Source organism: Simochromis diagramma, unplaced genomic scaffold (assembly GCF_900408965.1).
Source record: "Simochromis diagramma unplaced genomic scaffold, fSimDia1.1 OVJJ01000205.1, whole genome shotgun sequence".
NCBI lineage: Eukaryota > Metazoa > Chordata > Actinopteri > Cichliformes > Cichlidae > Simochromis > Simochromis diagramma.
In genome coordinates this window covers 7,325,281-7,447,176 of record NW_024386782.1, presented here as the reverse complement: position 1 = coordinate 7,447,176, position 121,896 = coordinate 7,325,281, and the positions used below count along the sequence as shown (strand labels likewise).

General features: G+C 40.0%; 7 protein-coding genes and 1 long non-coding RNA gene across 37 annotated transcripts in view; 3 read left to right on the top strand and 5 right to left on the bottom strand.

Moving 5' to 3' along the window:
- Nucleotides 1-304: 304 nt before the first annotated feature.
- Nucleotides 305-9,173, bottom strand: abcb8 (ATP-binding cassette, sub-family B (MDR/TAP), member 8). Its single transcript, XM_040019995.1, has 16 exons — nucleotides 8,951-9,173; nucleotides 4,588-4,918; nucleotides 4,311-4,466; nucleotides 3,919-4,013; nucleotides 3,308-3,413; nucleotides 3,056-3,217; nucleotides 2,693-2,778; nucleotides 2,488-2,585; nucleotides 2,285-2,390; nucleotides 2,150-2,183; nucleotides 1,893-2,029; nucleotides 1,684-1,778; nucleotides 1,471-1,604; nucleotides 1,222-1,369; nucleotides 889-1,139; nucleotides 305-675 (listed from the first exon to the last, which is right to left on the bottom strand). Exons 1-16 carry the CDS (start codon nucleotides 9,055-9,057, stop codon nucleotides 592-594), a joined length of 2,130 nt encoding a protein of 709 aa, XP_039875929.1. The 5' UTR covers nucleotides 9,058-9,173; the 3' UTR covers nucleotides 305-591.
- A 234-nt stretch (nucleotides 9,174-9,407) lies between these two features.
- Nucleotides 9,408-85,764, top strand: obscnb (obscurin, cytoskeletal calmodulin and titin-interacting RhoGEF b). Of its 21 annotated transcripts, XM_040019802.1 has the most exons (87): nucleotides 9,408-9,680; nucleotides 24,463-24,632; nucleotides 24,718-24,861; nucleotides 26,692-27,775; nucleotides 29,619-29,888; nucleotides 30,139-30,399; nucleotides 30,844-31,149; nucleotides 31,243-31,509; nucleotides 31,619-31,725; nucleotides 32,473-32,641; nucleotides 33,591-33,866; nucleotides 33,953-34,234; nucleotides 34,499-34,774; nucleotides 34,867-35,148; nucleotides 35,240-35,515; nucleotides 35,608-35,889; nucleotides 37,205-37,486; nucleotides 37,673-37,948; nucleotides 38,032-38,304; nucleotides 38,397-38,663; nucleotides 38,746-39,015; nucleotides 39,100-39,366; nucleotides 39,504-39,770; nucleotides 39,859-39,971; nucleotides 40,049-40,202; nucleotides 40,299-40,460; nucleotides 40,586-40,690; nucleotides 42,854-43,120; nucleotides 44,684-44,953; nucleotides 45,061-45,327; nucleotides 45,791-46,057; nucleotides 46,148-46,414; nucleotides 46,505-46,774; nucleotides 46,854-47,123; nucleotides 47,664-47,930; nucleotides 48,688-48,954; nucleotides 49,094-49,360; nucleotides 49,510-49,776; nucleotides 49,939-50,205; nucleotides 50,368-50,634; nucleotides 51,351-51,416; nucleotides 51,691-51,753; nucleotides 52,330-52,410; nucleotides 53,647-53,718; nucleotides 55,643-55,708; nucleotides 56,836-57,102; nucleotides 57,234-57,500; nucleotides 57,751-58,017; nucleotides 58,421-58,690; nucleotides 59,411-59,677; nucleotides 60,053-60,331; nucleotides 60,888-61,145; nucleotides 61,322-61,588; nucleotides 61,737-62,009; nucleotides 64,511-64,777; nucleotides 65,007-65,282; nucleotides 65,392-65,664; nucleotides 66,885-67,175; nucleotides 67,402-67,431; nucleotides 67,604-68,941; nucleotides 69,096-69,377; nucleotides 70,263-70,344; nucleotides 70,466-70,587; nucleotides 70,680-70,877; nucleotides 70,968-71,000; nucleotides 71,103-71,201; nucleotides 71,308-71,526; nucleotides 71,658-71,691; nucleotides 71,805-71,857; nucleotides 71,977-72,075; nucleotides 72,850-72,906; nucleotides 73,584-73,723; nucleotides 77,636-77,836; nucleotides 77,928-78,004; nucleotides 78,080-78,250; nucleotides 78,347-78,506; nucleotides 78,591-78,707; nucleotides 78,843-79,007; nucleotides 79,091-79,249; nucleotides 79,336-79,513; nucleotides 79,606-79,719; nucleotides 79,808-79,975; nucleotides 80,105-80,207; nucleotides 80,328-80,457; nucleotides 81,009-81,102; nucleotides 81,238-81,280; nucleotides 81,763-85,764. In XM_040019802.1, exons 4-87 carry the CDS (start codon nucleotides 26,701-26,703, stop codon nucleotides 82,868-82,870), a joined length of 19,689 nt encoding a protein of 6,562 aa, XP_039875736.1. In that variant the 5' UTR covers nucleotides 9,408-9,680; nucleotides 24,463-24,632; nucleotides 24,718-24,861; nucleotides 26,692-26,700; the 3' UTR covers nucleotides 82,871-85,764. The 21 variants fall into 21 exon arrangements, with proteins under 21 accessions (XP_039875736.1, XP_039875729.1, XP_039875767.1 ...); XM_040019795.1 differs by lacking the exons at nucleotides 9,408-9,680; nucleotides 24,463-24,632 and having other exon boundaries at nucleotides 24,639-24,861; XM_040019833.1 differs by lacking the exons at nucleotides 9,408-9,680; nucleotides 24,463-24,632; nucleotides 42,854-43,120 and having other exon boundaries at nucleotides 24,639-24,861.
- On the top strand, nucleotides 9,680-22,099 carry atg9b (autophagy related 9B). Of its 3 annotated transcripts, XM_040019974.1 has the most exons (14): nucleotides 9,680-10,139; nucleotides 10,312-10,358; nucleotides 10,613-10,674; nucleotides 11,242-11,412; nucleotides 14,639-14,780; nucleotides 14,931-15,679; nucleotides 15,979-16,132; nucleotides 16,344-16,523; nucleotides 16,637-16,882; nucleotides 17,152-17,390; nucleotides 17,507-17,600; nucleotides 17,922-18,006; nucleotides 18,231-18,400; nucleotides 18,531-22,099. In XM_040019974.1, the coding sequence occupies exons 1-13, from the start codon at nucleotides 10,031-10,033 to the stop codon at nucleotides 18,380-18,382; spliced, it is 2,430 nt and encodes an 809-aa protein (XP_039875908.1). In that variant the 5' UTR covers nucleotides 9,680-10,030; the 3' UTR covers nucleotides 18,383-18,400; nucleotides 18,531-22,099. The 3 variants fall into 3 exon arrangements, with proteins under 3 accessions (XP_039875908.1, XP_039875916.1, XP_039875899.1); XM_040019982.1 differs by having other exon boundaries at nucleotides 10,312-10,355; nucleotides 10,610-10,674; nucleotides 18,231-22,099; XM_040019965.1 differs by having other exon boundaries at nucleotides 18,231-22,099.
- guk1a (guanylate kinase 1a) lies at nucleotides 84,410-92,948 on the bottom strand. Of its 5 annotated transcripts, XM_040020057.1 has the most exons (7): nucleotides 91,718-91,863; nucleotides 88,610-88,723; nucleotides 88,391-88,432; nucleotides 88,011-88,246; nucleotides 87,744-87,828; nucleotides 87,569-87,654; nucleotides 84,451-86,373 (listed from the first exon to the last, which is right to left on the bottom strand). In XM_040020057.1, the coding sequence occupies exons 1-7, from the start codon at nucleotides 91,743-91,745 to the stop codon at nucleotides 86,341-86,343; spliced, it is 624 nt and encodes a 207-aa protein (XP_039875991.1). In that variant the 5' UTR covers nucleotides 91,746-91,863; the 3' UTR covers nucleotides 84,451-86,340. The 5 variants fall into 5 exon arrangements, with proteins under 5 accessions (XP_039875970.1, XP_039875983.1, XP_039875977.1 ...); XM_040020036.1 differs by lacking the exon at nucleotides 91,718-91,863 and adding an exon at nucleotides 92,640-92,948 and having other exon boundaries at nucleotides 84,410-86,373; nucleotides 88,011-88,432; XM_040020049.1 differs by lacking the exon at nucleotides 91,718-91,863 and adding an exon at nucleotides 92,282-92,397 and having other exon boundaries at nucleotides 84,410-86,373; nucleotides 88,011-88,432.
- On the top strand, nucleotides 91,921-97,640 carry cunh1orf35 (chromosome unknown C1orf35 homolog). Of its 2 annotated transcripts, XM_040020019.1 has the most exons (9): nucleotides 91,921-92,250; nucleotides 92,403-92,514; nucleotides 93,970-94,120; nucleotides 94,207-94,252; nucleotides 94,349-94,431; nucleotides 95,241-95,313; nucleotides 95,419-95,498; nucleotides 95,733-95,855; nucleotides 96,660-97,640. In XM_040020019.1, the coding sequence occupies exons 2-9, from the start codon at nucleotides 92,418-92,420 to the stop codon at nucleotides 96,913-96,915; spliced, it is 909 nt and encodes a 302-aa protein (XP_039875953.1). In that variant the 5' UTR covers nucleotides 91,921-92,250; nucleotides 92,403-92,417; the 3' UTR covers nucleotides 96,916-97,640. The 2 variants fall into 2 exon arrangements, with proteins under 2 accessions (XP_039875953.1, XP_039875943.1); XM_040020009.1 differs by having other exon boundaries at nucleotides 91,922-92,514.
- A 979-nt stretch (nucleotides 97,641-98,619) lies between these two features.
- arf1 (ADP-ribosylation factor 1) lies at nucleotides 98,620-102,257 on the bottom strand. Of its 3 annotated transcripts, none has more exons than XM_040020069.1 (5): nucleotides 102,138-102,257; nucleotides 100,556-100,749; nucleotides 100,357-100,467; nucleotides 100,111-100,235; nucleotides 98,620-100,016 (listed from the first exon to the last, which is right to left on the bottom strand). In XM_040020069.1, exons 2-5 carry the CDS (start codon nucleotides 100,698-100,700, stop codon nucleotides 99,858-99,860), a joined length of 540 nt encoding a protein of 179 aa, XP_039876003.1. In that variant the 5' UTR covers nucleotides 100,701-100,749; nucleotides 102,138-102,257; the 3' UTR covers nucleotides 98,620-99,857. The 3 variants fall into 3 exon arrangements, with proteins under 3 accessions (XP_039876003.1, XP_039876010.1, XP_039876015.1); XM_040020076.1 differs by having other exon boundaries at nucleotides 102,073-102,160; XM_040020081.1 differs by lacking the exon at nucleotides 102,138-102,257 and adding an exon at nucleotides 101,567-102,022.
- A 3,659-nt stretch (nucleotides 102,258-105,916) lies between these two features.
- On the bottom strand, nucleotides 105,917-108,836 carry LOC120726488. Its single transcript, XR_005694329.1, has 2 exons — nucleotides 108,661-108,836; nucleotides 105,917-108,515 (listed from the first exon to the last, which is right to left on the bottom strand). It is a non-coding gene; the product is annotated as an uncharacterized LOC120726488 (long non-coding RNA).
- A 9,779-nt stretch (nucleotides 108,837-118,615) lies between these two features.
- wnt3a (wingless-type MMTV integration site family, member 3A) overlaps nucleotides 118,616-121,896 on the bottom strand; it is an 11,605-nt gene continuing 8,324 nt past the window's right edge. The window contains exons 3-4 of the mRNA XM_040019782.1: nucleotides 119,608-119,873; nucleotides 118,616-119,510 (exon numbers count right to left, since the gene is read on the bottom strand). Coding sequence (XP_039875716.1) covers nucleotides 119,031-119,510; nucleotides 119,608-119,873 — 746 coding nt within the window. The 3' untranslated portion in view covers nucleotides 118,616-119,030. The remainder of the gene's footprint in view (nucleotides 119,511-119,607; nucleotides 119,874-121,896) is intronic.

Here is a 121,896-nt window from a genome sequence, read left to right as displayed (position 1 = left end):
CAAAAATTGTCTTTGTCTAACAAACTATGGACCTAACTTTAGTCGATTAAGAGCAAAAGGGATACAGTATGTGCTGGCTGTGAAGTTTCTTCTTTACATGTGGCCTGGATGTAGTAAAACTATATATATACACAAATGTATGTGGAGGCAAAGAAGAATGATGCCAAAACAGCAATTCCTTCCCCAGAGTTTAATTTTAGAATAATGTCAGTACCGATCACTGGAAAGGGTCTGTGTTGAGTTTCTTTCAAATTTGTAACAAGAAAGGTTTATTGTCACCCACAAACAGATAAAAAACACTTTAAATTTAAGTAATTTTAATATTTTGTCCCAGCACATTATAATCTATCATTCTATCAACAATATTGGAAATAACAGCGTATACAGTAGTGTAATTTGTTCATCACAGGCCAATCCACATTGGTCCATTTGTTCATACACATTTGTAAGTTCTCATAAAACTAGTCACAGAGCTGGCAAATTTACAGTACATTTTAAATAATTAATTTTCCACACATGTCTTGCTATGCATTTCAAAATAAACACCATTATACAGTATTATACAGCTACTGTAAACAAATATGGGTGTGGTCATTTTTGCCCCTCAGCTCTTTGCCTGCGGATGAGATCAGAATAATATCCTCCTTTGCTCAGCAGTTCCACATGTGTCCCAGCCTGTAACAAAAAGGAAAAAGGTGTTAGATATAATAAAAATTGATATAACACAATCAACTCAACAAGGAAGCTACCAGTATGTCCATATGTATTACTGAATACTGAAAGAATTCAATTTTTTTTAAGTACATCTCTGACATTAAAAGCTAGAGTAAATTAGCTGGAGGATTTAAATGGAGGTCAGAGTATGTTCTGAATACTCAGCCTTCTCACCTCCACAATACGACCATTGCTCATCACGCAGATCAAGTCAGCCCTTTGAATGGTGCTTAATCGGTGGGCGATGATGAGCACAGTGCGACCCCTTGTGGCTCTGTCCAGAGCCTCTTGCACCACTCGCTCTGATTCTGCATCCAGAGCACTTGTGGCTTCATCCAGCACCAGAATACTGGGGTTCTTGATCAAAGCGCGGGCAATGGCAATGCGTTGTTTCTGTCCACCTGATAATGTCACACCTCGCTCACCTGGATTTAAAGATCTGGAGTTTAGAATGAACAAGCGACACCGTTTCTTAACAGTCGTGAAAGCTCAAATGGGAGCACATACCAACCACGGTGTTATAGCCGTCTGGGAAACCCGTGATGAAGCCGTGAGCATTGGCTTGCTTTGCTGCATTAATGACCTCAGCATCTGTAGCCTCAGGCTTCCCAAAACGGATGTTCTCCATGACAGATGATCCAAACAAAACTGGCTCCTAAAAGAAAGAAGAAAGAGGAAAAAAAGAAAGTTGCAGTGAAAATTGTTAGGAAGTAATACTTTTTAAAAATTGAACATGAAATGATCAGCAGCCTTGACCTGATTGATGAATCCGATAACTTGGCTCCTGAGCCAGCAAAGGTCAAGTGTTCGAATGTCGAGGCCGTCCAACATGACTACGCCGCTGGTAGGGTCATAGAAACGCTCCAGCAGGGACGCCACTGTGGACTTTCCTACAGGGTTAAACATTTATCAGATGACCCAATATTGTTTGAATGTCGAACAGTTACTAAATGAAATGTCAGAAATTACCTCCTCCAGATTCTCCAACAATGGCGACTGTTTTACTGGGTGGTAGTGTCAAACTGAACCTCTGCAAGACTTGATGGCCTGGTCTTGTTGGATAACTGGAAACATATCAATAGAAAACAATACATCATTCACAAAACATTCTTTTATGTCTGTGCTCTGTTGTAGTTTTAAACTTATATTTGATGGAGCTGAATTAGAAGGATTTCAACCTGAACGAGACATTCATGAAGTCCACTCTTCCTGTGAGTGAATGGTATGGGATGCGTCCTCCTCCAGAGAGGGGGATAGTGGGCTGCAAAGCAAGGTATTCAAAAACCCGAGCCCCAGAGCTCATTCCTCTTACCACCTGCGGCAAATGTTAAGAGATTGCCAGCAAAATATTTGAGGCATTTGGAAATGTTCACATATTATAATACTCCAGTTTCAAATCTGGTTGGATAATCAGATAATCGTAGTTTTTACTTACTTGACCGAAAAGTATGGAGATACTGGCCAAAGACCTAAACATAAAATGAATGCATGACTTGTAATTAACTACTTTTGAAAGAATACATTCAACAGTAAAAGAGAAATCATCGTGGAGCAGGTCGTGTGTTTTTACCTCTGAACAGTCTGAGAGGCAACCAAAAAGGACATTAGGTCTCCAGGAGACATTTCATTGCTTGAAATTAAAGTTCCTCCAGCAAAAATAGTTCCAAGGACAATGCCTGTATTAACACGACACAAAAACATTAGCATAATGTTGGTAGTTTACCAGCCTGCTAAAAAGTGTGTCAACTAATTAACATTGTAAAAGACACTCACAGTTCAGGGCTATGTTTGACAGCCCTTGGAAAATGGCAATCCCAGTACCAAGATTTTCATTCATTTCACATGATTTGTCAACTTCATATGCATATAACCTGTGTAAAAACATTACGGAAATCAAAACATCGTATCTCTGTCATAGATTTAGTGCTTTTCTGAAAGTACAAAGGGTAGAAGTATAACAAAAAATATTCTCACTTACTGGAGCTCTCGTTCCTCCATCGCAAAAGCTTTTACTGTGCGCACATTACCAAGTGCCTCATCTGCCACCCCTGTCGCCTTTGCTACCTTGCATTTGACAGCATGAAGTAAAAACACAGTCAGACAACAAATTATACAAATTTTGCAAACAATAGCTCATGCAGTGCTTTTTATTGGTTGCTTTGAGTGCCAGTGGTACTAATAAATTAAGCACTGCTGCATACGTTTACATTTTACTGCATTTCAAAATAGGAGTTCAAACTTAACTAACATCTGCTGGCAGTAATTAGAACAAATCTTGAATTTATTAAGACAACCGCTATATGCTTATAATACATGAAATATAACATGCATAGTACAACACCTGCTCTTGAGCCAAGCGGGATAGTCTGCGAAGGAATGAGCCAATGAGAGCTCCTGCTCCCACAAGACAGGGGAGGACAAGTACTGTCAAACCTGTGAGTTTTGGAGAAATGACATAGAGGGAGACAAAACATCCAACTGTCTGTGTAATACTCCGCAGACCCTGAAAATATACCAAAAAAGTGCAAAAAAATAAGAATTAGAAGCGTAAAACCAGAAAATCATCACTGCCGGATCGTTCTTGTGTTATTACCTGAGAAATAACCAGTTTAAAGGATGACTTGAACTCCTGAATGTCAGCAGTCAAACGATTCACCAGCTGCCCGGTTTTATTGGCATCGAAGAAAGCCACGTCTTGTCTGAATTGAAAGAAAGCAAACAAGACAATGTGAACTATGGGAATCCCTGCCAGACAGTGGATGTCATACAGTCAGAGTTGCGTGTATTTAGATTATGACACAGTTTTTGCAGTTGTGCTTCTGTACACCGCGACAAAAACTTTAAATTAGACAATCAAAGTGCAGACTTTCAAAACATTAATCAAAGATTTTGCACTAACTGCTTAGAAAGACAATTTTACACATAGTAATTGGATTACTTAAAACGTCCAGTTGCTTTTGATGTTTTGAAAATGGGTCACTGTGTTAGAAAAATGTCTGTAAATAAACATTACAGACATAAATTTGTTAATGCAAATTTCAGTCTGAAGTCTTTATGTTTTGAGTTAAAATCCTCTGTGGGGGGCACTTAGAGCCCAAATTACAAAACTTTTCTCATGGTCTAAACACTTCTGCACCAAACTATACATAACATTTATTGTATACATCGATTTTTTCCCCTTTGTGTCAATATGTATGTATGTACCTCAGTAAGGATGCAAAAAGGGTCTTTCTCATGTCTGCCGCCACTCTTTCCCCCACCCTCGAGAGCAGAACAATGTACCCACTCGTCAACAGTCCCTGCACAAAGGAGGCAATTAAGTACCAGTTAAATAAACAATTTTCATTGAATAGATTAAATAAATAAATTATACAGTGAGATCTTTAAGTGCCAAATGAGTAAGATGAGAGAAAATGTGTGTGTATACGGCTACACAACAATTTAATATAGTTAACTGAAAACGCACTGACTATAGCATTAGAATGACTGCATTATAAAGCTTTTAATTGCAAACTTCATGATTGTAGTATTTATTTTGTGCTTGACTCATGTTCACAAGTAAGTTGTGCAACTAGTGAGATTTCATGTGTACTTACCTGGATACCATACAGTCCAAGTAATTTCAGGGCTGGACCTCTTATCTCATGAACATAATTCCCAGTATTTTCTCTCAGGTAGCGTGCCACAACATTTACCAGATCACCGAGCATCAAGGGGATTTGAATGTTCAAGATAGCAGCACCAAAAGCGAGCTGAGGAAAACAAAAAAAACCCCCCAAAACATCCATTTTAAATGATAAGCATAAATGCCCTAACTGGCTAAAATCTTTTGCTTCACTGACATTCTTGATCAGTAAACAGATTCAGTCTTACCACAACAGCACAGACGAGAGCGAACAGCTGAGGTTTTACAAATTCCCACAGAACGTGCCATTTGAAGTCAGGCACTGGGTTTTTGGCTACAACTTCCACGGGGGTGTTATTATTCACATCTGCCTCACAGTGGGCTACATGGCAAAACAGTCGAGCTGAAACAGTAAGTACTGCTGGTCCCAGGATAAACTTCAAAGCTACTCCCGGGGGTTTCGATGTCCTGGTGGTGGACTGACGGACAGCTCTCTGAGTCAGGCTCCAAATGCGACTGACAGCACCGCCACGCTGCTGTGAGGAGCTGTTTGCATTAGACCCTGGGGATGTGTACCACCTGGATACAGACCAGGACAGAAATAAAATCAGGGAATCAAAATCATGAAGGTTTTGCAACACTAATGTAACAAAAATCCTGGCCGTTATCAGCTAATCAATTTTAATGAATTCGTTCCCCTGTGTTACAGTTGAGTAGCACAAGGAAATGTGGCCCAACTGAAACAACATTTTTGTTTTAAATATATTTTATTGACAACTTCGTATTAATAAAACATATATACACATATATACACACACACACACACACACACACACACACACACATATATATATATATATATATATATATATATATATATATTAGGGGTGCAACGATACTCGTATCGATATTGAACCGTTCGATACAGTGCTTTCGGTTCGGTACGCATATGTATCGAACAATACAAAATTTGCAATTTATTTTATCAACTTTCCTTCTGACGATGCTGTCTGTGTTGAGCGCTCAGTGAATCTGCGTTCGACTACTCCGCCTAGGCTGCACTGTCTAGCGCAGATCCACTGAGCGCTCAACACAGACAGCATCATCAGAAGGAAGAGAGCAGGGCAAGCTAGCGAGACAGAAGTTAAGCTCTCCTTGCAACATGGCAAATTGAACCTCCCCCACCCTCATTCAGATCTGGCGTTTGGAATTATTTTGGTCATGGACTAAAGTAAAACAGTATGTTGGATGTGCCACGCAATGCTCAATTACATGGGTGGGAACTAGTGTGTTAGCATGCAGTTAGCTCGTTAACGTGTTAGCCATCTAGCCCCACCCAGGGGTAGCTCGTTAACGGAGATTTGCCATGTTGTGGCGTTAAGGTCATTTCAACGAGATTAACGCTGACAGCACTAGTGGGAACACAACGAATATGACTGCACATTTACACCGACATCATCCTAGTGCAAAGACAAGTGGAAGCAGACAAAAACAACAAGCATGCATGCTACAAACTTTACCCGAGTCATTTAGACAGCCGTTAGCACATGATTCTCCTTATGGGGACCTGATATGTTTAATATTGTGGCGAGCTCAGACAAGGAGGAGACAGAGGTATCGTTTGGTCTTGCTTCCCTAGCCAGGGAGCACAGCCGTTTATTGACATCTGCAGAAGAACACTGCCGCTAGCTAACTGCTCAGCGCGGCAACCGCATAGCAACAACAACAACAACAACACATAGGGCGCCCTCTGACCCTGGAAGGACACACCGTCGCAGCGAGAAGGCGTCACCCGTCACTATGGCAACATAAGCAAAACATAACTGTACAAACAGAACCCGTAACAGCCCTGACCCGCTACATAGCCCCCACCTAAGGGGTCAGTCGTCCCCAACGACCCCATTGCCCCACACAAAGTCCTGCAAATGTCCAGGTGCTTTCTTTTGGCGCACCGGCCGGTCACGACCGGCGGGGGAAAAGTCACTCGGGTCAGAACATGGGGTGCCACCATCATCCCACTTCTGACACCAATGTGGCGAGCTCAGACAAGGAGGAGACGGAGGTGTCGTTTGGTCTTGCTTCCCGTGAGCTAGCCAGGGAGCACAGCCGTTTATTGACATCTGCAGAAGAACACTGCCGCTAGCTAACTGCTCAGCGTGGCAACCGCACAGCAACAACAACAACACACAGGGCGCCCTCTGACCCCGGAAGGACACACCGTCGCAGCGAGAGAGCGTCACCCGTCACTATGGCAACATAAACAAAACAACTGTACAAACAGAACCCCGAACAGCCCTGACCCGCTACAATATGCTGCTGATAATATAGCCCAGAAGAAGCGTATAGTATAGCTTTTATTTTGGAAAGAGCCATTTCTCTGTAATAAACTCTCTTTTCCAAAGATGAGTGATTCCTCAATCAGATACAGGTGTTACCCGCGCCAGATCCGCGGCCCCGAACCGTAGTAAGGAAACCTCTGGCAGTTACTTGAAGGTTCCGTAACTGACTCGTAGCCGGCAACAGCTTACTATACAGGTCAACTCCGCTAGCAAAAAGATCGAAGGAGGCGTAGGAAACTGCTTCACCGAACTTTATTTCTTCTCTAAGGCACGAACACCGCTTACAGTGGGCTGAAACAGTTTACTCACAGCGAGCATCGCCGACACAACTCTGGCTGTCGAGGGTTAAGTTATTATATTCCTTTTATTTATTTTCTTTCCGTCTCTTCTGTAGCTAACCGTTACTTTTCCCCCTTCTCCGCTCTCTCTCTTCTCACACACACACACACCAGGCAGTCCCGCTAACACACATCCCGAATACATTTCCCATCAGGCTTCATCCTTAAAGGGCCATGCCTGTACAGGGCTTGCAAAATCGCTAGCCCGACGTCCCGGGGCTAGCGATTTTTCCAGTCGGGCTACCAAAATATATCTCTGCCCTGCCCGTTGGGCTATTGTAGGAAGGAAAAATATATGTCAATGCTTTTGCATTCTTTCGGAAATGTAGCTGGATAATTATGTCATTGGCATCGGTGAGCCACTGTCAATATGTGACATATTGAAATCGCGTTTGAATTTGCGCTTGTTTTTTGCTTTCACTTTGCAAATGTCCAGGTGCCTTCTTTTGGCGCACCGGCCGGTCATGACCGGCGGGGGAAAAGTCACTCGGGTCAGAACATGGGGTGCCACCATCATCCCACTTCTGACACCAATGTGGCGAGCTCAGACAACGAGGAGACGGGGGTGTTGTTTGGTCTTGCTTCCCGTGAGCTAGCCAGGGAGCACAGCCGTTTATTGACATCTGCAGAAGAACACTGCCGCTAGCTAACTGCTCAGCGTGGCAACCGCACAGCAACAACAACAACACACAGGGCGCCCTCTGACCCCGGAAGGACACACCGTCGCAGCGAGAGGGCGTCACCCGTCACTATGGCAACATAAACAAAACATAACTATACAAACAGAACCCCGAACAGCCCTGACCCGCTACAATATGCTGCTGAGAATATAGCCCAGAAGAAGCGTATAGTATAACTTTTATTTTGGAAAGAGCCATTTCTCTGTAATAAACTCTCTTTTCCAAAGATGAGTGATTCCTCAATCACAGTGATATATTTATTTTTTTAATTACTTTTGTTTCAGCAACATTAAATTTAAAAACTGTACTTTTGAGTTAAAATATATATTTATAATTTTAATAAATGACAAATTAAAAAGGCATGAACTTTTTTGTATCGAAAAAATATCGAACCGTGACACCAAAGTATCAAACCGAACCGAACCATGAATTTTGTGTATCGTTGCACCCCTAATATATATATATATATATATATATATATATATATATATATATATATATATATATTGAGAAATTAATGAGACAGAAAAAAAACAAGAAAACAAACAATGTTAAGAGAACCTGTATTTAACAATTATAACGAAGTGGCACTATAATCACAGTTACACAAAAGAAACCATAAAGTATAAAATCAGTATAAAACTTTCTCTTCAGTTATATATACATACACACACACATATATATATATATATATATAAAGTGATAATATGTGCAAATACAACGGATTTGCTATTGCGTTAGGATTACGTACGGCTCGTGTTAATAGGTGCGGTGATTACAGCGATTGATGAGCCTTTATCTGCGTGGGAATTTGAGTATAAACCGCAAATTGTTGTTTTTTTCTTCCAAAAGCCAAAGTTTAATTTAACAGAATGCATTTACTTGAGTATGTTAATGCTACTTCACTATTTTTTGGGCAAATGTTGAAGTTTTTATACATTTATCTTACAGTTCAGGAAAAATTCAGGAAAACTAGTCGAAATTTTCAGTTATCTCAAAAGTTAGAAAGAAAAATCTCACATTTGTCTGTTAATGATTTAATATTTTTAATGTGGTTTTGTTTTGATTTGTTTTACTGTCACAGTACTGCTTTTTTCTAAGAGAAAAGATCTGAATAAGTCTGGCAGTGCTAAAGGAAATCAAAGTAGGTCAAGTGTGACAGTGAGGAGAACCACATATATGGGATTATACAACTGGTATAATCTACAGGTCGGCTGTCACTGGCTAAATTAGCTACTGGTCACTTCAACCTACCGTGAAAACTTCCATAAGTCTGCACTTTTATTGCACCGGCAGTGCAACGACAATGGCCGCAATGGTGCAGCAGCGATGTTTGCTCTACAACTGAGCAACTGAAGCATGCTTTACTCCTTTTTCAGTGATAATAAACTCATGAGGTCAAAATAATCTTTAAGCTCTACAGTAATCCAGCGAAACTCTGCAGGTTGCCATGTTCAAACTCTCCCAGGATGCATTTCAGCTGGAAAGCTAGGACCGTTGCTTTAAGATGAATTTTTCTTTGTGAAACCCACAAGCAAGACGAATAAATGCTTACTTCACAGCAAGCTATATATCGATATTTGGGACTATTTGGACGACGCTAAAAGCGAAAAAGTCGGACAACAGAGGGTCTACCATGTGAAAATTATTTAAAAAACTACAATTGCTACTCGGAAATTGCGTTAGTGTGATCAGAAGTGACGTCAAAGTCGTTTTGTTGACATTTGTTAGCGAAAGACAAAAACAGTGCACACGCACAGGTTGATGTATTTTTGGAAATCAAGTAACGGACCGCGGAACCGACCGAAGACAGCCGTGTTGTAACTGAAACGAAGTTGTGTGAGATAAGCGAGCTGTGGTGAAGAGGTGGACACTGAGCAGCAAACACTAAAAAAGGGATAAAGATCAGCAGATGAACCGACGGCAGACGGGAACAAAACAAACCGTGTCACCCTGACTACAAGACTGGCTGAATCATTCACAGGTTAGCCAGCCGCTGCACAGTCATTTGGCTCAGGTAGTAATCTTTTATTAACGTAAGGGACGCTCATTACTAACTATACGGAAGCTTCATGTGCTGAATTTTTAACTCCAACGCAGAATTTTACTTGTCATCATGGTCGTATAGGGTTACACAAGCGCCGTCCGTTAGTGGAGCAGGTTAGCAGGCTAATGTTAGCTGTAGCTAACCTCCTTTCTTCCTGAAGTGCTCGAGCTGCTAAGTAGCTAGCTGCAGGATGTAGTTGTGGTTGCTAGTCTGTTTTCGTTTCGTATAGTCTTTAGTATAAGTAGCTCGTTAGTTGTGGAGGGGTGACCTGAAGAATGTGAAGCACAATGGCCAACTTTGAAGCTTACCAGGAGTATCAGAGAATTGATGACTACGAGGAGGACTCACCACCAGGAGAGGAGGATTTACTGGTGCACGTGCCTGAGGGCCTAAAAGGTAAACATATTATTATTGCTTACGTTAAAAGTGGTTTCTAATGTATGTTAAAGTTTTGTACTTGTTAAGGTTAAAAAGGCTGGCCATCTGCTGACAAATGATGCAACAAAATAAGAGGTTAAGTAAGTTGTAAAAGACTTCTCCCTTTCCAATGGTCTCATTTCTGTTTCAGACTCATGGCACCATATCAAGAACCTGGATAACTTCTTTACAAGGATATCCTTTTAAACTCTGTGAACAAACTGGCGAAAGCCAGAATGATCCCTTTTACATCATTTGACTGTCACTTCTGCTGCTGCTGCTATGGGATCAAATATGAATATTTAGACATTGTGTTACACTGATTGTTATCACTTCACTGTGCAGTCAGCTTACTTATAGTGAATGTCCACACCCTAAATACTTATAGTTAAAATAATTGCATACCTGTTGTAGGGCTGTTTAAAATTTTCCTTAACCATGTTGTTCACATCTATCATTTTCATCAAAAAAATGGCTTTGCCTGTATGATGTTTTCCGAGTTCTTTGAACTTGCGTAAGTACTGAGTTGCACAGAAATACTCACTATGTTGAGATGGCTAAAATATTGCACCATCATAGCAGGTGATACACATTGAATGCAAAACATTAGGTTGATGTGTGTTTGCAGATCTAAGAGGAAATTTGTTTGGCCTTGTGTATGTGTCTGTGAGTTAAGTGCACCCCAGCCTTTGACGACAATACCCTTTTTTTAAGCAATTCCTTCTCTAAATGTTATTTTGTATCTTTTTTTAATGTGGTCATTTATTCTGTTATGACTTTTTCTGTTAGGATTAATCCCTTCACCAACTGCCATGTTAATGCAACATATTTTTTATACTCCTGCTGTTTGTGCTGCTGCCATGCCTGTATGACATTTGTTATTCCTGGTGTTTATCAGATGAGGCGACTTTACTTAACTACAGTGTTATCCACTGATCAGTGTTGTAGTGTATTGTTTATAACCTAATTATTTATAGCAGTTAAACATTAAACACTTTTCATTGTTATCTTTTGGTTTTCTTGGTATTTTCATTAAGTGTGTAACCTAATCACTCTCTTTTTTTTTATCTTACTCTCACAGTCAGCTATTGTTTGTTGTCACATTCACAACGTTCCTTGTCAACTGCGTGGAATACGATGTCCTGTTTGCCAATCGAGCGGTCAACCACACAGGGCCAATCCAGAACCCTTTGGACCGGAACAAAGTCACACTGCCAGATGCCATCCTACCAACTCAGGAGTGCACTGCAAGGTAATGATGGCATAATACAATCCTACAGACAGTTTAGGTGTCTGAAGGAGATTCGTTTTCTTTTTTTTTCTGGTGGGAAAAGGATGAGTTGACTTAATCTGACAGAATGTACAGGCATGAAAAGTCATGCACATTCCAGGAAGTTTGATTAGACACTTTGTTCTCAAGCAGAGTCCAGGATTAGAGACAGGCCTTTAGAGGGATGTCATTATTCTGACTTAATACAGTCACAATTAGACTTTCACACTAAATCTCTTTATGGGCTGTAAACGATTTGGCAAGAGTGCAAGATACAGTCACATACTCTGAGAAAAGAAAAAAAAAACTATTTAACCGTAACCAGCATGTTTTCTCATTTAATCTAGAAATCTGTTAGAACTCACTTGTGTTTGTAATGCAAGGCAATGGTTTGTCATCAGATTAATTAGACTGGTTTCTATATTTAATTCAGTGTTTTTTGTTTTTTTTTTGTTTGTTTTTTTCATTTTTGGTTTAATTCACCCTGAGATTAGTAGCTTCAACATTTCTGCAACTCATGGTTACTTGGAGGGAGGTGTTTGTTTTGAGAGCTCAGCCTGGCTTTGGAGAACAGAGCGATGTAATTGATAGCTATGGTGAGGTACAGCTAGCCAACCGAGATGCTGACAGCTTGGCTGGGACAGCGAGCTGACTACCACATGACACCTCACAAGCTGACTGCAGGAGTAAGCCCCCCACCTACCCCTCCCACTCCTGTGTTGTCACATTTTTTTTTGACAACATGTAGCCTAGACTCAGCTTGACTGCAGCTCAATAGTTGTTTATATCAAAGGCAATGACGTCCGACTGCTTGGATTTCTAATTTGGGAACAACTTGTCCCACAGTTTAGGCTCTCTCTGTCCTCTTCATACCCCATATCTAATTTCCCTCATAAAGCAGCTTTAAAACGCTCGGACTGAAAACAAGATTGTATTTTGTTTAATACATCTGAATGTTACCTCATAAAGAGCTTTTACAGTTGCACTGAAATTTGCTAATGTTTGTTTAGACACATGGGAACATTAAAGGGTTTCCTTAAATTTAGAATATAATGAGCAGACATCCACCACTGTACTTCAAACACCCCCCCACCAAAAACATGTTAACTGAAGTTTACTAGATTACTCCATCTAAGATCAGCTGTTGCATACTTCATATAAATATTATGTCATTAGATAATGAAGAGCCAACTTAAATTATTAGTAGAGGAGAGGGGAATGTGTGTAGATAGATAGATGGATGGATGAATACTTTATTAATCTCGCAAGGGAAATTGTTGTGTTACTGCAGCATGATAAAGAGTAAAAATAGTACTGTCTACAATAAATGACAAATAAACAACACAGTTAAAATAAAAGTGCCACAGATGCCCAGTACGGGCCTCATACTGAGATAGTGCAGGGATTTTATACACACAACAGTGATTAAAAAAACAAGTAAAAGTATAAATGAAGTTAGTTAAAAACCATAAAGTATGACCGACATTGTGTAAGAGATTTTACATTTTACAATGACTCTACATTATGTACAGTGGAGCAAAAAAGTATTTAGTCAGCCACCGATTGTGCAAGTTCCCCCACTTAAAATGATGACAGAGGTCAGTAATTTGCACCAGAGGTACACTTCAACTGTGAGAGACAGAATGTGAAAAAAAAAAATCCATGAATCCACATGGTAGGATTTGTAAAGAATTTATTCGTAAATCAGGGTGGAAAATAAGTATTTGGTCAATAACAAAAATACAACTCAATACTTTGTAACATAACCTTTGTTGGCAATAACAGAGGTCAAACGTTTACTATAGGCCTTTACCAGGTTTGCACACACAGTAGCTGGTATTTTGGCCCATTCCTCCATGCAGATCTTCTCGAGAGCAGTGATGTTTTGGGGCTGTCGCCGAGCAACACGGACTTTCAACTCCCGCCACAGATTTTCTATGGGGTTGAGGTCTGGAGACTGGCTAGGCCACTCCAGGACTTTCAAATGCTTCTTACGGAGCCACTCCTTTGTTGCCCGGGCGGTGTGTTTTGGATCATTGTCATGTTGGAAGACCCAGCCTCGTTTCATCTTCAAAGTTCTCACTGATGGAAGGAGGTTTTGGCTCAAAATCTCACGATACATGGCCTCATTCATTCTGTCCTTAACACGGATCAGTCGTCCTGTCCCCTTGGCAGAAAAACAGCCCCATAGCATGATGTTTCCACCCCCATGCTTCACAGTAGGTATGGTGTTCTTGGGATGCAACTCAGTATTCTTCTTCCTCCAAACACGACGAGTTGAGTTTATACCAAAAAGTTCTACTTTGGTTTCATCTGACCACATGACATTCTCCCAATCCTCTGCTGTATCATCCATGTGCTCTCTGGCAAACTTCAGACGGGCCTGGACATGCACTGGCTTCAGCAGCGGAACACGTCTGGCACTGCGGGATTTGATTCCCTGCCGTTGTAGTGTGTTACTGATGGTGACCTTTGTTACTTTGGTCCCAGCTCTCTGCAGGTCATTCACCAGGTCCCCCCGTGTGGTTCTGGGATCTTTGCTCACCGTTCTCATGATCATTTTGACCCCACGGGATGAGATCTTGCGTGGAGCCCCAGATCGAGGGAGATTATCAGTGGTCTTGTATGTCTTCCATTTTCTGATGATTGCTCCCACAGTTGATTTTTTCACACCAAGCTGCTTGCCTATTGTAGATTCACTCTTCCCAGTCTGGTGCAGGTCTACAATACTTTTCCTGGTGTCCTTCGAAAGCTCTTTGGTCTTGGCCATGGCGGAGTTTGGAGTCTGACTGTTTGAGGCTGTGGACAGGTGTCTTTTATACAGATGATGAGTTCAAACAGGTGCCATTCATACAGGTAACGAGTGGGGGACAGAAAAGCTTCTTACAGAAGACGTTACAGGTCTGTGAGAGCCAGAGATTTTCCTTGTTTGAGGTGACCAAATACTTATTTTCCACCCTAATTTACGAATAAATTCTTTACAAATCCTACCATGTGGATTCATGGATTTTTTTTTTCACATTCTGTCTCTCACAGTTGAAGTGTACCTCTGGTGCAAATTACTGACCTCTGTCATCATTTTAAGTGGGGGAACTTGCACAATCGGTGGCTGACTAAATACTTTTTTGCCCCACTGTACAGTGTTTACTATGTATGAATTGATACATGAAGTTAGCCATGTTTTAAAGGGGCTTTTGTTTCTGTTCAGGATTCAAGAGAACAGCTGGATCATATTCCTTCTCATCATGGCTGCTATATTCTGGATCTATCGTCTTGTTAAGGTCATTTGCAACTTTTTGAACTACTGGGAGATCAGGCAGTTCTACATCAAAGCACTGAAGATCAGAATGGTGAGTGCACCAACTTGAGATGATTATTAAGGTCATTCAAACAAATTTTTTTGACTCATGTTCATTGGTATGCAGAGAGATGATAAATCTCAGTGTTTTAAATTGTGGCTTTGTCTCAATGTGAGTGGGTTCCTTGTGTCTTTCTGCCAGGATGAACTATGCAACTACACATGGCAGGAAGTCCAAGACCGTCTAATCAGCCTCCAGAGGGAACAGCAAATGTGCATTCACAAGAAAGAGCTGACAGAACTTGATATTTATCACCGGATCCTACGTTTTAAGAACTACATGGTGGCTATGATAAACAAATCCCTGCTGCCGGTGCACCTGCAGCTCCCCCTGCTGGGCAATGTGGTCTTTCTAACCCAGGGTCTGAAGTACAACTTTGAACTCATCCTTTTCTGGGGCCCTGGCTCACTCTTTCAGAATAAGTGGAACCTGCACCCCAAGTACAAGCGCAGTGGAAACCGCCTGGAGCTTGCCCAGCAGCTCAGCAGGGTCATCCTCCTGATGGGTTTGGCCAATTTGCTGCTATGTCCCTTCATCCTAGTGTGGCAGGTGCTCTATGCTTTCTTCAGCTACACAGAAGTGATCCGCAGAGAACCTGGGAGTTTGGGCGCACGTCGATGGTCCCTCTACGGTCGTTTATACCTGCGTCACTTCAATGAGCTGGACCATGAGCTGCACGGGCGTTTGGGTCGTGGCTACAAACCCACTTCCAAGTACATGAACTCGTTTACATCGCCACTGCTGACTGTGATTGCTAAGAACATTGCCTTCTTCTCAGGCTCAGTGCTGGCTGTTCTCATCGTACTTACAGTCTATGATGAGGATGTTCTGACAGTGCAGCACATTCTGACTGCTATTACTGTGCTGGGGGTGACAATAACTATCGCAAGGTGAGTCCTCAAAGCAAGCCCACCCAGTCAGTCATCGAAAAACAACTACAATATACACTGTTACAAATTATTTGTCTATTTTTATTTCATTTATTCAGCTGAAAGCTAATCAGTGAAGTAATTCTTTAAATAACTCACATTTAAAACTATGAGCAAGTATTAGATATTCTTCATCAGGTACTCCATCTGAATTTTTAACTTTTTATGATAAAGCTTTTCTCTTTTGCATATCCATTTGTCTCATATGTGCAGGTAATGCACAGCTGTAATGCTGACATTTTGTACCTGTCCCACGCCAGGTCTTTCATCCCAGATGAGCATATGGCGTGGTGTCCAGAACAGCTGCTGCAGTGTGTGCTGGCACACATTCACTATATGCCAGACCACTGGAGGGGCAACGCTAACAAGAGTGAGACCCGTGACGAGGTGGCACAGCTGTTCCAGTACAAAGCGGTGAGGAATGCAGAAACTCAGTGGATAGGAACACACTTGTCACACTCAAGTCAGACTGAAATTATGTGCTTGTTCTGGCTGTGATGAGGGTTTTTAATCCAGGACCTGGGTAATGCTAAAACTGTCAGATTGGTCACAGTCACATTTTTATAGGGTGTACATAAAATAAAACGTACAGAACCAGAAATTCATGTCATCTCTGTCCACTCAGGTGTTCATCTTGGAGGAGTTGCTCAGTCCTATTGTCACACCCTTCATTCTCATCTTCCTCTTGAGAAACAAGTCTCTAGAAATAATTGACTTCTTCAGGAACTTCACCGTGGAGGTCGTTGGAGTTGGTGACATCTGTTCTTTTGCCCAGATGGACATCAGACGCCATGGAAACCCAACAGTAAGACCCATTCCTTTTGTCTGGCAGGAGTGAATGAACAAATGTCTCAGTGAATGAAGACTGTGGAAAAAAATGATATCAAAAAGGTGATATGTCTATTGATGTTTTTTCAGTGGCTGTCAGAAGGACAGACAGAGGCATCTGTGTACCAGCAGGCTGAAAATGGCAAAACGGAGCTGTCCCTCATGCATTTCACCATAAAGAATCCACGGTGGCAGCCCCCTCAGGAGAGCTCAGTGTTTATCAGCCATTTAAAGGAGAAGGTGCACCATGATGCACAGGCCGGCCCCTCCACTCAGCTGCTGCTCTCAGAGGCACCTCTCTGCACCTCGCTGCAGTCCAACGAGTCTGGCACTGGGGTAGGAACCAAGTCGATAACACAAACAGCAAGAACTACTTATTTGCTCAAAAATGATATAGGCAGCTAATGTAAAAAGAAAACTCAGTAATGCAGTCATCCCTTACCATTAGGATCATCGGTTTTTCCCTATAAATACTTAATGCCTAAACTACTAGAAATTTGATTACTGATAATGGCTTCATTATGAAATATATTGTTGTAATTTCTATTCTCATAAATTTTTTTCCTTTATTTTTTTTTTAACTTTCTGACATTTGTTGTTTCCAGGCTGATAATCTTTTGGCCAGTGTCCTGGCTCACCCCGTTATAACTGCATCTGGACTGCAAGGGCGAGACCATCGACTCATCCCACCGAGCACCGCTGCTTCTGCTGCAGCCAGCGTTCTCGCCTCTTTGTCCACGTCTCAGCTCGCGCATACCAGTCGTGGCCGGTCACACGGCCTCCTGCCCTCCTCCGTCCACCCTGAGACTACCATGTACCACAGTGAGCGCACCGTAATTGACAGGTATTTTCCAATATTACATTTTATATACTTCTATTCTGAGCTTATTTATAACAAAACAATACCAAACAAAATCCAAATGCTTGTTGAAAAAAAAGTGTTTGGCTTTTTTTCCCCAGTATGTCTAACAGTGACTCTCGTGTACGGAGCAATGCACTGCAGTCAGAGTTTGCCTCAGCTGAGATGAGTCTCCATGCCATCTACATGCATGAGGTAATTTCCTGTTCATGAACTATAGCCTCTCAAACGTGTGTGTGTGTGTGTGTGTGTGTGTGTGTGTGTGTCCGTCCAATGTCCCTTTTTTTTTCCTCCAAAGTTTTAGGTGCCATGTTTGCACATAGACATGCAAATCTTTACTTTGGTCTCTCATGTATCATCGTAGCTTCAGTTCATGGTTTCATTTTTAGTATTGCTTAAAAGATTTAATGCTCGAAAGGCACATTTTGAGCCAGAGTAATGCTTTTAGTATCTTTTGTAGTACCATAAGTTTAGCACCCGTTTCTGCTGCACACTGAAAACTGTTTGTCTCTTCAGCTCCACCAGCAGAGCTCCCACCCACCAAGAACTTCAGGCCAGTGGCATAATCCAGTGCCAATGAGAGATCTGCACACACACACTGGTAAATGAAAGTGTTGATTTTTAAGAACCTGTTATTTTTAATTCAGCCAAAGATTATGAATATTAGTTTGCAGAGGACTTTTATAAATATTGTTGGTGTCAGTTCAGAATCAAATGAATGTGACAAAAATTCTTGTTGTGCTGAAATCCTGGTTCTGATGTGGATACCCTGATATTACAAATCATTAGACAGCAAACAAATAAATATTATACCCTTATTCTCAGGTTACCAGGCACACAGCGGCCTCAGTTCCAGCATTTCTGTGCCCACCACTGTCCATCTTGGTGGCTGGCAAGAGGTAGAAGAAGAGGAAGAAGACGATCAGGAGATTAATAGTGGATCTACTCCAAAACAGGGCACTGGGGGTAGTTGTTGAAGTGCCTTTTGTCATAAGGTATATGCTCTCATTTCAATGCTCTGTGGTTCTGTATTTTTGGGCATTGTTTGTCCTGAAGCTACAAAGCCGTGATCACTTCTCTTCTTCTTTTTTTTGTGTTTTTGTTTTCTTTTGTTTTGTTTTTTAGTGTTTACATTTTACTTTCTTCAACGAAAGTTGTGGCCTTAGATGATCTTCATGGAGAATTTAGCATGGACCTTTAATACACCATTCAGCGTTTTTAGGAGGGACTCATTGAATAACCACAGTCTCTGCACCTCTACGCCTCATCCTGTCATATCAGGCAGACTATGGCATCAGGGAAACCATATGTCTTCCGTCCACATTGTCACAATTTTCTTATCAACTTGTAGGAACTTTTCCCGAAGCTCGTATGACAGAAAGATCGATGAGGTGTAGTGTAATCATAGATCCACCGTGCGACGATGGGCGCGAAACGCGAAAGGTTCATCACAACTTCTGCTGCGCACAAATCGAGTATTTGAGCATCACAGGGTATTACGGTGCAAGTATAATTGAAGTTTTCCATAGAATAGTGTCTCAATCTGTGCCACAGCATGAAGTCTTCAAATTGTATCTTGTCTGCCTGAACAATTTTAGTCATCTGGGGGGAAAAAAAGCATTTCAGAGTTGTGCTATTTGACTCTTGTAAAATGTAAATACACTTTTGCATCTTGCTTGTTCCTTCAAAGGTCACATTTTTACTACTAGATCCAATTCCTGCAAAATATACCAAGTATTGAAATGATTCAAAAGTTCACTATACAGTAGCCGCACTGCTAAAACACTATGTGTATCTGGGAGTTCCTTGAGCCTAAGCATGCACATAGTTTGATGCTGCTGTCTGTGTTTAGTGGTCCTAAATGCAGATTTTTGTTCAGTGTTGTTATTTCTGCGGCTCATCTGTCAAGACAGTTGCTTTTCCTCAAAAGCAGAGCCGTAGTAATGGGCGCCAAGTACACTTGTCTTAGAAATCCCAATGCAGATAGAAGATGTAATTGAAATCTGTTTAAGCTGGACAGAGCCAGCGTTATGCCTTAACACCGATGTAAAAACATGTATTTAAATCCTAGTTTTCCGCATTACCTCAGTTGTGGAGGAGAAAAAACGAATACACAAATCGATACCTCTGTAGTGTATTTACTCTTGTGTAAATATTTATTATACATAAACGTTTTTTTTCATTCTAGAGGTGCATCTTTCGACTGCATTTTGATTTTAATGGCAGGTGTAGGCGGAAACCATTTTTAAAAGAACAAAATAGTAAGGTGTTACTTTTTTTCCAAATACTTTGTGTGCTTGTTACCATTTTTTGTGCTTTCCCTCAAACTGATCATATAAAAATGGAACTTCATCATAAGGGCTGATTTCAGAGTGCGTGCTGCATGACGGCAATTCTGCTAAGACTTTATTTTTCCAAAGTAAGATCATTATATATATTTATTTCCCCACATATGTAATTGATACAGGTATATAGAGAGATATAATTTATTTAGGAAAAAAAAATTAAGCAATCATAAACTTTTACGAATGGAGGTGGTGTGTGGCCCCTCTTACAATGTGGTTTTTGTCTTTAATTTTGGTGTTATTGCAAAGATGCCATGCCCAGCGGCAAGATGGTGAATGCAATTGCCGGTAAACCCTGAAATAAACTGGGACAAAATCTCGTAGTTGATCTAGTGATGACAATATCAACCCAGTTTTATTGCATTCTGCAAAGGAATATAAATTGAGCCCTCCACCTCTATAAAACTTCAGAGTGTGTCCTAACCCTCTCGTGTGTTTAGAAGCTGTTTCACTCTCACGTTGAGCATGCATGCGTCTGTGGAGGGAATGCATTTTAACATCTGCGTAATTATGCTAACACTTTTGCACTGATTGAAAAGCATTTTTAATGTGTGTGTGTGTGTGTGTGTGTGTGTGTGTGTGTGTGTGTGTGTGTACGTACTTGCATCCTGATTTAACTTTATAGATAAGCATTGCATCAGCCTGTGTTGTGTTGTCATTTGTCCTCAGCAGACTATAAGGAAACACTGTGGCCAAGCACATAATGTTTTTTTGCTGGGTTTTTTTTGTTTTGTTTGTTTTTTGTTTTTTCTTCTGCCGCTGGTCAGTAAATGTCTGTTTCCCTCACACGGCCTTAAATGTGCTTACATGCATTTCTTGTGGTCGCAGTTCATTTGTGGTGTTTTTTCCATATGAGATGAGTTTGTGTTGTAGAGACACTGGAGCTCAGCTTTGAACACAGAGTTTTGATAGTCTCCACATTTACACGCCATGGTAGTGTCTAATGTTAGTCGTTTTATTATAAGCAGTGCCTTGGTAATAAGGATTAGCATTTGCTCTTTTTAGAAGCCGTCTCATGTTAACCAACAGATTTTCTTTCACATATTTACCAGCACATAGGATGTACAGTATTTTTGATTTCCATGCCATTGTGTATAGCATCGAGTGCATATAGTGAAACTGTGGATGTGTCTTGTTAGCTGACAGGTCAGTCTGTTGTATCTGACAGTGCACTTCTTTTGTCATGGGACTGCGCTGTCTTTAACATCCTGAAGAAACGGGAGCATCCCATGTAATTGGCAGTGCCATTATGGCAAACCTTCTGATCATACTATGATTTCTTATCCACTATATAGACCAGTCGAAGGATCACAGTGACTGGAACAAGGTGCTATGTTTTCATCCTGAAATGGTGAATTTGTTTTCTTCTTCCTTTTTTTTTTTTTTTTTTTTTGTGGTTACAAAAGTTTGTCTGTATGTTTTTGTTCTGTAAATTGAGCAGCATTAGCTGAAATATGAAACATGCCAAAAGAACTTGTTTTCAGCACAGCTTTACAGTACGTGTTGTTTTCAGAGACTGAGTAGAGAGGCAAATACATCTAATTTTGAGTGTATTTAATCGTTCTGTGTGTGGTTGATTATGTAATGTTTATTTAAAATAAAAAAGAATAAATTTTAATTTTCTTTGTTTTTGTTTTTGCTGTTGCTTGGAAGTAGTTTTTCATGTAACTTAACTTGTAAAAACTTAAATACTTAAACAACTAGATTCTTTACCCTCACATTTTCCAACCAAAGGAGTCTACTGTGTTTTCCATTTGTTTGGTTAAATAATAACTGTAGACAAGAGACATTATAGATGGATAGATAGATAGATGCCCAGAAGTTTGAACTATAACACCTAAATCTATATAACAATAAAAAAGAAAGTATTTAGTGAACAGCTTCTGAATGAATATAAAGGTTTTATACAGACTTATTCACATTTTGTTACTACTGTCATATATATGTTTTCCGTGCTATTGTCCTTTGTCTCTTTCTCCCCTCTGACTTGCTCTATGACTCTTTCTAACCAGTTGATTCTGCTCACAGTCTTGTTGGAACTTATGAAGGAATAGCACATATACATGGTCCATTAATTAAACATCATTTTACATCATACAGCATCAACAGCTGCATAAATCACATTCAGTGACCCTCATTTCTAGAAGAGTTCAGTGGCAGTGTTAGGGTAACCTGTTGATCAAGTCTTTTTTTTTTTTGTAAATCAGGACTTTTTGTATGGAATAATTAAGGTGAGTTGTTTTCTTTAACAGCACCTCACTGCCATGTGTTCCCACTATTGTCCTGTGCTTGCTATAATACTGTAAATACTATCAAGACTGTAAATAAATATGTGCTTCTTTTTTGCTAGTTTGTCTCATTTTTTATTTAATTGTTTTATTTCAAACATATAAGTAATATAAAAAAATATATTGGATACAAAAAAAAGGAATCGCTCTACCATACAATTTACGTGCTTCAAAAGGGGTAGGATGAAGCTTACGCCTACTTGATCCTGCCCACCTTATTGCTTGTTTTTAATGTTGTCCAAGCCCCTTGAGTATTTTGGGGAGGACATGCCTGCCATCTGCTGTTCAGTCTTAGTAATCTTAATCTTTGGTAGAACTAAAATTTGTCTCACTTGTCATCTGCCATTGTTTCACCTCTCATCCGAGAAGCTTCTTCAGAGCTGAAGAAGCTTCTCGGATGAGAGGTAAAACGTCTTCAAGCAACTTAAAGAAGTCTTTTATTTGCAAGCTCCTTTGATTGTCATCTGCCATGTAACTGTTCTTAAGGTAACACCCATGTGTTTCAAGCTGTGAACATGATACAGCTATGACCTTATTCTCGAAATGGCTGTGAGGTCAAGTGGAAGGCCACGGAGACCGGACTGGAGAGTATGCATTGCTTCCATTTAGCAAAAAAAAAAAAAGAAAAGTCTCATTACAAAGACATGTTTTACTTAGTGTTTAGTATTTAGATTGCTAAATTATAGCCAGGCTGTTGGCAGGTGCCACGAGAGGGTGGTTACTGTCTGCAAGTGAGTTTTAAACATTTACCAAAAAGTTGCAGAAATATGTTGTGGTGTTGTTTTGGTATATTAAGTGATTTGAAATCAAGGAACCTAGCCTGTGCTAATTTGTGACACAGTACCGCAGTAGAAGGTTTGGACGTATTTCATGCCAACACAGAGGATAGCATTATCTAAACTATTTTCTTCCTCAGTACACATACTCTAGTTAGAGTATGGAAACTAAACACAGTGGCCAGGAGAGGATGAAGCAGAGGAAAGCAGCAACAGTGGATTACCGTCTGCTAGAGTTTCTGGGAGTTTAAATCAGGGTCCAGGCTACCTGCTGCTGTCAGTCACTGGCACTGGGGGGAAAGCCCGCACTGGAAGAGTAAGAAAATAACATGGAAGCCAAAGTTTGGGGACAAAAGGGTTAACACTAGCTTTAGTCACTTCAAGTAGAATGATTTTTTCCTAAAAGGAAATTGAGAGTCTATATTAAAAACGTGCACTGCAACCTGAGGTTTGTTGCCATGCTTTATCAAGTGATTTAATCAAAGTGAATACTTCACTAAGGATACATTTAAAGTATTACTGCATTCTAGTCCTTTCCACAATATGGACAATATGAAGTCATAACTTCATTCTGGCCCTGATGAGCTGGGGACAGCAGCTGTCACAGTGGATGTTGTGGAAAACAGTCTGCTGCAAGCTCAGTCAACCTCTCAGCCTAATCATAAGCAGATTAAGTGGATTTATTATTCACTACAACTACTGCAAATGAATGAACTATCAAGAGAGGCAGACTGATAGATTTATGTTTTTGTTCAGAGATCAGAGCGGGGTTTAATTCTATAAATAGGCAGAAGAATGAGGAAGCTGTTTGTGCCTTTGTCACCACTGCAAATGTTCAATGATATCAGAGTGCAGGCCGGATTCTGTTACTGGTAATATGATGACAGGGACTGGATTTGTGATGCAGTATCTAATGATGTCTTGGTGTTAATTACCTTCACATTTAACCTGGCACATCTTGAGCTGTTGTAAGCTGAGGCAAACTTTCATTAAGTAGAGACAGAGGTGGCAAGAGATTGATTTGAGCATCTCAGATTTGCACATCTAAGAAAGTCTGAAACAAGTGAACAACAACAAGCCAAGAAGTGGAGGTTCAGTTTTGTTTGCAGCGCTGTTAAGTCTTCAAATCATGAATAATCCCCTACGGGACATAGTTTTCAGAATTATACCCTGCCTGTGAATTTAAAACCAGGCATGCCACCCAAAATGGGGGCTCAATTACCTTGACTATTCAAGTACAGAACATAAATCAAACTCATTTTACATGCACTCTTAAGTGAAAAATCTTAAAGGAAACTCATCTTTCTGTCAGGATAAAGAAGTTTAACTGAACATTCAATCCTTGAGATATCTTAATAGGAGTAGCGCCCCTGTCTGCCAGAGGTTTCTAACTGTTAAAAGGGAGTTTTTCCTTCCTGCTGTCGCCAAGGTGCTTGCTCATTGGGTGGGTCGTCTGATTGTTGGTGTTTCTCTGTATTATTGTTGGGTCTTTAACTTATAATATTAAGCGACTTGAGGCGACTGATATATAACTAAACCTGAACTGAACTGAAACTCAATAAACTGCTCCTGCTTGACGCGTCCACACGCGGCACATTTACACCTAGTATGAGTTGTTTATGACTTGTGTCCGTATTGTCGTCTCCAGCCTGCAGCAGCAGCAACCCAGCAGAGGCCAGGCCAGCCTGCTCTCCTTCCCGAAGCCACCATCAGGCTATCTCCTATCTCCAAATGACAGGTCTATTTTGGAAAGGAGGCTGCGCCAAAATAGGCACGTCAGCTATGTGGCATCATGAGGCACCAGAGAAGAAAGAAAAAGTAAGTCTGCTCAACCGCCCACTGCAGGAGACGGGGGGGATGTTTCACTATCTTGGATTTACAACCATTTTGAAATATATTTGAGGTCAAAGAAGACGTTTTCTTGCCCCCCATGTGGAGCCCCTGAACGCTGTTGGAGAGGGCCATCATCCGGAAATCCTGACGGGATATTGATTGTTTGGCCCACATGATTCAGCGCCTGAATTTCCTGAGCGGTTAAGGACTCAAGGTGAAGAAGCAGTAACACAACAGTTAACTCATTTTCTTACAGTAAAGTTTACATGGGAACTTGGTCGAAGTTAGAATTTCTTTTCCTTTTTTTGTTGGTTAATTTGAGCTTAGGTGCAGCTCAAAGAGGTAGATAGCTGTCATTTTTCACCTGTGACTATTACAGGGGCGGATTTGAGTTCATTAGCTAACCGCATCATCCAGCCGAAGTTTCTGTTATATTTAAGTAAACACAAGCTCCTTTGTCGAATTTTTTCCGTGATTTTTTTAGTCGTTCATTAAATTCCAGTGTCTTTTTTTTACGAGTTTTCCTCAGCTGGTAGAAAACGGACAGTGCTAGAAATGAAGTATGTTTGTGAAGTGGGAGCTTTATCAAACAGCTGATGTCCCTTTAGCTTCTACAAATGGCAATGGACAGAGACGGAGTCTGACAGCTGAGGTTATTTTTGGGACAGGCAGTTAAAGCGGCGGAGGTGACAAAGCTGGTAAATGTCACTGTTTGAAAGACACATAAGCGCTCTTTCTGACCTTGTTGTGAGGGAATTTGTTTGCTATTTAGCTTCTTTCCCTTTGAATAGGTCTTTGTATTGATGAATGTCCGCTGAGGGAGGTCAAGGATATGTTGACTGATATATAGCTACTGTAACTGTCAGCTATAAATATGCCACCCTAACTCTGGATTTATGTCTATTTTCATAGCATAACATATTTTAGAGAACACATAGCAGAAGGCCAGATTTTACAATGGGTTTGTGTAAAGTTGACAGGTGTTTGTGGAGGAATATGATCTACAGGAAATAATAGAAAATGTATTTATTTTTCTTGATATAGTTTTGTAATTTTTACATTTGTACTTCCTGGTTTATTTATACTTGCAGTTGAAGATTGGTGTTTTTAATAAAGGTTATTAAACTTGTACATATATAAAATCAGTTTTGTATTTATTTATTTAATATTTTTATTGTTTCAATTACTTTATTTGTACCCATGGGTAGATTTGGTCTGGAGTAGAGAGTCATCCATCTTCCATCCATGTTTGTCAGTGCAAACACAGAAAATATATAAGCTTAATAAAACATACTGAAGAAATAATTATACTATAATTACAGAGAATTCACTTGGCATCATGTAGGATAGCAACGCTATGCTCGGTTAATCTGAGTAATGGCTGCTGGAACAAAGTTGTTTTGTAAACCGTATTGTTTTGCACTTTGGGACGAGAAGCTGAAAGTCACTATGCAAAGGGAGCAAATTGTCCAGTAAAATCATGCCCAGCAGACACTATAATTGTGGTGTACAGTGATGCTGAGCTCAGCCGTGGCTCACCAATCTGCCCTTTCTGTCCTTCACAGATAAATATCAGTTCAATTCAATTTTATATACATAGCACCAAATCACAGCAACAGTCACCTCAAAGTGCTTTATACTGTAAAGACTCTACAGTAATAGAGAGAAAACCCCAACAATCAGATGCCTCCCTATGAGCAAGCATGTGGTGACAGTGGGAAGGAAAAACTCCCTCTTAACAGGAAGAAGCCTCTGGCAGAATCAGGCTCAGGGAGGGGCAGCCATCTGCCATGACTGATTGGGGTCAGGGTTAGGTTGAGGGTAGGGCGAAAGGACAAAAGAGAGAGAGGCAGAAATCAACACCGTGACACCAAATAAAAAGGATAAAATAGACTAAAAAAAGCAGGATGAAACAAATGGTTTTATCAGTGTGGAGATTTTTTGCACACATGTTGCTTCAAAGTTGAGTTTGGACTCAATAACTGTTCCAAGATATTTATAAGACTTATAAGATGTGTAATATTTGCCCTTTGTTTGATCACAGGAACAAACGATGGAACAAAACTTGTTTGGAGGGGCCCCCAGGTTTCTCACTCGCCCAAAGGCATTTTCAGTGTGTGTGGGCAAGGATGCCACACTCAGCTGCACAATTGTGGGCAGCCCAACTCCACTGATAACCTGGGAAAAAGACAAGCTGAAGCTGACGTCCGGAGGCCGCTTCAAGACTGTGGAAGATGGAGACGCTTATCGCCTGACCATCTATGACTTAACTCTGGAGGACAGTGGACAGTACATGTGCAGAGCTAAGAACAGCGTCGGTGAAGCTTACGCCGCTGTAACCCTCAAAGTGGCGCTGCCGACAGAGATGTCTCAGAAGGCCCCTGTTTTCATGGTGAAGCCTGCCTCTGCACGCGTTGTTTTGGGCGGTGATGTTGTTTTCCACTGCCGAGTTGCAGCTTACCCTGAGGCCAACTTTGAATGGGAAAAGGATGGGCGCTACCTGGGGGTGACCAACCGCATCAAGATCATTTCTGAGAGCGATGGCAGCACTTTAAAGATCCAGTGCGTACGAAACCTGGACAGCGGCACTTACACCTGCAGGGCCCAGAACACTGTCGGCCGCGCACAAGCTGCGGCTGCCCTCGTTGTAGATGCTCAGGATTCCCACCGCCAAGCTGTAGATAAGAGCAGCTCCCTTCTCTCTCACCTACAGAAGCGCAAAGAGGAGATCTCCATCTACCGCAATGAAGAAAGCAGCGCCTCCATTTCTTCCTCCTCCACGGCCAAAATCACGGATGCTTTCAGTTCTCTGGGCCTGGAACACGAGCTGCGAGCATCTGCCCTGGCGAAGCTTCCCAAAGGTGTATTCACTCGTACCTGCACCGTGACTGAGGGGAAACATGCCAAACTCAGCTGCTTTGTGACCGGTCACCCCAAACCCCACACTATCTGGAGGAAGGATGGAACGAACATCAGCGAGGGCCGCAGACATGTCATTTATGAGGACCAAGCTGAGAACTTCATCCTGAAAATCCTGTACTGCAAGCAGACTGATAATGGCCTCTACACCTGCAATGCAACCAATATGGCTGGGCAGACCTACAGCGCTGTGTTAGTAACAGTCAAAGGTAAGCTATTACCATTTTTGAGCAATCGCAGTTAAGAAAATCCTCCTGAAGTAAGTTTTTAGTAAAGATATGTTTGCATACTTCCAATAAGTATGCAGGGAAATATTAAGGCTGGCTTTACCTTATTTTTTGATAATGCTAACAAATCTCAACTCACTTTCTGTCTGTAGTACTCAGGTCAAAGACCCTAACCCTCTGAAGATACAAATGTTTATAAAAAGCTCATACTTATGTACATATTTAATAGTTTAGAAGTCATGAATCCTTTTCTAGGAGAAGTAAATGGTTTATTTGATGAGGATATTTTGAGCTGCATATTAATTTATTACACTGTTTATAACACTGTCATGGTGTATCTATAATCTGCAGCATCCGTTGTACTTAAATATCGTGTCCCCCATTCTGCAGTGTGACTCATTTGTATATTTTAATAGTTACAAACTGAGAGCAGTGCTTACTGGGAACTGTAATTACTCTTCTGAATCTTCTGGGTGTTGTTGTTTGCCTTTTAACAACAAGACTGAATTCTGGCTCATGTCCTGAAGTAAGGTGTTGTGTTGCAGCTATTTTCTGCTGGCGATGAGTAGTTCACAGTTGCTAAGATGGTCACTCACTCAGTAGATCACTTTGGCACACTGCTGATGTGACTTCCCTCGGGAAGATGTTGGTCCAGGATATGAAGCTGTAGAGTTGCAGATTTTATTTCAGATATTAATTTCCAGTCAGTCCGATATCGAGTGCCAAGCTGCCGATGTACCAGCTGAATTCAAAGTGCAGGAAAATTGGTTCTTTGTGTGATATTTTCCCGGCAATTTGGTACTTTGCTGGAGTTTTGCAGAAAGCTTTGAAATGGAAAGAAGTTTTACTATATGTGGCTAGAAAATAAATGGTAGTGTAATGGCAAATACAGTATCCAGCACATGAACTGCATGATAGTCTTTATATACCATTCTTTACATATGCACTGGAGAAGTAGTTTGCTAATACTCATCCATTTTCTTTAGTACTTGTCCAGTTTAGGGTTTAGGGTTGAAGTTAAGCTGGAGTCTACCACAGCTGTCAATGGGTGGATAAGCTGGATACACCCTAGACAGGTTGCCAGTCTACCACAGGGCTAACATACAGAAAAAGAAAGCTATTCACACTTACATTCACACCAAGAATCACCAGTTAACTTAAAATGAATGACTCTGAACTTTGAGAGGAAGCCAGAGTGTCCGAGAGAGAGAACCCACACAGGCAAGGGGAGAACGTGCAAAATTCACACATAAAGGCAGTGGATTGGAACAAGAACAAGAATATGAGATGAATAAGAGATGTTGACAGAAAGGATCCCATTCCTATCAGTGCACCTTATGTATTCTATAAATGTGACAGACTGTCCATGGTGTAACCCGCCCCTTGGATTTGGAGTTTATTGCCACTTCTGGTGATAAAAAGTAATCTTATGTTTGCTTTGGAAGCCATCCTGTATTTGAATCTTTGCAGTGCCTGTTTGGATGCTATTACAACCATGCTTGAAGCAAAAATATTCAGCATGGCTAGATGAAATTAACTCACTTAGTCTTTGGAGAGCACAGTTTAGGAAACATATTGGAAAACATGAATGCAAATGTTAAATATTTTATTTGGCTATACTGAGTGCTCAGGTTGAACTTATCTCACTTCTTAAATCAGATTTTCTACACTTGATTCCTGAATTTAAATGTTCTAGTTTCTCTCACTTTATTGATATTTCATTAGCCTGACATATATTTGAATATGTGGGTAAATACATGTAGAAGTTGAAAGTGTGATGTAGTTCAGCTTTGGTTAAAGATTCTGTCATATTTCCTTGTGCCAGAACCCAAGGTGCCATTCAGGAGAAAGCTGCAGGATGTGGAGGTGCAGGAAAAAACCTCAGCCACACTCATGTGTGAGGTGCCTCTTAGTTCCACTTATACCAACTGGTTCATGGAGGAAACGCGACTGCAGCAAAATGCTAAATATCGCATGGAGCAGGACGGCACCCTCCGTCGCCTCACCATACACAACGTTACCACCAACGACGATGGAGTTTATATATGCGAGATGAAAGAGGGCAGTCGCACTGTGGCTGAGCTCACAGTCCTGGGTACGGTAGAGACTCTTTTTCTTTCCACTGTTCTTCTTCATTGTTTGTGCACTTATCAAGTGTAATTACAATTGTCTATATGGGTTTAATGTAAATATTACATGCATCTCATGTGGGTACTTAATGCGACATGACCTGGTCTGTGAACGTTTACTACATTGGACCATTATTTACTGCCTATATCTATTTGAAAAATGCAGTTTTCAGTTCTGTTTTCTTCATCTCAAATCAGTTTCTTCTTATATCTCAGGTAACATAACTAAGAAACTTCCTCGGAGGACAGTAGTTCCTGTTAGCGACACTGTCATCTTCTGCGTGGAGCTGGAACATCCCTATCCAGACGCCTACTGGACTCGCAATGGCGAGAAGTTAAAAGAGGATTCACGTATTTCCATCGGCTGCGTGCTTAGACAGTACACACTCACAATTAGAGATTGCCAGGCAGAGGACTCTGGAGAAGTGGCGTTTGTGGCTGGAGACTGCAAGACATCCACCCGATTCTCAGTTACTGGTGGGTTAAAGGTTGTTTGATACATTCTGATGATATCTGTAGTAAATATATACAAAATATTTTGTGGCGATTGATTTAAATTCAATTTATTTTATTTATATAGTGCAATATCATTTCAACAGTTGCCTCAAGGCGATTTTTATTGTAAGGTAAAGATCCTACAATATTAGAGAGAAAACCCAACAATCAGACAACCCCCTATGACTATACACTTGGCAACAGTGGGAAGGAAAAACTCCAGCCATCTGCTGCAATCATTTGGGGATGAGGGGAGGGTGACAGGACCCTTTGGTACAATAATGAACCAAACATTTATTGAATTATACAAAACAGTGTATCTCGATATATTTCTTGTTGTTAGGTCAAATATCAGCATATATTAAATACAAAAGAAGAACTGAAACTAGTACTCCAACTAAATAACATCACAATATTTTTCTCTAGCTGCCCGGAAGCATCCTCCCGATCCCCCAGTTGACGCTGTGGTGCAGAACAAAACAGAGTCCTCCATCACCATTCAGTGGTCTCCTCCTGACAGTGACCGCCCTGTCCCCATCAAAGGCTACGTTGTAGAGCGAAGGAAGGTTGGTACCCAAATGTGGCAGAGGTGCAATGCTGAAGAAACCATTGTCACAACAGAGTTTACAATCTGCAACTTCACTGAAGAAGCTAGCTACCAGTTCCGTATCTCTGCCATTAATGACTTTGGGCAGAGTGCCTACCTGGAGGTACCTGGAACCTTCTACCTTGGTAAGACTGAATTCTCTGTGATTGTTGTCATTTATGTCTATGTTTGGTTTTTGTTCTTCCTTCTTAAAATCCTGTTTGCGGGCCTCTTTTCAGAACCCACTGCAGAAATCAGAAAAGGTCTGATTAACAGCACTGCAGTCTCCGGTGAGGAATTCACCATCTCTGTCGAGCTGTCTGCTGTTTGCTCAGGCTTCTGGTCCCTAAACGGACGCCTTTTGCGCAGCGGAGCCGACTACCTCATCACCAGGTCAAAAAACATACACACATTGCTCATCCGAGTTGTGACCATGGAAATGAATGGAACTGAAGTCAAGTTTGTGGGTGGAGGCTCACAAAGCAGTTGCATCCTCAATGTGAAAGGTACATACTAGAGAAATGACCTCAGTCCTATTAATTTGTGTCTTTTTTTTGTGTGTTTTTTTTTTCTTCCAATCAGTAATACCCTCTTACAGTGCCACGTTGTTTTCAGCCCCTTCTGTTAGGTTCACCAACAAATCCGATCATCTAGAGGTGGTGACCTGCAGTGCCCAAGCCACTGCTCAGCTGACTGTTGAGGTGTCAGATTACGACACACAGGTTAGTGATAGAAATATGTAAATAATTTGTTTTAGTTTTTGCCTTTACAGACTCTATTAAAACAGCTGTTTTAATATAACGTTTAACGTCTTTTTGAAAGAGCTTTGTAGATGTGTCAATAGGATATTTAATTATCCTAATTCTACGTCTACATATTATTATTGTAGGGTCTACCTTACAATATAAAGCTCTTTGAGGCGGCTGCTGTTGTGATATGGCGCTGTATAAATAAAATTGAATTGACCTGACAAACACAAAGAGCTTTACTTGAGTAATTTACTTAAGTACTGGTTTAATGTACTTGTATTTTAATTTAAGCACTTCTGTGTAGTGTTACTTCCTGCTTCTACTCTACAATATTTTTGATTCAAATTCGACAAGATTAATGTGCTTACTTTAGGTACCTCAAATTATATTTTGACTATACAACTTGTGCACTGTTAGATTACTTAATAGGATTATAACTTTTACATCTGTATACATTTTTTTCATTTTACCTAACACAAAATTCTGTTTTAACTCTTGTGTAACACAACTTTTCACTTTTCATTAAATACTCAAATTTCCTGTGACCGCCTTGTTCTTTGTCCTCCAATGCTACACCCTTGGTGCACCCTTTTCTGAATAATCTGTAAATGAGACACTTTTGTGTTTGAGTAATTCCAGTTAACATTAATAGCACATGTATGTGTTTGTGTGATCCTAACCTGTTTAATTTGGAAAGCATTTCTGTATTTCTTTCTTCAGGTGGTTTGGACGAAGAACGGACGGGAGCTAAAAATGGGCAAAAAGTATGAATATGTGATTAATGACCGCAAGAGGATCCTGATGGTACACAACGTCACTGAGGAAGATGTGGGCATTTATGATTGTGTGTTACCTGATGACAAGATGTCCATGCAACTCACTCTTAAAGGTATATGTAAAAATTGCAGCTAACTTTACATCATTTATTGCTTCAAATCACAATTAGGATTTTCCAGAGAGGATTTTTGTATTAGGAACTAGGTTCAGGGTGCAAAACACCTCAAATGATTTACTGGAATGTGAGCTGCTCTGATTGGTTTTATCTTTGAGGCATCAAACTTATTCATTAGCTTGTCTCAAAAGAAACTGCCCGTGCTTTCAAGGACAAAATAAAAGAGGCAGAAATGGTCCGCTCTAACTCAAGTATGCTCTCTGTTTATTTTTCTGTTTTTAACTGTAAATGAATTTCCACATTAAGTGACTTCATCCTCACTCTAACCCATTACCAGAGTATTCCTGCCATTAAAAAAACAAAAACAAAAAACCCCCATAAAAATGTGAAAGCCTAAAAAATTTAAATGCAAGAAAAAAAAACATCCATTAATTACAGGTGACATGTTTTAGATGAGTTTTTTCTAATGTAAATATCTGATAAAAACACAAGAACAACATCCACATGTCACATGATATGGACCCACAGCATTATACAATTCAAAGTAAAGTTAAAGACAGTTTCTTCATCCTCTGCTGATCAACCCTCTGACCTGTGATGTGCTTTCTTATATTTAACGGGTCACTGTAAAGTGGCTGCTATCGGCTGGAATTCATGTATGATAATTTAATAACTGCTTCCTTTTACTTTATTAGAAAGGAAAGGAAAACATGTTTAGTCTTTTTGTTTATTTAAATGTTTATTTTAAATTAATTGAAAATAAATCCTGAGAAGAAACTGCTTCTCAGGCTGGCCCTGTTGCTGGAAGTGGTTGGGCCGTGGCCAACCCTCTTCCTAAACATGAGCTCCTGCGTTAACAATCCAACCAAACTTTTAAAAAAGACATTTAATTTTATTATTACACATAAGTCACATGGTAACTTTTTATTGCTTTTCCCTCCCTAAGATGAACCTGCCAAATTTCTAAACAAAGCCAGAGGTACCATGGGAATGTCATCGACTCTCAAAGGAGATCTTGAGCTGAGCTGTGAGGTTTCATCTGCCAGTGCTGCTGTTGTGTGGAGAAAAGATCAAATGGAAATCACTGAGGACCAAAGAACTACCATCATCTCCAAAGGGACTCAAAGGAAACTCATTATCAAGAGTGCCAAGAAGATTGATGAAGGACATTATTCGTGTGAGACAGCAGCTGACAAAATCACATTCCAGGTTAAGATAAAAGGTAACACTGCATGATGGCACAAGGCTGGGTTTTTTGTGTTGATTTGGGAGTATTTGATGGCACAGAAACTTCTTTTTTCCTCACAGAAACTCCAGCTGTAGCTGCCTTCTCCAACAAAGAGTCAGTCCAAAAGGAAGTGAAGGCCACTCTCTCCCAAAAAGCAACTCTTACTTGTAATGTGTCAGATAGCAAGACAGAGGTGAAATGGTACAAAGATGGCAAGCTGTTGATATCCAGTAGGACCATATACTCAGAAGCAAAAGGCAACACTCGCCAGCTGGTGATTGAAAAGGTGGAGAAGAGTGATGCTGGAGAGTATACCTGTGAAGCTGGAGGGGACAAACTAGTCTTCAAGATATTTGTCACAGGTGGGACAGCCTGGTTGATTCATTTATATCTAAAGATTTTTAATCTTTATAAATGTATAAAATTCATAGTAATGCTCATGGTGTACATTTAATCATCTAAACCATCCACTATCTTGAAGTGCCAAAAATATACATATTTAGATTTATCATATCATCCTATCAAGCGCTAAGTGTGTGTTTCATATTTTGCCTCTAAATTATTCCAATCATCTGTGATTTTAAAGCTTATGACAGCACTGCTCTTCTTACTTGTGTTACCCTCAGATTCCCAGTCAGCTTTCATCAACAAGGAGTCTATTCAGAAGGAGGTTAAAGCCACGCTTTCCCAGAAAGCCACGTTGAGCTGTGAGGTGGTCGATACCAAGACAGAGGTGAAGTGGTACAAGGATGGCAAGCTGCTGACTTCCACCAAGACAATCCATACTGAGTCAAAGGCCAAGAATCGCCAGCTGGTGATCGACAGTGTGGAGAAGAAGGATGCTGGAGAGTACATCTGTGAGGCTGGGACTGAAAAGCTTGCCTTCAAACTACAGGTGGCAGGTAGGGGCAATGATCTAACTGGTTTGATTCATGGGGCTTGCAGGTGCTGCAGAGAGAGAGAAATGTATCATCCATATTCATGGTCTCCTCAGACACACAGGTCCAGTCAGCTTTCTCTAATAAGGAGTCAATCCAAAAGGAGGTAAAAGCCACCCTGTCACAGAAAGCTGTTCTAAGCTGTGAGGTATCTGATAACAAGACAGAAGTGAAGTGGTACAAGGATGCCAAGCTGCTGAGCTCCAGCAGGACAATCCATACTGAGTCAAAGGGCAAGAATCGTCAGCTGGTGATTGACAGTGTGGAGAAGAAGGATGCTGGAGAGTACATCTGTGAGGCTGGAACTGAAAAGCTCACCTTCAAACTACAGGTGGCAGGTAAGATCTTTTGAAATCATAGCATTACTTAGTTTCTATATTTTGAATAAATATCATCTGATGTTTTTTCCTTTCATGACTCCTCGTTCAGAGGCCCAATCAGTCTTCTATAATAAGGACTCTATACAAAAGGAGGTGAAAGTCACTTTGTCCCAGAAGGCCACTTTGAGCTGTGAGGTTTCTGATTCCAAGACAGAGGTGAAGTGGTACAAAGATGGAAAGCTCCTGTCCTCCAGCAAGACTATCCACACAGAGTCTAAGGGCAAGAATCGCCAGCTGGTGATCGACAGTGTGGAGAAGAAGGATGCTGGAGAGTACATCTGTGAGGCTGGGACTGAAAAGCTTGCCTTCAAACTACAGGTGGCAGGTAGGGGCAATGATCTAACTGGTTTGATTCATGGGGCTTGCAGGTGCTGCAGAGAGAGAGAAATGTATCATCCATATTCATGGTCTCCTCAGACACACAGGTCCAGTCAGCTTTCTCTAATAAGGAGTCAATCCAAAAGGAGGTAAAAGCCACCCTGTCACAGAAAGCTGTTCTAAGCTGTGAGGTATCTGATAACAAGACAGAAGTGAAGTGGTACAAGGATGGCAAGCTGCTGAGTTCCAGCAGGACAATCCATACTGAGTCAAAGGGCAAGAATCGCCAGCTGGTGATTGACAGTGTGGAGAAGAAGGATGCTGGAGAGTACATCTGTGAGGCTGGGACTGAAAAGCTGGCCTTTAAGATACATGTGCAAGGTATGCCTCTATGGATGTCACACTTATAATAATATAGTGTAACGTGTAAAACATATTTTAGATCGTTTAATGCAAAGGCTTCTTCACAAAAAATTGTTTTTGTGTTTGCATTGAATACATTGTTGGTTGCTTCAGTTGTGGGATGTAGTATTTGGTTTAATTTGATAAAAAATTGTTGCAGCCTTTGAGTAGAAAATTGAGTTATGTTGTTCAAATGACCTGCTGAGCTCCATGTTTTGGTCTCTGGTTACAAGATCTGGTATCTTTAGCTGGTTATTTGCCAGGTTCTGGTTATCTGAGTTATCATGCATTTGCTGTGCGTTTTTTTGTGCTTTCAGTTGAACTGTTGTTTTTGTACAGGTAATTGTACTGTCACCTTACTCCATTATAGTTGATAAATGGTAAAATGGTAAAAAGATGACAAGCTGCCAAATCCCAGCAAAGCAGATCACATGGATTCAAAGGGCAGGATTACTTAAATGGTGATTGACAATGTAGAGAAGAAAGATGCTGGAGGTTATATGTGAAAAGCAAGTGAAAATTGGGGATGTAACATACAGGTTAAGTGTTTTAACACCTAAAAATGAAGTACATGCAAATTATATAACAAAAACTATGCAATAGTTATTGTCATTACTGTTATTTTAGTAACTATTAAAAGTGAATATTACAGTAACTCACTGACTCCTGAATCATCAAGCATCATACATCAATGTTGAATTTATAGAAAAAACTGTTGCAAGACAGATGATTGTCTAGGCTCTTTGTGTTGCTCTGAGTGGAGATGAGTTGAAGCTGGTGGGCACTAAGTTTGGAGCTTTTAGGTGGGGCATTGTAAAGGCGTTGTAAGAAAAAGGAGAGTACTGGAACACAAAGAAAAAACATGACAATAATCATGCTCTTATAATAATCTTTGGTTGTGAAAATTGTAATTTAGACATTATAGTCAATCAGCTGATCTGACTCGTCATTTACATAGATTTATACATTTATAGAGATTTTTTTAAATGCTTTATGAAATCTTTGTTTAGGTTTATTTTCCTGACACCTGAATTGAGTAAAACTGGAACAGAAACTCAATGAAAGATTTAGAAATTTTTGTTTTTGGTTTGGTGGAATTGCAGATGTTTTCACATATTTGCATATTTTGTGGTCACGTTAGATTTTAGCTGTTAAATATTGTTCCCTGGTTTTGGCTTTGCTATGTATTTATCCACTTTGTTGCTATGAAAATTGATTTTCTAGGTTATATTTATCTCACATCACACTTAAACTTGCTACATTGCCATGACATTAATCACTGTTATTTCTGCAGAGATCCAAGTGAAGTCTGCCTTCTCCAGCAAAGAGTCTATCCAAAAGGAGGTGAAAGCTACTCTCTCTCAGAAAGCCACTCTCACCTGTGAGGTATCTGATATCAATACAGAGGTAAAATGGTACAAGGATGGCAAGCTTCTGACCACCAGCAAGACAGTTCATGTAGAGTCAAAAGGCAGGAGTCGGCAGCTGGTGATCAACAGTGTGGATAAGAAGGATGCTGGGGAGTACATCTGTGAGGCTGGGTCTGAGAAGCTGCCCTTTAAGATACAGGTGTTAGGTAAGCTCAATAAGTTGTCTCTAGTACTTTCCTACTGTATGTTAATGAGCTTTAAAATAGTCTTGGTGTGTAGTATTTCTGCCAGATTGCCTCGTTTGTATCCAGTAAGTTGAGTCATAGTTGCTTAAAGTTTTTTTGCATTTCACATTGATTGATGTTTTTTTTTTTTGTCCATTTGCTGGTCAGAAGCCCCAGCTGGCTTCTCTAACATGGAGTCAGTCCAGAAGGAAGTGAAAACCTATCTCTCACAGAGAGCCACGCTTAGTTGTGAGGTTTCAGATTCCAAGACAGAGGTAAAGTGGTACAAGGATGGCAAGCTGCTGACTTCCAGCAAAGGAGCCCACATGGAGTCTAAGGGCAAAACTCGTGAGCTGGTGATAGAAAAAGTGGAGAAAAAGGATGCTGGAGAATATACGTGTGAGGCTGGAACAGAGAAGCTGGTATTTAAGTTGCAGCTAACAGGTAAATTTATTTTAAATATAACATGTTGCCAATGGATTACCACTTATTTGTACAAAGTACTGAAAATAAGTTCTTCTTTCTAGATTTAGCCATAAAGTTCCAGAAGAAATCTGTCAAGGATACATGCGTGGTTCAAGCAAGTGAAAGCATTGTTTTATCCACTGAACTGACCTCAGAGGGCGGTAGTGTGAGATGGTTTAGAGATGGCATGGAGCTCAAGGAGAGCAGCAAGTATGAAATGAAAAAAGAGGGCCTTTCTCGTACCCTGATAGTGAAATCTGCAGAAATGAAAGACAGTGGAACGTACTCTTGTCAAACTGCGGATGATAAACTGGAGTTCAAAGTTCAAGTTAAAGGCAGGTCATAGAAAAGTCTTAAATACAACTCTCATGCATCTGCAGATGCAAGATTTTTCTTTGAACTTTTCCCTCTCATGCTTTCTTCTCAGATTCAGCTTTGAAGTTTGTTCTCCCTTTGAAACCTGCCACAGTGGAACTGGGAGGTACACTAAGCCTGATTTGTGAACTAAATCAAGCTTCAGGGGATGCTGTATGGCACCATAATGGCCGTGAGATTAAACCTGGAGGCAGGTTCTGTGTCAGAGCAGATGGTGCTAGGCGAATTCTCACTGTGACTGGCATGACTAAGGAAGATGAAGGAGAATACAGCTGTGAATGTAGAAATGACAAGACATCTGCTAAAGTCTCCTCTAAAGGTAATTAACTAGTTTAACTAAAAAAACGTCTTTCCAGGATGGAAGCCTTTTCTTTTATATAATTATGCTTTATTCCTTTCAGCACCAAGATTAGTGAGGTTGGTCACCAAACTGAACAACGTGGTTGCAACGGAGCGAAAAGATGCCGTTTTCAAGTGTGCCGTCAGCCCAGCAGACGTCAGCGTGAGATGGTTCCACAACAGTATCCCCATCGTTTCTGGGCAGAAGTATAAGCTTGAGCAAGGTGGTGGCAGCCACTCACTTACCATCACCTCAGTCACTCAGAAAGATGCAGGAGAGATAAGTGTTGATGCAGAAGGCAAAAGCTGCAAAGCTACTCTACAAGTGCAACGTAAGATAATAATGGGAATTATTGTTTAACTGTTTATATAAATGAACACATACTTCCATCTAACATTCTTTGTGTCCCTTCCAGATGAACCTGTGACTTTCAAGAAAAAGCTAGAAAACCTGACAGTGGAGGAGCAAAGCGAAGTGAGGATGGAAGTGGAGCTCAGTAAGGCATCGGATGAAGTCAGGTGGATGAAGAACAGTGTAGTGCTGCAACCTGCAGGAAACATGGAGATTTGGGTAGAGGGAGCTAAGCAGGCTCTGGTCTTCAAGAGTGTGACTTATGCTGACCGTGGCATCTACTCTTGCGAAACTCTGGATGATAAGACCCAGGCCAAGCTCAGCGTGGAGAGTAAGACTCATCAAGATTAATGTTTTAAATACAGAATATGATGTGCATATCATACAAGAAGAAGAATGTCATTGTCATGGCGCTTGTTATCACAAAATCAGTCCTACGTGTTAACACTCTTTTCCTTTTCCCTTCAGTGAAGAAGATCCAGGTAATAAAGGGTCTAACAGAAACCAAGGCACGTGAAACAGAGACAGTAACACTTGAGGTAGAACTCAGTCAGGTCAATGTTGAAGGCTCCTGGAACAGAGACAGGGTCAAATTAAAGTCAGGGCCAAACTGCCATATCACAGCTCTGGGAAAGAAGCACATCCTGACGTTGTCCAGTCTCAAGCAGGGGGATGCAGGAATGATTTCCTTCCAGGCAGAGGGAGTGCATACTTCAGCTAAACTGATCATCACAGGTAACGGTGGGCTCAAGTTTGTCCTGATGAGGTCTAGGTTTCCTAAAAAAATCCAGTCTAAAAAAAGTCTAATGTGCTGATTCTACAGAAGCTCCTGCTATGATCTCCAAACCTATTATGGATATGAGTGTTCCTGAGAAGGAGAAGGTTATGTTTGAATGTGAAGTGTCCAGAGCGAATGCAGATGTTAGATGGTTCAAGGTGAGAAATTATTACTGTCTGCTGATTTAAATGTGTGCAGTACACATGTAACATTTTGAATAACACCGAATCTGCAGGATGAGGTGGAACTAAAACCGGGAAAGAACTTTGCTATTCATTCATTGGGCCAAAAGCGCACTTTGGCCATCAACAAATGCTCCCCTGAAGATGGAGGCACGTACATCTGCCGTACTACTGATGATAACACCTCCGCCAAGCTCACTGTTCATGGTAATTACTAATTATGCAACAAAGTAAGGAAATCAGTAAGGTACAATTAATCTAGGTTCAGTAAAGTTTTCTGTACTTGGCCTCTTTTTCCTGCAGCCAGAGATATCAAGATCATTAAGAAGCTGGAAGATCTGGAGGTAATGGAGAAGGAGAGTGCTAAATTTGTCTGTGAAATCTCACACGATGAAGTGGAGTGCCAGTGGTACAAAGGAAACACAAAACTCAAAGCCACTGACAACATAAAGATGAGGCAAGAGGGTAAGGCCTCAAGAAATTGGAAAACCATTTTAATTAAGCTAAGCATGTAGTGCTACAGGATTTGCCTTAATGAAGATTGGGAATAACAAGGATGTTTTCACGATGATGTCTGTTTCTAATTCCAGGCAGAACTTATGTGCTGCTTTTCAAGTCTGCTACCCCAGAAGATATGGGTGAAATTAAGTTTACAGCTGAGAAAGCATCTTCAACTGCTAAACTTAAAGTGAAAGGTAAACGAATATGTGTTCTGTGCACTAAAATCACATAACACTGAATGCATGGTTGCATGGTAATAGCTTATCAGTCCAATGCTGTTACACACCGCGATGTTCAGTGTGGCTGCAAATGGATTATTTCTTCTCACTGTGTTAAGAGCTCTTAGAAAATTGCAAACAATAAAACACACGTTTAAATTTGATGAACAGCTTGACTTCTGTTAGTCGGTTATTCTCCCAGAATGCGTCCACATCATTTACTGATACAAACAATAAAACTTGAGGAAGTATCATTCTAAGAGAGTCATCACATTGTGCCATTCTGCATATATTTATTCTTTATATTGGTAAGATATAAAATCCATTTGCAACTTCACATTCACATTGTCACTCCTCATTGAAGCTTGATGGCAAAATGAGCACTCAACAACAGCACAGCTTTACAGTTTTATAATTTTATTCCAGAGGAAAAGCATTCTTTTTGTTTTTAATGTGTGATGGCTTATGAAGATTGGATCTCAAAATCTCCAGCAGTACAAGAATGTGATTTAATTGTGAAACAGATTACTTGTACCCACAATGCAGTATTGTTTCACCAGTGTTTTAGTCTATTGCTATGTGATTTCTTGGCAACATGCTGGCACCATAATATATGTTTTGTGGTTGTAAATTAGATATTGTTAGGGCAGCACAGCGGAGCAGTTCACGGCATGAAGGTCCTGGGTTTGAATCCACCACCTGGCCGTGGGCTTTCTGTGTGGAGTTTGCATGCTCTCTCTGTGGCTTCCTCCCACAGTTCAAAGACATGCAGTTGGTGGGATTGGGTTAACTGGTGATTCTAAAGTGCCCACAGGTGTGAATGGTTGTCCATCTCTCCGTGTTAGCCCCGGGACAAACCTACAGGATAGCCTCCTGCCCTATGACACCTATGATAGGCTCCAGCCTAGGCAACATTATGACATCAACAATATGTGGTGTAGATAAGACTTAAGGGGCCTAAGATGCATTTGTGCCAATTTTTTTTGATCGATTGTGAAGGAGGATTTTGTAGGCAAACAAACAGATTTTGTGTGTTATAGTAAGATGTACGGTGGCCCTGAGAGGCCAAACAGACTGCAACTTAAGAAAACACCAGCAATAAGAAAAATGCTGCAAAAGCACGGAAATAGGAAAAACGACAAAGGAAATAGGAAAAAACAGATTTCCAAAAGCACAAGGAAAGTGTTTCTGGGGAGACAATAACCCGATGGACCAGTTGCAGCAACCAAAATATGCTAAGAATTGCGCTGGGAGACACTTAAAAGATGTGGAGGATCTATCGGTTTTGTGAGGAAACGAAAGATGAAAGGTAAGTGTGTTAGCCTGACTATTAGCCTAAAAATCTGTCATCAGTATTATATGAATCATGATAAAGCACACCTACAATGTTTTGGGTTCCTGCAACTGGTCCGTCGGGTTATTGTCTCCCCAGAAACACTTCCCTTGTTTTTTCCTATTTCCATTGTCATTTTTCCTATTTCTGTTTTGTTTTTTCCTATTTCTGTTTTGTTTTTTCCTATTTCCGTTGTCGTTTTTCGTATTTCTGTTTTGTTTTTTCCTATTTCTGTTTTGTTTTTTCCTATTTCTGTTTTGTTTTTTCCTGTTTCTGTTTTGTTTTTTCCTATTTCTGTTTTGTTTTTTCCTATTTCCGTTGTCGTTTTTCGTATTTCTGTTTTGTTTTTTCCTATTTCTGTTTTGTTTTTTCCTATTTCCGTTGTGTTTTGTGTGCTTTTGCAGCGTTTTTGTTATTGCTGGTGTTTTCTTAAGTTGCGGTCCGTTTGGTGTCTCAGGGCCACCATAAAGATAAGATATTTAGTGCATCTGATTAGTATGAAAAGATCATTTGATCCTGAAAGAGAATAGCTGTCTAGTTTTGTATCAGTTGCTGTAACTTGCATATATGGGCTAATTTTATGTTAGTGCCATTATATACTCTTTCTTTTTCTTTAGCTTTTGCAAAACATGTTATATTTCAATGCAAGCATTAATGTATCATCAAAAGCATTAATATGCAATACAATTCATATACCATCTGAAATTACTTTAACTTATGCATAGACACCGGCAAACCCTTTGCAGTGATGTCCCTTTGCGGCACACATAATAGTTTTCATTGATTAAGTGTTATTGTTACTGTAGAGCTGCCTGTGAAGTTTGTGAAGCGACTCAGGGATAAGATAGCGATGTATAAGCATCGTGGTCATCTTGAATGCCAAGTGTCACGTGCCAGCGCAAAGGTGAAGTGGTTCAAGAACAAGACGGAGATCAAACCCAGCAAGAAGTACGAGATCAAAAGCGAAGACCTGTACCGAAAGCTCACCGTTAATGATGTGGACTCTGGGGATGAAGACACGTATACCTGTGATGCCACTGATGACAAGACATCCTGTAAACTGCTTGTGGAAGGTAAAGCAGTGGATTGTGACAATAGTTCATTTTAAACTTACTGCCACTGTAAATGTAAATACTTTCTCATTATATCCTCAGAAAACAAGCCATCAGTGTCCAATTCAATGAGGTGTATGCCAATCTGAAATAGTGTACTAATGGGAAATATGTGTATAATAGGTTGTTAATATGTTATCTCTCAGTTGTTCTATAACAAGCCTGACCTACTAAATTAATTAACATTGAGGTTGAAATTTTAAGATTTTTCTTAATCTAAATGAGTGACTAAATTTTAGTGCAACCTGTTTTTAGTTTTGCTGATGTGTTGAAGTTTTATGTTGGGAATTTTCCGTTATTACAGAAAAAAGGCCTTTGTGCATGTACCACCGTGTGGGGTACAGTGTATGAAGTCACAGGACGACTTCATACACTGTATGAAGATGCGTTGCTCTGGATAAATGAAAGTCTTATACTTAAATACAGTTATTTTGCATATGATGTGTGGTGTTTCCATCCTATAAAGTAAGATTTATAATTCCGAACCCATTGCTAATAGTTGGTAGCGATAATAGTTGCATACAGCCTTAAAAAAATAAATCCCTTATATGAGCTATAGCAATAAAAATTCACATATCAACTTCATTAAATATGGGCAAGCATATAAGCAGTCATATGTGTAAGGTCATTAAACTGTCATATCATATTTGAATATCATTGATGAATGTTTACACATGCTAATAGATCATCCAGACGGTTGTGCATATTTTAGCAAGTCAAGTAAACAATGTGTAGGGCTAGACCAATAAATCCTAACGGTGAATACATCAGAAAGCATCACGAGAACATACTATAAACAAATCGTGTCTGGGGAGAATATTGATGAAGTTATGTATTTGCACATCAAACATATCTCTCAATGTGAAGTTTAAAAAATAAACAAGCAATAAAACAGTACAAATCTGAGGGATCCCTATCAAGATTGTTTGCTTATATTTTGTTTTGACCTTTGAACTCTCAGATATCCTTATCAACCTTAAATTCCATCAATCTAAAGCTACACTTGTTAAGTGTGGCCTCAGGGTTGGCCTCAATTTTTAGTTCATTGAACATTAACTACAAATTTAAGCAATGAGATAATCTTAATATAAAAAAGAAGCACAATTTCAACAGTATGTCTCAGTTTTTCTACATGATATAGACATGCTGTTGTAGTAAATGAAATAAATCTGTCAGCACGACTCTTTGGGCTTAAAATTGTAAGTAAATGTGTAACATTACATAATTTCTATTGTTTAATTACTTTGTTGCCACCAGGGAGGTCTTTGTCAACTGGAAACACTGTAAAACATACATACAATCCTTCTTTACATTTTCCAATGTTAAACAACGGGCTGGATTGGAGTCTTCGTGGTGCTGATTCTGGCCCCTGGACTTTATGTTTGACACCCCCGCTTTAGTTCTTGTAAAATGACTTTCATGCAAAAAATGGATGTCATTTCTTAATCCCTGGGAAAGAATGTGAAGTATTTGCAGTTGATAAATTCTTTTCACTGATCCATTCTCTTTTTATGATCCCTCCAGAGCAGTCCATCAGCATAGTGCGGGAACTTAGTCCAGTAGAAGTCACAGAACCCTTTGCAGCTGTTTTTGAAGTGGAAATCAGTATGGAACTGGTGAAACCTCCTGTATGGACTTTGAATGGAGTTGCTCTGCAGGAGGGGCCTGATGTCGAAATGGAGAAAGAAGGCACGATGCACCGTCTCACTTTCAAAAAGACTAAAGCATCAATGACGGGAGCTGTACAGTTTACAGCTGGGAAGAGCAAATCTTTAGCCCAGCTCACAGTTAAAGGTGAGAGTTTTCAGTGTTGTGTTCACACAGAAAATTCTGTATGTATACACAGAAAACTTCCATTAGATTTGAGCTGAGTCTAATCAGTCATTGTTGCTCACATTCAGAGCGCCCTCTTGAGATTGCAGAAGCCGTTAAAGATGTTAAGGCGAAGGAGAAAAGTTCAGCCATACTCAGCTGCAAGTTCTCTGCTCCACCCAAAGAGGTTAACTGGTTCAAAGGTCGAGTACCTCTGGCAGCTTCAGACAAGTACAACATCAAGCAAGATGGTACACGTGCCCAAATTACCATTCACAGGCTGACTGAGGAGGACAGTGGAGAGTACCGCTGTCAGTCTGGACCTGCTGAGACCAAAGGCACACTTACTGTTGAAGGTACGTTTTTCAACTTTAAATTGTCAAAAGACTGTGTTTAAAATATGGATGAAGCCACCGTGACGTCAGCCACCTATTAGTTCCCCATTGTGAAGCCTCGAGCTCAGTGTTTTCACTATCACCATCCATTTTGGTTCCTTGAAACCAGATGTGAGAATCTGACTGAGAAACCGAGGACATTGCACGCTCTTTGGCTAAAGATTTTCAATAATAGTTAATATTGATATTAGTGTCATTCTAATATCATTCTCAAAAGACTTTTATCCAAGCAGAAGTCTCTTTGCAACCAATAAAATAAATGCAGCACTTCCACGTTTGCTTTTTATTTCAGATCGAGAAGCTACATCCATCTTTTATACAGTCTGTTTGAATATCACAGAGTTCCCCTGGCATAAACAACTGATTTGAAATATTTTGTGATTTCTTTTCAAACTGAAACTGCTGTCCCGATTCATCTGCCTAGTGCGTGAAATCAAAATCGCCAAGCACTTGGCCAATACAGAAGTCGATGAAGACAGCGATGCGGTATTCACCTGTGAGATTAACTACGCTGATGAAGAAGCTCAGTGGCTTCTGAATGACAAGGTGCTCTTCACAAATGAAGTTAACACCATCGCTCATGAGGGGAAGGTTCACAAGCTGACACTGAAGAACCTGGCACCTCAAGATGGAGGAACAATCACCTTTCAAGTCCGCAAGGTCAAAGAGTCTGTCACACTCAAGGTTAAAGGTGAGAGCATTAAATGCAGTTCCAGAGTTATTTGATATTTCACAAATGAGGCTTTTATTTATCCCTCAATCACTGTTTTACTTTCTGCAGAGAAGCGCGCTGTGTTCCTCAAGTCACTAGATGATGTTATTGGAGAAGAGAAAGGCATGATCACTCTGGCATGTGAGGCATCCAAGCCAAGAGTTTCCCCCACATGGAGAAAAGAGGGTAAAGTCTTAAAATCTGGGCCAAAATATGAGCTCCTTCACACAGGCAAGTCTTTGGGCCTGATCATCAAGGATGCCACCAAAGACGACGCTGGGGAGTACAGCTGTGACCTTGGCACTGAGGTATCCAAGGCAAAGGTTACGGTCAGAGGTGTGTTTTTCTATCATTTTGTATATTTATTTGTACACACTGCTTTTCGTATATACAGTTAACTTATACACAATTTGGTTTCTATCATAGAAATTGGTATTGGAATAACTAAATGGCTGAAATCAGTTGAAGTGAATGAGGGAGAGACATGCAGCTTTGAGTGCATCCTGTCTCGTGAGAGCACAGATGAGTGCTCCTGGACTGTCAATGGCCAAGCTGTTACAAACAGAGGCCGCTTTAGCATCTCCACCAAAGGACGCAAATACATGCTCACTATTAAAGATGTCTCCCCTGCTGATGCTGGTGAGGTAGTCTTCAGTATCAAAGACTTGAGCTCCAAAGCAACATTGACAGTTGAAGGTAAGCTTGATATCAGTCTTTAAGAGGCTTTGGCAATGATTCAAATCATAAAACAAACATTTATCCTCTTATGTTGCAGGTAAAGCTTCATCTGTATCAAAAGGACTGCAGAATATTCGTGTCATTCAAGGGGAAGATGCTGTTTTTACTTGTGAGGTGACACAGGCTAGTTTTGCTGTAAAGTGGGCCAAGGATGGTAAAGCCATCAAAAAGAGCCAGAAATATGAGCTCAGCCAGCAAGATAGAGTCATGAAACTGACCATCCATAATGTGTCTGCTCAAGACTCTGGAGAGTATAGCTGTGAAGTTATTGGAGGTGCAACCACCAGAGCTAAGCTAGAAATCAAGGGTAAGACTCTAAGAAAACTCAAAAATTGCCTTGGTCTAATTTCACAGTTCAGCTTTGATGGGATACGATTATTCTACGTTGTGTTTCGATTTTCCACACACAAGCAAATAAACACCACACACATACGTAAAGTAACACAAAGGTGATTGTGGGTCAGTCCTTCTGGAGGCAGCACCTAGTGGTGGCTTTTATACTAGCTGGCAAGAGGACCTTTAAAAAGTATTTGTGATGATGATTTAATTCATCTGGAAAATATCCCTGGTAAAGGCATGTAAAGATAAAATGACAATTGTATTTATATAGCACATTTCATTACATGAAAACTTAATCTGTTTAACGCAGAAAATCATTCTACATTTTCTCCAGTATGCCAGCTCAGGTGTGTATAGGTGCAGGAATTAGTAATGATATTCCAAGTTGAAATATTTGCTAGACATAGAATATGTTCTGGAGTCTTTTTAAAAAAAAATTAAACTATAGATTAGTGCCGTAGTTTCATTCTGTGGCAAACATTGTCACAGCGAAGTTTCCTTTTTGCAGAGCCAATCCATAAATTCACTAAAACGCTAAAGGACAGTGAAGCAGACGAGAAGGGCTCCGTGACTCTGCAATGCACGACGGAACAAATCCCATCCACGGTTGTATGGCTTAAAGGTCACACAGAGCTCAAGGCTGGAAGGCGATATGAGATGTCTCAGAAAGATGGCGTCTTAACTCTCACGATCAAACAACTGGAGGAGAACGATACTGATATCTACACTTGTGACGTAGGCACTGCCAAGAGCATGGCCAAGGTGACCGTTAAAGGTGAGAACTTTAGCATGAATGAAGGTGAGACAACGTTTTGTTCTTACTTACATCTTACTACACTGCAGAAAGGTTTGAGCTAAGTTTTCTTTTAATTTTGAGATTTTATTTTATTTTTTTAATAAATTGAATCCAAAAATCACAATTTTACATTTTGTTCTCAAAACATACGGACAGTGGTTACATTGTGTTGTACCCTTGGAAGTCCACTCTGTCACTCAAGAGGAGTCACAGGAGATCAGAGCGCATATGCAAACAACTTTGGTACCAAACCAGCTGATACCATCCAAGGAGTTTACAAGCTTGTGGATTTTTATCTTTATGTATTTATACAGTTCTACTGTGTTTTTCTTGCAGTTTTCAGTCATTTGCAGTATTTAGGTTACTGCAAGGAATTCTTTGCTTTTGTGTTACGTGGCGTTCATATCTTTGTCTGGTATATGTGTGTTTGAGGTATTGTCTGTACATCCACAAACTGTGAATGACATTCATGAGCATGCATTGGCGTTTCTGAGTGACCATTGCCCAAATTCATTGGATTATTCTCCTTTCATTTAAGAATTTAAATTTTTTTAGTGCAGTAAAGTTTGGGTTTTGCTCCTAGATTTTAATCCACTGTTCAGAATCAGCTGCACTGTTCCAAAGACTAATGTTGGACAACTGGAGCACCTCAACTCCATCCGCCGTCCTAGCTTCCCATTATTCATTCTTCTTTACAACCCAACAAAACTCAAAGTAATTTTCCATTTTGTTTTAGCCCTGCCCGCCACTTTTATTGAGAAGCTCAAAAACCAGGAGAAAAAAGAAGGGGAGAGTGTGACACTTCGCTGTGAGCTATCAAAACCTGCAGCTGTCGTTCAGTGGAAAAAAGACTCTGAAATTCTCAAACCAGGAGAGAAGTATGACATGAAGCAGGCAGAGGGCTCTTGTATACTTCAGATTCTGAGTTTGAAGATAGAAGATAGTGGAGCGTATACATGCATATGCGGGGACGAGAAGACATTTGCAGCCTTGAAAGTCACTGGTATGGATTCATGATGTTTTTTCCAGCATAGTTTTGGAAACATTTGTGTGCGAATTTTCAAAGAGACACAATTCTGTGGCCTTGTTAAAACTGTTTGTATGACCTAATTGTGATGAGTAATGAAAACATGCTTGTGCAGCATTGCCACCAAACTTCACGCAGAAGCTGGAGAGCCAGCAAGCCGAGGAGGGAGCTGACATTATTCTGCGCTGTGAGCTCTCTAAAGCTGGAGTCCCAGTAGAGTGGAAGAAAGGAACGCAGGTCCTGAAGTCTGGAGAAAAGTACCAGATGAAGCAGAAGGCCTCTGTTAATGAACTCGTAATCAAGAAGGTGTTGTCTGAAGACAGTGGAGACTACAGCTGTGTGTGTGGAGACCAGAAGACCACAGCTAGCCTTAGCATAAAGGGTAGGAAGGGGATTTTCACAGTTAGTCAGCAAAGTGTTTTTATGTTTGCATGTTACTGCAAATCAGTGTTTCTCAGAATCTTTCGTGTGTATTTTTATGTTCTATGTAAAACACTGGCACTGTTTTCTAATCTGCTAATAAATGTTCAGCCAAACCAGTCACCTTCAAACAGAAGCTGGAGAGCCTGGAGGTCGAGGAGGGAGGCAGTGTTACTTTGCGCTGTGAGCTCTCTAAGGTTGGAGTCCCAGTAGAGTGGAGGAAGGGCACGCAGGTCCTGAAGTCTGGGGAGAGGTACAAGATGAAGCAGAAGGCCTCAATGAATGAACTTGTGATAGAAAAAGTGGTGCCTGAAGACAGTGGAGACTACAGCTGTGTGTGTGGAGACCAGAAGACCACAGCAAGTCTCAATATCAAGGGTAGGAAGAGGATTTTCACAGAGTTATTCCATATAGTTTATGTCAGCATGCCATTGGTTTCTCAGTATTTGTTATTTAATAGTTGTATTTTATTTTTATTTGTATATTTGTATTTTATGTCATGACATATCACTGACTGGAAATGAACCAATAAATGCTCAGCCCAACCAGTGACCTTCAAACAGAAGCTGGAGAGCCAGCAGGCCGAGGAGGGAGCTGACATTATTCTGCGCTGTGAGCTCTCTAAAGCTGGAGTCCCAGTAGAGTGGAAGAAAGGAACGCAGGTCCTGAAGTCTGGAGAAAAGTACCAGATGAAGCAGAAGTCCTCTGTGAATGAACTCGTAATCAAGAAGATGTTGCCTGAAGACAGTGGAGACTACAGCTGTGTGTGTGGAGACCAGAAGACCACAGCCAGCCTTAGCATAAAGGGTAGGAAAAGGAATTTCACAGTTAGTTGGTGCAGTGGATTCAAATTTGCATGTTCTTGTGGATCCTTGTTTCTCACTTTGTTATTTTGTATTTTTGTTATGTGATATTTATGTTTTCTGTAATGCCCTGCCACTGATTACTAACCCACTAATAAATGCTCAGCCCAACCAGTCACCTTCAAACAGAAGCTGGAGAGTCAGCAGGCCGAGGAGGGAGGCAGTGTTACTTTGCGCTGTGAGCTCTCTAAAGCTGGAGTCCCAGTAGAGTGGAAGAAAGGAACACAGGTCCTGAAGTCTGGGGAGAGGTACCAGATGAAGCAGAAGGCCTCAATGAATGAACTTGTGATAGAAAAAGTGGTGCCTGAAGACAGTGGAGACTACAGCTGTGTGTGTGGAGACCAGAAGACCACAGCAAGTCTCAATATCAAGGGTAGGATTTGTGATTTAAATCTGTATTTAAAGTATATCAAATTTTCTTTGTAATACAGTAACAGTTCTCACCTTTTGTTTTTTCAGACTCCTTAACTTTTTTTGTCACTACAGCTGTTGTGTTTACATTTAAATGCAATGATAATACCTGGATTAAACCGCATGGATGATTGTCTTATATTTGACTGATTTTATCTCAACTGAAGCGCTTGTACTGTGGCACTTGCTTCTGCTTTGAAATTTCTCCGACTGTCTGTTTATTTAGTTGTTCTGTCTCTGATGGATAATGAAATGTCATTCATGTGGGTGTTACTCTATCTGTCACATTTTAGTGCATCATCAGGTTGAAACCAGTCTTCGTCTGAATTGCTTTTCTGCAGTGTACCTGCGTTTTGACAGTCTGACTTTTCCTTGAAGATTTCACTGCTTCTTCTTTTTCACTTCACCTATTTCAGGCAGCCTTACTTGTTGCTGCATTTTTGTGAGTTTTGGTTGTTTTCATCGGTGGTAGTCTTGGCACTGAATCTTATATTTATGTTGGTCTATAAACCTCTCTTGTCTACATTTCATCTGATCTGTTCTGTCGTGTTATATTGCAGTTATTGGCTCTGTTTTATGGGGTCTAATCATTCCTGAAACTCCCTTTTGTCAGATGATAGTTTTCAATTGATATATTGGTGAAGTACAGCGATCTGAAACAAAATTATTTCCTCTCAGCTGTGAAGCTGGCAGCTCCTCCTTCAGCTGCTACAGAATCTAAGAGGCAGGAAACCAAAGAAAAAGGTATGAAAGGATGATGGTGATGTAATAACATAACTGTCAGTGTTATGTTGCCCTGTATAAGCTTGATAATGGCCTCTGCGCTGCCATCTGCAATCCTCCTTTAAATTGTACCTGTATGCTGTGGCCTGTAAAATGCATGATAGATATATTTGTCAGTATGCTGTTTCCTAGATTTTGGCTGTATCGAATATTCCTTCTGTCTTACAATAGAGTATTTAGGTCTCTTTCCCTTAAGGCTACAATGCGTAATATCTATATCATATTTATATTTCAGAATCTCTGTCTGTAGCTGCTAAAGACAAGCACAAGAGGCAAGAGATAAATGAGATGGTAGAAGGTAATTTTCAATAGTCTCGACTTGTTTGCTGGTTTATCTTGTTTCCATTGTGCCTTTGCAGTGAATCAGTGTATGCACTGCAGCTCTTTGTTGAAAGGAGTCACAAATTAAGTAAATGAAGCCATTAGGGACTTTGTACCTCTGTGTTTGGCTGCTTCCTTTGCCAAAGAGAGAAAGTTGTTGGGTCATGACTTGGCTTAAATTGTCTTGTTGCTTTCTGGCGTAATTTCTATTTAGTTTGCTTTGTTTTTTGTGGGACTGCTGGAAGATTTGCTGCTGGAAAACTGCTGTTGATTTGCACTTACTGATGTTTTGGTCTTTGTCATGTTTTTGTGGTTTGCGCTATTTTTGCAGAAAAAAAAACAGCAATATTTTCAGTCTCCACATCTGTGGATTTGTGTGGTCACTAGATTATTTTGTTGCATGGAGGCTGACTTAGTATGAAGATATGAAGCTGTCTTTGATTCCTTTAGCTGTTTGTGTTTCTGCTCTTGATGAGACTTGAATTACATGTTTCTGCTGCTTTACTATGACAAATTCAAATGATGGGACCAATGTTGTGTTCAATCGTTTTAGCGGTGACATTGACAACAACTGAACAAACTCCTAAACAGGATTTTCAGGGACATTCAAGAAAGCTTAAAGTGGGAAGTGAAGGTAATGCAGTGCGTGTTTGCATGGATTTTTCTGGACACTGCAAGAGCAGTGAGAAAATTCAGTTGCAGTCTTTTAAAATGTTGTGCGCAGTCCTGTCAATCTTTGCTTCAGTGTGTGCTCATCTATATGTACTGTGAGGTGAATGGCAAAAATACAGAATGAAGTTGGCTTTTGTTGTATGTTTTTATTGTGCCAGCTGCATTGTGTCGTGTGTTAAACAGGGAACATTTTGTTGTGTTTGTGACGCATTTTGTGTCGGATCACTGAGATAATGGTCTGAGGTGTTTTTGTTTTTTGTTGTTGCTTGTAGGTTTTTTCATTTTGAAATATTTCAGTGCTTCATGTCATCACAGATATTAACCCCCCACAACCCCCCCGAATTATTTTTACCTCCACCAAGAAGGTTTTGTTTTTGGTAGCAGTGGTTTGCGTGCTTCTGTGTGTGTGTGTCATTCGTTAGTAAACGCAATAGCTCGAAAAGTTTTGAATGTATTCTGATAAAACTTTGTAGGGGTGTAGAGTGGGGGCATGTTATCGGTCCTTTGAAAATCTCTTACATGCACCCTTTAATGTGAGCTTAATCATTTATCGGTCAGTAATCGACAAAAAAACATATCTTAGAAACTATGGCTCCGTGTGTGTGGTGTGTACTGTCAATTTACAGAATAAGAATTTAAAGTATCATACTCCCTTTTATGTGTCACATTTACCTTTATTTCAAGTTGACCCCAAGATGTGTTATATTTTTCAAGACAATACTGTCAAGAGAACGATAATGAGCTGCCTTGATAGTTGGAAATATAATAACTATCTAATAGGATGATATTATAAAATAAGGTCAAATTATTAATGTCCAGTTATTTACTCTTCCTTTATTTCCACTACTTACCCCTACGTGTTTGTGTAATCAGAGTAAACATCTGTCCTGCTGTCCTTATCTGATTTATACTGCACTGATTATTAAAGTAGCTTTAAAAAGAACAAAGAAAACAACATGAAATTACACAAAATACAATAATATTCCCTTAAAATAGAGACTAGAGAGTGTGCTGCCTTGGTGGAGGTTTGTACTCTCTGAGAACTTCTTGTTGTTTAAAGTATTCAGTTTGCACACTTGTAAGCGGATCACATAAGAATGTGCGACATTCGTGTTTGTGTCTGTGCCTTTCTAATTCTGGCTCTTGTGTTAAAGTTACGCTAGAACTCCAGTTGTAAGGTTATTGTGTTTTATCCCAGCTGATAAGCCTTTTGCTGGAACCACTGACAAACCAGCTACCCAGCGACAGGGGACCAAAGAGCAGCTCGCGGGTACGCAAAGACTTGACTTTTGCATTGACCAGCAGGTTTCTTGCTGTACAGTACACTTTATTGCTACATTACTCTCATTGTTAGTTTTGCTGCATGCTTGTGTTTTCGTCACATTGTTTGGCGGATTGAAATATGTTTGACTGTAGCTTGTCTGTGTGACTTTTTTAAAGTTAGTCAAATTGATTTCTAAGGTTAAGTCAATTTAAAAGCAAACAATTCGATGTTGTCTGAGTTTTTCTAAAGAACTTGAGTGTAACAACTTTAATTTACTCTATTTTTTGATAAAATTGCTGGAAAGTTTTTTTTTATTTTTATGCAGGTTAAAGATTTGTAGAAAAATCATTACTTTTATGCTTTCATGTTATGATATATTCACTGATATTACTATAGTCAGTGATATTTGATATATTTATGATGAAGTACTGGAGACCACGAACGAAGAATGGAATGACTGATCTTACTGGTTCCTAATGGACTAGTGATCTACCAGAATGGTGATCACATTATACTTTATATATTAACTACTTACTTAATGAAGTAATGGTAATTGCTTTCATTCATACAGCTTAAAGGCTGGTCTGGTGTTTCCACAACTGCCAGCACACATTTGGGTGAAATAGGCAATTTATATTGAAATGTCACATTATTTTTTCCAAGCTAGTCACCTTTTAGGTATTTTAATTTGATTAGAACCTATTTTACATACTTTGTATCCTCTGCATTTAATTGGCTTTCCACCAGTTCTGTCACTGATAACTGGACCATAAAAGATAAAGCCCACTTGTGTCCAGTTTACTGAACAAAATGTAGTATGTAATAGGAGACTACAAACAAAGAATGATCGACCTTACTGGTCCTGAACAGACTATAGTATTAGTCATCAGGCAGAATGGGGATTTTGTCCTTTTTTTATACGCTGAATACTTATTCATGAAGTAATGGTAATTTGACTCGCTCATTATTGATCACAACTAATACATATTTTCACCTGAGGAAGCACTGAGTAACTTCATAATTATTCAGCCTGATTAATTATGAAATAATTAATTACATCATTACTTTATACACAGGTTATTATTTTGAATATTTTTACTTTCACTTGAACACTGGGTTTAACATAATAACATGAAGTTTTTCACTACTTGCCCTCAGGAATCCTATCAGAATGGAAATAGATTTCATAATATTGAGTTATATGGAATAATTTTGTCTGTGGCTACGCTGCTATGGAGTGTTGTTTTTAAACTGTCCTATCCCACGCACTGCAGTTTGCTTCTTGTGCTTCCCGTGGTTGTGATATGTTGGCAGAAAGATTGCTGCAAAGAGGTTTGTTGCAAGAAAGTTTATCTTAAATAATGGATACCAGTACTGATATAAGACCAGTCTCTTGTCTCTCAGTCTAGTTTTAAGTCTTTTTAGTTTGTGACACATAGTGTATATTGTGTCTTGTGATCATGTGCCTCGGCCTGGCTTTGTAAATTCTCCTGTGCAATTAAATAAAAGTTTGCCATATATTTACAGTAATTATAATTACCTATATTGTGGTCCCATTAACCTGATGAAATATGGAAGATAAAGTTAAATAATATAAAATCTGTACCTTAGAAATGCTTCTTGCCTTAATGCAGTGTTCAGTGTGTCCATATGAAGATGCTGAGTGCTATTTGTTATGGTGTGTCAGTACTATTTTAAGACACTGCATTTCCAATCAAGTGCACGAGTCTGTGTGTTATTTGAAAATAATTGAAAGTTAGGAGCTTTTCCTCTATCAGTCACTGTCAGGGTTAGGAATGAAGTGTAGGTGAAACATCTGGATATAAAAGCATGTTGCTTTTGATTTTTTTGCATCAATTATTCTGTTGTTGAAGCTGAAGTTCTAGTTAATGCAAGTCAATTAAAACCAACTAAATAAATACAATTACAGCACAGACCTCAGCAGTGACCTTGACAGTTGAAGCTGAGAAGCAGGACACCCTAAAGACAATTGAAGGTATGTGCTGGCGTTCTTGACTGCTAAAGAGTTGTCACAGGAGTCTTGTATGAATGCAGGACTTTCGTCTACAAATATGAAAGACGCTGAATAAATTCACAGTTTCAAATCTGTGGTCCCGTCACGACCTTCTCAACTCCCAGCAGAGACAAAAAGGGTACAATGGGCAGCCTGCCTGCCTTTAAAGACACTCAATACTCTCACAACAGACAGCTGGGGGTCTGTGAACATTACAAAAACCTTTTAGTTTGCAGCCCAGTTAATGTTAAGCAGAAGGATAAACACCTCAAGCTTTGAAAATCCACAAATGCAAAGCACAATCCTTACATAGCATCGCAGAAAATAACATTTAAATGTTTGAGCTTAAAATGAACTACATACTTGTCTATGTTTCATATTTATTGAGTACTGTTGTACTTTGCTAAAGAACATGCTGCGGCCACACAGGCTCAAATTTCAGGCATCGTTGAGTCTTTGCCTCATTTGTTCTTGTTGGCTGTGCAACTTCAAGTCTGTGGATCTGTGGATTTTGGATATTTGTAAATCATTCACTGTTGATTTTTATAGACTTTCTTCTGTATTTTACTAGTTTGTTAACAAGCATTTTCTCTTATTTATCCTAAACATCACCATTCTTCTTGTGTTTGTTCGGTACTGTGTTTATGACTGTGAAGGTAAACCTGCTGGTTTTGATGTCATCCCTCTGCTACAGCTGGATACCAGAGCGCTGGAATGAAATTAGTGGCACTGTGCTTTCTTTATTCTCCTTGTTTTGTTTTTATTCAGCCAAATTGGTTGTTACTCACTTGTTATTACCTCTGAACACCAGATTTGCAGAATTATCTTCTTGTTCTTCTCAAACAGGAATACTTGAGAGCTGTATTTGACAGACTTTTAAGTGCTATGTTTCGAATAGGCAGAGGTGTACCTGCCCTGACTGGGTATCAGTGTTATTTTGTGTTTGTGCAATAGAGCTACCATATTGGATGCTTTTTATATTTTCTATTTTTGTTTTTAGTAGGTTAAAAAGTATATTTTTATACCAAACTAATCTTTTGTTATTAAATCCTATGGGTTACCATAATACATAATAATCCAACAGATTATTTTATCTATTTAATCCCAAGTTCTTCCAGTCATATTCATTCGAGACCTGGAGAGCCAAGTAGCTGAAGAGGGAGGTAGTGTTACCCTGCACTGTGAGCTATCAAAACCTGGAGTCCATGTAGAGTGGAAGAAAGGATCAGAAGTCCTGAGCTGTGGAGAAAAGTACCAGATAAAACAAAAAGGATTCTGTCATGAGCTGCACATTTTTGATTTGAGGCCTGGAGATACAGGAAGCTATTCCTGCTCTTTAGAGGATACAATAAGCTCAGCATCTCTGGTTGTAAATGGTAGGATGAAGCTATCGCATGTTTTCTTCTTCTTCCAACAAGTCCTTCATTTGTTACTTCATTTCTCCTTTCTTCATCATCCCTGTTCCTTTTTGCATAATTACTCCGTTTTCCTTTTTTTTGTCCATCAGCTCTTCCAGTTATTTTCACAAAAGAGCTGGAAAGCCAAACGGCTGATGAGGGTGACAGTGTCACCCTGAACTGTGAACTATCTAAAGCTGGTGTTCCTTTGGAGTGGAGGAAGGGAGAACTTGGTCTTTGTCCTTGTGCAAAGTATGAAATTAGACAAAAAGTACACCTGGCTACACTAATAATCCATGATGTTGACTCAGAGGATTCTGGGAGTTACACATGTGATGCCGGTGATCGTCGTAGCACTGCACAGCTAGCTGTGAAGGGTATGCTGTTGTTAGTAGTTTAAACATAGTGGCAATAGTGACTTTTTGGTTTATCTTTATTAGAATGTTGCTCGAAATATCTGACTTAACCTTAGGGTTAATACTCTAAACTAAAGTATGTAGCTTTGACTCCAACTTCTGCTGCTTACTTCTTCACATGTGCGAGTTGAAGGCTAAAACTTGGCCTAAGTGTATTCATTCTTTCATTCCTCCTAAAAAATTTCCCTCATTTTTTCTCACTTTTCTACAGCCAAGCCTGTCCTTTTCAAAACCCAGCTACAGAACCTTGAAGGACAAGCAGGAGAGAGCGCCTGTCTTCGTTGTGAAATCACAAAGCCGGGGGTCAGTGTGGTCTGGAGGTGTGGTGATCGGGTGCTGGCATCCAGCAGCAAGTATCACCTGAAGCAGGAAGGGACTGTAGTTGAGCTTATTATCTACAAACTGCAAGGAACTGACTCAGGAGAGTACTCCTGTGATACAGGCAGGCAGAAGACTTCAGCTGTCCTCACTGTGAAGGGTAGGATTTTTTTCTATTTAAGACTCCTCCTCCCATGCACTCTCTTGAGCTGGAGCCCAGTCATCCTTCATTTCCAACATACTCCCTCTTATTGACCATCTTCTCACAGAGCAACACTTGAGCATGAAGTGTTTTCAGTGTTCAAGAAAACTTGCTCGTCTCATATTCATTAGCACCTCACTCTTTTGTGCACTTCTTGTTATTTGTACGCACTTTTCTCTTGAGCTCAATCACTGATTTCACCATTTGAGCCTTTCACATTTCTGTCTTCACAAATATTAACAAACACTACTCTGTTTTCTTCACTTGGCACTGGTGATTGTAGCTCAGCAGAAATCTTCATAAATGATCAACTTGAACTTCACCAAACGTTGTGTGCTTCTAAACTGTATTTGTCAAACAGAGGTCGAGGTTAAAGTACTGAAATTCTTGGAGAGCTGCGTTGTGTACGAGGGTGAAGATGTCTGCTTTGAGTGTCTGGTTTCTCATGAGGAGGCACCAATGGCACTGTGGAAACTCCAGGATGTCCCTCTGCAGAATAATGAAATGAACCTGATCAAGGCTGAGGGCCGGCTGCACAGCCTCACACTCAGAGGCGTCACTACAGCTGATTCGGGGACAGTAACTTTCACTGTGGGAAACCACACTTCCACAGCTTCTCTGACAGTCAGAGGTAAGGGAATTGTAGGCAATGTATTCCTTGGGAACATCTTCCAGTTGGCTTCTACAATAATTTTGGGACTATCTTCTGCTCATTTGCTCTCAGTCTTCTTGTTTTTGGATACTTTCTCTCTATTTTTTCAGAAGTTCTTAAAAGCAACAACTGTCTTGTTATCTTTTCATCTTGCTATGGCATCTAAAGAAAATTCTCACTTTCCATTACATTTCTATTTCCAGAGTACATGCATGCTTACCTTACTTTCCATTGAACTTGGAACTAATAAAACTCTTTTACTTTTCATTTTAGTACTAAAATTACATATTGGTCTTGTTGATCAATGTGTTTTCATCCAGTAAATTTTTGTACATCACTGAATGCTGTTATAACTGTTGTTTTACTTTTCTTCAGTTAAGCTGAAGCTGGAAGTGTTGAGTCTTTGACTTTTTCATGTTTGGGGTTACTTGGATTAAGGATTTAAGACATGCACCATGCACCACCAACAGCAAAACTGTTCTGATTGTTGAGTTTTTTCTGATTAGTTGTATTTGTGACTTTCTTTAAACTTATGAATGGGTGGATTGTAGGTCTCCTTGGAGCACATTGATTGATTGTATGTAAATTTTGGAAGGACTGTGCAGCCTCGCTGTGGATTATAGTGTGTTTTCTGGTGTCAGTGTTCACTTTCTAAAGTTTTAAAGTCTGTCATCGTAATGAAATTGGTGTCTCTGGCAGCTGCACCTGTAGTATTCAAGAAGGAGCTGAAAAGTCAAGAGGCCAAAGAAGGTGGCGAAGCCTCTCTGTCCTGTGAGGTATCAAGCCCTGATCACAAGGTGACCTGGTGGAAGGGCTCAACTCTTCTCACACAGGGAGAGAAATACACCATGGAGCAAAAAGCAACCACTCACATTCTGATCATACACAAGCTGATCATGGAGGATAGTGGGGAATATACCTGTGATACTGGAGACCAGAAAAGCACTGCTACCCTGACTGTAAAAGGTAACAGAGCACATCTTCATCTATCATCTGTCTGTGTCTCTCATTTCCTCTCCTCTTGTCTTCATCCTTCCTGAAGTTCATATTCACCGCATTATCAAGTACTGGAGAAAAGTGTATCCTCTACTCACAGCTAATTCTCTTGGATTCACAGATTTAGAGAATCCAGTGCTTTACTGGAATTATCTGATTTTATTTATATGCATTGTTGATAGTTTAGTAGCTCTAGGGTGTTAAAAAAACACCACTAGATCTATGTTTCTTAGATCTGGGAATGACATGTTGAGTAAGCATATGCCCTCATAGTCATGATGTCTGGAAGCTCTGCACAGAACTGATCTCTGATCTCTCATCATCCATCATCCCATTCACCCTCAGAGCATGTGCGAATCATTCGAGAACTCTGCGACATTACTGTGACCACTGGGAAAGACGCCGTCTTTGAGGTTGAGCTGTCACACTCTGGTGTCACCAATGGGGAATGGTGGCTTTCAGACAACCTGCTTCAAAATAATGATCTGAATCAAATGAGCATTATAGGGAGAGTGCACCGCTTGGTCCTCAAGATGGTAACCACGGATGAATCTGGAGATGTTGCCTTCGTGGTGGGAGAAGAGAAGAGTGTGGCCTGTCTTCTGGTGGAGGAGAAACCCAAAGGTAAAGGAGATGGGAGTTTTCACCCTCAGAGCCATCTTCATCAAAAACCACAAATTATTATTATTCTTTTTCAAATCCACTGGCATTTGACATTTTTTGTATTTTCATTAAATATATTTTATAGTATTTATTAATTTTTAAGGGCTGATAGAGGTACTTTAGCTCAACAAAGCAATACTACTGTAAATTGTATGTTTTAAAACTGGGTAGTTTCAGATATATAATGTAGTTCTGCAGCATAGTTATTATTGTGACTGTATTTCCCATTTGGTGAGGTAATACATTTCTTACATTAGTCTTTGGTGCCCAGCCGTTAAATTCTGTATGTAATTTTCATCCCTGTGCTTGTTTATTAGTCTAGCTAGACATGGATTTAAAGTAAATTTGACTGCTTGCTAGAAACATACAAACACAAGACAGTAATTCTACATTTTTTTTAATTGTCATATTATTTTATGTATAATTTGTGTTACAGTAGTGCACAGAAATCAAGAATGAAAGCATAATGCCAGTGCAGAACGGTTGCATATAAATGCTACTTGTCCTGTATTTGCAGTGCTAATATTAGAGAAGCCACACAACACTGTTGCATTAGAAGGTGAAACGGTCACTTTGGCCTGCACCATCTCTGACCCCAGTGGTAAGGTTACCTGGATCAAAAACAATGTGGCCCTCCAAGCGGGTCTCAAGTATGACCTGAAGAAGAATGCAGCATTTCATCAGCTTCGTATTCACAACCTGGTGGCTGAGGACGCCGGAACGTATACCTGCGACACTGGGGATGCACAGTGTGATGTCACGCTGACTGTGGAAGGTAAAAACATTGGATTGAAATGGACAACTAAAATATTCTTGAACGTCCACCTCCTTCAACCACCCAGTATAGTCTGAAGCCCTCAGGGATGTTTCTCTCATCATCTCCACTATTTGACATCGAACTTGCCATCTCAATATGTTATATCAACTTTTCTTACTTTAAACTCTCACCAGGTGCCCCAGTCTTCTTCCAGACAGAGCTCAAGAACCAGGATGCCATAGAGGGTGATGATATTACTCTGCACTGTGAGCTCTCTAAGCCGTGTGTTTGTGTTGAGTGGAGGAAAGGAGGATTAGTCCTCCGGCCTGGTAAGAAGTATGAGATGAGACAGTCAGGGTGTATTCAAGAGCTCTGTATATGGAATCTGGAGCCTGATGACAGTGGCTACTACACCTGCGATGCAGGAGACCAGCTCACTACAGCTTCTTTAGCAGTGCAAGGTAGCCTCCCATTCAGTACTGTTGCAGTTTTTCTTAATTGTGAAACTTCTATCTGGCTCATATGTTGTGTGTTTTTTGTTTAGAGTTGGCATTATGATGATTATGAGTACATTTAAGGCTCAATGTATTCATATTTTCCACTCAACAGCAAAAGAAGTCTTCATTGTTTCTGGCCTTAAGTCCACCGATGTTTTTGTTGGCGAATGGGCAACTTTCTCCTGCCAGCTCTCTGGTAAAGCCCACAGCAAGGTGCAGTGGTGGCTGGATGGCAGCTTGTTGGAGAACAGCCCCTTTAGTGAGATAGGGCTGGCCCAGGGCCACATCCACACACTCACCTTAAAGAACCTGGCCACAGATGACTCTGGCACTGTCACCTTCAAAGCTGGCAGTTTAACATCAACAGCCAAGCTCTTGGTCAAAGGTATCATGAAAATGTTAACTGCAGACTGAGATAAGCTTTTTCCCAGAGACTGAGATAAAACAGTCTCTTTTAGTCTTATACAATCTCTAAGGATCCTGCAGTGTTTTAATTCTACATTTAAAATCTTAATGGGTCAATTTTCCTACTTCAGTATTCCTTATTATTTTGAATTAAATAGTAGAAGCAGGAAACTAATATATTTATGTTTTCTATTTAATAACTGGCATTTACTACAAAAAAATGTGCCATTCTTAGTGAAGAAATATGGGGTTATATACTATGAAATATAATCATATTTCATATATAATCATATTTTTACTGCAGGGTTCCATCCAGCTATTTGACATATTAGTGCTCCATCATGCATGAGAAGCAGTAGTTTGCATTTCATTAATAATAAGAAGTTATGTTTTATGCAATATGCTTTGATATAATCTAAAAAATACAACTGGGTGCAGCACCACAGTAAAGCTTTAGTAACCTTTTCGACTCAATTAACTAGTATTAAAAATGCTGCTCTTCTTTTGAATGTAGGGCTGCTGAAATGATGAAAAATAATAATCACGGTTATGTTTCTCACTTTGAAACACAATCAGATTTACTAATTTTGTGGAGCATTGTTATACCTTAAGAAGTACTTTCTGATGCATCATCATTGACGTGTAAACAATGAGTATAATTACACAATAGTGAAAAGGACAACCAGAGAGCAACTTGCAATGGGATCACACAAGCCCCCACACCTGGTCTGACTAAATCTAGCAACGTTGTGACAGTTTTGTTGATAAAATCCTTTACAAACAGATATAAACACTAGTTCTCTAATGATGCTGGCCTTATATTGTTCACATTCAAGCTACAGTAGACAGACCTCACTTTGAGCCTGGTGTAAAACAGAACACAAAATGATTGATTCAGAGTGACGCTCTGGTCTAAAACCTCTCCCAAGGAGGTAATGTTTTTAGAGGCATTAGTGTGCATGTGTGTTTCCTACAAGGTCAGTAGATCAATCTGAGGGTTAAAGTCACAATAATGATGTATATGGAGGTATTTAAAACCATGTCTCTTACTGCCATCATTTGTATTGTCAGTATATGGGCATGTGTGTGCATTGAGTTCTTCAAGATAAAATAATGTTGAAACTTAATAACGATAATAATGTCTTTTATCTTTAAAAGTATGCTTTAAATTTTACTGCCTTTGTTTGTATTGACAACATTTAGGAAATAATACTGGTATATGGGGATAAAACATTTTAAATACAACATTATAGTTTGCATCCAAATATCATCTGAAATTTGAAAAATTATTCTCAAAATGATATCAAGTGTGTTAAAAGGATTTTAACAAGGGAGGTGTCCAAAAGTACTTCTAGAAAACAAAATGAATATATACAAAATACAGTACTACTCTCTTGAAAAGTAAATATTGCCCAGGTTTGGACTCTTGGAGTGCTTCTTATTAGTTTAGTCTTCATTGTGAGTCCCTTGTGGTTTAGTCAGTCTAGCTATCAGGCTAGCTGACCTTTTGGCTGGTGGGTGGTGTTTCTGGTCCACATCCTGTGACTTTTTGTGTTTGATTTTCCTGCTTTAACATCTTGCCGGTTTTTTCATGCTCAATCTAAGGTTATATGCCCAGATTCAAGCTTTAATTACACTCGTATCTATACAGTATACTATTATCCATATTCTGACTGCAAATGTTGTAGCCAAACAGCTATTAAAGTTGTAAGCAGCTCCTTTTAACCATGCCTTCAACAACAGGGAAGGGAAGACCAATTAATACAAGAATGCTGAAAACAAGCATCATCAATCTGGGATTTCTCCATTCATTTTAAGCTTTTTAAAGCATGATCGTGATTATTACAATGTTAACCTGCAGCCCTAACTGTAAGTATCCCTCAGTAATATAAATAACAAGCCTGTCTTATTTGATGTTTGGATTCAGTAAAAAAAAAAAACATAATCTAGATCTGGCTTCCGCCATGTTAAAGTTCACAGATGGTGAACCAGAATATTGAAATGCTTGAAAGAAAGTGCTGCTCCACCCATCCATACAGGCCGGCTGCTCTCAAATAGTCATGCTCTATTCATCTCCTCTGTCCCATCCTACCAAACCCTTCTTCTAACCTTCCAGCATTAAAATCTCTAACTCTTGTATATACACTTTGAGTTTGGCATTTCTATCTACTATCACTCCCTTCTTCTCTATGAGCTGCCAGTAAGTCTTGACCCTTGGTTATGAACTTTGACTGTTGGACTTTTTGACCCCCTGAGAGCTTATGTAGTTTAATGCATTGGACGATTTGAAAATACATAAAAAATATACATAGAGTATTGGTACCTCACAATCAGTAATTTCAAAATAATATCACTCACATATTTACACTCAGACATGCTTTTGGGGGTTATAAAGCTCTTATGTCAGTCGGCATGGCCCGCTTTTATCCTTACATCTCATGGCCAGGATTTGATCCTATGATCCCCTGACCCCAACCTCAGATCCCACAGTTGAAGTGGTGAGCGAGATGGAGGACCTTCGGGTGGTTGAAAACCAGCCGGCTGAGTTCATCTGCCAGTACTCAAGACCAGTGAAGGCTCAGTGGAAGAAAGATGGGCAGCCTTTGCAGCCTGATGGCCGAAGGGTGGTAGTGGAGCAGGACTGGAATGTGGCTCGCTTGTACATTAGCCATGTGTCTGCTGAGGACAGGGGCACATACTCCTGTGAGGCAGAGGGGACCTGCGTGGTCGCTTCACTTCATGTGGAAGGTGAGCTTCCCTCCACATGGAAAAAGCACCAGGCTTTAGGGGATCTTCTCTGCTTCTTCCCAGAAAAACGTCTTTGGAAAAAAAACCCAAAAACAGGCCTTTTACTGATCATCACAGCATTTTTGCTCTTGGTTGACAAAGGCTTAACTATTTTACTTTTGTCTTTGAGAACTGCAGTCCTTTTATAATCTATTATAATTAAGTTACCATGGTTTCTTGCTTTCTACAGCCAAACCCATTACCATTGTTCAGGGCCTGGAGAATGTGGACACTTTTGATGGAGGTGAAGCGCTCTTTGAGTGTGCCCTGTCTCGTCCTGAGAGCAAAAACTGCCAGTGGCTCCTTGATGGCAAACCACTGAAAGAATCCCCTAATGCTGAGGTTGTATCATTCGAGAGCGGTCGTCGCCATCTGCTCCTGCTGAAAGAGCTGCGCGTCAAAGACAGTTGCACGGTGACTTTCAGAGCTGGCGCAGCGTCCACATCTGCCCAGCTCACTGTTAAAGGTCAGTCATCAAAATGAAGACTGTACAACAGTGAAGCTGTAGTAATATTATAATCTTGACTTTAGTCAGCTGTGAATTATGACTTTCTTGTGGATTTTTCCCATGTAAGGTTGGCAGTTGGCCATTGTGAAGGGTTTGGAGGACAGAGTGGCTGCAGTGGGGGAGAAAGTCGAGTTCTGTGTTGAGCTCACGGAGGTGGTCCCTACGACAGAAGTGGTCTGGTATGCTAATGGAGTTGAGCTGAAGCCCAGTGACCTCTGGGCTATGAGGGCCGATGGTCGGTCTTACCGCCTTGTCCTGAGACAGGCGCCTCTTTTGCCCCAGCAGGAAATTACATTTGCTGCCAGAGATGCTATCTCTCTGGCCAAGCTCACCATCATCAGTAAGTGTTTAATGAATAACATGCCTAAGATTACTTTTAAACAGTTGTAATTATAGTGTTTTTAATCTTCCAGTTAGGTGCTTTTTTATGTTTTTAGATTGGTAATGTTACAGTAAATGATACATAAATCATAAATTCAGTCTGCTAACCATATCTCTGTAAGGTATTAGACTATCTCTCTGCATATTTATTTATTTCAATTATGTAATCTGTCATGTCTATGAAAAGATTAACAAATATCCCTTTAAACCTGTATATAGAGTTTACTCCAATTTTTTGTAATTCTGAGTTTCGACCAGGGAGCGCAGAACCAGAATTAAAATTTTGGACAATTCAGGGTATAGTAGGAAGCTAAGGTAATAAAAATCTTTTGAAGAAGTATTGAGCAGGTATGGCATACCATCAAAGCTTCTTCTTAATACCTCCAACTGTGAAGTTTTATATTAGCTAGGCAGTTCAGTAGTAGTTTGAAGCTCTCTTCTTTATCCACCACTGAAGATTTCACTTTGAAATTTGTACAGTCTAGTGGCCTGGTGTCCGTCTTCAACAACATGTTTGCTAGTAGGTACAATGTGTCATTTCATAACATACTACATGCCACTAGTATGGAGAACAGATTTCAAATATTATGTAAACAAGAAACAATGGTCAGAAGTGTGGTCTTAAGTTCCAACACAAACTAGATATTCCAAAATAAAGCAATATAAATGGATAAATAGGCAATGCATTGCTCCAACAAGGCTGTGTTAACGCTAATACTTTCAACATTTGCATTAAATGTAAGAATCTTTGTTCCCACTTTATGTGGGAATGCCCTCTGATTGAATCTTTTTGAAAAAGGCTGCTGGAAATATGTAACCAAATTTCTGAGTAATAGATTCCTCTTAATTGTAATTTATGCTTAGTAAATATTTATCCCAGACGGTGCTGTGATCTCTAAGAATATCAGGTCTTTACTTAACTTCTGCTTTTTTGGAAGCCAAACAGTACAGAGCTTTCTCTTTGAAGAAGCAGCAAACCTGTGCAAATTTACAGCGGCCTAAGCGAAAGACTTTCTTTAGAAAAGATAAGCTATCTAACAAAAAACATGGAAAGTTCTGGAGCATTTGGAACACCTTCCATATAACTTTCATAACAGATTAACACTGTAGAGTATTTGGTTTTTAATTAGTGTTCATAAATATATCCAATGGCGGTTTTTCTTTTTCCCTTCCCCATAGCTGTACCTGATCCTCCAGAGGATCCGGAGGTCCTCAGTAAGACAAAAAAGTCTGTTACCCTCTCTTGGTTCACACCTTTGCATGATGGAGGAAGTCCCATTCTGGGCTACAGAGTGGAGATCCGAATGGTAGACAGTGCCCTCTGGCTTCCATGTCATTCTGAGCCTGTGCGTAACACCGAATTTGTGGTTGAAAATCTCAGTCCAGTCAGTGCCTACAGGTTTAGAGTGGCAGCCATCAACAGAGCAGGGATAGGGGAGCCTGTTGAGCTGCCTCAGACTGTTCAGCTTGGTGAGTGAATGTACGCTTCACTTAACACAACAGTGTAGCTGCTTTTTTCTGTGATGTTGTGTTTATAATTGCAATTGCAGTTCATGTTTTATGTCACATGGTGATATGAGATCGAGCTTTATGCAACTGCAACATTCTAGCCAAAGATGTAATGCTAGAAACCAAGGAATTTTGATATTTTATAAACTTTAATATCATTTGTTTTTCTTCTCTTCTTGAAACACAGAAGCACCTCCTCTGCCACCGATTACTCCAGGTAGGTCACTGTACGCTGTATATGTGGTACTTTTTGTATTTCTCCACAAGCTCTGCTATAGCCCTAATGTAGCCCTGCACATAAATGTTAAACGTTAGGATTAAGCACCAATTAAAGAGGGTGTGGTGCTGTATGGACCATAACTGTAACTCCATTGTGGTCATATGTGTAGATGCAAAACAGGAAGTAACCGAGGCACTGGGACAGCCCAGTCTTCCTCCTGAGGCTGCTGAAGAAGGTGATCTCCATGAACTTTGGGAAGCATCAGCCAAGAAACGACGCATGAGTCGGGAGCCAACTCTGGACTCCATCTCTGAACAACCAGAGGAGGATGGCAAAAGGGGTCAGAGCAAATTAGACCAGAATCAGCTTCCACAATCTGAGAAAGTGGAAGTCAAATCAACAGAGAAGGAGCAGGCCATTGTGTCAAAGAAGCAGACAGAAGCCAGCCTGTGCACCAGCTCTGAGGATGAGTCTGTTTCTGGGCGTTCGACGCTTGTTTCCTACCTCAAAAAGAGCAGCAAGACTACTGAGACAGTGACAAAGGAAGCAGATACTCTAGCCACTGAGAGGTTCTTCGCACATTTCCAAATGTCAGAGCAGAAAACTGTACAGCAGACAGAAGTGAAAACAACTGTAGTTCAGCAAACCCAAGAAAAACACGTGTCTACAGAGGAAACTAGCATCATGGAGATCGGTAAAGAGGATGACCCTGAGCTCAGAGAAGCTGCTGTTAAGATTCAAGCTGCCTTCAAGGGCTACAAGGCCCGCAAGGACATGCGTCCTGTTTTTAAAGAAGTCTTCAAAGACCAGACTAAAGAACCTAATGGCACCATACATCTGGAATGTGTGACAGAAGGTAAACCTGATAAGGTCCGCTGGCTGAAAGATGGAGAACCACTGACGGATGGCAAGCATCATCATATTGATATCTATAATGATGGCACCTGCTCACTGGTCATTACTGCAATCACCACCAAGGACACTGGAGTTTACACATGTGAAGCCACTAACAAGTTTGGGGTAGCTTCTCACAGTGGTAAGGTGACTGTGGGAACGGTAAGAGAATCATCGGGCCGACGGCCACTTACAGTAGGTTACAGTGCTGACAGTGAGCCTGAGAGCTCCTCCGGAAGTGAGATGGATGAGTCGCTGAGACAGGCAAGCAGACGCCTCCGGCGCCTGTTGCGCACGCGTCTCCCACCAGATGTTGAGGAAGAACCATTTGTCAGTGCAGATGAAGGAGACTTGCGAGCCCCAGACCCACAATCTTACCGTGAAGATGACAATTATATCTACATTCGTTTTGATTCACGGACAGAAGCTGAAGTTGCCTCTACGAGATTTCAGGAGATGTTTACAGTCCATGGGGTTCCTGTGGAGACCACAATCTTACCTGCAGGACCTCACAAAGTGGAGCTGCGAATTAAAAAGATGAGCTACATACAAGATGGTACACAGACGCCCACACAAGATAGACAGCCTCCTGCTTTCATGACTGGAGCTCCAGGTAAGAAGCAGCTTGCTCTCTGTTAATTATAACTTTCTTTATTCTTACACACATTTTGTCTGGTTAGTAATGCAGCAAGCTCAATACACCAAGAATAGTTTCTCTGTAAGGGGTGGGATTTTTATAATTGCTTTCCATTTGCTCTTGTTGCCAGCTGCACCGGTCTTCTTAACCGAGCTACAAAGTCAGGATGTTCCAGACGGTTATCCAGTCAGCTTTGACTGTGTTGTGATTGGCAAGCCACCTCCCACTGTTCGCTGGTATAAGGATGGCAAGCTGCTGGAGGAGAACGACCATTACATGATCAATGAAGACCAGGAGGGCTGCCACCAACTTATCATCACCACTGTGTTGCCTACTGATATGGGGGTCTATCGCTGCACAGCTGAAAACAGCAGTGGCATTGCATCTACTAAAGCTGAACTCAGGGTTGACAGTAAGTGAACAGATGATACAAGAAACACACGTTTGCTTTTTAAATACCTGTCCTGGGATAATTGACCAGGCAAACTGTACAGCATCTGTACATCTTTAATGACTTAAAAAATGAGAATTTGGTGCACAAATTTGAATTTATTTTGGACACCAAATTCTTGTTTTTTGAAGTCATTGAGATGTATGCTGTACATCATTCCACCCTGGAAAAAGAACAGTTCAAAGAAAGCATTAAATGTGGCGACTGTGGTTCAGGGGCTTGGGAAGCTTATCTTGTAACCGGAAGGTTGCCGGTTTGATCCCCAGCTCTATCTCCAGCTCTATCTGTCTTGGACAAGACACAGACCTACTGCCTACTGATGATGGCCAGAGGGGCCGATGGCGCGATATGGCAGCCTTGCTTCTGTCAGTCTGCTACAGCTGCAGCTTGCCTCCACCAGTGTGTGAATGTGGGAGTGGAATTGTAAAGCGCTTTGAGGGTCTCGAAAAGGCTATATAAATGCAATCCATTATTATTGTTATTATTAAAAGGGCAAAATTACTACACTATTCATGCCCGTAAATGTATGCAAACTTCTGTATAGCTTGTTTTTTTAAAACAGAAGAGAACTTCAGACAAAGTCAGAGCAAAACTAGCATGCAGAATATGTGAGATGGACCTTGAGCCTCCCCTAATATAAAGGCAGGTTTCTCACCCTGCCTTTATATTAGGCAGGGGTAAAAAAAAAAACAACAAAAACAAACCCACAAAACCTACAGCTATACAGATGTAGCATTAAACTGAAGCATGAAGCTAATTTCCGAACCATAAATCAACATCTTAGAAAAGCAGAGTCCCTTTACACCTTAAGCATTGTATAACTCTATAATAAAATTCCTCCATCAGTGTCTTGCAGCTCAGATTATGACACTGCTGCTGATGCCACTGAGACGTCTTCTTACGTCAGTGCCAAAGGATACATGTCCAGGTAAGTTTATTTATGTTTATTTATTTATTTATTTATTTATATGAACTAAACCTTTATATTGAGGCCTTCACATACAGTTATAGATATACTGGAGCTGCTGTGCTTTACTCTCCTCCAACAGGGAAACTGAGACCTTTGAGTCTGTAGCTGAAGATGATCAGCTACCGCAGGTTGTGGAGGAGCTTCATGATGTTCACGTCTGTCCAGGTTCACCTATTGCAAAGATGCAGCTTAAAGTAAAGGGTAAAGTAAAGATTTGTTAATCCAACCCAGTGTTCTAAAAACATTGCATATGATTTAAGAATAATGTTTGTCAAATTTTTGTTGTTTTCCAGGTTTCCCGAAACCCAGAATATACTGGTTCAAAGATGGCCACCCTCTACGACCTTCAGAAAGAATTCATTTGTTAGCAGAGAGAGACGTTCATGGCGTGGAGATCACGGAGGTGAAAAAAGAGGATATGGGGGAGTACTCCGTCTACATCAGCAATGCAGCCGGTTCTGCTTACTCCTCTGCCCGGATGATAGTATTGAGTATGTATACACGTGCCTGAATACAAAATACAAATCTCAAATGAAACGATGAGATACACTTTTATACATTTGCAACACTTTTTGCAACAGGTCCTGGGGAGATTTTACCACAAGAGAAAAAGGGTAATTTAACATTTATCCTACAAACCACAGCACAAGTATATGTACTTTCAGTAGACATGTCCATATATTCAAAATGTCACGTTATACACTTTATTCTCACAGACCCTAAAGAGCCCCTGGTGCCACCCCGCTTTATTGAAAGGTTCAGCAATAGGAAGGTGAAACAAGGAACAAGCATCACTCTGTCTGTGAAAGTAGAAGGTGCGTTACTAAACTTTTCTAGATAAGAAGAAAGTCTAGATTTTGGGCTCTATCTGCCACGCAGCATTATTACAAAGTCTCCATAATCACCCTTCTTCTCTCTTAGGATCTCCTACTCCCATGGTCAACTGGCTAAAGGAGGAATCTTTGGAGGATGTCCTGTGGATCAAACCTGACACTAAAGGATACAAAATAGCAAGCTCTGGGCGCCACCACAGTCTCATCTTGATGGACGTGGGCACAGAGTACACTGGTGCCTACACCTGCATTGCAACAAATAAAGCTGGACAGTCCATCTGCACTGCTCACTTGGAGGTGGATGAGAGTAAGGAGAATAACGTCATCAAGACACTTTATTTTGAAATGACAGGTTAAATGAGTGTCTTCTTATATCAGAAACACTTAGCAGAGCACTTTTCAAACCACCCTTCCGCTTTTTTTCTCCCTCCTCTCTAGCTCCTCAGCCCAAGAAAGAGACAGCGGCTTCAGAGTAAGTTATTTTTGAAACCTTTTGATTGCCTTGCACATAAAAAGATGTCTGTAGTAAGTACATTTAATATAAATGTAAATACATGACAAATTTTAATACTGAAATCCGCTCAGGGTTCTTGGGATTACAGTTAGTCCTCCACAGGAAGATACTAGCAAAGGAAAAGGTAAGACGTACTAGCTAATCATCAGGCCCAGTAATGTTTATTTTTGATAAGATATATAAATGAATAAAAATAAATGTTAAGATATTTATGGTGTTCTTTACTTTTTGCCAACCCTTAAGAGGGCAAAATGCCTTTCCTAGGTGAAGTAGGTTCAGAGGAATTCCTCATGAAACTCACCTCTCAGATCACTGAAATGGTATCAGCCAAGATCACCCAAGGTAAGTGGACCATTATAGCTCTGCATTAAATATTCAGAGACTAATGAGTTCATAGTACTTTATAAAATACAAACCTTTATGTCCATAAGGCATTTCAGAACTGGTCTATTCCGGCTTCAAGTCTGGTTTAAACCAAGATAAATGAATGATTATGCTAGCATTGGACTGTAGCTCCTTCTCAACAAGTCTCATAAACAGTTTAGATTAGGATATAGTTAAAAAAAAAAAACCCAAGAGAACATACATTCTCAGGAGAACAAACATTAAATTATATGACTTGAACGATCACAACACCTTCAATCTCTTAAATTACCTTGTGTCTGTAGTTGTACTAAAAATGTGCAGGTTAACTATCCATATTCCCTCTGCAGTGACTGCATTTGGTAGTTACTAATGCTGAAGACTGAAGTATGGATCATAAATTATGTTGCATACAGTGCTTCTGTTGCATTGCTCTGTTATTTTCTTGTCAGGTTTGGTTGAATTCTTTGAATTCATTCTGGCTGTTTAAGAAATGTTTAATCCGAATGCTTTAATGCTTAAATACTGAACTGGCTATCACTTTCCTTTGTTTCTGAACACCAAACCTGACCGAGGAATGTTTCTTAGTGCCATATTAGTGCTTATCTAGTGCACGCTTTAGTTTATTTATGCATTTATGACATAAAATCTCCCATTCCTTCATACAGACATCATTTCCTAACCACCTTTACACCCATTAGTTTATCACTCCCACTAAATAAATACTCATTAAATGATTAATTTGTTATTCAGACAGTTTACAGAATCATGAAGTGCTCCAGTGGATGAAATCTTGGCCCAAATCTGCCAGTATGTATCCCAAGTGCATCAGCATCACAGATACTCTGCAGTTTTCCACTGAAATATTTTCTATCTATTAATAATGACTTTATAAAACAGTTTTCCTTACATTTCCTTTTACATACAAGAAATATTTAGTTATACATACAACAACTCTATTTCAGTGTCAGCTTAATAACAGCTAAGACATCCCCTTTTATTTCTATTAGTGCCCTCTATATCTCCTTACTCATCCTCAATGAGTTTCCTCATCCTTTCTCTTGTTACTAAAATAGTTTTTGCAATAACCTATGAAGCTTCTGTATAAGTGGAATACATGCTCACCAAGCAGACATGTATGTGGAGAGCTGAGATAAAAGTGAAGCTGCATGTTGTCATGATACTAATACAGTAATACGTGTTAGAGCGTTAGAATGATTAACCACTGTGGATTTCTCCCCTCTGTTTTTGCATCGTAAAAACTATGTCGTTACTTCAGTATACAGAAAAATTCAAATTGACCAGGTAAATACAACACTGGTACACGCTAGCACACAGTTATGGTTTTAAATATATATTTAAGCTGATGGACCTGAGTGAGTGTGGGTACTAATATCTACTGCATAGGTTTAAAGGACAGATTATACTAATTGGACATTTCTGTACGACTGACCTGTCTTCCTTTGACTTCCTCCTTACTGCTCCAGCTTCATTACGCGTACCAGGTGGTGACAGTGATGATGAGACCAAGACACCTTCTCCATCACCTCATCACGGTCGCTCCCGTCCTCCCTCCCTCATTGCTGACTCCTCCTCTGAGTCTGATGAAGGAGACGCCAGGGGAGAGGTGAGATGCAAAAAAATTTCCATTAAGTTCATAACGTTCATAAATTTTTGGCCTTTATATCAGAATTTCATCGATTAAATTCTGACACACCATGGCAGGATACTATATAAAACAAGGAAATGAAAGTTTTAATGGTGCAGTTTATTTGAAGAAATAAAGGGAAATTCAATTACGTTTTTTTTATACATAGACAGTAGGGGTGCAACGATACTGGTATCGATATTGAACCGTTCGATACAGTGCTTTCGGTTCGGTAGGCATATGTATCGAACAATACAAAATTTGTAATTTATTTTATCAACTTTCCTTCTGACGATGCTGTCTGTGTTGAGCGCTCAGTGAATCAGCGTTCGACTACTCCGCCTAGGCTGCACTGTCGAGCGCAGATCCACTGAGCGTTCAACACAGACAGCATTGTCAGAAGGAAGAGCGCAGGGCAAGCTAGCGAGACAGAAGTTAAGCTCTCCTTGCAACATGGCAAATTGAACCTCCCCCACCCTCATTCAGATCTGGCGTTTGGAAGTATTTTGGTTTTCATGTGAGGTATGACCCTGAAGGTAAGCGCGTCATGGACTAAAGTAAAACAGTATGTTGGATGTGCCACGCAATGCTCAATTACATGGGTGGGAAGTAGTGTGTTAGTGCAGTTAGCTCATTAACGTGTTAGCCGTCTAGCCCCACGCACGGGGTGATCAGGGGTAGCTCGTTAACGGAGATTTGCCGTGTTGTGGCGTTAACGTCATTTCAACGAGATTAACGCTGACAGCACTAGTGGGAACACAACGAATATGACTGCACATTTACACCGACATCATCCTAGTGCAAAGACAAGTGGAAGCAGACAAAAACAACAAGCATGCATGCTACAAACTTTACCCGAGTCATTTAGACAGCCGTTAGCACATGATTCTCCTTATGGGGACCTGATATGTTTAATATTGTGGCGAGCTCAGACAAGGAGGAGACGGACGTGTCGTTTGGTCTTGCTTCCCGTGAGCTAGCCAGGGAGCACAGCCATTTATTGACATCTGCAGAAGAACACTGCCGCTAGCTAACTGCTCAGCGCGGCAACCGCATAGCAACAACAACAACAACACACAGGGCGCCCTCTGACCCCGGAAGGACACACCGTCGCAGCGAGAGGGCGTCACCTGTCATCATGGCAACATAAACAAAACATAACTGTACAAACAGAACCCGTAACAGCCCTGACCCGCTACATAGCCCCCACCTAAGGGGTCAGTCGTCCCCGACGACCCCATTACCCCACACAAAGTCCTGCAAATGTCCAGGTGCCTTCTTTTGGCGCACCGGCCGGTCACGACCGGCGGGGGAAAAGTCACTCGGGTCAGAACATGGGGTGCCACCATCATCCCACTTCTGACACCAATGTGGCGAGCTCAGACAAGGAGGAGACGGAGGTGTCGTTTGGTCTTGCTTCCCGTGAGCTAGCCAGGGAGCACAGCCGTTTATTGACATCTGCAGAAGAACACTGCCGCTAGCTAACTGCTCAGCGCGGCAACCGCATAGCAACAACAACAACACACAGGGCGCCCTCTGACCCCGGAAGGACACACCGTCGCAGCGAGAGGGCGTCACCCGTCACTATGGCAACATAAACAAAACATAACTGTACAAACAGAACCCCGAACAGCCCCGACCCGCTACAATATGCTGCTGAGAATATAGCCCAGAAGAAGCGTATAGTATTGCTTTTATTTTGGAAAGAGCCATTTCTCTGTAATAAACTCTCTTTTCCAAAGATGAGTGATTCCTCAATCAGATACAGGGCTTGCAAAATCGCTAGCCCGACGTCCTGGGGCTGGCGATTTTTTCAGTCGGGCTACCAAAATCTATCTCTGCCCTGCCCGTCGGGCTATTGTAGGAAGGAAAAATATATGTCAATGCTTTTGCATTCTTTTCGGAAATGTAGCTGGGTAATTATGTAATTGGCATCGGTGAGCCACTGTCAATATGTGACATATTGAAATCGTGTTTGAATTTGCGCTTGTTTTTTGCTTTCACTTTGCAATCGCAGGAACTGTGTATAGCGACAGCACTGATTGGTGAGTGATGATAATTTGCTCACCAATTCCTCTGACATCGTCTTATCAATCGTTAGCTTACTATGCAAACATGACAAGTGAAATCTCCCGCAGCAAGCTTAAACATATGAGAGGTTGATCGCGCAGAGAATCACTGAGCGTTATGTGAGTGTGTGTAAAAGCAGCAGGGTATATATTTTAGTTCTGCTGAGCCAAATAAGACAGGTCAGGGTGAAGAAGTGACAGCCAAAGAAAAGCTTACCACAACACGGAAAAGTTATGACAAATCAGACTAAGGCAAAAAGAAAGTGCAGCTTTATGGTTTCATGGACAAAAGAATTTCTGTGGCTGCAATATGACGAGCTATATAACCGGGGCTGCACATAAGTGGTCCGCAGGTGCGCATTCGCAGTCAAAAAAAAAAAAAAAAAAAAAAAACGCGCACAAGATATGAAGTTGCAACGCGTGTTTGCATACATAAGATTTTCTGGAGGAGGACAGACATTTGTTTAGAACTCTTAAAGATGTCGAAGAAGCTCCTTTAAGCAATTACTTTGGTGTTCCTCCACCTCCAAACAAATGTCAGAAGGAGTCCGAACCACAAAAGAAGCAGGTATTCTCGGAAAAGTGGTTGCAGGAGGTGAGCTGGCTTCAAACAAATGATGAACGCACAGAGATGTGGTGCGGAATGTGCCGTGAAAATCCCACTCTAGCGGACAAAAACAGTGCTTTTTATATGGACGCAAACGCGTGTTGCAACTTCTTATCTGGTGCGCGTCTTTTATTTTGACAGCAAATGCGCACATGCGGATCACTTATGTGCACCCGTGTAAATAACATAATGTTCTGCCGGGTGTGTTGTTGGTTTTCTCTCGATTTCTGAGTCGACAAGCGCCTTTGTCACTGGGACCAGTCATTTTAAGAAAGGCCCCCATTAGAACCCATGAGAAATGCAAGAAATGCATTATTGCTCAGTCTGCAATATCTTTCCCAGAACAAACACCAATTGCAAATAACATACTAAAAATAAACCTGAAAAATCTGTTTAGAACAGCGTACTATGTTGTAAAGAGTGAACTACCACTGGCAAAATTTAGCAGTCTTTGCAAACTTCAAAAAGCAAATGGCCTAGATCTTGGTTCCACTTGTCTCTTACCCGTGACTTCAGTGGAAATTTCAAATTCAGGATCTGACACAGACTGATTCATGTCCTACACAGTTCTTACAAGTTCATAGAAATTTCTGTTCAATTAGAACCAAGTATTTGAGTTGATGATTGTAATTTTTATACAATGTTGTAATTTGTTTTTCAACAATTTTTTGATTAATGTTTTGTTTCCTTTACAATATTATACTTTAATGTATAATACTGTAAAGGAAACAAAACAGGAAACAAAACGTCAATCAAAAAATTGCTCTCTTTTTTTATTCGGGCTACTTAGATTTATTTTGGGCTACCAAAAACTGAAGAGTCCCTGCCCGAAGGGCTACCAGGGATTTTGAAATTTTGAGAGCCCTGAGATATATTTATTTTTTTAATTACTTTTGTTTCAGCAACATTAAATTTAAAAACTGTACTTTTGAGTTAAAATATATATTTATAATTTTAATAAATGACAAATTAAAAAGGCATGAACATTTTTTTTGTATCGAAAAAATATCGAACCGTGACACCAAAGTACCGAACCGAACCGTGAATTTTGTGTATCGTTGCACCCCTAATAGACAGGTGTGAATGGTTATCTGTCTCTGTGTGTTAGCCTTGAGGCAGATTGGTATTCTGTCTCTCACCCTCTGACAGCTGGGATAGCTTCCAGTCCCCTTGCAATCCTGTTATTAATACACACACATATATATTTTTTTATAGATGTTTGATATCTATGTAGCAACAGCTGATTACAACCCCATCGTGGCGAGCAAAGATTCCATCTCTCTAAAAGAGGGACAGTATGTTGAGGTTTTGGACTCGGCTCACCCGCTCAAGTGGTTAGTTCGGACCAAACCCACCAAAACGACACCATCCCGCCAAGGCTGGGTCTCACCGGCCTACCTGGACAAAAAACTCAAAGTATGTCTCAAGACAATTGCTTCCAGCTCGCCACTGCATGTTGCACGCATTGGGTAATATTTTTTTTTAAAAATTAAAATTTCTATTATAGCTCTCTGCTGATGCTGGCGATCTTCCAGAAACAAGTGTGGAAGAGGTGTCTGAAGGAGAATACAAGAGAAAATTATTGTAAGTGAAGCATGTTTGTCGTGACAAAGCAAACCAACCAAAGAACCATAACAAACTATTAATTCGTGCTTCTAGCCAACTGATCCAGGAACTGATAAACGGAGAATCAGAGTTTGTCAAGGAGGTGGAATTCTTCACCTCCCATCACCTGAAGCATGCAGACAGTTCTGATGCACCGCCTGATGTCACCAGCCAGAAAGAGGCTATTTTCAGAAACATTGATGATATCAAATCCTTCCATAACAAGTGAGCTCACTTCTTAAATGTTATTTTCAGCCATTTTTTAAGTATAATCAGAAGTATGCGTATGTGTATGCATCATTCTTATGATTTTCTTTTTAGGGCATTCCTTCCAAAGTTGAATGACTGCGACACTGATGATGACATAGCCATGTGTTTCCTGAAGAACAAGGAGGGCTTTGAGAAGTACCTTCAGTATCTTGTAGGTCAGAGTCAGGCTGAATCTGCCATCAGTGACAAGACTGTCCACAGCTTCTTTAAGGTAACAGCAGAATTGTTATTGCTATACTATGAATTACAAATGTGCCAACTGTTAAAATCTTTTTTTTAAAACCCCAAAAAACAGGAATATACTGACACAGCGCAGGCTAATTCAGACCCTGCAGATCCACCAGTAAGAAGCATAAATGCCTATCTCCAACAACCACTGGAGAGGATTCAGAAGTACAAGGCCTTCCTGAAGGTAATAGAGTGCATGCATACAATCATCTTAGAGTCAGTTATTTACTTTTCAGTCATTTGCTTTTAGAGCCTTTAAATTATGTCCACGATCAGTGTAACTTCAGTTTTGTTGAAATTTCTGCTGCAACATCTTCAGGAGCTCATTCGAAACAAAGCAAGAAATGGTCAGAACTGCTGCCTGCTGGAAGAAGCTTTTGCAATGGTGTCTGCACTCCCTCAGCGTTCTGAGAATACCCACCATGTCTCCATGATTGAGAACTATCCTGCCACCCTCGAAGTTCTTGGAGAACCAATTAGACAGGTACCACGTAGCTGCCGACTGTGCAGGGTCTTGATTACACATAAGCATTTGACTGTCTGCATATGCGTACTCTCTCCCACCAGGGGCCTTTCCAAGTGTGGGAGGGTGCTCCTGGAATTAGAACGTCCTCTAGAGGTCACCACCGTCACGTCTTCCTCTTTAAGAACTACTGCATTATCTGCAAGCCCAAGAGAGACAGCAACACTGATACACAAGCATATATTTTCAAGAACATGATGAAGGTAAGTGTTTTTAACATCTAGTTTCATCTTTTCTTTCATGGTCAGCGGCCTAAATGATGTTTGTTGGTTTCTTTATCTTGTTTCAGCTGAATAACATTGATGTGAATGAGACAGTGGAGGGTGATGACCGTGCCTTTGAGATTTGGCATGAGCGCGAGGATTCTGTGAGGAAGTACACCTTACAAGCCCGAACTGTTACCATCAAGAACTCGTGGCTGAGAGACCTCAGAGAACTGCAGCAGCGATACAGCATGCCTGCATGGAGTGAGTGGGACTCCATGCAGTTTTACTTTTTTCTTTACCTCTCTATTGCTTGGAATTTCTAGCACAGCTTTTTATACCAAACTATTTTCTAGGTTCCCCTGATTTTGATGAAATTCTGGCAAACTGCACAGCAGAGCTGGGCCAGACTGTTAAGCTGGCCTGCAAAGTTACTGGAGTACCCAAACCTGCGGTTACCTGGTACAAGGGTGAGGCATTTCCTCTATGGTTATTAGCCATGTGAAGTGACATTCAAAGACTGTTTCATGAGTGGTTTTGTTTACTTGTTGGATGCAGATGGACGCGCAGTGGGGGCAGATCCTCATCACATCATCATCGAGGACCCTGATGGTTCCTGCACACTAATCCTGGACAATATGACTGCAGATGATTCTGGTCAGTACATGTGCTTTGCCACAAGTCCAGCTGGCAATGCCAGTACTCTGGGAAAGATCACAGTTCAGGGTAAGTGGCACATCATACCTATATATAGAATGATCCTAAGAGTATTCTTTTCTACTGCTTCATTACACTTTTCTTGTGAAAAAAGATGAATAGTCTAAAACATAAAACACTGTCATGTGTTTCTTTTAGTACCTCCTCGTTTTGTAAATAAAATAAGGAATGCCATCTTTGTTGCCGGTGAGGACGCTCAGTTCACCTGTGTAATACAAAGCGCCCCCAAGCCCAAAGTGAGGTATGGATACCTTCCTTATGTTGTCTTCTTTCCTTCATTTTGATTCAGTTTTGCAATTTTGTTTGAATATCAACCCCGTCCTCTAATCTTGTCTCCTCTCTGCATGTGTCCCTGTTCAAGGTGGTTCAAGGATGGCAGGCTGCTGACTGACCAGCAGAAATATCAGACCTACAGTGAGCTCCGGAGTGGCGTTCTGGTTCTGGTAATCAAAAACCTGACAGAGAGAGACCTTGGACACTATGAGTGCGAGGTTGGTCTACACTAATTCATTTCCATTTATCTGTATTCGTTTTGTGACATTTCAGAGTGTACATAATCTCTGGGCAATCACTTAGTAAGGTTAAGACCATACAGCATTACATAGAGAGATATAACAATTTGAAAGCCCTGTTGCAAGTAAAAGTAAAATAAATACATTTAAGAGGAAGAAATGTCTGGCATGAAGAGGCTCTGGGAGGGCAGTTATAATATGTGAGACAGGGAGACTCGTGAACCTCGAGTTTTGTACACTTAATGTTAAATGATTGACAGAAGTACTCCAAATATATTAGGATCATTAAAACTATTAAGATCTATTTGTTCAGAATTTGGAGCTCCACAGTAAGAGGTCTCAATACAAGAAAATATCTCAGATAATTACAAAAATAACATTTCCTTTATTTTTAAGGGTCAATGAGGGGAGATTTTAATGCAGGTCATGCATTTGCCTTTGTGCCTATAAATTAGTTTCAAGATAGTTGATATTAATTAGCAGCAGTGAGTTACATTTATGACTCTAAAAATATATCTGTTGGATTTCAGTTGTCGAACCGTCTGGGCAGTGCAAAGTGTGCTGCTGACTTGGTCCTCCCCTCCGCTGTGGCTCGCTTTGGTGAGCAGGCCATCACCATTGAAGGTAGCAAGTCTGGCTTTATCCATACAGTCTTACTCTTTTTGGACGTTTTGTGGTTTTTGTTGAGCAGAAAATGCTTTGAGTGCAGCTTTAGCAATGCAAAATAACCATCATGCTTTGTCCATGTTCCTCCCACAGTTACCGAGCAGGAGACGAAAATACCAAAGAAAACCATCATCATGTAAGTACGATCAAAGTAAGATCGAATAGTTGGATGTTGAATAATCTTGGATTTTCTTAACTTAACACTACAGTATACTTTAATAAAATAATTTCTATATAATATATATTTTAGGAATCTTTAAGGGGGTTCTTTTAAGATAAAGTTCCACTGCAGTTTTTGGGTTCATGTATCTGTGTAGGTATTGCTTTTATCATTAGATAACATTGCCCATCATAGGGCATTTGGGGCATTTTTCTGTATGTGTGTGTGTGTGTTTTTCCCCTCTGGCTCCATGTATGCATTGTGTAGTATTTATAGCCTCGATGCAAAAGGAATCTATCACAAGGATAATGAAAGGGTGGGCTGTTCTCATCAGGGTGCTGTCTACTTCAACTGTCAGCCTAATTACTGCAGCTTATTACTATCATATTATTTTTAAATCCAAGACTCCAAGCAAGGTGGATTTTATTTACATAGGCCTAATGCACTTCTTATTCCAGTGAGGAGACTATAACCACCGTGGTGAAGAATCCTCGAATGAGAAGACACAGATCACCTGGCTTGACTCTTGCTGGTATCCACCGCTCTGAGACTTCCACCCCCGAGCTTCCTACAGCCAGGACAAGGAGGATGCCCACTCCAAGAAAGACCACTATCCCAACTCTCTATGTTACTGATCCCCAGGGGGCGGAAGCCAGGGGAACAGAGAGCAAGCCCAGGTGGGTTGAAGTAGAAGAGGTCATTGAGTATAAGGTCAATAAGTCTCCCAGGTTGTCCAGGAGGAGAGGTATTTCGCCAGCAGGGTCTGATCGTGCAGGCACACCCTCGAGACCCAAAAGGTCTCCAGTGGAAAACCCAAATGCTAACAATTCCAACAACAAGCTTGTGGAGCAAGCACAGGCCCACCTGCAGGGAGACATCAGCAGCCAGCCGCTCTCCTGGGAGGAAGAGGTGACTGATGCTGCATCTGGGTCTGCTTCTGGGGAGCCACACGAGCTCTCTTCTGTTCTCGCTACAGCTGGAGAAGATCACGACGACCTGGATGATCAACAAACTGTAATTTTTGAACCCGATGACGAGGAGGATACATCTGCAAGAAAGCAAGAGCCTGTGTTCCTAAAACAAGGAGATCGTGTTTTAACCCTTGAGGACTTGGAGGATTACGTCCCAGAGGAAGGAGAGACTTATGGCTCCTCCCACACGCAACACGTTGACGAAAAGCCTTGTGAGATCTCTGTGCTTCAGAGAGAGATTGGCGGTTCTACAGTGGGACAGCCGGTGCTTCTCAACGTGGGCCGGCCTGATGTGGTGCCCCGGCAAAGGACTGGCTTCTTTAGTCGGTTCAGGGAGAATCTCTCCAGCAGCCTTTTCTCATCTGCTGTCCCACCGCAGGCCAGGGAGGCTCGGTCCAGGGCGGAGAGGAACGTGCCTATTCAAGTGAGCCATGCAAAGCTGGAAGTGAAGCCTTCGTACTGCTCAGAGGTGCAGAGAGTTGAGGGCAGGCAGCAGAGTTTTAAAACCAAAGTGTTAACTCAGACCTATGGTTACACATCAGTTGGCAATCCTGTCACTCTTCAAATTAGAGATGACCTTTATCAGAACCAGTGAAAAGCAAACATTTAATTTGGCATCACAAACCCTCTTAGTCTTAAATAGGGACATTCACTAAACATGAAAATACAGATCGTAACCTGAGCAACATTTACTGCATTTGACAAACCATTCCATTTTTAGCCTGCCAATCAGATAATAGTGTCATCCTTAGATATTTTCTTGACAGACTGTTAGACTCTACTGTCTCTTACAGATGAGATGGAAACTATAGGGATAACGGTTTCACTGTAGGCAGGTTTCAGTCTGATGCTGTTCTGCTATAAAACATATACATGTTGTGTGATGTACAATATGCATGATGGGCAGAAGCTAAGAAAGGTCTGACATTTACTGATTAAAACCTTCATATCTAATGGTGAGTTGAAGTCTTTAAATAAAATAAATGTTTTTTGGTTATACATACAGTGATTGACAAATTTATGAGACTGCCACCCCCAGTGTAAGGTTTATGTCACAGCTCCCTAAATTAACAGTACTGGTGATTACCAACATCAGTTTTATGTTTCTGTGATGGTTAATCCACTGGTATACCATATTACAGTTATTTACTTGCATGATTGTTATAATTAATTTGTGACTGCAGAGAAATCTAGTGTCTATTTTTTATTGGTCTTTATTGGGTATAAAATGCATTTTTGAGAGATAACAAATTACAATGATGTTTAACAGTGTACCTACGCTGAATGATCAGCTTTACTCCCCAGTATTAACTGATCCAGATGTAATCCTTAGTCCATTGCAACATACATGAATAGGATTTATATTTTTTCAGGTTTTACTTTGGTACCATTCAGGTCATGCTATGGCACTTTGGATTCCTGGAGCTGGAAATATTGGGAGGTAATGAGATGCATGTTTCAAGTAAGCAACACTGAATATAAAAGTAGTGTAAACTTGGGGACTGTTGTGTTTCAGGAGCTGTTAGTTAATCAAATTGGAGAATCACAAATCTCTACTACATTATTTTGTGGTGTTGTGAATGATTCCTTAGTGAGCAGTTTATAAACACGACATTTGCACGAGCAAATCATTTGGTAGGTGAACAGATGCCTGTTTCCAAGTTCCTACCATCAACTAACTGAATTTTTTACTCAACTTTTTTGGCATTTGTGTCTGCTAGTGCAGTGAAACAGCCTGTAAACTCAGGTTGTTACAGGGATATTCCTATGCAAGTGACAAATATGTAGATGAGTGACTGCATGTATTTGCTTCTCCAAGACAGATGTGTTTCTCTAGAATAACCAGTTGTCATCCTATATTTGATTGAGCGCAGATGTTTATGCAAAGTACTTCAGCTGACAAAATTTACTAACTTTTTAGTGCAATTTAAAAGTAACTAGAGTAACTTCCTAATTAAACATGTGTGGTGTTTGTGTTGATCAAAAGGTGTCTGTTAAAAGGATGATTTTATGTAATAATTTTAAATCACAAACTGATTGTACTTGCTTGTACTGTACATGTGTAGTTTTGGACAAAACATGGTTGAGTACAACGTGTTCAATTGAATAAAAGTACTGCAAATATGCCACATAATTAGCTTCTGTAGTAATTTCTTTATATAGCACAAATTCGGCATTGTTGTATGGTAACATTTACTGATGTTTCAACATAAAAGTCATAGTGCTGAGTACATGTTTACAACAAGCACATTCCTATAACAGCTAGTTTGGTTTTAAAGAGGCCTTCGTGTTCAGCATGATGTAACATTTGTGAGACTTGAATTTAAATAGTAGCATCAGGAACATAAAGTACTCTGAGCAAAGGAATGAATGTTACAAGGTACAGGAATATAACGATTTAGGCATAATTGGCTATCCAATCTAAAATGGACATTTTAAAAATATTTACTGTTTTCTCAATTCTAAGCAATAAAAAAAAAAAAGCAACAAATTCGCTGTCATTTTACTGTACAGCTAAAGCTGAAACTTACACAATATAAAGTTTTCACAAATGTACAACATTAAATAAACACGTGTTATAAAAGAATACAATGTAGCTGTACTGTTTCTAACTCTGTGATGGGATTCAGTTCTACATGAGCACAGCAGTATTTATAGTTTTCCAGCAAACAAAGTGTAAGGAACCAGGACATTACCTGGCAAGTTATATAACATAATAAAAAAAAAATAAAGCATTTACCAACTCTGGAATAATGTTACTGTTTCAAAGGTATAGCTGACTTATACGTATCCCCTAAAAGTAAAGAGTCACCACATGTTCCTGATAGGCTTGGGCAAAATAGAGTCTTTCTTACCTTCCTCACATTTCACCAAGTATACGATTACATTTGTGTAAATAAACTAAAAGCTGATGATGACAGATGACACTTCAGGTAGGAGGGTGAGAGAGATTAAGCATTCAGCCTGAATGCTTAATCTCTCTCACCCTCGCTAGCTGGCACCAAAAATATTAGTTTATGAAACTCATGAACATTATCAGAACACAACACTGGTTCACGATTAGGTTAAGCGGCTATCTGCCAAATTAAAAATAAAATAAAATAAAATCAGCTTTCCTGATTATTTTGATCTTGACAATGAACAGTTGTGTCAGAATAAATGGCTTAACTACACAGCCAGAGCGTAGCAACACTACTCAGTACAGGCAGGTGGTGCTCACTTTGAACTATGACAATCTTTAGGTGTAACTCTTTCAAAACAAACTGTTTATCTTTAGGGAGATGAGACTAAACTCGAAATCCACCCCAACATTTGCAACTGCCATGTTTCACAGCTCACTCAGCTCAGCTGTTAATCAGAAGTAATTGCCCTCTGACGAGTGCTGTGCGCTACAATATGACCTAAATACATCACATAAGCATAACACAAAGGAGTGTCTGTATTTTTGACAGTACAGAAAGTACTCTGTCTAAAAAAAAAAAAAAAAAATAGCCTGGTACCACACGATACTAAGATACTGCCCAAACCTACTTACCAAATTTTAAAGGGGGCCCGAGTGCTGGTTTTAATCTCTAACTCTGACCATCACTTGTGTATTTCACTGCATCTAAGACATTAAACATCAACACCGTGTAGCTGGTTGCGAAAGTCGAAAAGAAACCCCACCCCCCTCAAAAGAAACTAATCCTTGAAAAACCAGTCTGCCCAGATGATGCAATGAATCGTACTTCTGCAAAAGAATACGATTCCACACAGTATTTTCTGTCTGCATCAAATTGTTCCCGCTTATCATGCCAGTTGTACTTCAAGTAAGAGTTCTCAGGGTGTCTCCTCTTCAGTGTAAAAAGAAAAATGTGAAAAGCATTTTGTTTGTAAAAAAAATTAAATAAAAATGTCCCACTTTACACTAAGTTATTTATTAGTAACTACTTCTAAACAAAAGCTGTTTGTATATCTGCTGAAGGAAATTGTCCTAGTTTCAAAGACCACCATCTGAGGGAATGTACAAGAGTGGAATTGTGTGTCGGTGGAGTGGCTGAACGACGACCATGATGCTGCTTTCTCCTATGAGGACACTTTCTTGACCTTATCAATTTCCTGCAGAAAAAAAAAGGTTTTATAATTAGTCAGGGAACACATCGATCTGTGGCAAGAAACTAAGAACAGACTAAGAACATGAAAGCAAGCCTATGCAACGTTTGCTGAACAGTAATCACTCTGGCTGCAAGTAGATTTTTACAGGATGCGGTTCCAATATTTTTCTTATCCATAACCTACCAGTCATACCGGACGAAAACCTTTTGAGCTAACGGGATTCAGTAAAGGTTTATTCTTCATCAACTTTTAGTAACATCTTTCTGACAAACATCTAAGGTTAAATGCATTTTACACAAGTCCAACTAGTACAGAGGGCTTACTATAAATATAAAACCTCTCTGAAATGATTGAAACCTGTAATGACTGCAGTCATTCTCAATTTGGTGAGTTTGATTAGATTGCCATCAGATTCATAAAGTTTAGACAGAACTTTTGTTTCAGAGGTTCCATGAGGTCCTGGTGGACTGAATGTGAACAGTTAATATCAAATTTCTGTTTGATGTGAATTTCTTTGTATGCAGATGGCAACAGATTTGCACTTTCCACCTGTTTGTTACAAAAATTGCATGCACTTGCTGATATGCCCCTATTCAACTGCAGACCATCTCCGTCTTATTGCTGTTTATAAATCACAGTTTTGTCATTTTGAAGACAGTAAATATCCCTATTTGGATGTTTAGTTTAGAATAAAATACAACAACAACAACAATCTTTATTTATAGAGCACATTTAAAAGCCTTGGGCATACCAAAGTGCTTTACATAAAACAATAAAAAGGTTCAAACATTGATAACGGATAAATAAAAATAACGAGTTATGTTCATAGATAAAAGCTACCAATAAGAATGACTACAGCACATGGTAATAGCACGATAAAAGCTGTACCACCATAATAAAAGACACCAATAGAAAGATAAGAGGGAATTAATACAAGAGGTCAATAGGTCACAGCAACCAAACAAACAAACAAACCAGCAATTAAAAGGTGGAGAAGGCAAGTTTAAAAAGATATGTTTTAAGCTGAGATTTAAAAGAATGAATAGAATCAGATGCCTTTTAATACATTGAATAATTAAAAGTGTTCCTGGCATAACATTTAAAGTTAATGTTAAAACTTTAATTGACAAACTTTAAACTGACAGATTGCAAAAAACAAAAAAATAAATAAAGTGTGTGTTGTGAAATTGTAACTCACTTCCTTAAGAGCGTCTTTCAACTTCGCATAAGCATCGTCCAAATTATCATTGATGATTATAACATCAAACGCACCAGGTTCTTTGCCTAGAAAGAGATCCATTCATGGTCGGTTATGACATGCAGATTTATAGTTTGTAACTTTGATCTGTTGAGAGCAAATCACAGCTACTTACTAAACTCCATCTCGATTTTGGCTGTCTGTAAACGCTTTTGGAGGCTCTCCTCCGACTCTGTTTTTCTGCCTCTTAGACGCTTTTCCTGAAACAAGAGAACAGGTTCAACCTACAGAAGCAATTCAGAAAACTCCACAGAGCAGCCAAAACCCGTTTTACCTGATCCCCGTGATGGAAATTTAACTGGTGACAACACCCACTTGTTTGGTGGCAAAAATGGGAAACTACAGACACGTGCTGTGCACACTTCAAATCTTATGTGCTTACCAGGATTTCCATGGATGGTGGCTGGATGGAAATGAACATTGGATTGAGGTCTGTCTTTTTGATGTTCTTCACACCCTGCATATCAATGTCTAATAAACAGATGAGGTTCTTGGATTGGACCTCTTGGACAGCTGCTTTACTCGTCCCATACAAGTTCCCGGAAAACTCTGCACTCTCAATAAAATCGCCATTGTCGATGCCTGCCTGCATCACATCCCGCGTAACATAATGGTAATCTGAAACCCGGGAGGAAAAAAGAAAAAAGAAGAAAAAGAAAGAAAGAAAGTACACAAAAAAAGGACAATTGAGAAAAAAATCCAACTGTTTAATCAGCCTGCTTTCAGGTTCATTGGTTGTGAAAGAGCAGTGACATGCCGTACCTATGCCGTTCTGCTCTCCAGGTCGGGGTTTTCTTGTCGTATCTGAGGACGGAAAAGACACTTCTGTCACACTAGAGTTTAAAAATCTGGCGCTGCAACAATTTGTTACTCGCTTAGGGAGAAAATAAAAGCTTTACTCATGACTAACAAACCTCAACAGCAAAATAATAAATATTAAAAGTAATGTGAAATTCTTTATAGGGACATAGACACACTTACGTGAGATGCTGAAGCCAAAAACACCTTCATATTCCTTCATGAGCTTCTTCAGCAGAGTGCTCTTTCCCACCCCTGATGGGCCACTACACACCACGGGCCTGGGTCCAGCCATAACTGAAATAACAGCGGAAAAGAAGAGTGTGGTTTGTTATAGGAAACAAATGGGCGAGGCTGCAGAACAAATCTGTAACCACACAATATGAGTCATCACTGGACCAACTTCACTCTGTGCAGTCACAACCGTTTTTGCTTCTTTTGTTAGTAAAAGGCAGGTAAAGAGAAGCCTCGGCGAGGTGAGGGACACGCCATAAAATGCTAAGCCAGCAATGTTTTAAAAAAAAACAAAAACCCCATGATGAGAGCAAAACAGCCCTCAGGAGAGCTAAGGCAATCAACTGGTAAGCAAGCTGTGAAGTTACCATAGTGCTGTCGAGGAACAACTACTAATTGAAGCACCCAACTCTGGTTGTGAGTGTCAGAAAGAAAAGGAAATTATCTTAAATTTAATTAACAGATATTTTTATTTACTCAAACTACACCTTCATCAGCCTTCAAACTAAAATCTGCAAACATCTTGTGAGCAGGCAGTCAGAGTTCTTTGTTTCTCTACATCTCTCTTTTTCTTCCCTGTTACATCACATTTATTTTATTACAAATTGCTTGACTATCAACCAAAAGTAAAGAATTAAGCAATGAGTCTCACGTTCCTCCTTACCCCCTTACCTCAAAACACACAGAGCTGACGCAGACAGGAAAATCAAGTCAACAGGAAGGGAACGATTGTGTGTCTGCAGATTGTGTTTAAAAGCAGATGGGTGGAGAGACGGGGAGTGGGCAGGGCCAATTTTACTGCACTAGTTTTTTTTTAAAGTTCCATCTTATGATTCAGTTTAAATATCTTATGACTTGGTAGTGACTTGCTATAATGCAGCCATGTATGCATTTTGGTTTCAGCCCTAATGCTCAAACAACCTCTCATTACAAGACACTCAAAGTGTCTCGAAAAAACACTGAACCCAGTAAAGAAGATAACACAGCATAATAAAAGGCATTAAAACACTAGTTTTAACTACACTACTACGTCAAGGTGAGGTGTCTGAATCCCAATAAAGTCTAAGCAATCTTTTAAAATGAAAGCAAAAGTAAACTGATCTGCATGTTTGGATGCTCGTGTGATCTTTTAAGAGCAGAGAATAAAATTCACATTATTATGAGGTTTCTGATTTCCAAGCAGTTTTCCTCCATCATCTTTCGAATGCTTCCCATAAACAGAATCATGGCTAATAAAAGGATGTAGGAGTTCCTTTTATAAAAACTGGATTCTTTAAACAATTTATAGGATTTTATGTTTAATATTTGATTATTTAATCCAGCAGGGCTGGACTGAGACTGTAAATCATGCAAAGCCACTCTAGCGGAGTCCAAGTATGAAATTATCAAGCTGTAAAGAGCATAGCGTGCACCCTTTAAGTAAGAACACAAGACACTAAAATAATTAACACAGAACACCTTTCCTACATAAATTGAGCAGCATGAGAGGAAATGAGAGCCATGTGAGTTTATAATCAACACACAGCATTTATTGGAAGCTGCATGGCGCCTGACTTTAACCACGTGCACTAAATTGCATGTAATGCAATCATTTCCTGAAGCGCGATTTGAAAATCACATGAAATGTTGCATTTTTAAAGTCAGAGACAATCCGCTTCATGTTCAGTGTGAACGTTACAAGAAATAAAAATCTGGATATTTTTCTTTAAAGAAAGTTTATGCAGCCTCCTTTTAAGCAAATATTTCTTGATATTTTGCATATTTGGTTCTTATATGGGCTTAAAAAAACATTATAATAATAATAATATCCCTGGTCTCTGGAATTTTTCTAAAAAGCCCCAAAACAAAACAAAAATGAATATGTCAATACAAACCACCTTGAGGTAACTGCTGTTGTTATTTGGTACTATATAATTAAAACTGAATTGAAAAAAAAAATCTAATTGATGTCTAATTGAACTGGGAAAATGTAGCTGGAAAAATAAGTTACAAAGCTTTGGTCCATCTTGTAACAATCCTGTAATACCACGCACAGGATGTTGGGTGAACAGATACAACAAACTAAACGTGGGGAAAAACAATGACGGGAGGTAGTCAAATAGATTAGTGCAGCTTTTCCAAATCTCTTACTAAGTAAACACAATAAAGATAAAAGGCAGCTAAAGTTAGCTTTTGCACCACGTGAAAGCTTTTATATTATATACACTTCTGTATCTTCTCTTAGTTCAGCTTCTATTCTGTCCGGTAACAGTCTGTCAGTTTCTGTAGGGATCCACAAATTGGTATACATTTTTCTCAGCAGTTTTTAGGCGATTATGACACACACAATTTAGCTGCTGCTTCGTTTTCTCTATAGTATTTTCCATTATAGCTTTTTTTTTGGGGGGGGGGGGGGGATTTGTAATTTTCGCTGATGGGCCCAACATTAGATGGTTTACTTAATTTGACTGTAATAAGAAGCCTGCCCTTCATATTTACTGGGTAAGACCCAGAGTTTAGAAAAGTGTGTGTCCTGCAGACCCAGCCAAAATGTGGGACACTGTCTCAAGATGTGTGAAAGGCAGGAGAACAAAAGAGGGGACATCTGGTCGCCCTAACACTATGTAACATCAAGATAACAGTGGCTTTGTTCTAATCAGGAGGACAAACAGTTCGTATCTTTTTCACATAGTGAGGCCTCGTCATCTGTTTCTCATATGCATTTGATGTTAATATATAGCACACAGGAACTGCAAAGTCTGTATGTTATAATCATATAAAAACTGACATTATTGTAACAAGAAGTTAAAGTTGTTGGAAGTGAAACGGGGATTTAAAATAGGCTTAAATGCACTTCTACCATTATTCCATGCCTGAATCATACTTCCCAAACCAGACTTGCTAACAATTAAACCACAGGTAACATTGTGTCAGCCATGTTAATTTAAAACACTCTGGTAAACACATGAACCATCTTCTTCTCTTATGGGACTCCAGGAATGAATGGCACGCTCAGATATCGTGACAACACGCAATTTGGAGAGAGCAGAAAACCCCACCAAACGTCCTCATTCCTACCTGAAAATAGCCTGGAAAAATGTCTCATTATGGGACAGGAATAGCGTTAATCCACAACTTAAAGCACCGTCTCCTGCGTGTCTTCTCCCTCCCTTGCTGTGCTCCGAGTCTTCACCGCGAGAGCCATTAAAGATACCCGTGCTGCCTACGTCATCATCACAGGCCAAAACACCAACAAGTGACGTTCACGAGCGTCAAGAATGCGCGCGCGAGAATGCTGAAAAAGCAGGGCTTTTAGCAACATTAGCCAAACAAATAATGACGAAGACGCCGATATTTTAAAGCTATTATTATTGTGAATGTATGTATGCTTTCAACTGGAATCAGGCAGCTTCTTCAAAAGCGGCAGTACCGACATGTGCGCGGGCTGGCAGTAATTACTATAACCCAAAGACGCATATTAACGATTTTAAGCTAACTAGCGTTTAAACAAACTATTTCCCCTGCGCTCTGCGGAGACTTTGGGGAAACTGGAAGCAGTGCCTCTAGGCAAAGGAAGCATTACCACTAAGAAGCAAGCCTCTCACCAACAGGTCCTAGTAACCATAGGGAATTTAAACTTACCACAAAAACTCCCCGGATGAGTGTTAGCTGAAGGCCTAGCCGGTCGCGTGGGTCATGTGCTAACGTGGCTAAAAGTTAGCTCTTCGCGTTAACAGGACATTGTTTTTGCCTTAACTTTTAGAGATACCCGACTAAAATGTTCGGTTCCTCGAGATCTGGAGGTGTACGGGGAGGTCAGGACCAGTTCAACTGGAATGAAGTGAAAGTCGACAAACACAGAGAAAACTATCTCGGTAAGTACAGGAGATAGCAGACAGATGGCTACTATCAGCAGCAACCAGATGCGGTGCTGCTCATATCGCTTTAACTGAGCTCCTAAACTACGCACACCACGGCCTAACATGCAACTCTCCCATACCTTTTGTTGTCGTTTCCCTCATTACACGAAGTCTGGATGGGTCTAATGGCTCGGTTTTCGCCTTGTCTTTCAGTCTACACAAAGCAAGTCCTAGGTTTCATTGCTCCCACCCCTGAGCACAGACACGTAGTCTCTCCGTTATGTGAGCCTACACAGTTGCCAGCATGCCCAGCAAACCAACAGCAGCTAGCCTACATAGCGGCCACCACCGATGAAAAATAGGACTCCCAAAAGTAACCCTACTTAAATTGTTCAGGAACGTGCATTTTAAAAAGCACTCATGGAAAAGCATCATATTAATATTATTGTACAGTAAGGTCCTCATTATACATGATGTTATCAGCATATGTTAAAATATATTGTTTAAACACGTGGCTGTGGAGGGGAGGATGCTACGGAAGCGTAGAGCTGCCACCCAGGCAAAAGAAAAATACAAGTGTATCACGTTATAACGTGAAAGGTCTACGCTTCCGTAGGATGCTAATTGAAAGATTAAAAAAAGTATTTTTTCTTTTAAGTTGTACATAAAAAGGAAACTTAAAAAAAGGGACAATACTAACAATACCAACATCATCTTTGCCATGACTAATGAATAAGTCGTTTTAGTGTGGGGCCCCTAAAATCCAATAAAGTTTGTGTTTGTGCACATTTTTTGTACACACACAATTATCGTGTGTACAAGACATTTTTTAAATTGACTTTACCCTCCTATACGTACTGTAAATAATTTCAAAACAAAAATGCACAATTCTTGACTATTTGGGGGAAAAAAAATGTTGACACCATCTGGATTTCTGAAACACAGGCTTCATTCAGTGTTATGCTACGGCCCAAAACATAAACCTTTCACAATAAAGCTCAAGATCCTGTTGAGACTTTTCAAAATAAACTGAATCTCATGAAAGAGTATGCAGAGTATTTACCGATGAGAAGCAAAAAGGAGCCGTCAGGTGCTAAAAAATAAACCTTAGACTCAAACGTTAGAACAGGCTTTAACCTGCAGCACACCGTGTAATAAATACTTGCAAAGAAAATGGCGGTCGTTACAACCTATGTCTAAAAATGTGTAGTTTCATGCATCGGTAAAACACTCGACTCCAGATACACGACCCAGCTGGAAACACTTCAGCTACCAGAGATTCACAGAATTTACAGAAAATGTTAAATTTTTGTTATTTATATCGTTATCGGACGATAGATGTTTTTTTATCGGGATATGAGATTTTGGTCATATCGCACAGCCCTACTTAAGAATGAAAAGGAAATTATCATACATCATGTTCTGGAATCCGTCATCTTTATCACGTGTCATCACTTCCTCTGTTTCCAGGTAACTCGTTGATGGCACCAGTGGGGCGATGGCAAAAAGGCAAAGATCTGACATGGTATGCAAAGGACAAAAAGGGTGGTGCACCTTTGTCCAGGGAGGAGGAACTTGCTGCTGTCAAGGCAGCAGAGGAAGAAGCGTTGATGGCTGCACTGTATGTACAACTTCCCATAAAAGAGATAAAACAGGAAGTTTAAACTGACCAGTTTAGTAATTTCTCATTTTCCATTATCAATTTAGAGGGCACAAGAATATAAAGAGACAACCGACTGGTCTAACCAAAGAGGTGTGTGACTTAAATTATGAATGATTTAAAAAAAAAAAAATCTGCTATTGTTCAAAAGCTTAGTGATGTGAATTTTTATTTGACTTTCTATGGCAGGACCTTGTAGAGGTTTGCAGGAGGGACGAGGCTGATGGCGACGAGAGAAATGTTGACCGTGTTTCTGGTTTAGGAAGCTCCAGGTGACTTCTTTTTATGTTTGCTTTTTCCACATGAAACAGTGATGTTTAAAGGTGCTTTATTTTTGGAGTAAAATAAATAAATATAGAAAAGCAACAACATAAAAATAAATGAATATTTGTTAAAAGGACAGTATGCATCACTAAGGTGAAGGTAGAACTCTGAAGGTGAAGGTAGTTTAATCTTTATCAGGGACTCTTGTTTTAAATTAACCATACACTCACTGGTCACTTTATTAGGTACCCCCTTGCTAGTTCGTTGGGGGTTATTAGGGTTCAACGCCATTTTGCCTTCAGAAATACTTTAATTCTTCGTGTTATAGATTCAACAAGATGCTGGAAACATTCCTCAGAGATCTTGGTCTATATTGGCATGATAGTACCTCACTGGATATCTTATGTTTTAAGTTAAAAAACCACAAAACAAACTATTCTCTGTAAACGCTAGAGATTGTTGTGTTCGAAAATCCCAGTATATCAGGAGTTTCTGAAAAACTCAGACCAGCCCATCTGGGACCAACACCAATGCCTTGCTCAGTGTCACTTTTCTTCACCAATCTGATGCTCAGTTTAAATTTCAGCACATTTTCTTAAACATGTCTACACATCTAAATGCACTGAGTTGGTGGCTTGTGACAGGTTGATTAGATATTTGTTGAACGGGCGTACCTAGCAAAGTGGCCAGTTAGTGTATTTGATAAGTCAGCAAAAATGTAAACTGTCATCATGGAAAAGTGGTGTCAAAAGAGCTTCTTTTCTCAATGTTTTGATTCTAAAGTGTCTTATTGTGTTTTCAATGTTTCCTTCTGCAGTGCAGGGTCTCGGAGAATGGTCCTGTCCCAAAAAGAAAAGGAGGTTGCTAAAATGGGCTTGCCGGTTTTTACAGTAAGATTGTGTTATTACCTTTTTTGGGGTAGTGGTGCTTAGACATTACTCTGCTTTGAGGCATTTTACACTCTATGCAAAAATTAAGAAATGCTTTTTGTCCAGCACGTCAGGACTGAAGGTCATACAGAAGCTTCAGCAACAAAAACAAATGAGAGTGCAGTAAAACAGGTGGAGGAACAGAGGTGAGACTGGATAATTACTACTTGTAAAATGTTTCAGACACACAAACTTTTAGATTTACTGGACAAAATCTGACCCTGTGTCCAGTTTCTTAAGTTTTCTTTTAATAATAGCCAGTGAACAAATGAATGAGAATGCATAAATAATAATAATACTGATAATAATACATTTGAAATTAAAAAATAATGTAATTAGTTGAAATGTAATCTTCACTACTTTCTTTTCCCTCTCTGAAGGCATGACAGTAATAAGAAAAACAAAGAAAAAAAGAACAAAAAGGAGAAAAAGAAAAAGGAAAAAAAGAAAAAACGAAAAAGGAGAGACTCATCCTCCTCCGATTCTGAGGACAACAGGAAGAGGTTGGTTTATTTCTGCATTTAACATTCAAACATTATTCAGCGTGAGTCTGGACCAAACTCAAAATATGTTTTTAGAATCGTGTTTTTAAAGACGGGGGCTGTGGAGGTAGATCAATCCCTGGCTGCTCCCACTTCTAATTGGAAGTATCTTTGGGCAAAGAACCCCAGTCTGCCCTCAATGCGTCCATCGGAATGTGAGCGTGTGTGTATTAGGTTAAAAGTGCTTAGGCATGAAAAAAAAGCACTTCCTCAAGTAGGTGTGTGAATGGGTGAACGAGGTTTACATTAAGAAACACCAAAGTATTTGCTTACGGAGCTTGCTTCTTCGACATCTTTAAGAGTTCTAAACAAATGTCTGTCCTCCTCCAGAACATCTTATGTACGCAAACGTGCGTTACAACTTATCTGGTGCGGATCTTTTATTTTGATAGTGAACCACTTATGTGCAGCCCTGTTTATATTTTTAAATTACATTGCAGTCTTTTTGTTGGGAGCCAAATTGTTGTGTCAGCACTAGAGGGCAGTGAGGCACTGTCTTACATGCAACAACTTCACTTGTTGTCTTATATATGGGGTGCATGCGTCACAAGACTTTCTTTATATTTCAATATTTGAAGAGGCAGATTAAACATTGTTATTTATGTGCTTCAGTAACTTGTGCGATAGGAAAAGAATAACAATAACCTTGAACACAATTTTATCAAACAAAAAAACAGCCAGTTATTTCCACTTGCAGGTGCCGTTTATTCTTCCATACCCTCACAGCATTAATCCCAACGCTATTTGTTTCCTTGTACTTTTTAGGCACAGAAAGGACCACCATCATCATAATCCATCATACGTTAGTCAGAGCGGAGCCAGACCCCATGACAGCCACTCAAGGGGGGGAGCAAAGGCCGAGCGACAGCGCTCCAACCCCCATCATCGAAGGCAGCGGCACGACACAGACTCCTCTGATGGAGGATCTCCTGTCCCTCGCAACCCTGCCAGCCACAAGAAGGCCCCTGCTGGTGCCACACAAAGCCACAGGCGGCGCCATGACACAGACTCGGACGACTAATGTCGTGCCCACCCCCACCCCCGATTCAAACATGCATAATGTGGACAGAGTGCTCTACAGCAGTTTGACAGACCCTCAAGACCTTATTTACTTGAACAGCCAAACAGACTGTGGATGGACTCTAATCAGTGTAACAGACTTTAGCCTCAGGTTTTAACTTCTTCATTCAGAAGGTTGCTCATGTGACACTGGAGTTTTGGTTTGACAGTTTTTGATCACGTCGAGTTATTTAATCATCAAATATCAAGTACTCTGTATTGCTTTAAGCTTTGTATTTTGGGGGTTTTATCTTGGATAAATATAGAAACTTTTTTTCCAAAGCAAGTGGAATGATTTTCTTCCTTGTCCTCAAAGCTTTTATTTAACATTAGTTCAACCCTGATCATTGTTACTGCAAGCACACACAATAATCTCTCATGGAAATTCTTACATGACCCTGTCATGACATGACTCATTCAGTTATTTACATGAACGTGTCTTCTTTTTTTTTTTTTAAAGGTTACCATAAAGAGATGGTGCAACTGACACTTTTTGCACAGGAATGTTGCTTCAAGGGCTTGCTGCCAAAGAAGCCTTCTACGATTATAATCAAATTGGTAAAAGAGTGTATGTTAATAAGTATTTCTTTTCTTGAATCTAAGCATGTAGTTTTGGTGCCTAACCAAACAGTGACAGGGAGAAAAAGCCCATATCAAAACAAATAAAATGCATAGACTTGAACCCCATTCTTTTGAGTGAAAGTTCTATTCGAGCCGTTCACCTGACTGTCTAAGCACTTGCCGGCAAAAATCCCTCAACACAAACTTCTATTGGTTAGATTTTCATATTGGAAAACCTAAACATTTGCTCCTTCAAGATGCTTCTTGACACCTTTTTCTTCCATCTATACATCTCCGTCTCATCCTACTACTCAGACACTGGCCATTTTCCTTTCTAAGTAATCCCTCGTCATTCTAGGTTCAGCTCCGACTGGTGCGATACCATTGGAATGCTCTTTACTGGTCATAATAGAGTAGTGTTTGCATTTGCCTTGAATTGGTCTGAAAGAGGGTATTCTGTGGACTGGCACCTGGGGGGGTACACTAAAAAAAGAGCAAGGCATTCATAAAGAAGAGTGCAAAAAACTAGGCTGGCCCTTTTTTTTTTTTTTATATGGCCGAGTACCGTTAGACCGCCACACACAAACCAAGCTGATGAAGCAGCAGGAGAGAAGGCTAGACAAAGCCACCCTATGAGGGACCCAAGACTCAAACTACCTCCTCTTCCACCGCTACCATACTCTCCTGCCATGTTTTACAGGCTTGGCTGCATTAACCGTAGCAGCCTAATCAACCTGCAAGAATGTGGTCCTAGATTGCCACCCTTACACAATGTGAAACAGGGTGTGCTCTTCACATAACTGCTTTAACCTAAGCACTGGGTGGTTTCATCACCTTGGGGCAACATATTTCTTCCTAGGTCAAGGGGTGATAGCCTTAAGAAGTCACAGACACAAGTTTGGGGCCTTTGTAATAGTAATTCTATTAATGCTGCAACTAAAATCAATTGCCAATTAATTGCTGCACATACGTGTTCTCATATTTTGTTTTAGATTGATTCGCTGAGCAGAAAAATGCCAAGGTGATGCTTAATCCTTTTGTCTAAATAGTCTAAAACTTCATTTAATTCTGTAATAGTTGATGTCAAGGGACAGCCTACAAAAAGCAGCATAAAATTAGATTTTATTACATGGTGTGAAACAAAATGAAAATCAATTGCAGTATCAAGCTTTACATAAGAACACAGACAACCTTAAGAGAATAACATTACATTTTAGGCAGCTAAAAATCAAACGATGCAATCAGTTAAAACAGCCACACCCTTTACAAATAAGTTTTGGGGGGAGGGGGGGAAGTGATGTGTCTCATGTTAAAAAAAAAAAAGGCATTTATGGACGGCCAGTTTACGAAAGAAAACCCAACGTGCTGCAAAGGAAAACATTGGCACTAATGTCATAGCTGCACAATGCAAATTCCCAGGTTTGAGTTCAATAAAAGGCAAACGTTAATAGAGCCCTTAGTGAGGATGCTAAGCCGCTCCTTACAACAAATTAACAGTGTATGGCTATAGTAATTAGTGGGCTAAGAGTTCCTTTGCAGCTGTATGATGTAAACACCCAGTAGATAATAATGCATGCCCTTAAAGACAAACAGACTACATCATGCAGTTTTGCTAACAAGTACATTGCAAAGGCAGCACATATTCAACCTGAGACTCTAAAATACAAGAATTCAATGCAGGCTCAAGAGGCTGGCTCCTCCCTGTTACCCCAAAGCAGGTAGATGTGAGGTCAATGCAACATTTCTTAGTTTAAAACAACAAAGGCTGGTAGGTGTTCACAGATTGTGCGTGACGGAGGTGGGGGGGCAATGTCAGTACATATAATCAATGCCAGTGTTTATACTTATTTTGAGGCGCTGGTACTTCTAGCTACTGATAAAAGTTACCAGTAGTAGTTGCAAGTAGTGCATAATCAGTGTATGATTCTTTATTGTTTCTAATAAAAAATTAAAATCAGTCCTTACAGTACGTGCAACCTCAACTGCATTGAGTTTGTAGGCCAACATCTGCTGGTAAAGTCCCTGCCTTTGTTTTTCTATTCAATGCACACATGGCTGCCCAACAGCCAGAAAGACAAATCACCACAGTAGGATTTTAAAGCGTGCAACAAGCTGCCCCATTACCAACTTTATTTACACTTACATAAAATATGAAAAAAATAAAAATAAAGCTGCTTTACAAGAATAGCCCACCCCCACCACTGGCCTGCATGTTTGTGGTAATAACAGCTGACACGAGAGCAGCTTCCAGTACAACATAACTCAGTTTAGCAAGATCTTAAAAGTAAAGAGCAAGGTCAGAGATTGGGGTGGAGGAGATTGGATTTTAAAATGCCGTAATCATTAATGGTTCTTGAGTTGATTAGACAACCAGTCCAGCCCTTCATAGAGGCCATCTCCGGTGGTGGCACAGGTCGCCTGGATGTACCACTGTCGGTTGCGCAGGGAATGAAGATTGAGCTTGTCTGTGAGTTCTGCTGCATTCATAGCATTTGGGAGGTCCTATAAAAAAAGAAGGTGAGAAATCATTAGACAAAGGAAAGGTGAAAAGTGTTTATGATGTACACCTGCTTATATAAAAGACTTGATGACTTACTTGTTTGTTGGCAAACACTAGCAGCACGGCGTCACGCAGCTCATCCTCTGCCAACATTCTCAGGAGCTCTTCACGAGCCTCTCCACATCGCTCTCTATCATTGCTGTCCACGACAAAGATAAGACCTGGAGGAAGTGCAATCAAATAAATGAGTGTAAATCTTCTAAATACAAACCAGAAGACATGTTCAAATAGCAGTCCTAACATGAGCCATCAAATATCAGGCGATGAGGAAAAAAAACGTACCCTGAGTGTTTTGAAAGTAATGACGCCACAGCGGTCGAATTTTGTCTTGACCGCCGACATCCCATACAGTGAAACTGATGTTCTTGTATTCTACCGTTTCCACATTAAAACCTGTAGATATGAAACAAATATTCACATTAAAAACAAACCGAGTCTTTAGGCTTCCTTCCTGTGTCATGTAAAACAGTTTTTGTATTACCTATTGTAGGGATGGTAGTCACAATCTCTCCGAGTTTAAGCTTGTACAAAATCGTTGTCTTTCCAGCAGCATCCAGACCCACCATGAGTATCCTCATCTCCTTCTTCCCGAACATTTTAAACAGTCCTGCAAACATATTCCCCATGGCGGCTGGTGACAGGAACCCAAAAAGGCCAAAAAAACAAAAAGAAAACCTGTGAAGAAAGAGAGGAGTTGTTCAGCTCCAATACAGAGACGTGCTGCTGGTAAACATAAGAAAACACCAAACCGTGTTCCAACCTCCCAAATGACGGACACACTGCCTCTGATTGCTGTGACAGTAAACTGAAGGTCTGAGTATGTGTTGATCACACCATCCAGGCTAGAACAAACTTCAATATCGCCATACATTAATTAAAAAATATTGTGTGCAACTTAAATACAGTTTTAAAAAATACATATGTATTACTATTACTCCCACTGCACTTAATGTACATATAAAAAAAACAGTGGTGCATTTTTCTGCATATAGCAATTTGGTATTTTTTGTACACTATTTTTTTTTTCAATTTTTATTTTTCTAATATATATCTCTAACTTGCTTTTTCTTCCTGTCCCTTATACTATTGTAACAAGTGAATTTCCTCTGTGTGGGATTAAATAAAGTCTATGTCCATGACTAAAGTTTTGTTAGCCTCATCTAACCAGTGAGATGGATCTTATGGAGTGATCAAATCATCTTACAGACAGCTACATTTGCTTGTGTCAAAATATTAAAGGTGAATGTTTGAAATTTTGCTGTTATTGAGTGACGTGGGCAGCATGGGAGTGCAACTGTAAAGGCTGTTAGACACTTTTAGGACATTTTTAAATATCCTCAGAAATCAGTATGATGCTACTGTTGTGCTAAACACAATTATCTGTAAGCAGTTTTCTATTATCGCACTCGCATTAATCAGTGTGATGTATACTATATGCAATATATGAGCTTCTGAATTCTACTTAAAGGCAGAAACTCGTGGTAGCACCAACCTCGATAAAAGGGACGTTAAACGCTCCGTGACTCCTGAAAGCTACTAAATGAAATTATAAGGAAACTCGCTAGCTGTCACACTGTACCAGTATTTGTCTTTTCAGTTTATGCAGTTTGGAACCGAATATTTTACGCGGCTAACTGGAGCATTTTCAATATTTAGCTCGGAGCAAAACTTTCAGAGCAGGTAAACAAACGGTGATGCTAGCTTGTTACGGTGCAACGCTAATAGTCGTCCGACCCGCTCAGATTTTAAGAGTACCAACTTGAGAAATAAAAACAACAATTGTATTTCTATTTATGTGTTTCCCAGTTACACTGAATATGAAATCATGCGCGAGAGAGTACAAAAAACCTCCCACGCACACAGAAAGGAAGGACAGACTCGTCGATTCAGATAATTCTGCTAACAAGGTGCAAGTCAGATTTTTCTGACTATGGTGATCGGAATCGCACACACAAAAGCCGATTTTGCTTGACAACACATGGGGTTTTGTACATTTACCTTCAGATATTGTAAAAGCTACCTTTTCTTTTTTCTTTAACAAAAAGTCTCTCTTGCACACTTACTCAGTTGAAATGTTTTGTTCCCTCTAGGCGTTTCCTTCCTTAGGAAAATGGCGACAGTCTGACACGTCAGAGGTTCCTGCAAAACTCCTGCGTTCACCGTGCCGGGAGAAGTGTCTCCCCCTGTGGTTGCGGGGAGAAACACACGCACACATGACAGCCTCCACTTTTAGTTCGTTTTTTTTTTTAGTTTAGTTTTTTTTTTTTTTTTTTTTTAGTTATGGCACTATTTAGAGTAAAAATAGCTTTACCTTGTACTGGCAAGTACAAATGCACGATAAGCATGCTGTGTCTATGACCTGTTGACTTTAATTTACTATTGAAATTGAATCTTAAATTTCCCTGAAAACTAGGAATAGGAATTTATAAAGTTTTTTTTATACCAGTGCAATCATTGAATCTGCTCACCAGCCCAGCCCTTATTGATCCTTGATCTACCTTTATACATAAACAGATTTTCAGTGTCATCAAAACTGATTTTTTTTTTTTAATTTTAAATTCCAAACAGACTATTGCCTATTTCTAGATGTAACATCAATCTCTCAGTTAACATCTAAAATCGAGTAAATAAAGGCAGACTAGTATGGCATTCATTTTCTTTCAGGCTTTCTTAGTTAAATAAAATTTTTGTTACACATCTGCATTGATGAGCTGCTCGGTTGGGAAACTGGTAGCACTTGTGGTGCACATCAAATACATGACACTCCTTGAAGTGAATCCCATGTTGCGTATGTTGCTGGTGTTTCCACCCCGCTTGAAATAATTATGTTACAGACATTACAACTAACACTGCTATCATATGTCTTCATGAAGCAATGCTTTGTAATCATTCGTCTTCCCTGCAATGACTCTTTTTTTATGGCAACACTAGACACGCATGTATGACATTGCTGATCTGAAATTAATGTGCATTGCCAGCAGCTACAGGGATTGATAAAAGAATTGATAAGTTCAGACACAGTTCCAATGCTTTGAAAAACTTGGAAGCGGTTCCCAAGTGGCATAATTTTTTTTTAAATTCCTATCCCTGCTGAAGACCCACTAACTGCTAAAGTTCCCAGGAGTAGCTTATTAGTTGCTCGAGGTTCACCTCCTTCCCAACTGCACTAATCAAAACCTGAAACACTTCATGTATCTGAGTCCACAAGTTACTTGTGGTTAATCATTCAGCTTTATAATATTCTTCTTGACTGATAAGATATGAAAGGAAAAAAGTCAGAGGCCTGTCTTATGAGCTCATTTCAGCTTCTCTTTGGCAGAATCTGTTGCGATGGCCACCATTAATACAGCTAATTTTTCCTGCAGAGACCTGACCACTGGACTTTCCTACTTCTATGAGCAAGTTATATATAATTCATTTTGAAGTTTCCATCTTTTAAGTTAAGATTAAACAAGAAAATCCGATCCACCTTTTCACTTGTGAATATTGGGAAAGTTTTTAAAATCCATGTCAGCGCTGGACAAGATGCTCAACTGGAAACTTCAAAACAGACATCACAGTGCCTATATCTAGCTTCTATATACAGTCTATACTGTAAGCACTGATTAAAACAAGTAATTTTGACTCGTAGTGCATTCCAGTGGTAAATTAATCATCAGTAAAGAAAAAAAATATTTTGAACATCACTGGCTGTATCTATTTTTAATAGACTTCGGTTCCACATCTGAAAAACAAAGCCAGTGCAAAAGTGCCTTAGACCTGTGTTACCTCTGATGGCCAGCAGTGGGCAGCTCTTCTGACTGCAAAAAGAAGTCTGATGAAGACTATCTGAAGCCAACCCACCCCAGTTTAGATATGACCTCAGGAAACAATTTTCTGTTGAAAATATGGTGGCAGCCACGAGCTTCACTTTATTCAGCAGTTAATTATGGTGACTAGTTTATCCTTAAGGGGGTATACTGATAAATTAATCCCACACACCAAAGTTGACTCATGCTGGGGGTGGATTGCTGGAGGCTCAGACATGGAACTTGGTTAAAAGCGACTGCCAACAGTCTGTATACCAATTATCATTATTATTACTATTATTACTATTATTATTGCTATTGCTTCCAGTGGATGCCACACACTGTAATTGAAGAGGACAAAAACCAAGGTAAAGATGTAAGAAAGAAGAGGTGCAATTTAGGATTAACGATAAAACCACTATCTCCCGATGTAAGTAAATGATTCACTGCTGGATTTAAAAACTGTAAACGCATCCAGAGTACTCACAGTATAAACCCAGGACACACATAATTATATTTAAGGCCTGAGCAATTTTGCTTCACTTTTCCTTTTTAATTATTTTAAACATGTGCGTTTATACCCAAAGCTTGCTGCAGCGTGCATCATTTTCTATAGTCTATCATAATTTTTTGATTCAGATTCATTTGAGTTTCTTTTTCTTTTCTTTTCTTTTCTTTTCTTTTCTTTTCTTTTCTTTTCTTTTTAATTTTGCAGTTTCCACTTCCTTTTGTTCCATGACCAGGCCAATAAGGGAAAAACTAACCATATTATTACCGGGACAGTTGAATTTTAACCAGGGTCAACTATGCCTGCTAACCCCAGCAGAGGGGGCAGCAGGAGGGGAGAAGGCCAGGAGAGAACAGCAGGAGGGGAGACTAGTGAAGGACCACACACTGAAGTCTCATAATGCCATTCACTCTGCCACCGTAATTTGTGGTTTTGCCCCGCAGAATGCCATAGAGATCGCTTTCAGATTATTTTCAAAGAAACAGTTGTCCTTCTTTAAAGGTGTGGAAGGTGTTTAATAGCAGCAGTTAAAAGTTTCTGCAAAGTGTTACTGTCTTTTTAGTTTGGCCTACTGTCGGACAGCTGTCGGACATTTGAAATCAACGCTGCCATCCAAAACAAACGAAAAATAAATACATTTTATTATATATAGTTATTAGAAAGAAGCAAAGACCCCACTATGTTTCTGTTTGTTTGCTTTTAGAGATAGAGAGCACACAGAGAACTTTGTTGAGACAGTCAGGGAGGGGGAGCATATTGGCAGAGTGTATACTGCAAACTGTTTCTGTCAAAGCAAACATGCTGCTAAGTGACAAAAAAAGGCCAAGAGTTTCTGTTTTTCAAAAACAAATCCTGACATGTGCCAGTTTGCATGACTGTCATGCTTTGAATGACACGCTTTTCTTAGATATGTAAAGATGATGTAATCTGTGCTTTTCTAAAATGAAAAAGACCAATTCAATTCATAACACAAGGCGTGGAAAAAAGCAGGAAAATGAATGATATAAATCTGATGAGTAAACTGGCATTCTTACTTTTAGAACATTTTAAAGGCAAAATAATACGTGGTGTACATTATAACAGTTGCTATGCTCATTTGTATCCACAACATCTGTGCTCACATTGTGGATGTGTCTTTCTGTCGAAGAATGAACACTGTACAGTCTGTTATTACCTGTAGTTAGTAGAGTAAATTAGAGGTTTGTCCACGTTTGTGTAGTACTAACAAGATTAGAAAGCATAACAAAGCATTTCATTCTCCCCACTGTACTGTCATTATGAACATCTGAAGTGAGTGCAATTAAAATATTGATATCTAATGCCATAACAGAGAGCTCCTTTTTGTAATCCCAAGACAAGCTTAAACTGTTGCAAATTTTCTCGTTAAAATACAATCAAATACTGTCAGCTAGCGTTGCCAGCATTGCACTGTTATTATACAGAGCCCTTACTGAAATCTACAGCAGTTTCTTTTGGTAAAAAGTAATAGTGGGCTTGAGAAATAGTTCGTTAATCTTTCCAAAGGACTTTCAAACTTTTTCTTTGGACATGGGCTGCTTTTTCACTCCTTTTTTAAATCTAGCCCTTGTACTTCACCATTTTCAGATGAACAGTTTTTCCCCCTTTGTTTATTGAACCACTTAACACTAACCTATGATTCATTCAGGCATACAAAAGACACCTAACTCAAGCGATCAAGCAGTATCTACACCTACCAGAGAATTTAAATTTTAAATGGCATCTTTCGTCGTTTAGCTACTAGCAGCCTGTCACAAAAACAAATTATTTCTTCCCATTTCTTTAGATGAGTCTCTGAAAAAAAAATAATGGAGACTGACATGCATAAAACAGAGTTTCTTCACCAACCAAGTGATTCTCCAAGAGTTATTATCCAAAAAACTTGGCGTGGTGTGCAGTGTGGCCTTAAAGGAGGAAAGTGGACAAGTGGAGAGTAAAATAAGGGATACCAGACCCAAAACGCTCTCTATAGAAGATGAAAAGTGTATGAAAGTTAGGAAAAGGAAGGAACAGGAGAAAAAAAGTCTTGACACATGACCTGAGAGATGCATCTGGCACTTTAGTTCATCCATCTACAGTTTACTGAAGCCTCAGCAGGAACAATCTCAGCTGAAAGTTGGCTGTCAAGAAATAAGATAAGGAATAAAAGGCTGAGGTATTGCAAATTACACACTAACTGGACTAAAAACAATTGGCAACAGGTCCTATGGGGCGAAGAATCCAGATTTCAAATGCCTGCATACATAATCAAATGCTTGTGAATATTGAGAAGGTCAGCAGAGAGTACAACAGTGAGTGTCTACATTCATCTGAAAACACGGTGGAGGCTCTGTTATGGTTTGGAGCTGCATTTTACCCAGTGGTAATGGGGATCCTTTGAAGGAAAGCTGCTAATGCTGGAAAATACTATCAGATTTTGATCCAGCATGAAATACCATGTGGAAAGTATAAGATTGGCAACATCTTCATTTTTCAGGACGACAGTGATCCCAAACACAGTGCCAGTGCAGTAAAAGCACAGCTGGATAGAAAAACACACAGTGGAACACTATCAGTCATGGATTGGCCTCCCCAGTGCCTGGACTTCAACGTTATTTAATCAGTGTGGGATCATCCTGGCAGAGGACAGAACAAAAGGCAGCCAGCATCCAAAGAAGAGCTTTGAATGTCCTTCAAAAGCCTGGAGATTTCTTTTATATAAAAAAAATCACAAGAAAGCTTGGACAAGAGAGTTCATGTTGTGTTGAAGAATAAAGGGGGTCACACTAAATATCGACTTTCACTTTGCGTGTTTGCAGGTGTTTCCAAGATTCGCTGCACCTATCTCGTGTTTTCATATCAAAATATAAAGAAATGAAAGGTGACTCAAGACATCCGCACTGTACGGTATATTTTTATTTTCTGCATTTTCCACAGCAACAAAACAATGACTCAGTGTTTTTGCACTACTTTACTTTGCTGCTAAATAATTGTTCAGGATAAATCATCAGGATGATTTAGAGATTCTCTTTAAAATTTTACACTTCCAGACATCACCGCTGATGGGTTTCACTTGTGGAAAAGAAACATTTCATTTAAAACTTTGCATGAATAAAGAATTTCATTTCAAAGAGTTTCATGTTGTGCATCAAAGTTTTTTTTTTCTCAGATAGTGAGAAATATCCATACCTAAATACTTGTCCTTTATCATATCCTGACTTATATTTCTATGATTTCTTGTACTATTGTATAAATCACCCTGAAAATGAACACTGGCTGGAGGTGATTAATTGCAACAGTAGTTTCCTCATGGTGACCCATCGCTAAATCTCCACAATCTTCACACATCCACAAAAGTCTAAACATTAAAACCTTCACTGAAGATAAATTGTGCAGATCTGTCCATAATCTGAGCAACTGCCTCCTTAAATTCTGGCAACAGAACTTTTACTACTTTTTGATATATTTACTTTGAGGCAGACTTGTTGCAAACTGTTGTACCCGGATGACTTAGAAGGCAAACAACAGAGTAAGATATGAAAAAGAAAAAAGAAAGAGAAAGAAAAATATTGTATTATTGTATTATATAATTGTATTATTAAGCAGCCATCTGAATGTAAATAACATGTTTCCATTTACGTTTACTGGTCCCATCTGGACCAAGATAAACCACAATACCTAAATCAAAGAAAAACAGAGAGCGAAAAAAGAAAAAAGAGTAGAGAATAAGGCTTTATTTGTGCAGTGAGTTTGTCAGCTTCATCTGTCAAATATTCTCTACTTTTTCACTATAAAAATGTCACATCTCATCCCACAAAAAGTTTGCTAGAAGTTTGGAGTGGAAGTAAAAAAAAAAGTAGCATTAAACCTTTCTTTATTTCAAATGTACTCCATAGAACTAAAGAAAACCCCAAAACAAAATCAAGTCCCAGTTTTACTTTTTAAATACAACCACAGCGCAGGTGCTGCTGTTGAGATGTGACAACTGAGATTAGCACAAAAAGTTACAATGCAACTTGTCAAATTCATATTTTATAACTAGATATTGTCCCACATGATTTAGCCAAGTCATATATCTGGACTTGGAGATAATCCCTTTCGCTGGAAAATTATAGCTTTGGGCTGAAAACAATATTGTCTGTGAACATCTGCAGACAAATAGGCAGAAATAAAGCTAGATAATCTGTAAACTTAAGGATCATAATAATACAGTGTTATCTTTTATTGAATGAGGATATTAAGTAAAAGCAGCAGAATTTATTGGATTGATCATAATATGCATTTACAACGTACCATGTAGGGAGTCGAAAGTACAGTAAAGATCCCAGAGGCAAACGCTAAATCCAACATACTCCCCCGGGGAAAGCCAGCGGTAATATCCAACTGAAGGGCTCTTCTCTGTATTCCTTTTCGTCTTCATATCTCACTGGATACTGACAGCTGTGATGTGTGGACAGACGACTAGAAATAGGACAGTAGGGGGTTTATATGTTACACCCCCTCCCCGAAAGCACACACACAAACACGCAAACGCAAACAAATTTTGATGGCATCATCACGCTTAACAGCTTTCTCCAACACATGCACAAACTTGCGCACACACATACACACATGTGCACTCTTTTTTCTTCTTTTTTAAATAGCCCCCCCAAAATCCCCTCTTTATTCATGTTAAATGTGTCCCTAGAAGACTTATGCCCTCCTGGGGGGCCACGGCCTCAGACGGGATAGATACAGTAGGACTCCAAGAAATGGCCTCTGTCTGGAAGGATAATATGCTTCATGTTTACTTCTGTGATGGGAATATGGACTACGTCTTCACCTATGAAGCATTATGGCCATCTCCGCCTGAGTCAGTCATTTCCAAAGCAAAGTAATTTTAAGCTGATGAGACAGAAAGCAGAGCTCGTCTGCTGTTAGTGAATGGAAGATGGCTGCCAAGGGGCAAAACAGGCTTTGCACAAGGAAGTGGGTAAAAATCTCAGTAGGGGCCTGACTCCCCTCTGAGACGAGGCCTAGCAAGGATAAAAACGCTCAGTAAGGGGCTTGGGAACACTGATCTAGTGTGTGTGTGTGTGTGTATGTGTGTATGAAACAGGCAGAAAAAAAGAATGGGTGTGAGCATGCATACATTTCTATGCACAAGAGATGTTTTATTTGTAATCTCACGAGCCTTCGCATTGCGTTAACTAACTTATTTTGGACTTGGGGTTTTGTGTTGTGGGGTTCCATTAATCTTAATAATTGTGATAATAGTCGCACATTATGAAATGGCTCGGAGGCAACCAATAGACTGCTGTGTGAGTCGTACAAAGGAGTTGGTTTGGCTAAGCAGTGTTGGAACTCGGATGGACAGGCATGGGATACCTCCCTCTGCGTCTCATGTACTGGATTACGGGGGTGTGAAGCAGGAAACAAACCGAACATTATTACAACGACCTGCATCGTTGCCATGAGAGGGTCCATGCTGGCCTCTTCCATTGGCAACAAGTACGACTGGGCACCTTACCCCACGCCTATCACAGTAGGGGGCGCCACAGAGAGAGACAGGCCGGGGCAAAAGGATAAATGTGCACCAGTGTCGCCTGCCAGTCACCTTTGTATGGCGATTGTCGGCGGCCTGAAAAGGTCGTTAAGGGGATTTACATAAAATTTTGCACTCCGCCCCGGGCATGTACGTAAATGTTCGATTTAATATTGAGTCAATACTACTTTAAGGTTGTTTGAGTATTTCACGGCACAGTTTCTGGAAACAAAGGTAATGAGGTGGCTTGACTGAAATGCATCAAAGCTCAGGTTTGGAAACATCAAATCTTTTTCCCATAAAACTACTTGCCCAGTGCAGAATTCTTCCTCCTTGATGTCAGAAAGTATTTGTAGTTTGGTCTTTTATTTTTAAAATATTCTTTTAGTTTTACTTCCAGTGTGACCCTTTCATTCAGTTACCACTAGTGCAGGATATGTGGGAGCCAGTGGTGTTGATGGGAGATGGTGACATCCGTGACAGATGGCTGAGACAAGCTCTTTAAAGACGCACTTCCTCGGAAAGGACATGAATCCTCTGGCGTGGTAAGGGTGATGTAATAAGAATGGAAATTGCTGGCTCGAGTATGTGGGTATACTGGCAAGGTGTAAGAGTACACATAGAACACAACGTCCATGCCAGGGAACTGGATTTCCTGGTTAAGGATGACTTGGTCAGACGTGAGGTTACCATGGTCCATTTTTTCGAATTCTAAGCGCCTTCTGATGACCTACCTCGAACCAGACATTTCATCACCTTCAGTGAAGCCAAAGGGCAGTTTGATGGATGTAATATCTGAAGCTGCCTCTTCTGCTCTCTTTGAAACTCACCTTAAGCATCCACATGGGCTATGACGAGCCATTGCAAGATGAAACAATAGTGAGGATAAAAGTATTTCTTTGAAAGACTTTTTTGTTTCCCTCAGTGGGTTGGTTTGAAGTTGATTCATGTTTGCTATGTATACAAGTTTTTAAGGGTTGTCCCACCCTTGTTCCCTGTTTAAATCCAGCTATATCCCATGTGAGGAGGCATCAAAGATTAGAGTGTGAACCTGTTGCACCTCAGGGTAGATAATTGGTTGGAATGCACAGCATGTTCTAGCAGGGCCTGAAGGACAACCAGCAACAACCAAAATCTGTGGCATCAGAACCGAGGCAGTTTCCAAATTTGGAAATTAATTTTTTTTTTTTTTTTTTACTTGTCATGTTGATCTGGTATTATTTGCAGTTCTCCGACATTCAGCTATCTGTGACTTTGACAAGTTGATTATGAGTGGCCCTTTGGCCTAACATGCTACCAAGGTGGTCCAGGCAGCATGTTTTGATTGCTACTGACAAGAGTTTTGTAAGCCCCCCAAAGAGCATCTTTAACTGCCTGAGTAATGATCTTGGATGCATTTCTAACACAGTCTTCAAGCATGGGCATTACAATTAATGAAATCATGCGGAACATAATTAATATTTTTAACAACTGATGCTTCCTCATGCATCGAGACTCTCACCATCGTACCATTTGTCTGGTCACTTTTTTTTGTTGATAGAAAGGGCTTCCTTGTGTGTGTATGCTTGGTGTGTGTGCTGCTTGACGGCGCACCTGTCTGCCTTGAGGCTGCAGGTAGAGGTACAGCCTCTCATTTCTGGCTGGCACTCGTGTGGTAATACATTAGAGGGCTTGTCATTGTGCTTTACTGAAGGGCGCTGACAAGCAATTTGACACTCTTGACAGGGTCAGGGGTGTCAGCATGCTCAGACTGACAGGGAGATGGTCACACGAGGGCGCAGGTTGCTGCCCGAGTCAATTGGAGGTTGTCGCCCTAGGGCACTTTACTGCCCTGCCAAACCAAGATGCATTCATGTTTGATTTACAGAAAATAGGATAAAAGCTGGTCATGTTTTGGCATGTACAGTCTATATAATCATGTCTTCATGATTATATTTGATGGCTATTGCACAATTTTTGGCCATATCAACATCTGAGAGGGTTGCAAGTTGAGTGGATAATGACATTAGACATTTTTTCCCCTCAAATGCATGTTATTATAAAATGCACAAGACAAAAACAACACATTCTACCAAGTAATGTTAAATATTGTGTGTACACTTGCACTTGTAAAGATGTTAAGATGTTAAGATGTTAAGATGTAAAGATGTCGGTAGAAGAACTAGGGACTTGTAAAGGCCAAAAAATGGCAAACAATTTAGCTGAAACTGCACAGGATGGAAATAATGGCACAATGAATTCTAAAGTCTCAAATCCTTGTTAAGACCCTCCATCTTTCAAACTAAACTGGATCACACCAAGAATCTCCTATCCCTTTATCCTGTTTAGATCCTCTAATCCCTCTGCCATTTTCCATTCTTTCTCTTTTTCTCATTTCAAATGGTAACTGTTTGGTTGTCCGGCATTGGAACGTTGAGAATTTGTCCTCTCAGTGAAAGGAAAGTAACTATACTGAAGAAAGGAAGAACAGCTTGACAGAGCCAAGAATGCTACGGATCTCTTTAAGTCCCATAATGAGATGTTTTCTCTGCTTGGAGCTTGTATTGACATGGAGACTAATGATTTCCACAAAGTAATAGATTGAGAGAGTAATGCGCAGGGGTGGGAAAGACAACACAAAGTGATTTAAGTCCTAGAATAGCCAAGATGCTCAGCTTCTTGCTTTGTATGAGATGTGAAGAACCTTAATAATATCACTTCTGTGGAGCAAACACTCAAAGAAGCGTTATTACAGAGTTTGTAACCAATGTGGAAGTCACAAACATTTTAAAAAGCTTGTGTTAATTGCTACAAAATAAATTCGGTACAGACACACAAATACGTGCACGCAAGAAATGTGAAGAGATCTTTAAAAAATGAAGAAGAAGACATGAGTTGTATGAAACTTTCCTGAGGTTCGGGACCTTCCAATTAGGGACTAATGTCATCTATATTAACCCTTCGCCCCCTCCCTGACTTTGCTTTATTGAGGGAAGGGTAAGGGGGTTGGGGCTACCTCAATAAAAACAGCACTAAAAAGCAATTACAGTGCTGTGAAGAATGGGACTTGTCAGTAATTTGCTGTCTAAAACTGAGGAGATTGCAGGTCTGGGGCCGACAGGAATTCTGAGCCTGCAGTGCAGTGTGGGAAAAGCAGTGGGAAGGCAAGCACCACCCTTTGTGAGGTAATTACTGGAACTACCAGGGGCCAGCGCCAGTCCCTGCTAATGATAACCCCTCTCATCTCCCCTGCTGGTCACCTCGTAATTGATATACCCAATCTCACTTACCCGGGACATGTCCACAATAATGCAGAAAAATCTGAACCTTTTATCCATTTTTGCTTCAAACTGCACTGAGCAAATCTTGAACCCCTCCAATGTGAGTATTTATCTGGAGGATAAACTGATGATTAAATGCACCCAAAAAAAGGAAAGGAAGTCAAATAAGAAACAGAAATAACATTTTTGGCATGATTTACATTCAGATATTATTATACTCAGTGTTACTTGGAAACAGGAAGTAAGCTGGTTTTATTTTTCCACCATTGCAAGAAATGACAGTCTATCCTGGAAGTCTGCATTCATTTCAAAGACTTTCAAGGCACGTGTTTGAAACCCCGACACAGGCAGGAATCAACTCTCACAGTTTGCATGCTCTGAAAGCAGCAACTAACTTACCAAATAACTAAAATCACAGCTTTCAGACTTTAAAGTGACAATAACTGAAAAGCATGATGCTGCAATGATTTCTATGCTGCTGTAGATATTAAAATATGATTCCCCAGAAAGAAATGAATGCCAGTGAGAAAGATCGAGCCTGCAGCTGGAGACGCTCATCCTACCTGCTGAACTGCTTTGAGCTGCAAAGAGGTGAAAGGTGGACTAATGAGTGATTGTGTGTGCCTCCAGCTCACGCTGATCTGGACCCCTTGTTAACCTAGATGCTCAGCACTCAATTACCAGCTCATCTTACAAAAGCAGATCTAAACACATGTGGCTTCTTCGACAAACACTGATGAGGCAAAAGTGATCAGGGTTGGTATCGCATACACATGCCTGTAGTGCATTAGTCTCCCCATATCACCCCCCCCCCCCCCCCCCCCCCAATGTTATCAGCCCAGCTTGACTAATGTTCTCTTGTAAGAACAGAGGTGACAAAATTCCTTTGTGAGCTTCAACAATACAAACAGGCACTTCAAAAGGGGATGAGGCTGCTTTACAGCTGTCACATCTCTTCTCGTGAAGGCTGCCCTCTTTAGAAATCTCTCAGATAAGCCATCATCCTCATCGAATGCAGGTGACACGCATTCCCCTTCGGGTGTTGATGTTAGGATGTTTCAGCATGGGAACAAAAACACATTTTTTTCTGTAAAAGATGATTTTTCTCTTCTCGTGATTCGAACGTTTATCCAAAAGTGGCAAAAAGTGACTGCTATTGTGTGATACGCAACACGTTAAATCTTTATTTAGAATTTAGTGGGTGAGGTGTTGGGTGAGGTGTGAGTGCTGTCAGGGTTTATTTATTTAGAAAACAGAAGTGAGAGCCATTATCACCTCCAGGGCATATGAATACATTACTTAATATACATTTCAATAGCCTGTGATATCAAGACGAGACTTATGATGTGTGTCTTAAATTCATTCATTGGCTGTCAGGCCTTGTAGCAGTACACCACAAATGTTTCTAATATCCATACGTATAAAATAGTTTAACGTCTGTTCTACATCCGCACGCCCTGCTATGTTAAATGCGTGAATCCAAGGGAGTGATCTGAATCCAGAGAGAAGAACACCCAGACATCAAAAGACCGGCTTCAAAGTCAGTTACATAATGAAGCGCCCACACACTTCACTCTTCTCTGTAGCTCAATTTTGGTCTGTCACCTCTGCTGTGTACGGCCTACAAAGGACAGCTTTGAGAATCATTCTTTAAAGCGACAAGCTTTGCCCCAGAACATTTCAGGTTCAAATTCTGATTTGCTAAGTTTCTAAGATTTAAATCTACCTTTAAATATATTTCAAGACAGATCAAAGATCAAATTGAGCGTATCACAATAAGGAGTAATAATCCCGACTTATAGCTGAGCATTTGTGATTCTTGTGTTGGAATAAAGATCAAACAGATGCAGAATGAGGAAAACAGAAACTGGCTGTGACCAAAGTGTGACTTCTGTGGGAGTATTTGCATTGTGTCATGAGAGTGTGGGCCTTTGCGCCGCTCCGCTGCATATATGTCGCTCTGGTCTCCTCACAACAACATGGCTTTATTGAGATGCATGCAGCGGTCTCGACTGAATGCCAGGGTGAAACTAAGGACAAAAACTAAAAAGAGGACACTGATTGCAATTAGGTCCATTGTCTTCCATTTATATGGTTATTGGGTGGCGGCACTTGCAGTCTGGTCGCGTCAAAGTTCTCACAGTCAGGATGCCATCTCACTCAGTGCAGCTTCTGCAGCCTCCTCTGACAACTATCTGCTAACAATGTTCATCTCACTTGTGTGACAAAGCAGCAAGGAGGGTCTGACCGAAGGGGCTATTTCCTTAAACGAAAGCACACTGTTGCTGCAGGGCCCGAGTTTCTGTTCATCCTGTGATGTGTTTCATGTTCTCTACTCATTCGCCCATTGAGCTGGTGTGAAAAATGTCAAAGGTTGCATTGTGGAATGAGCTGCCGACACCCTCCAGGCCGTTAGATAACTCCTGAACCTGGCTGGCTCCCAGGTTCATACACAACAGAGTTTTCAACGTGTCTTTATTCATTTTCAGTCATGGGGAGGGGTTTAGAAGCTGCAGCACTCTAATGAGTGTCTGAGTGCACCCGCGTAATGAGTTAAACTGGGACAGAAAGCTTAAAATATAGCTCGATGTGGAGGTGAGCACACTAGTGAATTCACATGAATGACAACGGAAGGGTATCACTTTTTTGTGGTGCTTCCACTCTGGAGGGGGTGTGTATCAATCTTTCTGTGTGATAATAGGGTTAGATAGCACTGAGACCTGGCCTCTGGTGGTGACATTGTTGCCGGGCTCAAAGACTATCAGGGGTCCAGCAGCTGAGCTGGAACACTGGTGGGCTCTATTCACACCCAACTCCTAATCTATCTTGAGATAAGGTCTTTCTCCTCAACAAAGCTCCATCTTATTCTAAACTCTCATTACTAAGATTTTTTTTTTGCCATTATTGTTTCTCAAAAAGCACAGCTGGCCTCTGCAGTTTCTCAAAGGAATCAAATTATGAGTCCAGCCTTATTTTTTCTTCTTTTGTCCCACGACAAATCCAAAGCCTGTGGTTGGGCATTAGGATCTGAATCTATAGGTGTTTATGACTAACTCAACATACCAATTTTTAATTTTCTGCTTAAAAGATAAATCTATCTATCTATCTATCTATCTATCTATCTATCTATCTATCTATCTATCTATCTATCTATCTATCTATCTATCTATCTATCTATTTTTCACTTTTATCTTTGATAATGGGTTGGCATTTTCCCAAGGGCCAAAATGAGCACATGCACCAATAAGTCTATGAAGAGATAAAATTAATCTAGAGAGTCCCAGTCCAATCTGACCCTTTGGGGAAATGAATTGGCCGCCCCTGTTTCAGAATAGAATAGCCTTTATTGTAGTTGTACATGTACAACGTAATTCAGGGTGCTCCACACCAGTTGTGCATGTTTTTAAAAATATAAATAGCATGGACAGCAAGAATAAATACCAGACAAGAGCAATATTACATGCATTATACTGTCCTCAGTGACCTCAGGTAAGCCAAAACTGAGCACTCATGGCCATTGATTCAGTAATTTCTCAGCTCTCATGGCAGATCAATGTTGTCATTAAAATATATTAATAAAAATCTTCAACCACAGAAAAAGAAACATTGTCTCTTTTTGTTTCTTTTTTAAAATATTTTTTTTATTTTGGTGTTACAGAGTTAACGTTTAGAAATCTACTACAGGCAGTAGGACAAACACCTGTATCCAGTCAGTGGAACAACAGAGATGAGGTAAAAAGGCTACAAGTTACAAGTCACACAACACCATTTCAAAACATGTATTTCCGCAAATATATACTTTTAATTACTAATATGTACATAGCATAAAATAAATAATTATAAAAAAACATCGGCTTTTAGAAATTCATAAAAACACAAGAACTAGTTTGTACAAAACTTTGGATTTAAAGACTTAACAAAAACAAATTAGAACGAACCAAATTATCCATACAGGCGATCACTCACAGAAAAAGTGTACTGTAACAGCTCTTTTAGTATGAATGCTGGTTGCTGCGTAGTTTGCTAAAAATGATCTAAAATGTGAAACTGGTTATGGCTGTTTATTGATATTTTCAGTCGTGACGTTATCGAATCCTGGGTGGGCTTTCTTGAATTAAACGCGCACGCCTGAGACGTAGCATTACATTAGCTGTAAACATTAATGAGAAACTCCTCCACAGTGGAGGCGATCAGTGAAACGCACTTTTCATAAACTTTATGTAACTTTCTGTCTCAGCTTTCAGTAGTTTTATATTTTCCACATAAGTAAAAAAAAGAATTTTTATTTTGTATTTCTTCTCAAATTAAGAGAGCACAACGTGTTTCATCTTAGCCCTGATGTTTTAGCATGACTACAAGATAACAGATGACTAAAATAACATATTAAACTCTATTCTGGTCTATTTGGTTAAACTGTATGCAAAAATTAGTAAAACTTCACTTTTTTTTTTAACCCAAACTACTTATAATAGATTTCTTTCACAGAAAGAATCAATACATGCCAAAGAATACACATATTAAACAGACAGACGAGGACAAACTGTGTGTAAGGACCTAAACACGTACACATATTATCGTAGCAGCATTAAAACAAAGGAAGTATTGATAGTTTCAGTGATGCTGCTTGTTGTTTAGTTTGGGAACAAAAAGCCACGGCTGAGGATGTTCGCATACACACGTTTTGGTCATCACATTACTGCAAATTACACTGCAATATTGAGAGCTTATAAAATACAGCTTTGTCTGCTTTCTTTTTTTGCTTTTTTAAATTACCATTTGTGCTGTGTTTACCAGGGAGTACGCTTCTATTTGATTAAATATTATAGTATATGTGTATATGGGAATACACCTTTAATAAATAACAGCTTTCCCCACACCGAGTCACGTGGCACATCACTAATACTGTTAAGAATAAGGAGAACATGCTTCATATTCATCAATGGTACTGACTATCACAGCCTCATGCGGTGGATGGGGAGGCTCTTTTCTGGTCTTTGGTCATAACTCTTGATGGTTTTTTTTGATCCAGGTGTTCTCTGGCCTTTCAGGAAATGTGCAGACTGCGTACTATATTCTCGTTTTGCCAACGCTTGTTGGATGTGGCTTCCTTTCTACTCGCGAATAAAATTAGTGGTTTAAAGCAGATATTAACTGGTTAGCTTAAGAGATTGAGAATGTAAACACATCACAGCAAACAACTACATTCACTCAGGTGCAAGTGCATTCTTACCCAAACATCAGTAACATATAACACTTTGTAAAAGGAACACTCACGCACACAATGATCGTGTTAGTGTTCAAAAATACGCAAATAAAGTAGTCATGTCGAGGAGGAGAAAACATGCTGTTGAGTGTCTGATCATGTGACCTGCTCACAACTCTTGCTACTTTTCACTGCAAAAACAAGCGATGATTACACACTGAAGGAAACGTTCACTTTCAACGAAATGCCTTTTTTTTAATGTTTTTTTTTTTTTGCCTTGCAGATTTGAAAGCATTGGCAGTGCTGGAATATTCTTGATTAAAAGTAACTACACTGGGGAAAAAAATCACCAATATGGTGTTTGTCAAGTTCTCCTTTCCTACATCAGGACACCTTTTTCTTGCTCGGTATGGATATCAACATTATTGCCATCATCACAACTATCCATCCATCAGGGTGATGTTCGTGGACTTTGACACCTACTCAGCTGTTTCAGTTAATTTAGGCAGAGACTCACTCTTTGTAGCATCAAAACAAAAACACGAGGCAGTTGTGTCTTTGTCCGCGCACATGTCACAGAGCTTTACAGTCTCTCTGGTCTTGCAGGTGGGAATCTGCATTTCTTCTTCAACCCAGTGAAGTCATTATGTTTTGGTGAGAAAAGACGAAAACCTCTCTACTTGCAGGTGTGCACATCGTACACCCTCACGCACTCTTGACAGCTGACATAGCAGCACCAGTGGAAAATACAGTGACACTTCTCCTTTCTTTTCTCAGTCCTCGTGTTGTGACCTCTGCCGCAGCACAAGAGGTCACACCCGTCTATGCCGTGGGACGTCAGGTTGCAGATGCGATCCCGAGTGCCAAAGGAGCCGGTCTCAGGATTGGGGTCACAGAAATTGGGTGAACTTTCATAATAAACCAGGTCGCGCTCTGTAGGGGGTTTGAAGTAGTTGTACTTGGGTCTCAGGGTCTCCACCCATCCACGGGACTCCTTATGTTTCTCAACCACCATCTCAGAAGCGCTGTCATACTTGTCCTTCATGTAGTCCCCAACAACTCGGAAGTCAGGCTGAGACCACCAGCATGTCTTGACCTCGCAGCTGCCAGAGAGTCCATGGCACTTACACTTCAGAAACATGTTGTCGTTGAGAGACTACAGATTAAAAAAAATAAAGTTTAGTTAATATAACTTTTAAAAGCAGAAGAACTGCTACCACAGACATAGCAAAAACACGAATAAGAGAACTAACCATTCTCCCTGCTTCATTGTTATGGCGGTTCATTGCTGAGCGTGCGTCAGGCCGATTCTCTCTTGCATCAGCAAACTCCCGGGACACCATGCTTCCAAACTCCAAATCCTCACTGCAGCCACCCCACTTCCAGCCCTCACCAGGGGGGCCTTTGTGACGTGTATCACATCCACAGATGTTGGCTGAACCCTCGGCGCAGGCACGGGTCACCGCAAACGCCACTCCCGCCGAGGCAATAGCGTGAACAAAAGCTGACTCTCGAGTGGCTGGAAAGACAAAGACAGACAAGCATCACTTGGATAATGTATCTCTTGAGTATTTCCAGAATTAAATTTATATTAAATTTAAATAAAAATTTATAAGAAAGATATAGCTTTAATACATAATATATAATATATAATATATACAATGTGTAAATTTAATAATATGTAAGATATGCTGGCAGCAAACATCTTCTACCAAACAAAACAAGAAAGCATCAAACAAACTAAGTAGACCTTTACTCCTGTCTGCTGCTTGTATTTGGGTTGTATCTACTATATCGCAACAGTGTGTGGGTTAATTTAACCAGACATCAATCGTCCTGTCTCTAAATAAGGCCAGCAAGGCCTCTACGTCTCTGTCTGACATAGCTAACTGATGAGTCAGAGGGATCAGGATCTTCCAGAGAGATGAGAGGAAGAGACGGGCCTGACAGGCCTATAATTAAGAGACTCAATTAAGCTTTTGAAAGGTTAGGAAACAGCCTCACACTGAGGGGACAGCTCATAGACACAACATGGAGATGGGTCTTTAGCGAACAGATATACCATTCCAAAAAGGGAAAGACTTTCCTTCTATCCTTTCCTTGTCAGCTGCTTTAACATGAATCATTAGACGGAGTGGTTGCTTTGAATATATGTACTTGTATGGTCTTGCAAAAACACAAGCAAAGACAAAGAAGGAGAAGAGACAGGATGAAGTGGAAACTTCAGGAGTAAACATGAACTGAACACACTGAAGATAAAAAAAAGAGTAAAAGAAATGGTTTAAAATCAATATTGAAATCTTGCGCTGTCTGCGTGAGATGTGTTTGAGTATGTGTTTGATAGAAACAGCGCACGTTTCTGTCTGAAGAACAAAAAATGATAAAGAAAGAAAGAAAAGAAAAAAAAGTAAAGGCATATAAAGCTGAGGGGAGAACGAGCTCCTCCCTTACAGCAGGTTCCAACCAGTTCCAGGACTAAAGGGCATTAGAAACAATGATGCAAGAGAAAAGGTCTACTGGCATCCCTCACCACCCATTTCATTACCACTACTGTATACACACAAGGTTACTAATGTTCAAATACATTTGAACTAATGCTCTCCTTCCTCAAATCCCACTTTGTGAATCCAACACGTTTCTTTTTATTTGGTGTTGTTTCATTTTCGTGAAAAGTCAAAGTAGCCAAAGACTGCGCCATGAAGGAACTGTCTACAGTGATTAATTACACATCACCATGCTTCATCTAAAGCTGACTGAGCATGAGCTTTGTGTTTTCAGTTTGAGTGAATATCTAAGGTGTTTGGCTTACATTAAATCTGAAGTGACTTAGAAAACTAATTTCAAATGCCGAAAAAGGATTTTGGAACTAACATTTGTGTCTGAAAATATCTTTGAACAAACTTCTGTGCTACTAAAAAAAGCGCACAGTCATCAGCATAGATATTCTGTGAACTTGTCATAGAATTATGTGAGGGGAGTGAAATGTTGTGGTAAAATAGTCAGTGGAGAAGGATTGAAGCACACGAAAAATATCCTGGCATTTCTGTGTGAAATAATAGATTTCTTATATAGTGTTTACAATTTTTCACAAGCTGCTTTACAAGATCTTCACAAAGCCTGGTGTTATCAAATGAATAAGCATTCAAGAAAATGGAAATATCTCTAAAATTTTGAAGAGCTTTGCTGAAAATTTGCCTCACGTGCAAGCTTCTGATTCATCAGATTACCTTTTTTGTTGATATTGACTATAAACATACAACACCTTTCACAAAATTGTCTTACATTCTAAATTTAGTTTCGATGGTATGGTATCACTGTTTGTGTGTGGCCCATTTATACATGACAGTAAAACCTCACTGGAAGGTACTAATGAAAACTTAATCAGAACAATCACCCATTTTTTTAAACGCGTGTTTTCATTTGGATTTAAATCCACCTCTGACAGCATTCACTGTACCTGGAAACTCCACCTGTGACATTAGCTCCACTGCTTTTCCTTAGTTTTATGACCAATTTGTGGTATTTCTTCTCAGACAATGCTT

Excerpts from the sequence above, each read along its gene's own strand:
- abcb8 (XM_040019995.1), bottom strand. The coding sequence starts at position 9,057 with ATGCTTCAGTTGCTCAGTTGTAGAGCAAACATCGCTGCTGCACCATTG. Across the intron at positions 4,919-8,950 it reads GACTTATGGAAGTTTTCACG|GTGGTACACATCCCCAGGGT; the intron begins GTAGGTTGAAGT and ends GTCTGTATCCAG. Across the intron at positions 1,140-1,221 it reads CGGCTATAACACCGTGGTTG|GTGAGCGAGGTGTGACATTA; the intron begins GTATGTGCTCCC and ends CTTTAAATCCAG.
- cunh1orf35 (XM_040020019.1), top strand. The coding sequence starts at position 92,418 with ATGTTCGGTTCCTCGAGATCTGGAGGTGTACGGGGAGGTCAGGACCAG. Across the intron at positions 94,121-94,206 it reads GAAGCGTTGATGGCTGCACT|AGGGCACAAGAATATAAAGA; the intron begins GTATGTACAACT and ends TTATCAATTTAG. Across the intron at positions 95,856-96,659 it reads TCTGAGGACAACAGGAAGAG|GCACAGAAAGGACCACCATC; the intron begins GTTGGTTTATTT and ends TGTACTTTTTAG.
- guk1a (XM_040020030.1), bottom strand. The coding sequence starts at position 91,745 with ATGAGACATTTTTCCAGGCTATTTTCAG. Across the intron at positions 87,829-88,010 it reads CACCATCCATGGAAATCCTG|GAAAAGCGTCTAAGAGGCAG; the intron begins GTAAGCACATAA and ends CTCTTGTTTCAG. Across the intron at positions 86,374-87,568 it reads TGAAAGACGCTCTTAAGGAA|GAAATTGATAAGGTCAAGAA; the intron begins GTGAGTTACAAT and ends TTTTTTCTGCAG.
- atg9b (XM_040019982.1), top strand. The coding sequence starts at position 10,031 with ATGGCCAACTTTGAAGCTTACCAGGAGTATCAGAGAATTGATGACTAC. Across the intron at positions 11,413-14,638 it reads ACTCAGGAGTGCACTGCAAG|GATTCAAGAGAACAGCTGGA; the intron begins GTAATGATGGCA and ends GTTTCTGTTCAG. Across the intron at positions 16,133-16,343 it reads AGCTGTTCCAGTACAAAGCG|GTGTTCATCTTGGAGGAGTT; the intron begins GTGAGGAATGCA and ends CTGTCCACTCAG.
- arf1 (XM_040020069.1), bottom strand. The coding sequence starts at position 100,700 with ATGGGGAATATGTTTGCAGGACTGTTTAAAATGTTCGGGAAGAAGGAG. Across the intron at positions 100,468-100,555 it reads GACTACCATCCCTACAATAG|GTTTTAATGTGGAAACGGTA; the intron begins GTAATACAAAAA and ends TCATATCTACAG. Across the intron at positions 100,236-100,356 it reads TTACTTTCAAAACACTCAGG|GTCTTATCTTTGTCGTGGAC; the intron begins GTACGTTTTTTT and ends CACTTCCTCCAG.
- obscnb (XM_040019802.1), top strand. The coding sequence starts at position 26,701 with ATGGAACAAAACTTGTTTGGAGGGGCCCCCAGGTTTCTCACTCGCCCA. Across the intron at positions 71,202-71,307 it reads TCTGTCTGTGAAAGTAGAAG|GATCTCCTACTCCCATGGTC; the intron begins GTGCGTTACTAA and ends CTTCTCTCTTAG. Across the intron at positions 73,724-77,635 it reads AAGGAGACGCCAGGGGAGAG|ATGTTTGATATCTATGTAGC; the intron begins GTGAGATGCAAA and ends ATTTTTTTATAG.